This window comes from Malania oleifera, chromosome 7, assembly GCF_029873635.1.
Source record: "Malania oleifera isolate guangnan ecotype guangnan chromosome 7, ASM2987363v1, whole genome shotgun sequence".
NCBI classification, from domain to species: domain Eukaryota; kingdom Viridiplantae; phylum Streptophyta; class Magnoliopsida; order Santalales; family Ximeniaceae; genus Malania; species Malania oleifera.
This window is the reverse complement of record NC_080423.1, coordinates 105,023,872-105,131,919: the sequence shown is the minus strand read 5'-3', so window position 1 is coordinate 105,131,919 and position 108,048 is coordinate 105,023,872. Positions and strand designations below refer to the sequence as shown.

At 37.9% G+C, this 108,048-nt stretch overlaps 4 protein-coding genes across 6 annotated transcripts; 1 reads left to right on the top strand and 3 right to left on the bottom strand.

The window, feature by feature from the left end:
• Positions 1 to 19,773: 19,773 nt before the first annotated feature.
• On the bottom strand, positions 19,774 to 52,608 carry LOC131159488 (DNA-(apurinic or apyrimidinic site) endonuclease). The gene is made up of 9 exons (XM_058114440.1): positions 52,156 to 52,608; positions 50,753 to 50,845; positions 38,381 to 38,525; positions 25,519 to 25,720; positions 24,426 to 24,504; positions 24,157 to 24,218; positions 21,343 to 21,429; positions 21,053 to 21,156; positions 19,774 to 19,959 (listed from the first exon to the last, which is right to left on the bottom strand). Exons 1-9 carry the CDS (start codon positions 52,390 to 52,392, stop codon positions 19,904 to 19,906), a joined length of 1,065 nt encoding a protein of 354 aa, XP_057970423.1. The 5' UTR covers positions 52,393 to 52,608; the 3' UTR covers positions 19,774 to 19,903.
• A 1,258-nt stretch (positions 52,609 to 53,866) lies between these two features.
• LOC131159491 (CBBY-like protein) lies at positions 53,867 to 58,819 on the top strand. Of its 2 annotated transcripts, XM_058114447.1 has the most exons (8): positions 53,867 to 54,316; positions 54,677 to 54,747; positions 55,427 to 55,591; positions 56,413 to 56,483; positions 57,065 to 57,159; positions 57,454 to 57,500; positions 57,856 to 57,936; positions 58,544 to 58,819. In XM_058114447.1, the coding sequence occupies exons 1-8, from the start codon at positions 53,981 to 53,983 to the stop codon at positions 58,665 to 58,667; spliced, it is 990 nt and encodes a 329-aa protein (XP_057970430.1). In that variant the 5' UTR covers positions 53,867 to 53,980; the 3' UTR covers positions 58,668 to 58,819. The 2 variants fall into 2 exon arrangements, with proteins under 2 accessions (XP_057970430.1, XP_057970429.1); XM_058114446.1 differs by lacking the exons at positions 57,454 to 57,500; positions 57,856 to 57,936 and having other exon boundaries at positions 56,413 to 56,479.
• Positions 57,188 to 90,259, bottom strand: LOC131159475 (probable UDP-N-acetylglucosamine--peptide N-acetylglucosaminyltransferase SPINDLY). 2 transcript variants are annotated; one of them, XM_058114414.1, is made up of 13 exons: positions 89,910 to 90,236; positions 88,523 to 88,596; positions 88,380 to 88,444; positions 87,659 to 87,751; positions 87,478 to 87,579; positions 87,199 to 87,366; positions 87,023 to 87,111; positions 68,906 to 69,027; positions 68,554 to 68,735; positions 67,742 to 68,026; positions 66,684 to 66,831; positions 66,229 to 66,573; positions 57,188 to 57,599 (listed from the first exon to the last, which is right to left on the bottom strand). In XM_058114414.1, exons 1-13 carry the CDS (start codon positions 90,107 to 90,109, stop codon positions 57,496 to 57,498), a joined length of 1,977 nt encoding a protein of 658 aa, XP_057970397.1. In that variant the 5' UTR covers positions 90,110 to 90,236; the 3' UTR covers positions 57,188 to 57,495. The 2 variants fall into 2 exon arrangements, with proteins under 2 accessions (XP_057970397.1, XP_057970396.1); XM_058114413.1 differs by having other exon boundaries at positions 88,380 to 88,596; positions 89,910 to 90,259.
• Positions 90,260 to 90,988: 729 nt separating this feature from the next.
• LOC131159471 (MA3 DOMAIN-CONTAINING TRANSLATION REGULATORY FACTOR 1-like) lies at positions 90,989 to 99,236 on the bottom strand. Its single transcript, XM_058114406.1, has 4 exons — positions 98,862 to 99,236; positions 98,419 to 98,653; positions 93,479 to 93,573; positions 90,989 to 93,239 (listed from the first exon to the last, which is right to left on the bottom strand). Exons 2-4 carry the CDS (start codon positions 98,636 to 98,638, stop codon positions 91,413 to 91,415), a joined length of 2,142 nt encoding a protein of 713 aa, XP_057970389.1. The 5' UTR covers positions 98,639 to 98,653; positions 98,862 to 99,236; the 3' UTR covers positions 90,989 to 91,412.
• Between the last annotated feature and the right edge of the window lie 8,812 nt (positions 99,237 to 108,048).

Here is a 108,048-nt window from a genome sequence, read left to right as displayed (position 1 = left end):
ATTGTTGACGTGGCCGATTAATGGATTTATGACATGATTATTTAATTATTATTTAAAAAAATTGTATGAAAATCGGGGCGTCACACAAAATCCCTAGCAAATAAACTCCATAAGAAGACTAGACTCTACACCTTTAGAATGACCCATGGAACATCTATTGATGAACATTTAGATGAATTTAATAAAATTCTTTTGGATCTTGCTAATATTGATATTAGTATAGATGAAGAAGACCAGACAATTCTTTTATTGAGTTCTCTTGATTCCACATATGAAAATCTTAAAGAAACTATGATGTATGGGAGAGAGAGGCTGACCTTAGAAGATATGCAAGCAGTTTTGCACTTTAGGGAATTGCACACTAAGTTTGAGTCTAAATCAGGGTCAGAGGAAGGATTAAATGTGAAAGGTAGGTCTGAAAAGAGGGGCAAGAAAGGAAAAGGCGAGAGATCTAGATCAAATTCTAAGAGCAAAGCACTAAAGTGTTTTGCCTGTCACAAGGAAAGACATTTTAAGAGGGATTGCCCTGAAAGGAAAAAGGTTGCCAATGCCACCACCTCTGAAACAAAGGGTAAGGCAGCTGTAGTTTTACATGGGCATGATAGTGCAAAAGTGTTGAATGTATCTGAGAAAGATTCAAGAAAAGAATGGATATTAGATGCAGGATGTTCCTTCTATATGTGTCCATTGAAAAACTGGTTTGAGTCCTTTACATGCTTAGAAGGAGGTCATGTTGTCCTAGGAAACAATAAGTCATGTAAAATACAGGGTATTGGGCCTGTGAGACTTCTAATGCATGATGGGATTGAAAGAATGCTAAGAGATGTGAGGTATATACCTGAGCTAAAGAGAAACTTGATTTCTCTTGGTAGCTTAGATAAGATAGGGTACACGTTTAAGTCTAAAGGAGGTAGCCTAAGAGTATGTAGAGGTTCACTGATACTGATGAAAGGGGTGCTAAAGAATGAGTTGTACACCTTGGTAGGAAAGACAGTGATGGGTGAGGCTTCACCTATCAATCACAAGGTAGAAAATCAAGTTTCCTTATGGCATAAGAGGCTAGGACATGTTAGCCAACAGGGCCTAAAGGAGTTAGAGAAACAAGGGCCACTTGGGGATAGGAAACTTGAGGAATTATCATTCTGTGAGGAGTGTGTCTTGGGTAAGTCTACTAGGGTTAGTTTTAAGAAGTCCACTCACACCACAAAACAGACTCTTGATTACATACATTCAGACTTGTGGGGGCCTACTACGGTTAGTTCTCATGATGGTTCTAGGTATTTTCTATCAATTATAGATGACTTTTCTAGGAAAATATGAGTTTATATTCTAAAACATAAAAGTGATACTTTTGAAAAGTTTAAAGAATGGAAAACCTTTGTTGAAACTCAAGTTGGCAGAAAAAGTTAATACACTAAGAATAGACAATGGATTAGAATACTTGTCAAATGAATTTTCTGAATTTTGTAAAGCTGAGGGCATTACTAGACATAGGACTGTTAGGGATGCTTCCCAACAGAATGGACTAATTGAAAGGATGAATAGGACTATTTTGGAAAGGGTAAAATGCATGTTAGCCACTTCAGGTCTGCCCAAGACCTTTTGAGTAGAGGCGGTGACCACTGCTGTATACCTTATTAATAGGTGTCCTTCCCCAGCTCTAAATTTTAAAACCCCTCAAGAAATCTGGTCGGATAAGCCTTCTAATTATCAGGGTTTAAAAGTTTTTGGGTGCGTAGCCTATGCCCACATTAGAACTGATAAATTAGAGCCCAAGGCTATGAAATGCATTTTTTTGGGATACCCAGAGGGGGTTAAAGGCTATAAGCTCTGGGTTGTAGAACCTGGAAAACAAAAAATGTATTATTAGCGGGGATGTAGTTTTTAATGAAACTAAAATGGAGGGAAAACTAGAAAATTCAGATAAAAGTGTTAGACACTCTGATACTAGTGACCTGCAGCTTGAGGTGGAGCAACCCTCCACTTCTCATAGCCATTTAGAAACTGATGCTGCATATTTTGAGGAGCAAAACTCAGAACCAGAAACCTTTGAATTAAGTAAACCCTACCTTCTAACACGAGATAGGGAAAGGAGGGTCATAAGACCTCCTCAAAGGTATGGGGAAGCTGATATGACAGCTTTTGCTCTTTTTGTTGCTGAAACAGAAATTGAGGTGGAGCCTAGGACTTTTAGCTAGAGAGGCCATAGATAGTAAAGAGGCTGAAAAATGGATTCTTGCAATGCAAGAAGAAATAGAGTCTCTAAACAAGAATAAGACATGAGTGATGGTACCTAGACTGAAAAAACAAAAACTCATAAGATCCAAGTGGATCTTTAAAAGGAAAGAGGTAATCCCTAGAGTTGAACCACCTATGTATAAAGTTAGGTTAGTGTCTAAGGGATTTACACAAAGGGAAAGGGTAGATTATAATGAAATATTTTTCCCTGTTGTGAGGCATAGTTAAATTAGAATTCTATTATCTTTTGTTGCTATACATGACTTGCATTTGGAACAACTTGATGTTAAAACTGCTTTCTTCCATGGTACTTTAGAAGAAACATTTTACATGCAACTTTATAAGGGTTTTGATACAGAAATGAATAAAAATCATGTATGTTTATTAAAGATATCTTTATATGGTCTGAAACAATCACCTAGACAATGGTATAAACGATTTGATTCTTACATGATTCAAAATGATTTCTGTAGAAGCAATTATGATGGCTGTGTTTATTATAAATCATGTGATAAATGTTATATATATTTGCTATTATATGTTGATGACATGTTGGTTGCTTGTGGAGACTTGGATATGTTAAATCAAGTTAAGTGCATACTTAAATCTAAATTTAAAATAAAAGACTTAGGACCTGTTAAAAGAATACTTGGTATGGAAATAACTAGAGCAAGGAATAAAAAACTTCTCTACTTATCTCAAAAGTCTTATATTTCAAAGGTGTTAAAAAGATTTGGAATGAGTAATGTTAAATCTACTTCTGTTCCTGTTGCACAACATGTTAAATTGTCTAGAAAACAATGTCCTAAAACTGAAAATGAGTCACTGTTTATGAATAGAATACCTTATGCTAGTATGGTTGGTAGTGTAATGTATGCTATGATATGTTCTAGACCTGATCTATCTTATGTTGTAAGTCAAGTGAGTAGATTTATGAGCAAACCTGGAAAACCACATTAGCATGCTTGAAACAAGTTTTTCAATACTTGTTTGGAACAAAATAGTAAGGATTAATATTTGGAAAAAGGGATATGCATTGTGAAATAGAGTTAAAAGGATATGTAGATTCTGATTATGCTGGAAATCTAGATACCAAGAAGTCTTTGTCTGGTATGGTCTTTTCTTTTTTAGGTAATGCTATTAGTTGGAAATCACATATGCAGTCGGTGGTAGCCTTTTCTACCACAGAGGCTAAATATATTGTCATGACTGAAGCCTTCAAGGAGGCTATATAAAATAAAAGGACTATGTCTAGAGTTAGAAATGTATAGTGGAACCGTTATAATTTATTGTGATAATCAAAGTACTATTCATTTGGTTAGGAAACTAATTATCATGATATGTCCAAACATATAGATGTTAGAATTTATTTTGTGAGGGGTATTATTTCTAGTGGTGAAATAGAAGTAAGGAAAATTCCAACAGAGGATAATCCTTCTGATATGATGACTAAAACAGTACCTAAATCCAAGTTTGAACATTGTTCAAACTTGGTTAACCTTGGAAGTTGCTAGTGTTTGTTTTGCAGGAACCGCCATAGGAGATGCTAGGGAGGTGCAAGGGTCACAAGCTTGCCAATGTGGAGAACTGTTGGAGTGTCAAGTGATTACACGTCAAAACTGCGTAATTGGGCGTTTAACCCGGTCTTTATGGTGTATATTTTTAATTAAATGTCCAAAATTGTCCAATATTTTAATAAAGTGCCAAAATTATCATTCTTGAACTTTATTGCACTATTTATGAAGTTTTGGTAATTTTTTATCGTAGGAAAAATTCCCGGGAACCAAAACCGACACCTATTCGTATTTTATACAAAACTTTTCTGTCTAAGCTCCGATCAAGACGATTCAAATTTTTGGAAAAAGAGGAAAGGATCATTTACAAATTTTGTGTTTTGAGTTTTGTGAGATATGGGCTCCAGAAGAGCAGAATTTACAACGAACAGAGGACAAATAAAATGAAAAAAATTAAAAAATACATACTTCAATGGATAGTTGATGTGACCCGGCCATGCATAGTCGGGTCGGGTTGGCTAATCTGGGTAGGGCTTCTTTTTCTTTTCTTTTTAAACTCACCCAGCGCAGCCTCCTCACACGCTGCCTCTCCTCTCCTCTCCTCTCTTCTTCTTCTCCTCTTCTCTTCTTCTTCTTTGGTTTTGTTTTTTTTCTCTTTCAATTGCTGCTTTGCCCTTCTCTATTTCCCTTTCTTTCCTCCCCTGTTTTCTTTAATCTCTTGCAGTCTCTTCCCCTGTATCCCCCTGTTCCTCCTCTTGGCCAGCCAGCAACACAGCAGTCCCGACCAGCCATGTGTCTCTGCAGCTACAAAAACACCACACACCAGCTTCGTCCCTGCCACAGCACCCGAGAACTCCCGAGGCCAGCACCTCCAACAGCATTCCAGGAGCTCCATCGCCTGCTGTTTCTCCACCATAGCAGGCCACCTCAGCTACCAGCAGTAGCAGTATCCGAACTCTCCAGCCACAGCAGCCTCGGACAGCAACACCACACAGCAGCCACACCATCCAGCAGCCCGAATATAGCAACCCCTTGCACCAGTTTTCATCACTACCAACCTGAGGCTCCCTCTGTTTTCTCTTACTCTCTCTCTCATCTCCTTCTTCTTCTTGTTTTTATTTATTTATTTATTTTATGTTAATTGTTATTTTGTCTTTACTCATTGGATTTTATTAAAGGCTTTTTTTTATTTATTTATTATTATTCTAGATTCTTCTTTCTTTATCATTTATTTAGATGCTCTTTTAGTTATAGTTCTTTTTAGTATTTAAGTTTATTGAATTTATATGTTCAATTAATGAAGTCTAAGATAAAAATAAAATTAAAAAATATAGAAAACTAAAATAAAATACAAAGTTCGTGTTTTTTTTTTATTTCTTGTGTCATGTTATTGTTTAGGATGATTGATGGTCTAATTTTAATTCGAGTTCGGTGTTTGTGTTAAAGGTCCAATTTTTATTGCGTGTGTGTGCGTATTTGATTGAGTTTCCATTGCATACTCTATTTCCTTGTTTGAAGTTTCCATTTTTAATTAATGCATGTTTCAGTGTTTCCTTAAGTAGGTTAGGGTTTCCATTCTTGCTTTTTAAATTAGTGAATGTTAGTTTTAGGGTTTAAATTGCGTGTTATTTAATTTGTCAAAGGTGAAATTGAACAATCTTGAGATCCTGAATCTGAACTGAGTTCAGTACCTTTTTAATTTCGATTAGAAAGACGTAAAATCTGAAATTAAAACGCATTCCCTGAGGAGACGATCTAGCCCTTAGGCTTAATATTACACGACAGAACTCCTATACTTGGGATAGCTTCCGAGCTGCTCATTTTTCGAGTGAGTCAAGTTTTTGGCACCGTTGTCGGGGAATTGCCAGTTTTAATTTCGAATTTTGCGTTTTCCCAATTATTTTTTTGCTTTTCTTTTATTAAATAAAAAAAAATGAAAAAAATTGAAAATTGAAAAATAGAAAAAAACAAATTTTGTCTGTTGCCGTGTTAGTGGATTTCTATTGGCGATTATGATGTTTGATGCCCTGGATTCGAGATAATTCGAATCGATTGTGTAGACTTTCACCTAGCACTAGTAGGAATACACATAGCAGTGAGTTTGATTGTTCACTTGTTAGTCTTGCGAGTGATTCTAAATTTGAACTGAATAATCTGTTTGACAATTATTTTGAAGAAGCTATGGCTGCACATGCACCACGTACACTTGAAGATTTTCTACAGCCTGCACGCACATCTACACCTTCATGCATTGTGTTGCCACAGGATGCACCGAATTTCACTTTTAAGCATGACATGTTATCTGTGATTCCCCAATTTCACGGGATGGACTCTGAGAGTCCGTACCAACACTTGACAGACTTTGAGATGGTTTGCACCACTTTTATTAATAGGGCTGGGACTGATGAATACATTAAACTACATTTGTTCCCCTTTTCTCTGAAAGACAGGACAAAAATCTGGTTTAATTCTTTGCGCCCTAACTCTATTACTAGCTGGGCTGAAATGCAGCGTGAGTTCTTACATAAATTTTTTCCTCTTCAGAGAACTCAGTACCTACAGGAGCAAATCAGTCAGTTCATGCAAAAAGATGGCGAGACATTCCAAGCATGTTGGGAGAGATTCAAGGACCTGATGAACATATGCCCGCACCATGGTTTCGAATCATGGAGGTTAGTGAATTATTTTTTTACTGCTTTAACCCCTGTGTGCAAACAATTTGTCCAGTCTATGTGCAATGGGATGTTCTTCCGTAAGGAACCAGACGTGGGCTTATCATTTTTAGACTATCTCGTTGAGAGTGCCCAGCAGTGGAACGCACGACCTGAACGGGTGCCGATAGCTGCCCAACCTATCTGAGCAATCAGTGGCGGGGGCAGATATGAGGTTAAAGAGGACACTAGCTTACAGGCCCTTGTAGCTGCGTTATCTAAAAAATTGGAAGTCATGGAATCCGAAAAGTCGAAAGCTGAGATTTACACGATTTGTGAGACTTCAGACCACAGACCTCAGGATTGTCAATTCTTACCTGTGTTGCAAGAGAGCAGATCCGATCAGGTGTCATCGACAAATTGGGTTAACAAGACACAAAATCAGCCGCTCTCAAACACTTACAACCCGGGGTGGCGGAATCATCCAAACCTCCAATGGAGAAATGATCAGCCGGGTCCATCATCTTCACGATATCAGCAGGCACCTCAATCATATGCATCGCCTCCACAACCGACATACAATCCAGTCGTAGCTCCTCAACCGCAGTATCAACCGCAACAGTTTTCTCGAAGCTACGCACCACCAGGATTCCAATCACCGTTAGTCCCCATTCCAGTAAAGAAAGCTTCAGATGATAGTGTAGCGCAGGTGGCAACCATGCTCCAGCAATTCATGCAAATGCAAGTTACGACCAATGGAGAACTAAAAGATGCCGTAAGCAAGATGAGTACATAGCTTAATACCCTGGAAAAAGGAAAATTCCCTGCACAGCCTCAGCCTAATCCCCAGGTATATAGACAGCTACAACAGTCAGTGCATAATGTTTCAGGGGATACGTTTGAGTCAGCAAAAGCAGTTATTATTTTGCGAAGTGGAAAGGAAGTTCCCCGTCCTGAAATGGCCACTGACCAAAAACAACCATGCTGACACCTGAGGTGACAAATGAGACAGATAAAGGAAAAGAAAAATCAGACGAGGCCAGCTCAAGTTTAACAAAGTCAGATAATAAAGAGGATGAGCCAGTTAAGGAATACCAACCTGTGGTACCATACCCTCAGCGTTTGACATCTGGACAAAAGAACAAGTATCATACAGAGATTCAAGAGATATTCAAGCAGGTAAAAATCAATATTCCACTTTTAGATGCCATACAGCAGATCCCTGCATATGCAAAATTTCTGAAAGACCTATGCACCGTAAAAAGGAAACTGAACGTGAAGAAAAAGAGTTTCTTAACTGAGCAGGTCAGTGCATTGATTCTTAGTCAGACTCCACAGAAACTTAGAGATCCTAGCTCCCCCACAATACCCATTATGATTGGTGAATCTCGTATTGGGAGGGCTCTACTTGACCTAGGGAGTAGTGTGAATCTGCTTCCGTCTTCATTATATGACCACCTGGGTTTAGGTGAATTGAAGAGAACTACGAGATGCTACAGTTGGCAGACAGATCTGTAGAGGCTCCACGAGGTATTGTTGAGGATGTTTTGGTTCAGGTTGATAAATTTTACTATCCCGTGGATTTCGTTGTTTTGGATATGCAGCAGCCTGTTTCCACCATTTATCAGGCTCCTGTCATTTTGGGGCGACCATTCCTTGCTACTTCAAATGCCCTGATTAACTGTCGGAGCGGAGTCCTGAAGCTCACATTTGGGAACATGACACTGGAAATGAATGTTTTTAATGCTCATAGGATGTCAAGTGGGTGTAATGACGCAGATACTCATGCAGTTGATGTGATAGATGACTTAGACACTTCAGAGCTACTGTCGGTACTCAATGTCGATGCCGCACTTGAAAATGACTCTTTTGCGCAGTTTGAAGGGATTGATGAATTATTACTAGAATCAGAGGAGCAGATCCCAGATAGTGGTCCTCATATGTTTGATGCGAGTTATACAAGTAGTTGGCGTAAGCCCACATTTGAGGCCATTGACCTACTAGAAATTCTGAAGTCATCCGCAGAAGAAATTCCAACCCTTGAGTTGAAACCATTGCCTGCCGAGTTGAAATATGCCTTCTTGGGTCCCGTAGACGGCACATTCCCTGTGGTAATTTCTTCACACCTTACTCTTGAATAGGAAACTAAATTATTGCAGGTACTTCGAGAGCATCGAGGAGCGATTGGATGGACTATCGCTGACATCAAGGGTATCGACCCTTGCATTTGCACTCATAACATCTTCCTCGAAGGAGACGCTAAACCAGTTCGAGATGCACAAAGGAGGCTGAATCCAGCCATGAAAGAGGTGGTAAAAAACGAAGTGCTGAAATTATTAGCTGCATACATCATCTATCCAATCTTCGATAGCAAATGGGTAAGCCCCACACAGGTAGTTCCAAAAAAATCTGGTTTGACTGTCATTGAAAATGCTAATGGAGAATTGATCCCATCTAGGAAAGTAACGGGTTGGAGAATGTGTATTGATTATCGTAAATTGAATTCGGCTAGCCAAAAAGATCATTTCCCGTTACCTTTCCTAGATAAGATATTAGAGAAAGTAGTTGGTAATTCTTTTTATTGTTTCTTGGATGGATTTTCTGGTTACTATCAAATTGCCGTAGCACCTGAGGACCAAGAGAAGACTACCTTCACTTGTCCCTTTGGCACCTTTGCTTTCCGCAGAATGCCATTCGGTCTATGCAATGCCCCTGCTACTTTCCAACGCTGTATGATGAGTATTTTCTCTGATATGTTAGATGATATGTGCGAAATTTTTATGGATGACTTTTCTGTGTTCGGTAAGTCTTTTGATTATTGTTTGACAAATTTAATTGCGATTTTGAAAAGATGTGAGGAAAAGAATTTACTTCTAAACTGGGAAAAATGTTAATTTATGGTACGTAGTGGTTTAGTACTTGGACATTTGGTTTCTGAGCGTGATATAGAAGTTGACCGGGCCAAGGTAGAGCTGATTTCTCAGTTACCTGTCCCTAAGACAGTCCGGGATATTCGCTCCTTCCTTGGTCATGCCGGGTTCTATAGACGTTTTATTGAGGGTTTCAGTAGTATTGTTAAACCATTATGTACCTTGTTGCAAAATGAAACTGAATTTTTGTGGACTGATGATTGTCAACAGGCCTTTGAAACACTAAAGCGACACTTGACTATTGCGCCTATCATGCAACCTCCTCGGTGGGACTTGCCGTTTGAGATCATGACCGATGCTAGTGACTACGCTCTTGGTGCTGTTCTAGGTCAACGAATTGATAACAAGCCGTCGGTTATTTATTATGCCAGTTGAACTTTGAATGATGCTCAGAGAAATTATACTACCACTGAGAAGGAATTGCTAGCTATTGTTTTTGCTTTAGAAAAATTTCGTTCTTATGTCATTGGTGCACCTGTCATTATTTTTACTGACCACTCTGCTTTGAAATATTTATTAGCAAAGAAGGATGCCAAGCCTAGATTGATCAGGTGGATTCTACTCCTCCAGGAATTCGATATCACCATACGTGATAAAAAGGGCGTGGAAAACGTTGTAGCTAACCATCTTTCTCGGTTGTAGCTACCCGAGGTACTGGTGTCCCCTCCTTTGAATGACGAATTTCCTGATGAACGTCTCTTTGCTGTGTCACGCGCTCCACGGTTCGCTGACATTGTGAATTATCTCGTCACCGACCGGATGCCAGACCATTGGCTAACCCAGGACAAGCGTAAGTTCCAAGCTGAGGTAAGACATTATTATTTTGATAATCCATACCTGTTCAAATATTGTTCTGACCAATTAGTGCGTAGATGTGTTCCAGATGATGAATTTAATTCTGTGATGCATTTTTGCCATGATGGGATATGTGGAGGCCACTTTGCTGCTAAGAAAACTGTTTCAAAAATATTACAAAGTGGACTCTACTGGCCCACCATGTTTAAAGATGTTGAAAATTTTTGTAAAGCATGTGAGGCCTGTCAAAAATTAGGAAAAATTATTGCCAAGAATGAAATGCCTATGTCCCCCATATTGACACTTGAGATTTTTGATTGTTAGGGTATTGATTTTATGGGACCTTTTCCCATTTCTTTTGGGCATTCTTACATTTTGGTCGCTGTGGACTATGTTTCTAAATGGGTGGAGGCAATACCTTGCCGAACCAATGACCACAAGGTTGTCATACGTTTTCTCAAAGAGTTATTTGCACGCTTTGGCATGCCCAAGGCAATCATTAGTGATGGAGAGTCCCATTTCTGTAACAAACCTTTTGAAAAACTCATGCAAAAATATGATGTCACCCACAAAGTCTCTGCCCCTTACCACCCTCAGACCAATGGTCAAGCTGAATTGGCCAATAGAGAGATCAAAACGATACTTGAGAAAACCGTGCGTCCTAACTGTAAGGACTGGTCAGAAAAACTTGTTGATGCACTTTGGGCCTACCGAACAGCTTTCAAGACGAACTTAGGGATGTCTCCCTGCAGGTTAGTATACGGTAAGGCGTGTCATTTACCTGTTGAAATTCAGCATCGTGCGTTATGGGCTATCAAACAGATTAACCTTTCACTTGATGATGCCACAGGTTTAAGAAAATTGCAGGTATGCGAGCTTGAAGAATCTTGAAGGGATGCTTATGATAATGCTCGTTTGGCTAAGGAGCGGATGAAGTTACTACATGATAGGAACATCAAAGAAAAACAACTTTTTCCTTCTCAACAAGTGCTACTCTATGACTCCCGACTGCATGCGTTTCCTAGAAAATTGAAATGCCGATGGGGTGGTCCATATATTGTTGAAAAAGTTCATTCTCATGGTGCAGTAGAGATTGTAAATCCAACGAATGGCACCCGTTTCACAGTCAATGGACAGCGCCTATAGCCTTTCATGACCCCATTTGATGTCGACAAAGAGGTCTTGCTTCTGCAAGACCCTAGGGGAGTCCTCTGACCTTTCTATGCTACTGTTTTATTTATTTATTTTTTTTTCGTTTATTTGTTTTAGTTGTGTTTTTTTTCCTTTTCTTTCTTGTTACATTAGTCAGTAGTACTTTTCCATTAGTTGTTTACCGTGCACAATTTTATTTCCCTTGCGCTTTCACATTGAGGACAATGTCCACTTTAGTTGGGGGGGGGTGAGCATTCGCATGTGACACTGTGCACGTACACGTACTGGGTTTTAGATTTCCAAAAAATAAATAAATAAATAAATAAATAAATAAATAAATAAAAATTCAAAAAGAAAGAGAGAAAGAAAGGAGGAGCACTGAGGAATTACACTGCATTATGCCATGCTTAACACTGATTCATACCCTTTTACATACTCATGTATAACTTAAGGATGACACACTTGAGTCAATCATGCGTAGTTCTCTTTATATGACATTATGACTCAATGAAGAATTGATTGGAAGTACATTTGTGTTAATTTGGCTATATAATTTCCTGTATTTACACGGCATCTCACGAGGCTGAATAAGCACATTCACGTGATTCATTACACTTAGGGTTTCTGTGAGCACTGAGAGAGTACCCGTGGAGACTATGACACCTTGTGAGATATCCTTGAGCTATTTATCGTCCTTTTGAGTGTTAATATCAAATTAGAGTTCATAGAACTCAATTCTCTTTTTCTGGATGATTCCTTTGTACACTAGTCTTTATTTTTGATTTGCTAGCCTAGAGGTGACACCTAGTGGGGAGATAGAAACTTAGGTCTTGTAGCCTACTCAAGATATGAAGGCTGAGCCACCTCTAGAGATAGACTTAATTTATGAACTTCTATTCAAGTTCAATTCCCATTGATGGTATAAAGATTACAAAAGAAGTGTTAATATTATCCTTATTGCTCAAGAAAAGACAGAAAATAAAGAATGAGCAGAAAAAAAGAATAAGTTACACATGCGCATGAAATGAAAAGTCAAGGACGACACATATTTTCCACGTATGAAGATGCTTCAACCAGTTAATGCCTCAGATGTATTCACGACAAGTTTGTGAGTAAGTTGATCTAGGGTGGTCTCAGTTGGATATGGCGAGTAAGTGAGAAGATGCTAGGGTGAAGGACCCGACACCTCATAGATAGGCAAGATCCTTTCCAGACTAGTCCACTCCATATACTTAGCGTTTGTTCCTTTTTAATATGTGGGATGTTTGATCGCGACATTCTTCCTCACATATGATGAGTGAACCCATTCCTTTTGAGTGTTTTTGAGGGTATACCAGTTAGGCCAAGTCAAAGCGACCGTTCTTTAGGTGTCCACTGGCGTCCTAAGTGTACTGAGTCACACACATCACACACACCTCGAGAGTTTACCTGTTTATACTCGAACTTATATGATTGCATTAACTCTGAATGTGCCACTAATTAACTTCATGTGAGTATAATGCTCTTAAATGACATATAAACGATGAAACTTGCATGGGTGACGTGTTTTGGAGTTGTGTATACTGAATATGAACGAGCTTGTGTGAAATTCAGTTATGTTCTTGTATGTGAAGTGGTATAATATTGTCGCATGTGCATTGATTTCATGATCACCGGAGTATGTAGTTCTAGACACCACCCTGAGATTCATTCACGTCATTTGCTAGAGACTAGCATAACGTTAGTTGGGGGGTGTGATTACACGTCAAAACTGCGTAATTGGGCGTTTAACCCGGTCTTTACGGTTTATATTTTTAATTAAATGTCCAAAATTGTCCAATATTTTAATAAAGTGCCAAAATTATCATTCTTGAACTTTATTGCACTATTTATGAAGTTTTGATAATTTTTTGTCGTAGGAAAAATTCACGGGAACCAAAACCGACACCTATTCGTATTTTGTACATAACTTTTCCATCCAAACTCCGATCGAGACGATTCAAATTTTTTGAGAAAGAGGAAAGGATCATCTACAACTTTCGTGTTTTGAGTTTTATGAGATACGAGCTCCAGAAGAGCAAAATTTGCAACGAATAGAGAAAAAATAAAATGAAAAAAATTAAAAAATACATACTTGAATGGATAGTTGATGTGACCCGGCCATGCATAGCCGGGTTGGGTTGGCTAATCTGGGTAGGGCTTCTTTTTCTTTTCTTTTTAAACTCACCCAGCGCAGCCTCGTCACACGTTGCCTCTCCTCTTCTCTCTTCTTCTTCTCCTCTTCTCTTCTTCTTCTTTGGTTTTGTTTTTTTTCTCTTTCAATTGCTGCTTTGCCCTTCTCTGTTTCCCTTTATTTCCTTCCCTATTTTCTTTAATCTCTTGCAGTCTCTTCCCCTGTATCCCCCTATTCCTCCTCTCGGCCAGCCAGCAACACAGCAGTCCCGACCAGCCGTGTGTCTCTGCAACTGCAAAAACACCACACACCAGCTTCGTCCCTGCCACAGCACCCGAGAACTCCCGAGGCCAGCACCTCCAACAACATTCCAGGAGCTCCATCGCCTGCTGTCTCTCCACCATAGCAGGCCACCTCAGCTACCAGCAGCAGCAGTATCCGAACTCTCTAGGCACAACAGCCTCAGACAGCAACACCACACAGCAACCACACCATCCAGCAGCCCGAATATAGCAACCCCTTGCACCAGTTTTCATCACTACCAACCTGAGGCTCCCTCTGTTTTCTCTTACTCTCTCTCTCATCTCCTTCTTCTTCTTGTTTTTATTTATTTATTTATTTTATGTTAATTGTTATTTTGTCTTTACTCATTGGATTTTATTAAAGGCTTTGTTTTTTTTTTTTATTCTATATTCTTCTTTCTTTATCATTTATTTAGATGCTCTTTTAATTATAGTTCTTTTTAGTATTTAAGTTTATTGAATTTATGTGTTCAATTAATGAAGTCTTTTATTGAATTTATGTGTTCAATTAATGAAGTCTAAGATAAAAATAAAAATAAAAAAATATAGAAAACTAAAATAAAATACAAAATTCGTGTTTTTTTTATTTCTTGTGTCATGTTATTGTTTAGGATGATTGATGGTCTAATTTTAATTCGAGTTCGGTGTTCGTGTTAAAGGTCCAATTTTTATTGCGCGTGTGTGCGTATTTGATTGAGTTTCCATTGCATACTCTATTTCCTTGTTTGAAGTTTCCATTTTTAATTAATGCATGTTTCAGTGTTTCCTTAAGTAGGTTAGGGTTTCCATTCTTGCTTTTTAAATTAGTGAATGTTAGTTTTAGGGTTTAAATTGCGTGTTATTTAATTTGCCAAAGGTGAAATTGAACAATCTTGAGATCCCGAATCTGAACTGAGTTCAATACCTTTATAATTTCGATTGGAAAGACGTAAAATCTGAAATTAAAACGCATTCCCTGAGGAGACGATCTAGCCCTTGGGCTTAATATTACACGACAAAATTCTTATACTTGGGATAGCTTCCGAGCTGCTCATTTTTCGAGTGAGTCATCAAGCTTAAAGGAATCTAGACCGTCCATTCTATTGGAGATGCAGCGGTTGTGTTTTTTTTTTTTTTTCTATTTAGGGGGGGGGGGGCATTGATGTAATTTGTTCCTTTCTTTTGTGTTGTAAATAAAAAACAAAACAGCAGGGGGCGGGGGGGGGGGGTTTTACTTTTCTGTTTGGCAGCTTCAGAAGGGGTTCAGCGCAGCCGAGGCTTCTTCCTGCAGAACCGCGAGTGTCTTCACCAGCGTGAGAGAGACTTGCAACCTGAGAAAGCCATCTCCAGCCGAGAGAGATCCTTCAGCTGCAGTGTGTGAGAGAGGGAGATGGCAGAAGGAGGGTGGTTTGGCGTTGGGGATCTTCAGCCTCTAGCGGAGGTTCACGCACGGGTAAGGTGAAGGTAAGCATAGATCTAGTTTCTTGGGAAGGTTTGTTTTAAGGAAATCAAGGAGAAAGATAGAAAGAAGCCTAGAGTTCTTCGTAGGTGCGAAGAGGGGGTTTTCTTAGGTCGTTCTTGGGCTGATTTTCAGAGGAGATCGGTAAGCCACAAAGGTAAATCTGTGTACTTGTACTTATTTCCATCGTCTTTAATATAGTCTCCGAAGGTGAGTTCCTACCGTAGATGTAGGCCAATTTTTTAGCTAAACCATGTAAATGTGTTCTTACGGTTTGTGCTTGTGGCATGTTTATGTTTTGCTGAATATTATTTGGTGAATAAAATATTTTTGGGGGGGTTTTACTTTTCTGTTTGGCAGCTTCAAAAGGGGTTCAGTGCAGCCGAGGCTTCTTCCTACAGAACCGCGAGTGTCTTCACCAGCGTGAGAGAGACTTGCAACCTGAGAAAGCCATCTCCAGCCGAGAGAGATCCTTCAGCTGCAGTGTGTGAGAGAGGGAGACGGCAGAAGGAGGGTGGTTCGGCGTTGGGGATCTTCAGCCTCCAGCGGAGGTTCACGCACGGGTAAGGTGAAGGTAAGCATAGATCTAGTTTCTTGGGAGGGTTTGTTTTAAGGAAATCAAGGAGAAAGATAGAAAGAAGCCTAGAGTTCTTTGTAGGTGCGAAGAGGGGGTTTACTTAGGTCGTTCTTGGGCTGATTTTCAAAAGAGATCGGTAAGCCACAAAGGTAAATCTGTGTACTTGTATTTATTTCCATCGTCTTTAATATAGAGTCTCTGAAGGTGAGTTCCTACCGTAGATGTAGGCCAATTTTTTAGCCGAACCACGTAAATGTGTTCTTACGGTTTGTGCTTGTGGCATGTTTATGTTTTGCTGAATATTATTTGGTGAATAAAATATTTTTCTTGATCAGACTTGGCACACACGCATACGTTGATATGAACAAGTTTTCATTTAGATGTGATTGTGGTTGATGTTTAGATAAAATCAGATTATTATTGTGGTTTATTTATAATTGGTTAAAATCTAAAAATTAGAATTAGTAATCAGGTTAACACACATTATAGAAGTGATACATATTATAAATAAAGTTTTTAAAATTTTGCTCTAATTTTATTTTAATTTCTCATGCAGTATCACTATAATTTATATTTGTAATTAATTTTACATTTAAATTAGTCCATCCATAAATAAATTTATATAATATATATATATCCATAATGTTTTTAAAAATTTTATGTATTATAAGTAATTTTTATAAATATTATATTATTCATATAAATTTATTAACATTTGTCAACTCTACAAATGATATAAAATAATATTTTACTAATTTATATATATAGATAAAAATGATGAAGATTCCATTAATTGGGCGTAGGCGTGCCACGTGGGTCTCCAATCATAATAATTACAATGTTTTTGTTTTTCTATTTTTTTCTTTAAGACGTACTTGATATCCAGGATGGCATGCAAGTTAAGTATGTTGGCCCACTTCCAGGACCTGGGGAAAAGAAGGGCCCACCCTCACAACCACGAAGCATGCATTTTTTTTTCCTTTTGTACTTTACTGGGTTTGAGGATAATACAGCGTGCGGACTTTTACGTACAGAGACGGAGTAGCTAGGTGGGTTACGTAAAAAAGTCAATCATGCATGCATGCATGCATGCATGAGACCTTGATACACACACACACACACACATTCATCATAACCCAAATCATCACTCTCTCCCTCCCTCCCTCTCTCTCTCTCTCTCTCTCTCTCTCTCTCTCTCTCTCTCTCACACACACACACACACACAATTTATACTTTCATTCAATTGAGTGTGTCCGAGTAATAAAGGTGAAGTTAAGCTTTGATGACTCGAAAATCTTAAGTTCAATCTTTAAGTTGTGATTTGCCCACCAGCGAATTGTTAGAAAGGCATCAATTAGCAAGTCATAATATTTTTATTTTCTCAGTTTGATGTTGTGTAGATATCTAAGTTGGAGCTTCGGATCATAAAAAAAAAATTCATATTTCCAAATACAACCTAATAGTATTTGTATTTTTCGGGTCAAACATATTTTTCTAGTAACTTATAAACTTGTCATTTAACTTAATATATATGTATATATTTAAGTAAAATAGTTCAATAGCAGTTAGATTAATCCAAATCTACTAGTCACAAAAATAAAAATATGATTGCCATGTCAAGATTTTTGGATAAAAATTGAGTTGAGTGATTGACATAATTAGTGAATGCAATAGCCAACATAGAAACATCATATATTTTTTCGAAAAAAAATGCTAAAATTTACTGTTCTATCATCAGCCTACGCTCTTAACAAATTTTTTTTTTTTTTTTCGTTTGATAACGTGGGGATTCTAGCCACCAACGAGCCATTCGGACCCCCTAGTGCGGCACCAACCCCTGAAGTGATCCCCCCCCCCCCCCAGAGTGCGCCACTCATGATTAAGCCGAATGCGATTTACAGCTTTTTCGCCTCCTAGGCCGACCATTCGCTCAATTCATTCTAGCACACATGTTGGGATCGATCCTCGTGTGTAGTCGGGCCAATCACCAAGTGCATCAACTGGATTTGAACTTATGATTCTCCACAAACCTTATGTCAATGCTTACCACTACTCCATGCCCGTGGGGGGCCCAATTTTTTTTTTTTTTCTCACAAAAGAAAAAAAATAAAACAATATTTCAAATAATAAGTGCAACAGAGAGGGAGAGAGAGAGAGAAAGAGAGAGAGAGAGAGAGAGATATAATTTTGAGCATTGTAGATTGCTAATGTTTAGGAGCATGAATAAGCTGCATTAGGCAGCGAGAATATGAATTCCTAGTCTTAAATTTAGATTTATAAGAATTTATACAAATTTATATACAATTTTTTATTATATATTTTTATCAAATTAGTACAAATCAAAATTCTAAGACTTTCAAAATTTACTATAATTTTATATTATATATATATTTTTTACCAATTTACACCAATCTAAATTTAAAACTCAAAATTAAAGAATCATTGAGGATTGGTAGCGTTTAAGAGCATGAATTTTATATTGTATTTTGTACAAATTCACACAAATCTTAATCTAAAACTCAAAATTTAAGCTTCCAAACACATAGTAGTGGAAGATATAATTGACTTATTTAGAATCCCAAACCCATTAGGCATAATAAAGTTGTATTCAAGAGATCCAGTTTCACATTTATTAACTGAAATTACATGAGAAGTGATTCCCATTTGCCACATGTTTTAAATTCAAGAAATCGGCACCAAGATAATATAAAGAGACAGGCTCCTTATATAATGTTGACATACAGTGATACGATGGAAGAAAATTTTTGCGTAGAACGAGATTGATTTAAGATTTACAATGCATCAATTTTGTTCAATCTATTTGTATTTTTGTTTTTTTTTACAAGATCACAAAAAAAAAACAAAAAATCCAGAAGGGCTTAATAATTTTTGGTGTGAGAAATTTGATTCATACAAAAAAAACTAATGCAGCGCTGAAGGATTGGCATACTATTAACTTCATAAAAATTAATGCCTGCTTTAATTTATGCATATCCAATATGTAAATTCCCTCAATTTCATGGGGAGCTGGATACAACTGTTCTTATTTGTCAATATACAATTGGAAAGAACCTTCACCTATTCTTTTGGGTTTAAATTAAACACATGGCCCAATAGTCGAAGACTCAGCATCAACAGCAGGTTGTAACCATCTCTTGCTGAAGGCCATGAGTAAATATGGAGTCAGACGAACAGAGAAATCACATCCAAGACGGGCTTCCTTTTTTCAGCAACTCACATCCAAAAATCCTTTTAATCAACTTTTATTTTATTTTTAAAGCAAAAGACATTGACCTCCTTTAAGATTTGTCGAAAAAACATAAGTCTCTTTTATTTAAAAAAGTTTAACAATCTCCCTTGAGTTTTAGGAAAAGGATGCAGACCTCTCCTAGAGTTTCAAAAATTTCAATTACCTAAACATTCGTCAAAAAGACAAGTGTCTCAGTATATTGTGAAATCTATACCCGCCACAAAAAGAGATTTGTATGGTTTTTGAAACCTCGGGTGAGGTTTTAGTTTTACAGCCAAAACTTAGAAAAGGTCTCCGAAAAATTTCGAAACCTCAAGGGAGGTCCATCTCTTTTTGCCAAACTTCAGAAAAGTTATGCATAATCTTCTGCCTTTTATTTTATTGTTTACAAAGAAGTTTCTGCTGTTATGCCTCGGCATGCCCTCCCACTACAATTTCAAATTCCATGTTCTTTCATATTTTCAGCAATCGGCAAGAAGCTGTAAAAGAAGTACCGCCAGAAATGCTATGACTCCTCAAGGTTCATTTCATTCACTGATTCGAAGTTTTCACTTCACAGTTTCAGCTAGGAGCTGGCCCAGTCTACAATTCACTCCCATTAATATTCCTGTCTTTTAACTCATGTTATCGGTCAAACTTAGGGTAAAGCTCAACCTAGAATGCATCCTCGTTTAGAGATTTTGAAAATTCACAAGCTTCTGCTAAGCCCAGTGAGATGCATGATCCCACTTCCCGGCGAATGACCATTGATGTATGTCAGTGGTTACTTATAGCTGATTAAAAAGGAAATATATTGAAATCACTTGAATTAATCCTTCTAGTTAGTTCAGCGAATAAAGTGCAGTACAAAAGAAGAGGGAAACAATCTTTTGGATAATACATGGAAACTTATCTTCAGTTGAAATCAGGGCTCTGGCGAAAGCTCCAGTGAAACTGGGCAATGGTCACTTCCATAAAAACCTGAAAAACAATTATAGGTTAAGGCAAATGCTCCAGAAGCTGCAAGTTTAAAATGTGGGTTTGAAACAAACTGGCATGTTATGGAAGGGAATCACTTGCATCTACTTTGACAGCACAAATTCATCATCATAAATATAGAACATAACAGAAAATGGAGCCACTGCACCACTCAATACTAGGGGGAAGTCTTTGATTGAATACCCAAGGTGATGCTATGCTTAATTGAAAGGGTGGCATCTGTCTCCATTTTTTTAAGTTAAAAAAACTAGTAAGCCATGATGTTTACAGGAAATATCAATATTGTCCCACATACTTTTGTTTTTGAACCCAACAGACCACTCTCTCAAACCGTTCCATCAGTCCTGGATCTGCAAGTTGGCGGCCCTTCATCCATGGAAGCATGGATAGATGATTATTGCTTCCCTTACCTCAATCCTGCGTATATTAAATATTAACTACATCCTTATGTTTGAAGGAACCTTGGATTTAGATTTCTATTAGATTTGAATAAAATGTAATATAAAATTATATTGAAATTTGTCCAAATCCACCCAAATCCAAATCTAAGGTTCGATACCCATACTTCCAAGCACAGTGTATAAGTATAGCTGTTAACAAAAAATAATTGGGAGAGTATTGTCAGTTTGCCCCTTTCTTTAGAAATTCTAGCCTCATAACTGAGGATTATACTTTGTAATTTCAAATGCCGTGAAGAATATAATCACTATGCTTCAAATGCTGTTCATGGAAAAAGTGACAGGAATAATAATAGTCCTGCAAAAATTTCCCAGCACACCCTAAAAGATAAAACCTAGAAATAAACTATGGCATACCAACAATTTTCTACCAATACAAAAAACAGGAATATATCCATGGATAATTAAAACTGTCAATAGACCACGAGATGTCGAACAATTGCCAAGAAGCTCGTTATTATTGGATGAATGATATGGTGATACTGCATCAATCCCCAAAAGCCCACCCTCTGGTTTACATAATTATCCCATCACACATGCAACAGTAGGAATTTTTTGCTTTCAAACTAAGCTAGAAGTATTAGAATGCTATTAAGAGTGAAAAAAATTAATCACACCTTGTAGTTCAATCCCTTGTCCATGCATCTCACAAGCAACAATCTTATCCTTGAGTTTCTCTGAAACTAGGAAATAATCTATTCTCATTCTTTTCCCTCGATACCTGCAGGAAACCATCAAGCATTTTATCCAAACAAATACTACTAACATCATAACCTACTTCAACTATCTAATCAAATCGAATGATTGTTTTATTCTCCAACCATCCAAATTCCAAAACAATGATCCAACAGAGCTATTTCCTGTAGGAATTACTGGGGATGTGAACAATTAACTAATATCTTCTTACTTTCCAATAGGGTTTCCAGACCATGAGAAGCCACCTTCCATATTCTTTTCTTTGTGCAGGAGTCTATATGCATCTATTAACTTTCCCCTGAAGCATAATCCAGAGTATTCAAGCCAGTTAAATTTTACTCAGACAGATTGCAGAACAATCGCCAGCAGAATCACACTGTGATTTAGAGTTTCAAATTTTGTTCATAAATAAAAATGCATGTAAATATATAAGGTCATTCAATATTCAGGAAAACAAGACATTAGGGAATGGTGCAAGAAAACTTGTATAACTAGAAATTGGCAACATAAGAATATTGACATGTCATTGACTAGAAATTCTATAACCCCACAAAATGAAGAAAAGTATTTTTCATCAAAAGCAATCAATTGACATAACCTATGTTTCAATGAATAACTTAATATTAAATTTAATGCAAACCTACATTTTGTACAATTTAAAGGATAAAGAGACAAATTCTCATTGCTAAAATATCCTTGCATTGAGCAATTCTCCCCTTAAGTCTTGCCCCAGAACTCCATATTTAAGCTTCCTACCTAAAAGTCTGTAAGATTAGCGATTCTTTTTCCCAAGTATGAATCTAGCATGATTAAACCTCAAACCATCATAGGATTAGTTGAGATTATCAAGAAACCAAAATATTTCAAACATGGCAAGCTTATGATGCAGGATAAGAAAAAAAAGATGTGCATGCAGAACTAGCAAAAATGGCAAAAATAATAATAATTGTCACTTCTTCTTCAACTATCATTTTTTAATCAATTAAAATGAGGTACTGATATTCGGACACAAGGGGTTGCCAACCCAAGTGCACTCACTTACAACTAAAAAAAAAAAAAAAACAAAAACAAAAAAGACATAGAATATACATCCATATCACATTTACCATTGTACCAAAAATTAAGGTTCTTAAGTCATCTATCTTTGAGCTGGAAAAGAGATATTTACCCTCCTTCAAAGGCTTTCCTTTTTCTCTCACTCCACACAATCTAGAAAGTAGTCAAGAGGGATTAGCAGCACTGTCTTTTTCTTTTGGGTAAAGATTCTGATGCCCAACCAAGCCCATAATTCTTGGGCAATAAATCAGCCCTCACCTAAGAAAGACCTACCAAAGAGAGTGCTACATCCCAAAGCTCTTAGCCCATGGTGGACAGACTTTCAATCCTTGCATAAAAAGCCTCTATTAATCAGTATCTTCCCTCTTTTCTTGTCAATTGTCAACCTATCCTGCTTTGCCGTCTCCTCATGAAATAATTTCACACTAAAAATCCTCCCCTGTTAGTTTTCATTTAACCACATTTGACTATGAATGTCGATTTTTTCCTGGTAAACATTTAAAGAAATAGTCAAAAGTGCTACAATTTGCAGTCTTGTGGTTGTCTATAAAAATTGATGCTCCAAACCACCATGTTATGAATCCAGATGCTATTTGCAACCAGAGCATTTTACCAATCCACTCCCGTGCCCTAAAGGAGCAGTGGTAATCAGATTTTGAGAGGTTGCTTTCCATGCCGAGTACAATGCCAGGAATGGACAAGAGCCAGGTGTAACCAAAAATTGACCCACCCAGGCCAACTCCATATGCCTCCTTTGCATCCTTCTCTGAAAATGCCTACCGTTTTAGTTTCCATTTAAACACAGATTCCCCCAGTAACCCATACTAGGAACTAAATAAAATAATAAATGTTTGGCATGCTGAAATGGAAAGATTTTGAGAGTGGAATGAAATAAAAAATTATATGGTAAATATGTAAAATTATAAAGATCAATTACATTCCATTCTATTCCGTTGTTGCATACCAAACAAAATATTTCTATCTTCCTTCACAAACAATTATCCTTTTCAACTAAGGAAAATATCATTTGTAGACATTTTTTTTTTTAAATTTACTGAATGTGTTTAATATTTTGATCATACATGAAGTCATCCTCTTCGGGCACTGCTCCTAAAAAAAAAAGTGAGTTGTGCATGGATGTGCATATAGACCTGGACACTTTCTGCAACCCCAAACCTGATAAATAACTATTCCCCCCACGAGGGCTAAACAAGAAGTGGCAAAACCACAGGACAAGCACACCCAACCTTTGGCTTACCACAATGGAGGGAACCCCTTCTGCAACCTCTCATATACCCCACTTCCAGAAATTATAGCAAGTTACATGCCAAGTTTTTGTACTGAACATTTCCTCCAAATGAAGTGAGGCTAGAGTTCAATATATATATAAATATAAAATACTCACAAGCTCAACCTCGCTGATTCTCAATTTTAATTAAAATATATTTTAAACATCACAGCAAGACAAAGTACTATTTGTAGTCACTATAATAAAAAAGTCGTTCTCCATGAGATAAATGTCTGACGACAACAACGACGACAAACCAAGCCTTAAGTCTCACAAGGTGAGGTTGGTTACATGAATCCTTTTCTACCAATTTACATGATCTTGGGCAATTCCTCCAACAATTGAGGGCTCCCTATCTCATCCCAAGTTGTTTTACATTTACCATTTCCATTGAGGATAACTAGCTCACTCCTCCTCATTGGTGCACTATTTGGCCTACGTTAAACGGGCCCAAACCATCTTAGTTGCCCCTCCCATGAGATAAAAAACCAGCAATACGTAGTACCAAATTGCAGCTCCAATTGGCCAATTCCATTGTCTAAAGACATAATATAGAACATGAAGTAACTATGAGTTTACCAGCAATTGTACAATTTACACGTCCATAAAACCATAAGTATGCAGGTCATGGCATACCCTATAAAAGTGATTAAAATCAGATATTTCAATGGATTCACATACTCTTTTAAAATGTTGCCAAATCGCTTTCTCTCAGCCAAGGTAAATCCAGGTTGCCCACAGTCCTGCACCATTAAGAAAATCAAGGCGGAAGCTACTTTGTTAGCTTTTACTTTTGATATGGAGAATTATAGAACATGAAACAAATAAACTGGGCTTAGCATCTTTCAGTAATTTTGGTAACACATGCAAGTCAATAAAGATTGAATAATAAAGATGACATAAATTACGCCATTATGTATGAGTCAGTATGACAACCTTCAACATAATACCTCTTTATTTGGAGGAATGTAACCATTGAGCTTCGCAGCACTGAAGAAATCAGGATGGCTCACATCAATCTCTTCATGGCTGTGGATGACAAAGATAACAGGAGTAGTCATGTATTTATTTCCAAAAAATTCCATGCCTTCCAAACAAGAAGGTTGATTTATGATGCAAATAAAAAGGACATATTATTCTTTCTTTTCTTTTCTTTTCTTTTTTTAAATTCAGAACTTATTCTGAAAGTAGAATAGGTCAAACTAGATAGCTATTCAATGGATTCACGACTAGGTGCAGAATAGTATAGATACTAGCAAGGGAATGTGATTTTCTTGTTCTGGATGGTTGGACCGTACTTGTTTCTCATAATTTATGTCACATTTTGGATGGGCTTCATGGATGAAGATTTGGGTATGATAGTCAATAGTCAGCAAAACTATAGATTTGTAAGCATGTCAAAAAAATTAAGCCCCTACCACAGTACCAGTACAGCTTGAGCAGTGAATAGGCTGGCAAATAAACCAGTATCAAGAAAGAGCATAAGCCATTGAAATTCATTTACAGCTAGTAGAAATTTATATTATGGATAGGCAACTTTAATTACACACACACACACACACATATATGTATATGTATATGCCCAGGAAACAAACCAGAAGCTGGGGAGCAGTTTATGTGTTCCTTGAACCATAATGAATATGTATTTATCAGAATGTAGGCATTTATATTAGGCTGGCTAAAAAACCAGCTTCCCAAAAATAGCACAAGCCATTGAAGTTCAATTACAGCCAGCAGAAATTTATATTATGGCTAGGAAACAAACCAGCAGATGAGGAGCAACTCAAGTATTGCTTGATAACTAATTTCAATATTCTCACCATGCCCAATCAGTCAATATTGCAGGAGGGTCCCAAAATTAGCTTATCCAATTAAAAGAGAAAAAAATGGGCACTTGATGTGAATCATAAGTAGTTCAATTCAAAATTAACTAGTTTCTTCTAAACCTTCGAAGAATGAACAAGAATCTTAGTACTACAAATGGACAAAACATATGTCCGGAACATACAAGATACAAATAACAAGCCAAAAGGAAGCAGTTACCTAACATTCAGATCACCGCACCAGATTAGAGGCTTATCTGAAGATTGGAAAACAAATTCTAACATCCTTTTATCCCATTTTCTTCTCCTTTGAAATGAGGTTTCCTCTTCTTTCCATCCATTATTCGGCACATATGTATTCAAGAAACGGAACGACTCAAATTCAGCTAAAATAACCCGACCATCTGGTTCATGCTTTGAAGCTTGAAAAGAGACATTCATTGAAATGAATCAACACTGTTTTCAGCATAATAGCATATAGATGAACAGAAAAGAAATATTTACGTGAAGTGCAAAGTCGAATGAGGAATGTAGAAATTCTCTTATGCAGAGCAATTTACGAAAACAGTTAAAAGAACAGAAGCATGCAATTTGTTTAAAGCAATTTAAAATATAGAGTTTGCACAAACATATAATCAAAGGTCTTTGTTGTAATGTTTGATATGGAGAGAAGAAAAGAAGAAGAAAGAGAAAGGAAGAGGCGGCTGTTTCCTGGAGTTATGTTCAGCTCTAGATCTGCCCTTCTATATATTAATAATAAAAAGAATTGAAAGAAAAAAATATCCCTACTTATACCACACAATTACTAAAATAGCCTATCTCTTCTAACACTCCTATTGAAACTGTAAGAATACTGTTTGGTTTATTGATTTAAAAAAATGTACAATGTGCCCTACTATATAACATGTAACCAGCAGCTAAGTTAAGGAAATAAAATCCTAGAATAAAAGAATATACAAGAATCACGGAAATCCCTATTGAACAGAACCCCTTCTGTACATGCCTAAAATAAGACAATCAAGAATCATTCCTTAATTATAGAGATCACGCATGACTCCTAAACTGTAGGGATTTCTACACTCCCCTCAAGTTGGATCATAGATGTTGATCATATCCAACTTGCCAATGAAATCCTCAAAGAGTTGCCGAGGTAGTCCCTTGGTGAATGTGTCTGCAATCTGCTCCTTAGTAGGGACATATGTCATGCAAATAGTTCCTTCTTCCACCTTTTCTTTAATGAAGTGTCTGTCAACTTCCACATGTTTGGATCTATCATATTGGACAGGGTTGAGAGAGATATTGATAGCTGCCTTATTATCACAGTACAACTTGATAGGTAACTCTAACTCAGCATGTAGTTCTTCCAATAGCCTCTGCAGCCATAATCCTTCACATATTCCCTGAGCAACAGCTCTGAATTCTACCTCTGCACTGCTCCTTGCTACAACATTTTGTTTCTTGCTTCTCCAAGTGACCAGATTTCCCCATACAAAGGTGCAATATCCAGTCGTGGATCTTCTATCCTCTATAGAGCCAGCCCAATCAGCATCAGTGAATATTGCCACTTCCTTTTGTTCACTTCGCTTGAACAATAAGCCTTTCTCTGGAGATCCCTTTAGATATCTTAGGATCCTAAAGGTTGCTTCCCGGTGTGCTTCTTTTGAAGATTGCATATGCTGACTTGCTACACTTACTGCGAAAGCTATGTCTGGTCTAGTATGTGACAGGTAGATTAGTTTGTTGACTAATCTTTGATATTTCTCCTTATCTACTGGCTTCCCAACATCTTCTGTTCTTTTTCCAGCTTCAATAGGTGTATCACTTGGTTTGCAACCTAGCATGCCTATTTTGGTGAAGAGATCAAGGGTGTATTTTTGTTGTGAACCACTAATTCCCTTCTTTGATCTAGCTACCTCCATCCCTAGAAAGTATCGCATTTGCCCCAAATCGTTCACTTCGAATTCTATGGCTAGAACTTTCTTCAATCTTCCCATTTCCTCAATGTCATCTTCAGTGAGGATAATGTCGTCTACATACACAATCAGAATAGTCTTCTACCCATTTTTTTGTTTAAAAAACATAGTATGGTCCGACTGTCCTTGACAGTATCCCTTTCCTCTTATCACCTTTGTAAATCTATCAAACCATGCCCTGGGAGATTGTTTGAGTTCATTTAAGGACTTTCTCAGTTTACAGACTATGTTTTCCTCACCCCTTTTACTGAATCCAAGGGGTAATGTCATGTACACTTCTTCTTCCAACTCACCATTTAGGAATGCATTTTTGATGTCGAGTTGTTGAAATGGCCAGTCTAGATTAGCTGGCAGGGATAGGAGCACTTGGATAGTGTTCAACTTTGCCACGGGTGCAAAGGTTTCTGTGTGATCGATGCCATAGGTCTAAGTAAATCCTTTTGCAACCAACCGGGCCTTGTATCTTTCAACTGTCCCAACAGCTGGACATTGGCAATATTCCTTTATTGACTCTAGAACAATATAGGAATAATCTGCTAGGTTCAAGATTGATCTTTATTAATGGATTAGATCGCACCAATATCAATCTATTTTATTCCATTTATTCCAAGGCAACAAGTATTCAACAATCACTTAGCCAAAATCAAGGAACGACCTTGGTTTCGTAGGAGCAAGTAAGAAAGATTGAGAAATAGAACCATCTGATTTGATTCGTTCTCAATAGCCACGAGATGATCATCTTAGGGTGATCCTTTTGTCGACGGATGCTCCTATTACACTTGTAGTCTCTGAAGGATGAGAACCAACTATGTAGCATCTAGATCGAGAATTCAAGTGGGGGAGGTTTCTGCAAGGGAATCAAAATAGGACAAGGAAGTTTTATCCATTTCTAAGTTTCCTGAGCAAGGAAGCGTTTTTAGGGAGGAAAGATCCTATCTAATGGATTGCTCTTAGTCTACTCTTATGCAAGTTAACCAGCTTCAGGAAGTCATTCCAGTCCATCCTGGAAAGCAAGCCAGCAAGCAAACGGGTCTTCTAAAATATAAGCAATGCCAAATCCTTCTAGAGCCCAAATGTCCATTTCTCCTACCCGTTGCCCCTCCCCCCCCCCCCCCCCCCCCCGGGGGGCCGGCGGGGCTTAGCCTTTCCTCTAAGGGGTTGTTGTGTAACAATTGCATAATGTACACCGAAATCCCCATGCATTTTATCATCAACTTGATGAATTAATTTCAAGATATAAGGCTTAACTAATAACAGGTTCAAGGTGAAATTTGGCACATACAACACACACACAAAAAAAAAAAAAAAAAAGGAATAGAAGGAAATGAAGAATATTGCCACAACTAGAGATGGGTGTAATTGAACCATCGGCAAGAGTAAGCTTGTAGTGTAAAGTAGTGGTTTTTATAGACTGAAACAAACTAGGACTACTTATCGCATGGGAGGTGGCACTAGAGTCAATAACCCATGGTGAGGAGGATGAAAAGGCAAGAGGCCTGGTTGTACCTTAATAGGCCACAATAGCACTAGATGTAGAAGACAAGGTTTGAAGTTGTTGAAGTATGTGGAGAAGATTGTTATACTCTTCTCAGGACACAGTAGATTATGTACTCAACTTTCTAGTGGAGTGGCTAGGCACACTAGAAGTGTCAACCGCAGAATCACCCTTGGCAAGAGACTTATTGGCCCAAGTAGGTATCCCGTGGAGATCCCAACATTGATCAATAGTATGATTTCCCTTGCCACAATGTGCACAAATGCGAGGATTACCGTTACGAACTCCTTGTCCTAATACACCTTTTGCCATGACCACTATCCAAACCTTGTCCTTATCCTCAACACTTCCCAACCATGGTTAAATGTACTGCTAACCATGGCTGAACTATCGCGTGAAGAAACCTGAGAAGAAGATTGAGAACCACCTTTGGCGATCCTATGGATTCTAGCATATGCTTCATTCATAGACAGAATGGATTCACTAGAAAGAATCAGATCATGGATGGGTTGAAGCTTTGGACTCAATCCAGCTAAAAACTTGGCAGCTAAGTAATCATCTGGAACTAATTGTTGATAAATTTTGAGTTCCTCCCACATACACTTTAGAGTGCTATAGTACTCACTAATAGGTTTACCTTCTTGGTTATATTTGAAAAACTTCATGTATAGGTCAAATACATGAGTTTGATTTTTATGGCCTTCCCTGTTCTATGAAACATCACATTCACAGCAATTCGTGGCTCCATGCTATTCCACAACCGCACAAAGCAATATGTCGTTCTCTTTCATCTAATCTTCATAATCCTTGGAGTTGGAGATGGAGGAGAATGCATAAAATATTTAGACTTTCCTTTAGCATTAATATACACATGTACTACCTAAGACCATAACAGGTAGTTGGAGGATCCAACCAATTTGATGGCTGTGATCTGTTTATCAGCATCAGTTGAAGCTCTCTCTGTAGAGGACATCAAAACCACTCCCAATATGCTACAATAAATGCACACCAGTACTGGGAATGAATAACATAGGAACAATGCAAAATCAGGCAGCAGACACAAGCACAGAGCACAACTTCAGAACTTCAAGAGGGCCGCTCTAGCAATGGAACATAAGTCGCAACATCCTGTGAGAAATTACTTTACCATGCGGAAGTGGGCAGCTCATAACAAGCACCACAGGCACTTGATAAACAACCTGGCAGCACAGCAGCTACAGGTATGATGGCTGGCAGCAACTAGAAAACTGAGCGCTGGCAAGACCAGGAAATAAAATCTTTAAAAACCAATAAAAAAACACCAGAAACTGATACAAGATTGTTGCAATCAATCACAAACACATAGCATCATCATGCTACAACCAACCAGCAAACAGCAACACAGCCACAGCAGATACCAGAAACAGAGTTTCACACAGCAAAAGCAGACACCAGAAGCAGAGCATAACCTCACATCAGCAAATCACAATGAACACACAGCATCCTGGCAGAGATACAGCACAGCAAAACCAAGATGAAAAGTGACCTTAAACAACTCTCAAACCAACCAGAGAATCAGATTTTGAGAGGTGGTGAGGAGGAGATAAGAAAGAAAACGAAAAACAGTGTCAAAGAGAAAAAAAAAAAAAATCAGATTTTGAGGAGATTAATGCTCTGATACCATGTCGTAACGTCAGAAATTGGGGGTGAGAAGAAAAGAAGAGAAGAAGAGAAGAAAAGAAGAAGAAAGAAAGAGAAAGAAGGAGGTGGCAGTTTCCTGTAGCTCCAGGTCTGCCCTTCTATATATCAATAATAAAAAAGCTTGGAAGGCAAAAATACCTCTACTTACAGGGTTACAGCACATAATTACTAAAATAGGCTATCTCCTCTAACAGTCCTTTTTCCATAATTGTTTAGACATTATCAAACTTATATAAGTTTACTGCATTGATCAAGCTTTTCTGTCCTCTTTAGAATTCACAATGTTGACACTGTTGTGTAAAGAATATTGGAGGAAAGAGATTACACAACCATCTCTCTCATTAGAATGTGAAACTGTAAACTATGAAAGAAGACAAATCAAATTCTTATTCATTGTTCCCATCGTCATCGAGGCATTTTCCTATCTCAGTTTCTTCCTAATAATTACTGTCATCACTGTCTTGGTTTTCCTTATGTATGCAGGGCAGTAGAATCTTGTTCTGCCTCAAGAAGAATAACAAGATAAACATGGTATACAGCTTCTTTAAAGAAAAGTACTAGAAGAGGAGGAGGGCAGGGGACACGAATATGCAAGTTAACCAATACTAACATTATGAACAGCTAGAACAACAAAGATCAAGAGCAAACTGATGTAAGTCATGAGTACCCATTGGACTGTTTGCTTTAAAAGGAATTGAAAACCACAAAATATATTCAAGTTGTGTATATAAGTACTAAAGAAATTTGCATTAAACAACCTTCCTGCATCCCAAGGAATGATAAGCTTATCCTATGCCCCTGGTACTGATACTTCTAATCCTGGGATTACCATATCAAGTCTTATAGGATCTGTCCATGTACATGCTCGCTGCGAACAAATTTGAGAAGCAGTATCCTTAAAGAAATGTTGACATAATTCAAATCTTCCAACATCCCTTTCCACGGGTCATATATAGCAGTAACTAAAACATTACATGCTCTCTTCAAAAGGAAAAAGAAACTAATTGCTGTTATACCTATCATGAATAAGTAAACATTCATTCTCATGGATTTAATATATCATGCAGAGTCAAATATTTGTTTTGACTATTCAGAAAATAGATGGCCTAAACTGTCTTTAATGAAACAAAAGAAAGCAGCAAAATGGTAGATGGTAAAAGATGATGGTTGCCAACATGAAAGCTAAACAGAAGCTTATGAAATTTAATCATGGAAACCGAAACTTTTCAAGCAAGATGAAGCCCGCCCCTCTGCATGAAGTATAAATGCCAGGACTGGATGAATGCAACAAACAGAGAATGTTCAAAACAGACTGGAAGCCTACCCAAAGCCCAAGAGGCAATTGCCAAGGTTTCCTAACATCAAGGGATTTTTAGAAGATTCATGCATGGAGGCTGCAAGATCATAGTACTATATGTCTGTCGTCTGCTATGATTGGCCAAAGCACAGCTTAGTAGGTATGCAAAACAACTTGGGACAGCTTCCCTGAATTAAGACAGATTGATGGTCACGATTAAATGGCTAGCGTGATGACAAGCCAAGGCAAGTCTCCCCTGTGAAGCAATCAAGTGTAGCACCTGCCACTTGAGCCCACCAGTAGAGGCTCATCACCATCCCATGACAAGTGTCACTCACCATGAATTCGCACTCCATCCATTACAGTTGAGCTGCTGGTGCAGCATTTCAGGCCTTCCTCATTGTGTCCATGCAACAAGCAACCCTGATGCAGCAACAACAACATAGTTGGACCAACTTGATTCCCTTGGGAAGCCAAAATCTACAACCTTTTAGCATCCTTTCCTCTTCCAAAACCTCAAGTGAAATAAGCACAAGAGTCTGGACACACCCATGGCCCAGCATTGTCTAGAATAAGCAAACAACCTATTTCACAAATACTAGCTTGTTCAGGGCATTATGCTTGCTTGTGACCAATTGTCTCGTGTGTTTGGGATGGGTTTCCATCATGTAAATACTAGTGCAGGTTTATTTTCTATAAGTTGTTTCTCTTTTTGCCAAATAAGGCTGTATGACTCCTCAGTCACTTTGATGTTTCCTAGTGTCAGGATGAGAATTGCATGTAAAGCTCTTTAGGGTGAGTGTTCATCAATCTTGTAAAACTCACAAGCTATTGTCAATATGTTTAGCCTACTTGCCTCCCTCGCTAAACACACAATATCAACGGGGGTGTTGTTAATGAATTGCATTGTTTCAATATTTACTGCTTGCTTGCCACTGCTTTCATAATTGCTTAATGCGAATGCTAATGAAAGTGTTTCATGGATGAATTGTGGTAAACGATAGGCTGGCTAGTTAAAAAAGAGTGTTTTAGCTCGCACCGCACGGTCCTTTGACAAAGGTGTGAAAATAGTCGGCCCATGACACTTGGTATCAGAGCTTGATTAGTTACTACATGAATTCGATTGTCTTCGTTGTGGGATTGGAAAAGCTTTGGTAAATGACCATGGCACCAACCAATGCTGAGAGAATCAGTGTGTTGGAAGCACAGGTTGAGACAAAAGCCAACAATGTGGCCAAGAAGATGGCCACTCTAAGGAGAGTTGTTGATGAAGTGATGGAATCACAAAAGCATCAAGCAAGTTTGATAGGTGAGATGTCAAAGGACTTTCACTATACTGTGGAAACTTTGCAATCGCGGATAGCTGATCTGGATGTAAAGATGAATCTGATGGTTCTTGCTATGGGAAACTCCAACACTCTGGGAGTTAGCAAGACCAAGGTACTAGAACCCAAGATGTATGGGGGTGCCCGTGATGTTAAGAAGTTGGAGAATTTCTTGTTTGATATGGAGCAGTATTTTCACGCTGTGAGGATGGCCTCAGAATAGGTGAAAGTGAATACTGTGGCCATGTACTTGGTTGGTGATGCCAAATTGTGGTGGTGTACCAAGTACAATGAAATTGAAAATGAAAGTTGTGTAGTGGATAGTTGGACAGACTTGAAGAGAAAGCTGAAGGCTCAATTCTTTCCTGAGAACATTGAGTACAATGCTAGGAAAAAGCTAAGAAAACCTTGAGCAAACTGGGTCAATCAGGGAATACATGAAATAATTTTCTGCTTTGATGTTGGATATCAAGGACATGTCGGAGAAGGCCAAGCTATTCTATTTTCTTGAGGGGTTGAAACCATGGGCAAGAACTGAACTTCACAGGCAAAGAGTTCAAGACTTGTCCACTACACAAGCTACTGCGGAAAGCTTGACTGACTACTCTGGTGATAACCTCGCTCCGTTCAAACAGTTTGGAGGAGGGGAAAAACAGTGGAAAGTCTTTCAAGAAGGGCAAACCCAAAAGTGGGGGAGCCAACTATAAAACATTAACTTCAAAGGAAGCTTCACTGTCTCGAAGGTTCAACACACCCAATGGAAAGGGTAAAATTTCATGTTATTTGTGTCGAGACCCTCATAAAGTTTTTGAGTGCCCTCACAAAGCAACCCTTAATGCCTTACAGGCTTCCATTGCGGAGCAGATAGTGGAAAGTGATGGGGAAGAGGATGATACCCCGAGGATGGGTGCAATGCGACAGGTGAACGCATTGGAAAAGCAGGAAAAAGCACAGAAAGTTGCACAAGCAAAAGGACTGATGTTTGAAGACTTGAGGATCAATGGGAAGAGTACACGCGCTATGGTGGATACCAAGGCTACTCATAATTTTGTTTCACAACCAGAAACATGGACACTCAACTTACCCTTGGAGAAGGATACCGAATGCATGAAAGCAGTTAACTCTGTAGCCCAACCCACTGTGGGAGTAGCCAAGCAAGTGACTGTGAAGCTTGGATAGTGAGAAGGCCATGCAAATTTCACAGCGGTGCCATTGGATAATTTTCCAATAATTTTGGGAATGGAATTCCTAAAGGGGACGAAGGCAATGCTGATGCCTTCTGCTGGTTCCCTATGTCTGATGGGAGATCACCCTTGCATGGTGCAAGCCGTTGCAACGAAAGGAGACGATGGGAAGTTCCTTTCAGCCATGCAACTCAAGAAGAGATTGAAAAAGGGTGAGCAGACATATCTAGCCATGGTGGTGATAGATGAATAAGTAGGCCAACAGCTGGTGCCTACGACCATCCAAGCGATGTTGGATGAGTACAAAGAGGTGATTCCGAATAAGCTGCCTCACAAATTGCCTCCACTACGGGGTGTGGAGCATGAGATCGAATTGTTGCTAGGAGTGAAACTACCTGCTAAAGGGCCGTATCGGATGGCGCCTCCGGAGTTAGCAGAGTTGAGGAAACAACTTGATGAGTTATTGGAAGTAGGATATGTTTGCCTTTCCAAAGCACCATTCGAAGCATCGGTGTTGTGTTAGAAGAAACATGATGGGAGCATGCGGATGTGTATAGACTACCACGCGCTCAACAAGGTGATAGTGCGCAACAAATATCATTTTCCATTGATTGCTGATTTGTTGGATCAGTTAAGTCATGCCAAGTACTTCACTAAACTTGACTTGAGTTCAGGCTACTATCAAGCAAGGATTGCTAATGGGGATGAGCCGAAGACTACTTGTGTGACGCGGTATGGAGCGTATGAGTTCATGGTGATGCCATTCGGGTTGACAAATGCGCCTGCGACATTCTGTACCTTAACGAACCAGGTATTTCGTGAGTACCTTGACAAGTTTATTGTGGTGTACCTAGATGATATTGTTGTCTACAGTTCCACTCTGGAGGAACATGAAGAGCATCTACGGAAGGTGTTCGACAGGTTGAGGGGGAACAGTCTATATGTGAAGAAAGAGAAATGCTCTTTCACTCAGTGGAGCATCAAATTCCTTGGTCATGTGATTGAACAAGGTCATATTAGGATAAATATGGAAAAGGTAAGGGTGATTCAAGAATGGAAGATCCCAACGACAGTGAAGGAGTTGCGTTCCTTTCTTGGCCTTGCCAACTATTACAGAAAGTTCGTAGAGGGATATTCATAGAGAATAGCTCCTATGAGTCTATGAAAAAACTACTAAAGAAGGGTCATGGGTGGAACTGGACTGAGAAGCGCCAAGGAGCCTTTAATAACTTGAAGGATGCCATGATGAGAGATCTGGTACTTGCTCTTTCGGATGTCATGAAACCCTTCGAGGTACAGACAGATGCATCAGACTTCGCCCTTAGGGGAGTCTTGTTACAGGAGGGACATCCTGTTGCCTACGAGAGTCGTAAGCTTAGGGAAGCAGAGCGGAAGTACACAACTCAAAAGAAAGAGATGCTAGCGGTGATACACTGTCTCCACGTGTGAAGGCATTACTTACTTGGGTCAAGGTTTGTGGTGAAAACAGATAACTCGAGAGTTAGCCATTTCTTCGCACAACCGAAGTTGACACCCAAGCAGGGCTGATGGTAGGAATTCTTAGTAGAATTTGATTTCTCCTTTGAGCACAACGCAGGGCGTTGTACACTGAGTAGGAAAGTTGAGCTGGCAGCCTTGCAGATGGTAGCACACTTGACTGTGAGTACTGTTGCCACAACGATGAGGGAGCGCATCAAAGATAACTTAGCCAAAGATCCAATTACGCAGAACCTAATGAAGCTGACCGACGGGGGGAAAGGACAAAAGTTCTGGATGAAAGACAGATTGCTGATGACCGATGGTAGCCGGCTCTTTGTGCCATGAGCTGGTGATCTGAGGAAGACATTGCTGAGAGAGTGTCATGATACCATGTGGGCCGGACATCTAGGATGACAGCGCACTTTGGCCTTATTGAAGCAGAGGTATTATTGGCCGAACATGTGTGATGATGTGGTTGATTATACCTAAACTTGTCTCACTTTCCAACAAGACAAGGTGGAGCGGAGGAAGATCGCAGGGCTGCTGGAGCCCCTACCCGTATCGTCCAAACCGTGGGAAAGTGTCTCATTGGACTTCATCACCAACCTGCCCAGAGTGGGAGATGTAGGGTCTATACTTGTGGTTGCAAAGAGGCTTTCGAAGTATGGTGTGTTTATACCCGTACCAAAAAACTGTTCGACAAAGGAGACGGCATAGTTGTTTTTCACAAATATTGTGAAATATTGGGGTGTTCCCCAAGGCATTGTTAGTGACCAAGACTTAAGATTCACCGGCAACTTCTAGACAAAACTTTTCAAAATCCTCGATTCACAGCTTGAAATCTTTTCGAGTTACCATCAACAGACATATGGACAAACGGAGAGATTCAATAGGCTACTAGAAGAGTACTTGCATGATGCATCATTTTGTCAATGCCAACCATAAGAATTTGGTGCAACTACTTGATGTGGCTCAGTTTTGTTTTAAGGCCCAAAGGAGCTCAACAACCAACAAGAGCCCTTTTGAGCTTGTTACAGGCCAGCAGCCGCTGTTACCTCACACAGTGGATGAGTCGTGTAGAGGAAAGAGTCCCAGGGCGTACATCTTCACTAGAGAATGGAGAAAAAAAGCAGATATTGCCCGAGCCTACCTAGAGAAAGCTTCTAAGCAGATAAAGAAGGGGGCAGATCAAGGGAGAAGACTACAGTAGTTAAACGTAGGTGACTTGGTGCTTGTTACGCTCAATCCTAAATAGATCAGGTCATTACGAGGACGAGACAGGGACTACTTCGCAAATATGAAGGACCAGTCCCATCTTTGCCAAAGTCAGGAAGGCCTCTTACAGAATCAACCCTCCGACTTGGATGAAAGTGCATCTTGTGTTTCACGTCAACTGCCTCAAGTCGTTCAACGCCGACACCGACGATCCGAGCAGAAGACAGTCAAACAAAGCAGAGTTGAAGACAGTGCAACTTGATAGACATGAAGTTAAAGATATCCTTGCAGACAGAGAGCTCATATCCTCAAGGAAGAAGCGGCGGGAGTTCTTAGTGAAGTGGAAAGACCTTGGTGATGAAGAAATCAACTAGATTTCTGCAGAAGATATGCAACTGTTCATGGACAAAGTTGAAGTATACCTAGCGTCAAAGTCTACGAGGATGTTGACCGCATAAGTAGGGTAGCGTCACAAGCCTAACTTGTTCAGGGCATTATGTTTGCCCGTGACAACTTGTCTCGTGCGTTTGAGATGGGTTTCCATTATGTAAATACTAGTGTAGGTTTATTTTCTACTAGTTGTTTCTTTGTATGCCAAATAAGGCAGTATGACTCCTCGGTCATTTTGATGTTTCCTAGTGCCAGGATGAGATTGCATGTAAAGCTCTTTAGGGGAGGGTGAGTGTTCATCAATATTGTAAAACTCACTAGCTATTGTCAACGTGTTTAGCCTACTTGCCTCCCTCGCAAAACACGCAATGTCAATGGAGGTGTTATTAATGAATTGTGTTGCTTCAATGTTTACTGCTTGCTTGCCATTGCTTTCATAATTGCTTACTGCTTCCATTGATATTTGATTGAATGCTAATCAAAGTGTTCCATGGATGAATTGTGGTAAACGATAGGCTAGCCAGTTAAGCAAGAGTGCTTTAGCAAGCGCCGCACAGTCCTTTCACAAAGGTGTGAAATAGTCAGCCCGTGACACCCAGCACTGTCCAGAATAAGCAAACAACCTATTTCACAAAAGAGAAAAAAAGTTAACTGTTCAAAGCACTATATATTTCAATGGCAAATGTTTTGTTTTTCCTGGGACCTTTTTCTTTTTTTTGGGGGGGGTGTGGCAGAGGGAGCCAACACAAAATTACAAATTACGCTTTTTGCTTTTGCCCTAAAAGACTTTGGTTTGATTTCCCTCAAACGATACTGAAAATAATAATTACAGTTAAAATTCTCAACCAAATAAAATTAAAAATCTTCAATTAAGAAAATAAGATACCCATCAAGCATACAACTTCCAACTCCTTAAAAAACTACATGTAAATGTAATACAACAAAAACAGCAACAACAACATGAACAAGATTTAAAGGAAAAAGAGTTCATGACAGAAAGTAATTCATCAGGCTACAAAATAATATAGAATTTGTGTGGAGTACCTGTTCGATCTAAAGAGAAAGAGACCTTTTTAGGTTCAAAACACTTCTTTACAAACAATGCAGTCCCAGCATACTTTGAATCTGCAAGAGACCACCAAACATGATAATTTCGAAATGGTGGACTCGAAATAGCACGCATCAAAATCTGCATTGTTTAAGAAAAAGAATTATAAAACACCATTAGAGGACGTTGGAATTTGAACCTTGGAAACGTAATGAACTTTATATTTATATTAAATAGTTCTTTTATAAAAACTTATTGAAATCCACAATCAATGGATTGGATTTTAAAAAAGTATAAAATGAAAGCAACAACTCGCACATTCATACTCAAATATTTGACAACTTAGTATTATTTCTATTTCTTTGAATTGGTTGTATGCTTTGTAATCTTTGTGAGCATACAAATTAAACATCCTCCATAGAAATATGTCCATTTTTTGAAATTAGAGCAGACATATTCTAGCTCAAACAATGCAAAACAAGAGACTTCCTCGAAGACTTGAAGAATTCTTGATAGAATAGAAAAATTATTGAACTTCAGCAGTCACTAATGGTGGGCATCTAGGGAAGTTGGGGAGAAAATACAAAATCATTTCTGATTCTTAGAAAGAAACAACAGCAGTCGCCTTCTGAAATACCAAAGGGCACAGATTTATGGAGACAACGATCTTATTTTTACAAGGTTCTAAGAAACATCACCTAATTATCAATTAAAAAAATCTAAAACAATTGAGCCCTTCCAAAGACTTCATGAATGTTCCTTAGTATCTGTTAAAGCTTGATATATATATATATATATATATATATATATATATATATATATATTGTTGGCCCACAACCTAATAACTTAACCTTTTAGATAAAGAGGTAATCTAACATGGAATCAGAACAGATTACTAGGAAGTCCCAGGTTCTAGTCCTCTTCCCAACATTTATTTTGCAATGTTTAAAAATTATTGTATTCCCTATAATGGGTGTTATTTGTTGTTTGTTTATTTCTCCACATGCTGTCAGGCTGCATGTGTGGGGAAGTGTTAAAGCAAGAAATACAGTGTTGGCCTACAAACTAAAAGCTTAAGCTTTTAGGCAAGGTGGTAATCTAACAGTATTGTGTTTCCTTCTAGGGATAAGGTTAAGGTGTTAAGCTTTAAAAGAAAAAGGTATTTACGTGGAGAAAAACAAAAAAAATTGTGTAGAAAAATATTTAGATTTGCTGTAGAAATATATATTTAGGAAAAAAAAAAAAAACTAGTTAGATTAGCTTTCTCAATTAACTATGAGAAAGGCAGTACGTTTTCAGCAGTAATTGGTGAAATTAAATGAAGCTGTTACCCTAGAATGTTAGAGGTTTAAGAGGGATGGATAAGATAATAATTGTTAAGGAATTGGTTAATAGAGTCAATCCAGATATTCTGTTTTTATAGGAGTCCAAATTAGGAGAGATATATGTTCATTTCTTTATGAGCATGGATACTAGGCTAGCTTTGTTTAAAGATTGTAACTTTGCGTCTTTTCCTTTGTCGGTCTTGCTAGAGGTTAGGGGCATTGGTAGGGGTGATTTTATTGTTATTACAACCTTAAGGGGAAAGTTTGAGGGTTTGAGGGTGGCTCGTAGCACGAGGAAATTTGAATCTTTTATTCAAAATTGCAATCTTTGGGACATGCCCATGAATCATGTTTGCATCACTTGGATGGCATCCAAAGACAAGCTTGTCTCACATTGATAGATTCCTTTTTACCAACGCATAGGAAGACTTATTTCGAATATTGTGCAAGGGGTTTAGGTTAGGCCCATTTCTTACCACGACTCGATACTCTCAGATCCCAACCCCATCTAGTGAATCCCTATCCCTTTTAGGCTTGAGAATATGTGGCTATCACACTCTTCTCTTTGCGATAATGTAGTTTGGGGGAAACAGTGCTATGTGCATGGTTGGGGAAGATTTAACGTAATGAGAAAACTGAAGTATGTCCATAATAAGCTAAACGATTGAAATAAAAAGGTGCTCAGGGACATTAAGGAGAGAAAAACAATATTTTGACTAATATTGTTGGTATGAATCGGTTGGAGGAGTGTGGCCTATTGAGGGAGGAAGACAGACTTAGAAGGGTTCAACTATGGAAGGTGGAGGTGCTTCTATTGAAGGAAGAGAGGAGTAGGCATCAAAAATCAAGGGTTAGTTGGGTTAAAGAGGGGGATTGTAGTTCTAAATTATTTCATAGTGGCTAATTGAAGAAGGAGGAAAATTCGCATTAGGGAGTTGGAGTTAGACTCAAAAAGGGTGGTGAGGAAATACATATAGATTGGGGTTTAGATCACTAATTTTTGTAAAATGCCATACACTGGTGATTGCAAGAATAAGTTGATGGTGAAGGGGCTTGATTGGAGACCTATTGGGGAGGGGGCTGCAAGTTGGCTGGAGAGGCCATTTGATTTGGAGGAAGTTAGAAAGGTTGTGATTCACATGAGTAAAAACAAAGCATTGGGCCCAAATGGCTTTATAATGGCTTTTTCCAGGATAGTTAGGAAGTGCTAAAAGATTATATGATGAAGTTTTTTTAGAAGTTCCATAGGAGTGGGGTGGTTTGCAAGAGCGTAAACTCTACTTGCATTGCCCTTATTCCAAAAACAAGGAAAGGTCTAGGAAGGTCAAGGATTTTAGGCCGATCAGTCTCGTGACTAGTGTTCATAAGGTGATAACTAAGGTTGTGTAAAGAAGAATCAGAGAAGTTTTAGGGGATATAGTGTTGATGGCCCAATCTGGGTTTGTTAGACAAATATTAGATACAGTTTTGGTAGCCAATGAGGAGGTTGAGGATGCAAGGACGAGGGGTAAGAAGGGCATGATTTTTAAATTGGATTTTGAAAAAGCCTATGACATGGTTAATTGGTATTTCTTTGACAAAGTGTTATTAAAAAAGGGTTCCGGGTCAATGTGGTGACATACATAGATTAGAAGGTGCCTTAGTTCCACTAATATGTCAATGATTGTTGTTAATGGTCAGCATAGGGAATCTTTTAGATTTTCTTGGGGTCTAAGACCAGAGCCATCATCCCCCTTAAGTTTATTTTGGTGGTGGATGGTTTGAGTAGGCTGATTCTTCACTCTCAGGATCTAGGGGTGATTTGGGGTCTCATGCTTGTGAGGGAGGAGGTGGCGTGGTGGTGCATTCCGCAAGGTCCTTACTTTGTTAATAACTTTTTAGAAGATTTCAAAGTTGAAGATAAATCTGTCCAAGTGTGGTTTCAAATTGGCCTTTTTTTTCAGGATTTTTTAGGGGTGATTAAGGGAGACTTGCTTAAGATTTTTAATGAATTTTTATTGGATTGGGATCTTGAGCAAGAGTATTAATTCCATTGTCATGACTTTGGTGCCAAAAAAGAGTAGCTCTATCAAGATCACAGATTATAGACCTATTAGTCTAGTTTCTAGTGTGTATAAGATTATTGCAAAATTACTAGCCAATAGGTTGGGTGCGGGGCTTGATAAGAATATTTCTAAGGCTCAAAGTGTGTTTGTGGGGTATAAAGAGATCATGGATGCCATTTTGATTGCTAATGAGGTTGTAGAGGATATTCAGAGGAGAAAGAAGAAAGGGTTCATCTTTAAACTGAATTTTGACAAAGCTTAGAGTTAGTTGGAATTTCTTGAATATGATTTTTGTGAGGAAAGGGTTTGGAGAGAGATGGAATTGACGGATGAGGGTTGCATGTCTAATGTGTGCTATTCTGTTTTCATGAATGGTGAGCCTAAATCATGGTTTAGTGCCTCAAGAGGTATTAGACGAAGTGACCCTCTCTCCCTGTTTTTGTTCATTTCAATGGGCTGATGTTTTGAGTATGGTTTATAGGGCAGTCCATGGTGAAAGGTTTAGATGTGGGAGGGAGAAGGTGATAGTTTCTCACCTCCAGTTTGCTGACAACATGATTTTCTTTTGGATGATCATTCATCATAGGCCTTCTTTTATGAATATTTTGGGTCTTCTCTATATTTTTGAGAGGGTTTGTAGGCTTAAGATTAACATGGAGAAGAGTGGGCTTGTTGCTATTAATGTGTGTGATGAGTGTGTTAGGGAGTTGTCTTCAGGGGTGGGGTGCAGGTTGTTGGATTGGCTCATGTCCTATTTACCCTTCAGGGGTTAATCCTAGATCTGGTAGCTATTTGGGATCCAGTCATAGAGAGGGTGGCTAGCGTCTAGATGGGTGGAAGGGGCTCTTTTTTCTCTTGGGGGTAGAATTACTTCTATTTAGGCTTGTCTTTTTAGTATCTCATTGTATTCAAGGTCTTAAATTTCGATTTCGACTCAAATTTTGAGGCTCCAAAAGTACAGAAATTTTGATTTTTATTTGAAAAAATAACGGAAATCAGTAGTAAAGCATTGAATTCTTTGTGAAACTTTAAAAACAGTTAACAGACATAATAATGTAAGTTTTAGGACTAATATTTTACAAGTTAAATACATATATGTTGTGCATGAGGTGGAAAAGTTGTAATATAATATGTGTATCAAACATATTTGTAAGATAATGCAATTAAACATATTCAGTTTATACAAATGAAATTTATAAATCATTTAAATATTATTTATTATACAAATAATGATAATTTAGACATGAATGGTTAAATAAAATGTTTTTGTAAGTTTATTTTGTCATATCATTTCAAAAGCACTTGTAATAATTTTGTTTCGATAAAAATAAACAAATTATTGCAAGAGAGAAATTTCGCATCACTCCTAAATCTCTCATTTGAATTTCGAGAAAATTTCATTGTATAGTTAAAATTGCAACCAACTTCGCTAAAATTTCGAGATTTTGATAAATATTGGATGATTCGTTGAGATTTTGATGGAAATTATGCAAGATGGGAATTGACTACCGTTTTGATTTTGAGGGTGACGGAAACCGGAAATTTTGACAATTTCGTGGAAATTTAAGACCATGATTGTATTATCCGTCTATTTTTAAGATTCCAATAGAGGTTGTTAGTAAGATTGAGAAAGTTATTAGAGACTTCCCGTGATTTAGGGTTGGGGGTTATAGGGATCATTTGGGGAACTAGGAGGTCATATATAGAAAATGGGAGAGTGGATCGAATCATGGAATTTGGTGTCTAAAAACACTGCTCTCCTAGCTAAATGGCTTTGGCAGTTTCCCCTAAAGGACTCATCACTTTGGCATAAAGTTATTAAAAGAAATTTTGAGTTGGATGAGAATGGATCGGATACCAATTTGGGATCTAGATGTTCTTGAGGGTTCGGAAGCCTGTGGAAATCTATCTCTCAAATTTATCCCCTCTTTATTCCCCATACTAAGTTTGTATTGCGTAGGGGTTATAATATTCATTTTTGGAAAGAATTTTGGTTGGGGAATGTTGTTTTATCCACCTTTTTTCCGTATCTCTTTCATTTGAACTCAAGGAAAAATAGCAACACATCTTCTTTTGTTGTTGACTTGGGTTGCCATTTGCCTTTGTGGGATTTTCATTTTCAGAGGCCCCTTGATGAGAGGGAGATTGGGGAATTATCCTCCTTGTTAGTTTTTCTGAGTAATTGTCACATTTCTGTGGCCCATAATCATTCCTAGTCCTTCGATCCTATGGGGGTGCATTCTTGCAAAACCTTCAGTAAATTCTTGACTTGGTCAGATTCTTCTTTTCCTCTCCATAATACTACTTGAAATATCCCCCCAAAAAATCAAGGCTTTTATCTGGTTGGTTGTGCTTAATAGAATCAATACCAATAACTAGCTACTAAGTAGGGGACTGATGAAGGACTCTCTCCAAATGTTTGTGTGCTTGGTTATAACAGTTCAAAATCTGCATCCTATTTTTTTATGCAGTGTGATTTTGCCTGGAGGGTGTGGAGAAAGTTATTTGGTTTATTGGGTGAGAGTTGGGTTTGTCTAGAGACAGTGGAGGATTTTCTGGCAGTTTCTTTTGTAGGTTTTGAAAGGAGAAAGGACAGGGCAGCATTATGGAAATGCACTTTCTTTGCAGTGAAATGGGGTTATGGTTGGAATGTAATGTGCGTATTTTTCCAGGGAAGAATTTGACTTTTTTCTGGTTTGGTAGAAGATTCGTTACATGGCATAACTTTGGGTTGTTGGCTATGGGAACTTTAAAGGAGTGAGCTTTTGAATATTCAACGTGATTGGCAATATTTGTTGGCTTGATATTGTGCACTGGCAGTTTTTTGTTTGTTTTTCTTCCTTTCTTGTTCTATCTTTTGTATTTTCTATCTGGCTCATCCCAGATTCTATTAGGGAGATGTTGTATTCTCCTTGCTGTATATTCTTAATCTAGTAATGAATTTCTTCTTTTGCTATAACAAAAATCACAAAGAATGGAGCTCTAAGTTAGGGAGTCATGAGGAGTAGGCGTTTAGAAATGGATTAGTAAATGATGGGAAGGCTTTTTCACTATCAACAAACTTGAATATTGTCTTTTGGCACAACACCTGGTGTGGGTTCACCCCACTAAGTGCTCAATTCCCTAATATTTTCAGTTTGGCTTGTAATAAAGATGCATCAATGAGTATGCACATTAATCACTTTGACAATTGGACTAGTTTGGGACATTCCTTTTGATAGAAATAGAAATACCCAAGACTGGGAGCCTGAAGTCTTTGCTGAATTCTCTAGACTGCTATGCAGGAATGGTGTGCATTCGACAAAACCCAAATGAACCTACATGGAACGGTGGAAGCCAAGAAAAAATGGTTGTTTCACAATCAACTCCCTCTGTAAAAACCTAGACAATCCAGACAGATGCGGGGCAGTATTAGCTTCCCCAAGAAGGCTATCTGGAAGTCTTTAGCTCCACCTTTTCTGCGGCTCAGGAAGCGGTTTTGAGAAGAATCCTTACCATTGATTATTTATAAAAGAGGTGGGGAATTTATGGTGAATAGATGGTTTTTGTATGAAGAGGATGCAGAATTTGTGGAATTTGGCAACTAGTTTGGTCAGCTGAGACTCTGTATAAAGGGTTATGGGATTGGAATGTAACTCGAACAAATATTGACAGGAGAAAAGCCTTGACCTTGATCCCTCTCACCATTTTTTAGATTGTGCAGGGAGAGAGGAAACAAAAAGCCTTTGAAGGAACACCTATGTCTCTTACAACTCTTAAATATAGATTACTTATCTCACTTGCAGGTTGATAGGGTTGTATACATAGGATACTCACACAAAACTTAATTTTTTGGATACCCTGTCACATGAGTGATACCTTGAATTTTCTTTTTTTTCTCCTGTCTGTCAATCTTTTTTATTTGTAGGCAAGCATCCCCTTGGGTGTCTGTCCTTTATGAATTTTTCCTTTGCTGATTAGAAAAAAAGTAGTATGCTTCCAAAATGGCCAAAATTTAAATAAAAAATAAGAAACAATTTTAAAATAGAAGAAAAGAGGAGCATTGACATTCTTAAAGCATTATCGTTATATCAAATTCCACCAAGGATAAGCTAAAAGAAACAACAACATTATGTTGCCAAATGATGAGCACTGATACTACATGGATGGCCTGTATAGCACTTTCAAATCTAAGAATTGTAAATGATAATTCCTTAGGGAAGACTCACTCAGTAAGATATTCCAATGGTTAAAGTTATTTAATATTCATTTGTCATAAAAACCCATCACCCAAGTGAAAACTTTAACAAGTTAAGACTCAAGCCTCATCCAAACTTCAGTTAAATTATTATGAGACAGATTTTTTTTTTTTAAAAAAAAAATATCACTAACTGGTTAGAGAAGAATTTACAAAGGGTGGAGGATAAGAGGTCCTCCTAAAGCAAAGAAACAAAAAACGCAAATGAAATTACAATGATGCTCCCTTCCAGTCCCTCTGAAGATCTGACAATAATAATCCCTAAAAAAAAAAACCCTAAAGAATGAGCCCATAAGGATGCAAAGGAAACCACTCTATCCCAAGGGAGACAAGGTGTGGTTGCTTTGCCATTAAAATCCTGGCATTCTGTTATGTCCAATGAGTCCAAAGGAGCACAAATATAACACATATCCAAAGAGCCAACCCTCCCTTCGCTTGAAGCCTTTTAACACACTTTCAAGAGGGTTGATAAGCATCAGCTGTCTTGGTGAATACCACAGCCTCACCCAAGACTGAAAACAAAAGAGCCCAATGTCACTTAGACATATGACAGTGTAGGAACAAGTGATCTATAGTTTCATTTGACTCATAGCACATAAACATAGATCTAGATCTTTAGCTTTATAAGGCCTCCTTGTCTGCAACAAATCATAGGTATTAAGCAGATAAAGGACCAAGGTCTACATGAAAGACCTTATTTTAAAGGAAACCTTTGCCTTCTAGATAAAATTATTCAAAAGGAAAGGACAAGGATTCTGGGATTTCATAAGTTAAGAGTAAAAAATTTTAGTGGAAAAGAGCCCCCCCATCCAAATCCTTGAGTCATCTTTTGACTAGGGAATAGGAAAAAAAATTTTAAAAAATAAAATAAAATAAAGCTCCCTCCAAAACTAGCAACAAAATGGTCAAGTCAACAACCTCTCTCTTGTTGAGATTCCTAAAAAAGTGAAAATCCCCCTTCCAAAGAGTAGAAATCAATAACCGGGGAATTCTGCAACCTAGGCAGTCTAAAAAGACAGAAGACTAAAGACTCCAATGAAACCCTACCCACCCAACTAACCAAAAATGAATGTAATTTCCATTACCAACCTGGAAACGCTATTTGGGTCAAGAAATCATTATATGGTTTAAAGCAGTCACCGAAAGCATGGTTTGGTCGATTCAGTGTTGTTGTGCTTGAGCTTGGCTTCCCATGATGTGTAGTGGATCACTCTGTATTTTATTGTCAGACTCCATCTGGCAGGATTTTGCTTATTTTGTATGTGGATGATATTGTGATTACTGGGGATGATGATCAAGGCATCCAGGATCTACAAATTTTCCTAAAAACTAAATTTCAGACCAAGGATTTGGGACCATTGAAGTACTTCTTGGGTATAGAAATATCGAGATCTCGTAGGAATGGTCTTGTCATAGAGAAAGTACGTTCTTAATCTTTTAAATGAGACTGGACTATTGGGATCCAAACATATTGATACACCCATGGATCCCAATAGTGCCAAATATGGAATCCAGAACGATACTATAGAATTGTTGGAAAGTTGAATTATCTCACAGTCACTCAACCAGATATGTCTTTCACAACAAGTGTTACAAGTTAGTTTCTCGATTTTCCAAGAACAAGTCACTAAGATGCAGTAATTTGTACTTCAAGATATCTCAAAGGAGCACCAGTGAGAGGTCTCTTACATCAGAATTAGGGTCACACTCGTATTCAATGTATATAGATGCAAATTGGCTCGGGTTACAAGGTACTAAATCTTTGTTGGTGGTAATTTGGTTTCTTGGAAGAGTAAGAAACAAACTATGATGGTTAGATCAAGTGCTGAATCAGAGTTTAGGGCTATGGCTCACACTACATGTGAACTTTTTTGGTTAAAGAACATGTTGGAAGAACTGGATTTTCTGCATTCTCAGCCTATGAAGTTGATGTGTGATAATAGTGCTGCTATTCATATTGTCTCCAACTCGGTCTTCCTTGAGCAGACAAAGCTGCACATTGAAGTTGATTGCCACTTATTCAGGAGAAACTTGTACAAAAGCTCAATACAACCACTCATATGAAGTCTAATTTTTCAGTTTGCTGATTTATTCACTAAAACCTTAGGAGGTGCTCGTGTGAAATTCATTTACAAGCTAGGAGCATATGATATATATGTTCTAGATTGGGAGGAAGTATTAATGGTTATTTGGTCAATTGACATTATTAATGTGTTAGAGTTATGTACTTGACATATGTTATAAATAGAGGGGGAGGCCTATCATTGAGGTTAGGTCCTCCATTTTACCTAATTATTCAACACGTATATTAGAAAGTTCCACATTGGTAAGAGTAATGCAACCTCCTAATGATAAGTAACCAAAAAAAAATCTACTACCCACTAGTCCCACTCTCTCTACCACAAGGTTTGAAGGTCCCAAAACAAGGTATAGTTAGGATTTTCTCCAAGGTGAAGACCTAAATAAGTCAGTGCCACTCCAAAATAGGGCAGCCTACTAGATCAGCCAAGCCTTCCAACTTTGTCATTCCTAGATTGATATCTACTACCCACTTTTAGACATGTTAATTCATGCTACCCACTTTTAGACAGGTTAATCTTAAGGCCCAAAATATTCTCAAAGATTTTCAATAGAAATTTTAGGACATTATCCTCCAGAGTTACAAGGGTAGCATCGGCAAATTGGAGATGGGAAACTACAATCTCCTCCCTAACTATCTTGAGACCCTAGATGACATTAAGACCCCAGGCGTGCTGATCATTCTACTCAGCACATCCACAACTAAGCTTAGGAGAAATGAAGAGAGAGGATCCCCTTGCCACAAACCCTGTGAGGCCTAAAACTACTCCCTAGATTGGCCATTCACAATAACTGACATTGTCACCATCCAAAGGCACCCTTTCACCCACTTCATCCAAACCCCACAGAAACCCTTCATGGCCAACACTTGATCAAAGAAACTCCAACTAAGCATGTGTAGGCTTTTTCAAAATCTAGTTTGAGTAAGACTCCCTCTCTCCACTTCTCCTCACATCCTCCACCACCTCATTAGCCACGAGGGCAGCATCTAGAATCTATTTATCCTTAATAAAGGCAGATTATTCTAGATTGACAGTTCTCCCTAACACCTCCCGAAGCCTCTTAGATAAGACATTGGTGAGGATTTTTTAGAGACTGATAACCAGACTTGTTGGTCAAAAGTCTCTCACCCTCTTTGAAGACTCACTATTAGAGACAAAAGCAACAGAAGTGACATTCACATTCTTCTCCACCACCCCATTTCTATGAAACTTATGGAAGAAATCATCTAGATAATTTAGATCTTGCCAAATCACCTCCCAGTTATCCTGGAAGAAAGGCATGGTGAAACCATCAGGGCTTGGAGCCTCATCTCTATCCATCTCAAAACTGCCCCCCTGATCTCGTCAATGTCAAAAGGCCTTTCCAGCCAATTAGTTTGGGTTTCTTCGATGGGTCTCCAACTTCAATCATCAAGCTATTCATACACCCTTTGGGGTACAACCTCCTATAGGAATAATTTGGTAATGCAATCCCCTTATTTCACTCACTTCATCCAAGATTTTTTTTTTTTTTTTCGAACTTATACAGTCCCTAAAAGTGATAACCTTTTAAGTCATTACAAAGGTGACCCCTTCTAGCCCTATCCCTCTTCACTAGCCAAGCCAGACTCCTCCCACCAATCCAAACATTCAATCTCATTCAAAATCAGATTTTTTTTCTTTCAAATCACCAAAAACTTCCTTGTTACTGAGTTTCAATCTACTTCCCACATACTTCAACTTCCTCATAAATCTAAAACCCACCCACCCTTGAACATTGCTATCCTCCACCAAAATTTAATGCACTCCCTAAATGAAGATTGAATCAACCACATATTCTCAAATAGGAAGGGGGTAGGGCAAGACAGACTGATAGAATATTTTTATTTAATTTGATGCAACTTTTTTCTATGTCAATAAAAGCAGCAGTCTACACACTTTAAAGATTTGTAAGCATTTCCAAAGAAAGTGTCAAATTATTATGGGAGCAAAAAGTTGCAGTTGTAGTTTTTTCATTTAAGTAAAATCAAAAGGCTATGTGAAGAGAAAATGGTGTAGTGGGAATTTAAACCTAGCAAAACGCTCATCACTTATTAGAGCTAAGAAGCAGCTCTGCAGAAAGTTATAGCATCAAATGCGAATAGAAGGAAATTGTCTTAGCAAGAGCATGGTACGCTTCTTGTGTAAAACAGTAAGTTCCTTTGTTAGAAGAAAATCAACGGTAACCTTTTCTATGAAAAAAGAAAGACCAACTAAGGGAAGTTTAAGTGCTTCAGCACAAAGATTATCAATTAGACAATAACAAAACATTTTGTGAACATCCTCATGTCCGTTGGATATTTAATTGTTCCATTTTATATTTTTATCTAATATAACATTTGAATTTACAAATTAATTACAGTACAGACATTTGGGCTTGACACATAGGATGACAAAAGATTAAAACACTGTCACTTCAAGAATACCTCAACTAAAATTGATCCCATGCCAGAGTTATTAGGATATATCCCCTTACTTGATGGTGGTTTTATTAGCTTACAAAAGATTTTATAGGAGTTATAGTGAGGCCTTGATAATTAATAATCATGGGAAATCCCAAATGCCATAAAAAAATCCAAATAAACACCAGTAAAAATAGACTTAATGATTCAGCACATACATGAATAATGCATGCTATCTCTAGAGGGAAAAACAATGTAACCTGTTTTTCCTCTCGTGAAGAGCTTGTATCATCTTTCAACTCTCCTGGTCGTTTTGGTGCACCCTTGCTACCAGCTGCAGGCATCCTTACTTCCTACAATCAATGCACTGTTAGATCCTCACCCTTATGCCTACAAAATTAACAGTTTCAAACATGTGTACAATCAAAAGTCAAAATGAAGTGACATCCTCATTTACTTTCTGTAATTTTTTCCTTCGAAGAATCAATAATAAAAGAGTATAGGTCATGTATTAGCACATTCTATTAAGAATTAACCATTGTGACAAACAATACACATACAAGATCTAGTACACAAAACTCCCACATCAACCATAATGGAGTTTTGGGAGGACATGATACATGCAAGTATGCAACCTTACCTCCACAATTGGAGAGGCTGTTCCCATGACATGAACGCATGACCTTAGGTTTGAGTTCAAATATAACACCCTTACATTTGGTCAAGACTAGCACTCAAATCATTTCCACAAACCACAACAAAAGGGAGGCATCATAAAATGGCATTGAATAACAATCACGAGGGGCAGGGCCCTTCCCAAATGGTTCAATATAGATTATAGGAGCATTAATCCATGCCCTTCCATTTGATCAACCATGTGCTTAAAGTATTTGCTAATCAATATGCCACCTCCTTTCTACTACTAGAAGCACATAACCATATAAGAAATTACTAGTTTATCAAATATATATATATATATATATATATATATAAAACCTATTATTAATTTAGTATATAATAAAAGAGCAAATAAGTTTCTAAATGTTGAGAAAACAGTACAACCTTGAGCGTCCCCATGTTGTATAAAAAACAAGATCTCAACATAATGTATTGTCTGAAAGAAATCATAACCTAATTCCAAAGAGACATGCTTTTGTCAGCCTTCCTAAAGCTCAAACCATCATACATTCATTACATTTTCATTTTTAATTCGGTAAGCATCCTAGTCTGAACGTCAAAGCAATCCTTAAACGAATTGAAAGCATACTGAATGCATAAAACGAAGACGCATAAAAAGAAACAATAAGAAATAAGAAGTGTTTAGGGAGGAACAAAAAATTGAATATCCACAAGTATCAGCACAAGAAATCTCAGAATCTCGAAAAGGCTATATCAAATTCCCATTCTGACACAAACATCAAAAACCACACACCATTAAACCACAGTCATGGATGTCTACACTCTACAGACATAATGTCACATACCCAGTTGGCATTACACACGCATAGAAGTTCAACTCCACCCACAAAAAAAAAGAAGGAGAAGAAGAGGAAGAAGGAAGTTTAAAGCCTAAACCACCATATACCCACCGGCCAATGTACACATTCGTGAAAGCCCACCAAACCCACATGTAAACAAGGGTAAGAAATCGAAGAGAGCTAACCTGTATTGCGATGATGTCAGGGTCAATGCTGGCCACGAACTTGGTGAGCTCGGGCCAATTGTTCTTCACGCGGAGAAGAAAGCTGTTGGCGTTCCATGTCATGAACTTCGTAGGCTCCTTGTTCTTCTTCTCCGCTTCTGAAACCCCTCCGTTCTCGTCATTGTTTTCTGTAGGAGAAGAGAGTGTGGGTTTTTTGGAGGAGCCTTCCTTCTCCACTGGTTTGAAGAATCGTTTCATCCTCCTACTGTAATTCACAGTTCAGGGGCGGATTCTTCCGAGCTCAGATTGCAGCGAAATTTCTCAGAATATTTGTAGTTTTGAGGATGAAACTGTATTCGGGAGCACGGGTCGTAGCCTTTTAGGAACACTAAGAACCGCGCCTAGATAACTGAGAATTCTCTTTTATGGCGATTATTGTATATTTAGCGGCGAAATTCGGCGCCAGCAAAAAAACTTTCGTCAGTTTTAAATATATATATATATATATATATATATATATATATATATATATAAACATGTTGGGCGTATACCTTCACTTATGAAAAAAAAAAAAACATAAATATAATTTTTAAATATTTCTAATAGCCATCAATAAATAAATGTAGGGCTTGAAAAATAAAAGTAATAAAAAAAATCTATTTAAAAATTATAATTATCAACTGTAAATTTTTTTTTTTTTTTAAATTTCACTCTAGTGATATATCACATCAACTAAAGTTTTATTTTCTAACAAAAATGAGAATTAATTTAGTTGTAAAAAATATTTTTTTTAACATCTTAAGCTTTTAAAGAATTATTTAAATTTCATTTATTTTATAAAAATATATTACTCAAATTAAAATGTACAAAAATAAAGGATTTGTTTGGTTGCGTAAAATATTTTTAGTTTCATTGTTAGGTTTTTAAATAATTATGACAAAGATACCTAATTTTTCCTTTTTTTCAAAAATTATCTAAAAAATAATAAGAAGATTTTCTTTGCTTTTTTCGATACAAATTTTAAAAATTAAAGAATAAGATGACATTTTTATTGGCTATTTAAAGAATTAGAAAACAAAATTAAAATCAATTTTCATATTGAAATATTTTAATTTTTTTAAAATTTATACAAATATTTTAAAATTAGAAAATAAAGCCCCTTCTATACCTTTTAAAAATTCTTAAAATGAAAAATAAAATTTATTTTTTACAACCAAATGGGTCTTAGAAGCTTGACTAGAATGTTTGAGTTATGTACTTTCTTAAAAAAATTTAAAATTTTTCAAGAAAAAGATACAAAAATGTCATCAATTAAATTATATTCTTTGTCACAAAATAGACTACAAGTGTCGAAAAAATATTAAATTTTATTTTGCCTCTTTTGAAAATTTCCAACTAGATTTTTTACAAGTAAAAGCCTTTATCAATTAAAAAAAATAAAAGAAAATATCACATAGATTATTTTTTACAATGATGTTTAATTTTACAATTGAAAAATATTAATTACAATAATTTATTTTTCTTTTAGTTTAATAAATTATTAACTCATTAAGTTTGCTCTTAATTGAAGACCTTCATTTATCACAGGAAATGGGGGCAAATAAAATAAAATAAGATTTGAGTTTGCTCTTAATTTATTATTTTTTACCAAATAAAATAAAAATGTTAATATATATAATATAGCGGGGAAAAAACCAAATATAAAGTGATAAATCGTAATATATTAATTTTTGTGTTAGGCGTGTTTGTATGGCTCCGCGGGAGATAAACCCTTAAGAGACAGCCAGAGGTGGGCGCGCGCGCGAGAGAGAGAGAGAGAGAGATAGTGTGTCAAAGCTCACTTCAAATGGCGTCGGCGACTCTTATCTCTCCTCCATTTGCTGCATCATCGTCGTCATCATCTTATTCAACTTCCTTCCCGATCGCAAAGACACCCATTTTTACTTCCAGCCCTCACCACCACGAAACTGCCTTATCTTCTTCCCTATTCTGCCAAAGAATATGTATACTTGGTGCACGAACAAAGACGAGATCACCGATGATCGCCGGAAGACGTCGCTCCGGCGTCATTTGCTCGGCTTCTTCTGGTCTTCCGCCGGCTCTCCTCTTTGATTGCGACGGCGTTCTCGTCGATACGGAGAAGGACGGCCACCGGGTTTCCTTCAACGACACCTTCGCTCAAGTACTACGTCCTCTCTCTCTCTCTCTCTCTCTCTCTGTTTATATTCAGTCTAACCTATCTCGGTTCCTGAATTCTCTTTAAAAAAAACCCTTAATATTTGGAAAAATTACAGGAATATATAAAATATTTTAAAAAATTAGTGACTGAAAGGGCATTCAACTCTTTTAAATTTTATGAACTGGGGTTGAAGCTCCCTACCCCCAACCCCCGGGGGGGAGGGCATTGTAGTTTTTTGCCAAAGCTGGAAAATTTTGTTTTCAATTTGGTTGTCTCAACCGGATTTGATGATTACTTGGCTGGTTTTGTTTAAGTTTGCTCTTAGATTGAAGGATGTATTCTGATAACTAAATTGTTGTGCAGAGAGAATTGGGTGTTACCTGGGGTGTGGATTTGTATGGTGAGTTGCTTAAGATTGGAGGAGGAAAAGAAAGGTAATGCATCTTCTGCAAAATTCTGTAGGACCTTGTAAAGAACGGTTTTCTATTACGTTCTATTTTCAATTTTCTAAAGAATTATGACAATGCCATTCAATTTTGGACTTTGTTTGCTCCCGCTTTTTGTTTGCGCCCCCTGCCCGCCCCGCCCCCTCCCTGGGCGGCCCCTCCTTTTCTTCTCTTTTTTTTCCTCTCCGTCCCTCTTCTTCCCCCTGCCCTTGCCTTTCCCCCTGCCTTCCCCCTTCGGCCCCTGTCCCCTCCTTCCTTCTCAGGGAAAAACAATGGAGTAATGGAGGGGGGGGGGGGAGCGTTTGCTAGTGTCTTTCCTAACTGGTCCGGGCTAACGAAACATAAATGTGAAGTGCATAGATAGTTTATGTCTTTGCGTCTCCTCTTTGGCTTTATCTTTTTTCAAGTCCGTCACTGCTACAATGTTAAGAAACTGAAACATAAGCGAGTATCATTTTGTGACATAAGTAAGAAAGAAAGATATGAAAACTGTTTTCTTTCCCAAGTGATTTTTGCTTAAATAAATGATGATACCAGAGAGAACTCAGGGCTTTATTTTATTAGTTATATGCATTATTCAGCAAGTAGTTTGAACCAAAACGTATATAATGTTCTGAGGATGCCTCAAGTTGAATTAGTGAATTGGAGATATTAGAACCCTTTCCAGACTGACCTTCACTTTAACAACACGGGGATGGCCTGAAATGCTCCAAGTGATGAGAGTCAAAGACAATATTCTAGCCTCGAGAAACGGCTTCACCACGCAAAAGACAGAATTGTTTATGGCTCTTATTGAGAAAAAGTTGCTCCCTCTTCGGCCTGGTGTTGCAAAGTCAGTTACCATTTGATCATCCGCTCCACTTTTCCTTAATGATCATGCAGTGATTTTATGCTTTCCTTTTGGTTTTTGATACTTCTTTTTCATAGAACTTTGCATCCGCAGTTGTTACAAGCATACTAACAATCACATACACTGCATTTTGGGAGCATGGATTTTGGGTGTTAGATTTGAATTTGGGTGGATTTAGACAAAATATAATGCAATTTTGTTTTACAGTTTGTCCAAATCTACACAAATCTATATCTTAAGGCCTTTTTCCAAACATAGAAATATTGTATTTCAATCAAGTGGACTTCTTATGTGCATTATAAGTTTTCCCTTTCTACATCATCACTTGAATCTTTAGAAAATGAAAGTCCTCAAATATGAATGTCTTTTGTTCAGGTATCTCTATTCCTTCCTTAATCTCATTTTTCTAATTAGATCTTCTCCTCAACTCGAGCTAAGGCATATCATACATCCATCATGGTGTGGTTTGATTTCATTTTACGCATAAAAAATAGCTATAAAAATTAATTTTGTTGTTTACGTAGTCATCTCTACTTTTTTGTTTTGTAACACATTTTGCTCGTAAACACTGAACTTTCAATTCATTTGGAGATGAAATATGTGTGGAAAATTTTGTTGGTTGTATACGTGATCATATGAATGATTAAACATGATTTATTATGTTGTTTGTGTGGAATGCTGCAGTAATTGAATGCTTGTGGTACTCTTAAAATTTAATTATTTGAGAAACAAAACGATTTGCATTCAGAAACAAAATGATTCCATATGTTGGCATGGTGAACATTTCTAATGAAATTATGCAGGTTGATTGATCAGGCTTTGGCAAAAGGTGTAAAGGTTGCTGTGTGTAGCACATCTAATGAGAAGGCGGTATGCACAATCAGGTTCCACAAGTTTATTTTAATGTACCAGGAGTTTATGCTTTTGATTATTGTGCTCAGCAAATCAAATCTTAATCTGTGCACGACTTTGCTTGGCACGAGAAATAGTCTTGGTTAACATCAATATATAATGTTGAAGCAATAAGTCAAGACAGGTGCTCATTTGATCTTATCAAGCATTCTCTTTCATATCTTATATTCTTATTTGGCCATGTTGATCCTGGGTTGCAATTACAAAATGTTAAGGGGCATTTATTTGTGGTAAACTGTTTTTACTTTCCATGGAATTATCCAAAGAAATTTTTAAAATGCCACTTTATTTTTTAGTTCTCTAAAGTTTGTAAAAAAGCATCAAAACAGCTTAGAAGTGCTCTAAATTTTATGAACAAACATTGGAAAATGAGAAAATAGGGTGGGGTGTTTGCAATTTCTTAGGAAAACTATATGGGAAATGGAAACAGTTTCCACAAATGAAAAACCTCTTTATTTTTATTTGTGGAAACAACATTTTATTTTATAATTTAGTACCATTAGTTTATAGGGAATTATATGATATTCTGATGGTGTTTTTTAGTCCGCTCTCGCAATTGTTTCAATGCTTTATGGCCTGAACGGAGAAGAAGATCAGATTTTGCAGGTGATGTCGTCGCTCGTAAAAAGCCCGATCCGGTAAATTGTTCATCCCACTCAGAATCTGGACACCATATGGAAATTATATAACTTGATTTTGTTTCCACACATTTTTTGGAAGAACCACTGTTTCTTCAATGAGATCACATAAGTGCAAACCATATTCAGAAATTCTTATGCAGTTTCTATGCATCCAACCATACAAATCATTTAAAGGCAATCATTATCAAAATAGATTCAGTTCAATATCTCCTAGCAGGTCGGATTTTGAAATATGTGATGGTTCTTTGATTTGAGTTCCTCCATAATCAAAATCTTGTGCCTCCCTGGCAGGCCATTTATCTTCTAGCTGCCAGCACTCTGGGTGTTGAACCTTCAAGGTATTGCAGTATTGCTTGATAATCTCACCAGAATATATGTCGAAGTCGAACTATAGTCCAAGAACCAAAATAGGATTCCAGATAAGTAATATGCTTGTGCTGTGGATGAAGTTGAAAAATTGGTATCAACCTTTGCTACCTTGTCAATCCAATTAATAAGATCAATGGAACAAGTTCAGTTTGTCAATTAACCCCAGATATCTTTGTATGTTTAGTTTTCGTCCAGGGTTATCAAGCATTTCCTGTTTTTTGACATAACATTTGGTCATTGATAAAGTTGCGTGTCATAAGTAAAGGCAACCTTGTATTATCTAAATAACAAAAAGCAAAGTAACCTGGTACTTCATTTTTACAGTTGTGTTGTGGTAGAGGACAGTGCCATAGGCCTTGCTGCTGCCAAAGCTGCTGAAATGAAATGTATAGTCACAAAGAGTGGGTGAGTTATTTCTTCTACTCTGAAGTCTGAAAAATAATGTTTGTGCCATTATGCACATGGCATATCACAATTGACCCAACACATTCTAGACTTCCTGGATCTTATTATGGACCTATCTCGATGGTAACTAGCATAACTCAAGACTTTCTTTGCTCAAACCTGACAAAAGAAGAGAACTCTCCTAACTGAGGCCTTACCAAACCTATCTAATTGTTGGTGTTATGACAACATTTCTTTCCTTTCTTTTGGTGGGAAAGTAGCGAATAAACCAAAATGCTGCCAAAGGAAACCAGCATGCTGGACTTCAAAGCCCCACCCTCCGTACCCCCCACACACCCCCCAACGAAAACAAAAACATTACTGTTCTACGCACATTCCGCTTATGCAGCTACGTAGCACAAAGTAATATATTAGTGTGTGTGCTTCCTTTTCATGCTTTCTTGTGGGGCTTTACACCTAAAGCTTGTTTCTAGCACCAACTTCCCCTATTCTTTTTTAATCCTTTTCCCTTTTTAATCTCCAATGTTCCTTGACCATTAGGATTATGTTTTGCAACAATTATGTAAATATCTAAATTTGTGTTGACATTGCTCATCCTTGGTTGCAGGTATACAGCCGATGAGGACTTCTTAAATGCTGATGCAGTTTTTGACTGCATTGGGGATCCTCCAGAGGAACGGTTTGATTTGGCATTCTGTGGAAGCCTTCTTGAGAGGCAATATGTTAGCTAGATGTTAGGGTGTGACAATGTAATGGGGAAAAGGGAGAGTGAGATACTGCTATAATTGTATTCTTCAGGGATATAGAATGAATATATGAATATCTGTGTTATCGCTTGTAGTGTTGTTCGCTGGTAGATGAATATTACAAGTATATCTTTTCATTGTGTTCTGTTCCTTATTATGATGTCTCTGGTTGTTATAAGTCTTATTCGTGTATAAGAATATATGCTCCTAGGTAAATCCTAATTTTTCTTTTTTTTTCCTCCTTGAGTATTGAGACTCACCTGTTGCTCGTGCCTGCGCTTGAACGTGTGAGAGGTGGCTGACCTTGTCGAGGGAGCTCTCAACGAGGTGCCACACAGGCCATTACTTGGGTCCCATTTTGGGGTTCCGTGAACAGTTGGTATCAAGAGCACAATGTGTGCGAGCACCGTGCGTTGGATTATGAGAATAAGTCAGAAGAGTGAGAACGCATTTAGGCCTTAATACAAAACTTGTAACCCTAGGAGACAACGTTCGGTGACCTCTAGGGTTGGTGGCAACTTTGATAAAAGAGAAAGGCGTGTCAACAGAGCTTGAGTCCGCCGAAGAAACCCTCGAGAAATCTCTATGGGGTATCCAAGTTCGTATAGAGACTTGAGTAACTGAAAAATTCGTGATTCCAAGTTTGAAACACCATGGAAAACCCAAGATAACTTGATGCCTCCAAAAAGAGTATCGAGCAGGTTGGAACGCCTTTTTGAGAGCAGGCTACAACATATTTGAGGCAGCATTGCCATCTCTTCGTCCTAGACGGGAACCAATAGAGCTTAGGCCCTCCTTACGGAAGCACTGATAATCTTGATTTCCTTTCCTTGACGAAGATGTTAAAGTTTTGTCCATTACTGCTTTGAAGGAGATTTGAAGGAGAATGGGCAATGTGCCAAGTGCGGGTCAAGTCGGAGTGATTTAACAAGAATCTCCTGCTAAAGTGAATGCAGTGCACAGTTAGCCCGATGGCGCATTTGCACTCCAACTGAGATCTCGATGGAAGGTAAACCGGAACCTAAAGTTTTTGGGGGTACACAAGATGCAAAGGAGCTAGACAATTTCTTCTTTATGTGGAACACAACTACTTCACGTGCTCCTATGGATTTATGAATAAACCGGCAATATGGCAACTTATAACCTGGTTGTAATGCAAAATTGTGTTGAGACTAAATGGAATGATGTCAGTAACAATAATGTGTCATTAAAACAAATGGGAGGGTTGAGAACAGGCTGTTGAAGGCCCCAATTCTTCACAAAATGTGGTACTGCAAAGTAGCAAAGTAATGAATTGACAGACTGGCTCGAAGAGTTATGTAAGGAAATACCAAGCCTTGAGTTGGACATTGTGAGACATGACTGATCGATAAACGATCATTTTCTTCTGAGGTTTTTTTTTAAGACATTGCCAAGAAATGAAATACGTCTTCAAGGTGCTTGGTTATCTCTCTTTTGTCCCTCTCTTCTGTTGATAGTTGGATGAGTTTCATTATTCTGAAGACAAATTTCCCTACATCCGCCAATAATGATTCCCGTCCCAACAAAGTGTATAGTCCAACAAATTGTGGAAGGGATAGGTAGACAATAGTCTTGTAAAGATAAATAGCTCCCATGAATAGATTGGAGGGCTGGACGAGCGGGTGTTGGAGACGTCGACCGATCTCTTGTCTTTTTTTTTGTCATGGCTCCATCGAGTGGCGGAGTCCCGCCCCGATCGTTAAGCTTTGAATGCTATAAGGCCCCCATTCTAGGGGAAATCGAAACCTCGACCAGCAATTCCATAAGAACAACCGTATATGGTTGGCGCCTTGAGTTTTTTTGGGGCATTAGAGCGTCTAGTAATACACAACACTTCCTCAGGAGAAGGTACTAATTGTATTTGATCTCTTTTTGGAATGGAAAAATCAGGTCATGATGATACAGGGTCACCCATATTTCATTTGCTTATTCTGAATCTCAACGGTGAATTGCAAGTAGATAAAGATGTTTGCAATGATAAAAGTAGTGAATTCTCCACGCATTAACACGGTTGGTGGTACCTACGGGCATGCCAATGGGATCATTGTTTGGAACAGTTGATTTCACTTTGGCACCCCTTTGACAACCTTTGATGTGGTGTTGGGGATGAATTTTGTCTTAAAGTGACACGCTCAATGCCGATCCCAGCTTTGGAATTGTCCCTGTGATAATGGTAAGGCACCTTGTGCGGTCCCCTCTCCTACACAATTTCGATGAAAAAGTTGCTTTCCGCCCTCCAATTCAAAAAGGGAGTAAAAAGGGGAGAACTCTATCGTTCTTTCGTTGTTCTATCCAATATCTCAGAAGAATGCGAAGTAAGGGAAATATCCACTTGATTAAAGGAAATTTTAAAAGATTCAAGGAGGGATCCTTGACCACTTACCGAGGGTTTTAACCACCGTCGATGAAGATTGACCACGAAATTGAACTTTGTGCCGGAGTCAAGCGCCAGCACGTGGCCTCTTATCGCATGGCCGCCAGCTGAGTTAGCTGAACTTAGAAGCAACTGAATGATCCTTATTGCAGCAAGGTTCATCATCCGCTTCAAAGCACTTTTTGGGGCCCAGTGTTATTTTTCACAGAAAAACCGAGATGGTAGTTTGCGCTTATGTATAGATTATCGGGCTCTTAATAAGGTGACGTGCCGCAACAAGTATCCTATTTCCACTAATTGCTGATCTTTTTTACGCAGTTAGTACACCTAGATATTTCATTCACACAGAAACTGGACTTGAGTCGGGATTGCATCAAGGCGCATTGTTGAGGGAGAATGAACCGAAGACCCACTTTGCAACGCGTATGGAACATTTAAATTCCTTGTCATTGGCCTTTGCTAACATGCACCCTCTACCTTTTGTTCTCTAATGAAATCAGTTTTTTCGGTCCTACGTGATCTTTTGTTGTTGTTTACGCTTGATGACATGCTGGTTTTATCAACGCTCCTTAGAAGAACATAAAATCTCTTCGAAAGTTTTTCAAAACTCAAAGAAGTTCAGTTATAGTAAAGGGTAGAAGTGTGCTTTCGCTCAGAAGCTTATTAAATCTTGGGGCATATCTTGAGGAGGGCTAGATTCGATGGTCTTAAAGTAAAACTATCAGGAGGTGGCGAGCACCTACATCCGTAGAAAACTGCGATCTTCGTGGTCTAGCAACTACTAACCCCGACTATTTTTATGAGGGGTACTCTGAGAAGAGTTGTATTGTTACGAATTTACTGTAGGAAGGGGTACCGTGGGGGTGGTCACAATAGTGTCAATCACATTTTTTGAATTAAGAACAGAATTGAGGAGAATCCTGTGCAATCTTTCCTGATGTGACAAACCGTTTGAAGTGCAAGTAGATGCTTCCGACTTTGCATTAGGGAGGTTCTCTGCAGGCAGGGCATCCAGTTATTTTTAAAATAGAAAAGTCGTGACGAACGGAACTATACAGCACGGAATAGGAGCTTCTCGTAGTGGTACGATGTCTTCGGGGTGGAGGACACTATCTTTTGGGGTCCAAATTGTGGTAAAACCGATATTGTACATTACTCATTTTTTTGTCCAAACCTATACTAACTTCAAACAAGCCCGTGGGCAGGAGAGCCTGCTAAATTTTATTTTTGCTTTTGAATATAAAGTTGGGGAAGATGAATAAGTGGCCGAACGCTTTAAGGTAGAAAAACTGAATTGCAGCATTGAAAATCATCAGTCAGTCTATCAACTAGTAGGTTGGCGCTACCTTTGAAGATCTTATCAAGCACATTAAGTACAGACCCGCGGCGCCTTCACTAAGCAAACTAATAGACTAAGGAATACACGACAATTATGGTAAAGATGGACCGTGATAATGAACCTAGGGCAGGAGAGTCTATGTGCCTAGAGCTGAACGTGAGGGAAACCCTTACTGGAAGAGTGTCATGTACGTGTGGTCTGGTCTCCTGGATGGCGAAGAACCATGCTTGAATTACCAGTGGTACTATTGGCCGAATATGGCAAGATGTTTAATGAGTTTTTATACTAAAACATGCTTGTCTGTCAACAAGACAGGTAGAAAGAAGAAGACCTCAGGTTATTGGAGCCATGGCTAGTTCCTGCTGGCCCATAGAGAGAGTGTCTCTTTGGATTTCATTTCCTCGTCGCCAAAGTAGAGTAGTTTGACACAATTCTTTTTGTTAATTGACCGATTCTCAAAGTATGCAACTTTTGTGTACCATTCTCGAGCCGTTTTCAGCAGAGATACGGTTCAGTTATTCTTCAAGCATGTGGTGAAATATTAGTGTTCCAGAAGCTAATTATTGATAAGGGTTAGATTCACGGGGGATTTGGGGGACTCTTCGCTTTCTGGTCAACCTCAGTCTTCCACGAGCGGAATCCCCCACACTAGATGGTCAAACCTGAAAAACGTTTAATGGATTCTAGAAGAGTACTTGCACATTTTGTCCTCCAAGCAGAAGAATTGGTTACCTTTACGTACCCGGCAAGATTCTGTTTTAAACTCTTGAATCTTCTCAACTAATAAGCCTTTTAGATTGTGACAGTCACACCGACTCTCCTTTCCACACCATCTGGATGGTCCATACAAGGAAATTGGCCCAAAGCCTACCAATTCACAAAATTGGTTGCAAAACATCGAAATCCACCCAGCTCAGTTAGAAAAAGCACAAAGCGTCTGAAGAAAGGGCTACAAGGACGAGACCACAACAATTTGAGCTGGAGATCTGGTTCTTGAAAAGTGCTCTGCCGGAGACATTTCGCTTTCTTCGTGGTAAGGATAAAAGGCTATTACGATCGTTACAAGGTCCAATCAGAGTAATCGAAAAGGTGGGACTGCATCTTATAGGCCTTGACAACCCGAGTGGATGAAAGCACATACCTCATTCCGTCCGTGTTTCATGTAAGCAAATTTAAAGCCATTCCACACGATGACGCAGATACTCAAAAAAACCGACAAATTAAGGGATCAAACAATTTCTTAAGGCGAATCCTATCTCACGGGTCCGGGAGATTCATTCAGACAGATCTTCATCTAGATGGTCTTCACACAAATTTCTAGTTCAGTGGTTAGGACTGAGGGAAGAAAAGAATGGTTTGGGAAAAATCGCCAACCTTCATCTCATGGTCATAACGAATATTGAAGATTTCCAAATTCGTAGTCAACGACATCTACAATCGACCATCCATAGAGTGAGAAAGGCCGCACAACAACCATCGACGAGGACGTCCTATATGGTGGGGAGGATGGGTTAGTGAAAGGGGATAGAAAGGGATAAAGAGTGGAAAGCACGGGGACCTGGTAATTGAGGGTGACACGTTAATACCAGGAATAAAGGGGGGAGGAACACACTAAGAACTGGGCATACGAGGAAAAGCGGGCAGAGTGAACGGAGAGCAGAGGGTGGCGGACGGACGCGAAGACGTGAAAAGGCGCAGGAGTAAAGTATTGAGGGTAGCGAATAATTTTTACCAGTTAATGGTGGAAAAGGGTTCTTATATACTTCTATAATTGTATTCTTCAGGGATTTAGAATTGAATATATGAATATCTGTGTTCTCGCTTGTCTGGTTGATTCTTCTTGTAATGAATAATACAATTAGTTTCTTTTCATTGTGGTGTTCTGTTGCCTTGGATTATGATGTCTCTGATTGTTATAGTCTTATTCGGTGTATAAGAATATATTGCCCCTGTGAAATCCTATTGTTCCTTGTTTTCCTTGAGTATTGAGACTCACCTGGTGCTCGTGCCTGCAGGCTTGAACGTGTGAGAGTTGGCTGACTTGTCGAGGGAGAGCTCTCAACGAGTGCCACACGGCCCTTACTTGAGTCCCATTTTGGGGGTCCGTGACACTAGGCCTAATAACCCCCCATGTTTTGATCTTCCATTCTCATCTCTTTACCTGTTTTGTTTAATTCATTTTGATGAGATTTAAAATTTTTATTCAAGTTTTTGTGCTCAGAAATTACTGTCACGGTGTAAGGAAATCTATAGCTGCAAATTGTTCAGATACCCAATATCAAAACCTCCAGATGCGAAATTTTTATAAGCTTAAAAAAGACCCAAAATTCAGCCCACAACATCATGATTAAAATCATCCTAGGGGGTTCCCTTGAATCAATCTATGGTCCTCCTTAAAAACAAATTGAGTTTTCAGTGATTGGTCTGAATCTAAGGCCTTGTGTGAACTTGCCAACAAATTGTCCGCTGTGTATCACTTAGAAACATCCGAGCAGATAGGATCACCAGTTAGTTGAGTTATTATCATCACAGAAAAGAATGCTGGTGTGCTCAGTTCCAATACCGAAAAAACAAAGGGGAAAACGACTTAAGGGGTCACATGAAGAATGCTCCCATGATATGAGTTCGTAGAATCTCAAGATCATTTTGTTATGTTCATCCTTTGACCTTCACCTTAAAACCCTTTTTCTGGAAAAGGGAAAAAAATTGATTTACAAGATAGCCATTAGCCATACTGCATTTACATAGAAAATGAGCATGATTTTGGCCCTCAATGATGACTCTTCTAACTACAAAATCATGCCTATACTTTCACCACGGCAATTGTAATGATTTTAGGCCTAACTCTGGGAAAATGTTGTCCATTTTGACCCATTAATATCATGGATTGTCCTATAAAAGGTGTCTCACATGGTTAGAGATCAAATCATCTTATAAGTTTAAATTTTTCCTTGTATACATTCAATGTGGGATTGTATTGTAACAGGCTTGAGCTTAACTTCCGTGAGGCATTGTTTGCTTTAGCCCATTAGCCTGACAAATTTGTCTTATAAAAAGTTTCTCACAAAGTCAAATCCAAATTATCCTTAATTCAAGATTTCTCTAGTACACATCCAATGTGGGACTCTAATAGCAATGATCCCGGGTTTGCATCTCTCTCTCTTTAGCAAAAATTTCATTTAAAACTATAGTATCTTGAAAAGTTCATGTGCTTCCTATACAACATTTTTAGGCTAGAGAAACAGCAACCATCTGTGGAACCTGATGGACTTGAGCACCGAAGCAACAATACACTAGCAATGGGAGAGAGGATTAACTTCCACTAAAAGAGAGAAAAGTTTAATTGGTGAAGAAACAGACCTATTTTATTAGAAAAAGAAAACATCAACCATGAAAAGGGATAGTTTAGATTGAAGATGGGAGACAAAAAAAATATGGTATTAGAACAAGGAAGAAGACTTACCCTCGGCGGCAAAAATTGCTGATGGCAGCCCCAGTACGGCCCAAGAAAGGGCCGAAGAGGGCATATGGAGATGGAGAGGAAGAGAGGAATTCAAGTTTTGGCATGAAGCAGGTTAAAAGGACAGCTTGCTCATTTTATATTTTATATGACAAAGGCATATTCAATTTTGCTAAAAAAATTTATTTTTAAAAAAAATTTACAGGACGAATGCTGCTGCTGCTCTTCTTTTTTTTTTTTTTGGCTTCCTTGTAAACAAAGATGTACAGTTTTACAACCCATTCCAGGGTAGAGAAACCGACAAACCATCATTTAAGTATAATTTATGCTTGGAGCAGAGAAGAATGAGTACCCAAACATGCTCTTGACATGGCCGAAGCTTTAATGAAGTTGGACTTGGCAGCATCCAGCAATGGGTCTGCCTGGAGGGCTTTGTTGAAGCAGAACTTGGCTTCCTCCCACTGACCTTCAGCAATAAATACAAGGCCAAGATTATTATAGGCAGGAGCATAGCCAGGATGGAGTACAAGAGACTTTGTGAACATGGCTTTTGCATGTTCATATTGCTTTTGCTGCCGGCAGAGAACTCCAAGATTCGAAAATATTGCATGGGCCTGTTGAGGCATCGCCAATGACAAGGCCCGCTTGAATACTTCTTGGGCTTGTGAGAGTTCCTCTGATAGCTGCAATGATATACCTGGATATGAAGTGTGTTGTAATCTCAATCCCCGGTCATGGTAAGCACACCATTTGAAACTTAGGAAGTTGGAGAAAAAAATAGAGAGAAGTGGTTGATATTGAGTATACCAAGATTAGACCAAGCATAACTGCAGTCCTTGGAACGAACAATGGCAGCCTTCAAGTACTTCTGTGCCATCTTGAATTGTTGGGTACAGAGACTGTGAAGACCGAGCTGATGCCACTGCACAGTGTCTTCTGGGTCCTCTGATATTGCCTTACTTAAACAAAGAGATATAATTAGAGTGCAGATGTTCTGTTGAAGAAAACTGATTCATACATCCTTCAGGCCTGCTTTTACATGATACAATTTTACCAAGCAGTTGAGAGGAGGAGGGGGGGTGTGGTTGGTTACATAAATGAACCCTGGTACTCCTAGCCTTCAGTTGGATGAAGATGTATGCAAAAGAAAATAAGATTTTAAATTTTTTTAAAAAAATATTATATATAACCGGGAGGAGAGGATTGAATGGCTGTCAGCAGCATAAACAACTTTTTAAGGTAAACGCACAGATACACAACCTCAGCCCCAGCAGGAGTTGACCCTTGGCCTTTCCAGTGGAGGGTGGGGGACAGGAGATGAGTCACAAGGCACAAGCCCATGCTCCAAACAACATAACAATATTATTCAATCAGATATATTTATCTTCCTAATTAGCAAGGATGGCAGCAATATTTACCTTCCTTTATATTTTCAAAATATAAGGAACCTTCATGAGTGTGGCAATGAAATAAGATGTACAATGCTACAATGATCTACATCAGGATGTACAAAATCTTGACACAATACACAGAATAATAGAAACTGTTGAATGATAATAATTACCATCCAGTATCTAAAGAATGTGCACCACAGGGCTTTTATAAATGACTCCCAGTGTTATTCTGCTTAGATAATCATGCATCATGTCTTGGCATTAAAAAATATTAAAGCAGAACGTCTGCCAAAACGAAGAAGAGGACCAATATATTCAGCACCAACTGATACCTTCATCAATGTGGACTTGGTGGTGGCCCCAAAGAGAAGCCAGGGTATTTAAATATGGGAAATACAAGTGCAAACTAATATCATGTGAAAGTAGCAGCAGCTTCAGAATACAGAAGGAAAACCAGAGGAAAAAAAAAACCTGCTTTAAACTGTGCAGAGCATGGTCTTCCATCTCCATCAACTCATCTGGTTCAGTTTTATATGCCGCCGCTATCTCATGTTTAGCCTTGTGGACCATGGCAAACCCAGCCCATGCTGTAGGAAGTTCAATCAGAGCAGAATCTCCTTCCCTAAGTATTGAAGCCATCTCATTACTGGCCCAAGAAAGCTGTTCGCCAGAATCTTGCAGCCTTTCTGCATCCTTAATTCGGTGGACTGCAACAGCATACCGTGCAGACATACAATTGGGCTCCAGCTTTGCTGCCTGGTAACATGCAACCAGTAATTGCTCAAGCCAATAAAAATCCTAGAGCACAATATCAACCATGAACTTAATGTACTTTAGATTGAGCCCTATCTATGCGGTTTCGCATTGGATGTGTGCTAAGGAGATCTTGGGCTTATAAGGATGGTTCAGCCCCAACTATGTGAGATGCCTTTTATAGAACAAAACTGTGAGACAAGTGGGCCAAAACTGACAATACCTCACTGGAATTAGGCCAACACCATAACACCATGCATAGATAGATACATGCACAACTAAATATAATCATGCACATAAATATGTGAACTTGAAGTAGCAGATCTGATGCCTTTTGACTATAAGCTTGTTAATTCTTCCATCAAATAAAATATTAAAGAACCATTAAAAGTTACACTAAATTATTTTGCCTGAACTTTTTGATAATTTAATGTCAAACAAAGGGGGAAAATCATTGCCACTAAAATGAATAAAGAAACAAACGAATGACATGAAAATGGGAAGATATAAATGAATGTAACATTGAACACCTTCTCCAAGCACTTTCCAGAACTTCTATGATCGCCGGTCAGATAATACGCATTAGCAAGATTTGCCCACATATGTGCTGCTTTAGGTTCCATTTTTATTGCTGCAAACAGACACTCCTTTGCAACATTGGCAGCTATAACATGATCTACAGAAGCTCCTTCATCAGCATTTGCCCCAGCACCTTAGATTAAGGAAACTAACATAAGGGTTTCCGTAAATAGAAAATGATATTAAGAAGAAGCAAAATCCACAAGAAATGAAATAACTCCCTCCCATTTAACAAGCCAAGCTGAAAAATAACATGTCTTCAAGGTTAGATCATGAAGAAGTCAAAACCCATCAAGATCTTACCTGCAACAATCGAGCCACATTTACACAAAAGAAGGGCAGCATAATTAATGAGAGCAGCAGGATGGTTTTGATCTCTCAAGATCAAATCTTGGAAACATCTTTCTGAGAGCCCCAAATTCCCACTGAAAACAGAATAATTGCTGATGATTTTAAATATAGGTAAAAATAGGGAAACCAAGAGAAACTTCTAGTCTAAAGAAACAGTTGTTTGCACAAACTCTTGAAAGCATGCAGCAGGAAGGATAAACTTATGAATGCAGATAGGTATTAACATATTCATGCCCAAGTACTTCCCAGATCATAAAGAAAAAGAAAGCAATGAAATTGCAGGAGGGGGTCTCATAACTCGTGACTTCTATAAGAAAAAGGAAGGTAACTAAAACCAAGTGCTAAAAAGACATCCTTGACAAATAAGAAATCCATAATCTCATACTTTCAACATATCTTGTACTCTTATCACGGTCATAGTATATATTTTTAGTTACAACAGGCAATATATGACTTCACTACTATTAGACATGTAAAATGGGAGGGTATGGGTAACGGTGGGTCAAGTCATTAGTGAATTTAGTGGCAAATTTACCCATCTATGACCCATTTATATAAAATGATTTGACCCATTCATGATCCTACTGATTTACACATGGGTCAACCCATTTACCCTTTTAATTTTAAAACAAGTGAAGCCAATTGTTGGATATTGGAGGTGAAACTTATAGCTTTAGACATTATTGTCACCACATCTTCCTGCCATCCTTGAGGATTATCTTGTTGCTTAATTAAAAATGTCCAAATTATAGTAGTAATTATGCAATTTCGTAGCGTCGGTAGTCATTTTTTAACCAAACAAATAATAAATCAGCTAAACAATTTGAAAATCAAACTAAAACAAAGGAAGAAATAAAAATTGCACAGAGCGGTTGATTGGCCACTAAAAGGCGGATGACTGGCCCTCTATAGGGTGGTCAATCAGTTCAGTTAAAATTTAACTTTTGATTTTTTTTGCTTCTGATTGGCTAATTGTTTTGGGTGGACCATGTGTTCTAGCTGTTGCCACGAGTCAAGCAACGAGTCAGGGAATTGATAGTTTTCAGTTGGTGGTTTTGGAAGTTGGAATTTTGAATTTTAACATAAAAATTTCCAACTTCCTTTCCCTCCCTTTTGCATGGTCTATAAATAGACCATACAAGGGGCAATTTCTTGCATGCCATAGCAAGGGAAAAGAGAGGCTTTGTTGAAGAAAAAACAGTGTTCTTCCATCTTTAGAGAAGAAACCAGAACTTTGGTTTTTGGAGAGAAAACACTTATTCTCTCATTGCTTTGTTTCTCATCTCATCTTTCCATTCTTTGTGAAAGTGTTTTTCCCACTATACCTACAAGAAATTTCGTGTTTAGGTCAATCCTCTTACCATTTTCTTTCAAGTCCCAAGTTCACATTTCATTATGCATGCAAAAATGTGTATGTTGAAGTTTTTCATGTAGCTCAATGTTCTGAGTTCAAATTCATGAAAAAGTAATGTGTTCTCACCGTTTTGGTGAAGAAAAGCATCCATGTTTTACAATCAAATTGATTTCCACGACTCTTTTCAAGAAAATACAATTTGTCTAAATGAGTTTGCAAAACTTTTCTATACTGTTTCTCACGCATGCATGCTGATTTCCAATGTTAACACGTCAACTAGGTCTAGTGTAGGGTTAATGCATTGATTTCTTAAAAACATGCACAAAATTTGTGAATTTATGAAATGTGCATACAAGCGGTCAATCGCGCCTTTAGGGCTGGTCAACCATCTGCAGACCGACCGGTTGACCAACCCTTAAGGTACGGTTGACATCCTAGTCCAGTGGTCATTTTTGGTCCTTTTCTAGACTTTTCCTTGGTCTCTTGAGATACCTTAGCGTTTATACACACACTAGAGTATTTGGTTGAGTCTGTTGGTTGTCTGAATGATATTAGTTTATGGTTTTCTCCTTAAAAAACTAAAAAAGTCATTTTTCTTCAAGAACTTCTTTAAAAATAAAATAAAAAAAAGGTCTTTTTCTAAAATGAATGTCCATGATGTGCTTTTGGACACTTTTTTAGAATAACTTTTTCCTAGAATTCATACGTTTTCAAAGTGAGTTTTGTGGTTCTCCCACCAAAAAACCAATAACTCAAATTTATTTTAAAAAATAAATCATTTTTCAAGATGATGACCCACGATACAACTTGAGGGTGGAAAATGGATTTCTTTTCTAAAATTTCAGTGATTTTAAGGCTCTGTAAATTTAGAGTGTTCTGGAAAATCATGTTTTTTGCTAAAAATATTGATTTTTCTCCAAAAAGTCGAGGTTTCTTTTAAAACCCAAAATGTTTCTAAGTAAAATTTAAAAATGTTTTGGGAGCTACAAATGGCTTGATCTCTCTATTTTTGGGTCTGTAGTCAGTCTATTTCAATATGGATGTAGCCATAACTATTAAAAATAAAATAAAATAAAAACTTATCTTTCTTTTTCGTGAATTTTGTGTGTTTTTTTCAAATTTTTTTTGCAAATTGAAAAGGCAATAAAGTAGTAGGATCTTCAAAAGGCAAAAGCATCTGCACAAACCTTATGAAAGTCATTTCAAAGGTTTAGGTTGACCACATGATTTTTCTGGAAAAAAAAAAAAGTGGGTGGCCACTTACTTTAGGCAGTCTACTGCCCATTAGGAGACAGCCAACCGGTTTTACTGAGAGCAAAGCACGATTGATCAGCCTCTGAGGGTGTTCAACCAGCCCATGCCTCCTCTCATTTTTTGCAAAAATTCTTGAAAATTCAATGTCAAAAAACTCTATCTTTTTAAGAGAGACACGTACACAATGCAAATACAGTAACCATTCTGAGAACGAGTGATATAGGGTGTTAATCTCTTAATTCTTATTTTAAAGAATTAATGGGTTACCTTTCCTATTCACAAAGGTACTCTCAAACTCAACTCTTTGAAAGCTTTTTCCTTTATTTTTACCTTATCAAAAAATAATATAAAGTGGCGACTCCATTTTCAAAATAAAAGGTGAGTTCGAGAACTGATGGTTTGGTTTTCTATACTTTACACATTTTTCAAAATGGTTACCAAACTTGCTCACAATAAATGGGTCACCTGAGTCAGGTGTCGACACGTAGTTTAATCTCTACTATTAGAAATGGGATTCTCCTTTCTTGGTCTAGTTTTTAAACTCCTATAACTATCTATAGTTGTCCCAAAACACCCCCATGGCCTCTCATAACTGCCCTAAAACACTTTTATAATTAATCATAACTACTCTTCTAATCAAATTGGTATACCCTTCAACTTTTATTCATTTCCTCTATTATATTCTTAAAATAAATATAAAATTTTAGAAAAAAAATTGCAGAGCAAGCACAAAGTGTGAGTGTGAGCCCATGCATAGTTTCAAATGATAGGTGCAGTAAACATTATAACTACATACATATATAACTGCGCATATATCTAACCGAACCAATTACATAATTGCATACATGCATATCAAATTAAACCACTTACGTACATATTTAAATTGAACCAATTACATAAATACATATTAATTGTTTTAGATAACTAAACTAAAACATTTATGTCGATTCATAAATTACTTAATTACATACATATTTAAAGTCCATAATTATGTAATTATGTACAAAGATTTCAAAACTATAGTTTTAATTATGTAAATAATTACTTATTAAATAGTTTAGTTTCAATGGAGAGGTCCCAATGCCATAATTTACATACATATTCAAAAAGAGCTGTCAACAGTTACATAATTATGTAATTACGTATATAGATATTTGAAGTATAGCATTAGTTATGCAATTACGTAATTTAGTTTCAACTGAGAGGTGCAATCAATATTATTATTACATACATAATTATGTATATAACTGAACCAAACCAATTAAGCAATTATGTACATACATATTAATCAATTTAGACAACCAAACTAAATCAATTACGTATGTAAATAATTATGTAATCGCGTAAATATCTTAACCGAACTAATAACATAATTACGTACAGCTTTAAATGTGATGCATTACTATTAATCTATTATAATTAACAATGTTAAAAATTTAAATAGGTTGATAGGTTAAGTAGGTACACCCATTTTCATCCATTTAATTTTTTTGTCTAAATGGGTCACTCATTTATGACCTATATAATTATATGAGTGTACCCTAACCCAATTATTTATGGCGGGTATGGTTGGATTAATAGATATAGGTTATAACTACAAATCACTAACCACTATCATATCATAAAATTCTAGACCATATCTAGTGATTTTTTACATTAATTTCAAATCGCTATCTTTCATCATTCCCTTTTTCCTTTAATACATTAAAGAATATTATAAAGCAAAATCTTTGTATTCACAGCCTACTTGCGTACGCTTGCTTGGTTTCAATGAAGATGAAAGCTTCATATAGAACTGCTTTCTCTAATTTGAATGAAGATGACTAAAAAAGTGACAGCATAAAATGCAATGTAGGTGATGTGAAAATGTTGAAAAAATCAACTTGATTAAACACGCAGCGCAATGCATATATGTGCATAGTCACTTGATTGTACAGAAACAAAAATTCAAGGCCACACATCATTGCTTATTCAAGCTAGGACCTTGCCTTGACATGTTTCTGAATATCTGAAGTGCTTCCACTGGCTAAAATACAAACGCATCAAATAATGGATATTGGTCCAAAGGATGTAAGCGGGAAGCACAGCATTCTTGAAATTTCTAAAAAATAACTCATTCAACTCTGCACTGTTTACACTATATTTATGCCTTTTCAATCCATAACATTCACTCATTAACTTCCATTTCTTCACAAAGAAAACTTTAAAAAATTATAAAATACATGTAATTTTTTCAAGAAATTATAGTCATTGTTTAAGTCATTAGGATTAATCAAGGTCATTGGAATGGATATTTAGACTTGTTGGGCTAAATTCCTAATAGTGAGGCTTATAGGAGATTAGTAGTCTAGCATAGACTATGGTATTGCATTTTTTGATCCAGGGTGTACTAGGTTCAAGTCTTATGACTTATGTTTTTGTGTTGCGTACAATGCACTACACTTCTTTTTCCCAGCTAGTCTTTCTGCACTTTTTTGTTATTCAAGTTCAAAATTGTCTCTCTCTTTATATGTAATATGGGGGTAAACATGAAAGGAAGTGTTGGCTATTTTGAAATGCATTTGTGAGCCAATTCATAAGACCTTGAGGGCCTGTTTGGCTAAGGATCCAAAAATGAGTTTCCATATTGATATTTTCAAAAATGAAAAAACATGATATCACGTACTTCTAAACTAAAAAATGTGCTAGGTAAGCTGATTTCAAAATTGTTTCTGAAAATGAAAATAGTGGAATAACATGTAGTTAAGGCTGATCCAAGTGGAAATTTGTTAATAAAATAATAATGTTAATAATAATTGTTGATGGTTCTTTAGTCATTTAGCAATTTTATCATGTGTTAAGAGTTATGCTAGTAAGTGTGAGTTAGTAAGGTTATTAAGACTTATCATTGAAGTCAGGTCTTCCATTTTACCCAATTATTCAACATGGTATCAGAGCATGATTTTGAAACTTAAACCCTAATTGTTACAACCACCACCAAAACTGGAGCCTAAAACCCTAAATCTGCTGCATGTCTACCATCATAGAAGAATTTCAGCAAAACTACAGCCCTAGAAAACAGACAGCAGCGGCCAGAAGTCAGACCAGTCGCTGGAAATTTCCTGGGGGACACTGCCAGCTCAGGAACAAAAAACCTATTACAGATTTTGCAGAAATAACACCATAGTCACCCAACCAGACACTGCCAATCTGCCCCCCTTCCCCACTGAAACCCCATCTCCAGGCAATGCCCCATGTGCCCTCACGTGCTGGTTGAAGGTTGCCAGGGCCAACCCCACGTTCCGGTGCATGAAGCCACTTTCGGGGATGTTTTCGGCCTGAATTCATCCAGCAGTGCCCACATCCCTCTATAAACATATTAATGGAGTTTTTCGTTATGTTTTTTGTCCAAAGATCTCACCTTTTTAAATTGCTCATGTGTGGTACCCAAGGAATGGTTTTTTGATGTTTCATGACGCTGTTTGTCAATGGTTATTGAGTTGTTGTGTTTTTTATTCAATGTTTTAATTCCTTCCATTGCCAAATATCAAGCTACTGGGCATGTGTTTTGGTCAAAGATCCAATCTTTGTTTTGACCATGCACTGGTGGTAATCTGTTAGTTGTTGTTCGGAGTTAGTAAAGGCCATTGGTGAGTCTCTTGGAGCAGTGGTAGTGTTCATAGCTGTTTTCTGTGAGGCTGTTTTCTGCAAGTTTGTTGGTGATTTGTCCATGGTAGTTCGGTGGTTCACCAACTTCACCTCTCCACTCGTTCCAATGCTGTGTGTTGATTTCTTCAGGCTGTGTCTGAGTTTCTTGGTGTTGTGGCAGCCTTGTACTGATTATTTGTGACTCGTTCATGGTGGGTCACCTTGATCGTGGTTGTTTCAATTGTTCCAGCAATCATTCTTGTTATCATTAGTCTAAGTTTGTGAGTGTTGGGATGGAGTCTACAAATCCCAAAAGTATGGTTCCCTCGTTTGTCACTAGTTTGAGTGAACTGCATACTGTGACTACATCAGAGGAGGACTATTCAAGGTTTCTACAGTATTAATCGTCTCAACAAGCATCTTATCACATTGCATCTCTTGCCCAAAAAGTTAATCCTACAATTTGTATGTCCTCTGGTATCTTTCCCACTAATCCTTGGGTTATCGATTCTGCTACTATTGACCATATAACAAGTGCAAACAATGTCATTTCTGCCCTCTGGTACTAAAAATCTACCCCAGGTTACCCTTGCTGATGGGTCCACTATTGCAGTTACGGGGATAGGAGCAGTAAATCCTACTCCTTCCATCTCTCTTTTTTATGTTCTATACATTTCTAAATCTCATTTCAATTTCATGTCAGTTAAAAAGCTTACAAAGCCACTAAATTGTTCTGTCACTTTCTTTCCTGATTATGTGGTTATTGAGGATATGAAGATGAGAAAGACAATGGACACATGATGTGAGGCTCGTGGGTTTTACTACTTTAAGTGGCTTTCTCCTCCCATCGCCTGTACAACCGCAGCTACACCACTTCAAATCCATTGTCACCTTGATCATCCATCCTTGGACAAGTTGAAACAGCAAGTTCCTACATTGAGTTAATCTTGAGTGAGAGTCTTGTTAATTGGGAAAACATCATTGTCTTCCCTTTGCTTGCTAGGTCAACAAACAGGTGGTTAGTCCTTTCATGCTAGTCCATTCCAATAATTTGGGGTCTTAGTTGTGTGATGTCAAAGTTGGGGTTATGGTACTTTGTTACATTTCTTGATGAATACTCCAGGATGACTTGGTTATATTTAATGAAAGATAGTTCTAAGTTGCTTAATGTATTTTGTGCCTTCTATTCTCAAATAAAGACTCAATTTGATATACTAGCCAGGTTACTTTGTAGTGATAATGCTACAGTACTTTAGTACCCAATTCACTACCTATATGACTAATTCTAGTATGATCTGTCAGTCTTATTTTGCCCACACTCCACAACAAAATGGAGTTTCAGGACAAAAAATAGACATATTCTTGTAGTCACTTGTACCCTATTGTATCAAATGAATGTCCCCAAAGTTTTTTGGAGTGATGTTGTGCTCACAGTTTGCTCCCCCATCAACAAAAATGTCATCCTCTATCCTTGGTGATAAAATATCATATTCAATTATCTTCCCAAAGGCTCCTTTATTCTCCCTTCCTCCTCGTATATTCGATAGTGTGTCCTTTGACCTTTGTCCATCAATTAACTCCAGGAATGGATAAGTTGGATCCTCATGCTATCAAATGTATTTTTCGGGGCTATTTCTATACTCAAACGGAATATTGAAGTTATAGCCTACTTTACATCAATTCTTTGTCTCTGCTAATGTCACTTTTTTTCAGTCTACACTATACCATTCTGATTCTTTGAGCTCTATTGAACTTGATGAGTCCCTTCTTCTGCCTTGCCTTCCAAATCCCAACCTATTATTTGTGCCCAACCCTCCTACATCTTCATTAAGTTTGAGTCTTCCCTTTGCTTGGATCATCCCAATTTGCAAGTATACACATGACAACTCAAGGGAGGAGAGCCACTTCCAGCTTTTATTACACCGCCTCTAGTTCCCTAGTCAATGATCTTATTTCCCATGATGTTGATCCTCCCATAGTTGTTCGGAAAGGTAAATGCACTTGTACCAACATCCAATCTCTAATTTTGTTTGTTATGATTTCTTGTCACCCTTGTATACTGTTTTGTTAGTACCATATCTTCTGTTGCTCTTCCAAAATCTATTTCTGAAGCCCTATCCCATTCAAGGTGGAGGATTGCAGTGGTTGAAGAGATGCGTACACTACATGGTAATGACACTTGGGATTTGGTATCTCTTCCTCCTAATAAGTCTGTGGTTGATTGTCGTTGGGTGTACAATGTGAAAGTCAATCCTGATGGTTTTGTGGCTCGTTTGAAGGCCAGCCTTATTGCTAAAGGATCTACTCAGGAGTGCCATTTGGATTATTCAGACACATTCTCTCCGGTCACTAAACTTGTCTCGGTATGTTTGTTCATCTCTTCAGCCACTACTTGTCATTGGCTTCAACGTCAATTAGATGTGAAGAATGTTTTCCTACATGGTAATCTGGTCTAAATGGAGCAATTGCCCGAGTTTGTTGCTCAAGGGAGTCAAGCTCAGTGTGTGCGTAGATTAAAACAATCTCCCAGAGCATGGTTGGGCTAATTTAGTGTTGTAGTACTTGAGTTTGGCCTCTGTCTGACAATATTTGCTTATTGTGTATGTGGATGACATCGTGATCACTAGTGATGATGATCGAGGCATTCAAGACCTAAAGCTTTTCCTACAAAGTAACTTTCAAACCTATGACTTGGGACCATTGATGTAACGACCTGAATTTAAAAATGAAATTTAATTAATAAGGAAAGGGAAATGGAAACCGGAAACGGAAGGAAGCCGTAGACTTTATTAACAAACATAGGGCCTCGTCGACGAGAAAATACCGAGAGAGGTTCTGGGGTAGCCTGAATTTCGTCGACGAATACAGGGTCTCGTCGACGAAATTTGTGAAGGACTCATCGACGAAGGTCGGGCTCGTCGACAAAATCCTGTTTTATATATATACGAAAATCCGGGAGAAATATCATTTTTTTTAGAAATCTCTCTCTCCTCTCTCTCTCTCTACGGTTCTCTTTCCCTTCTCTCTACATTTTCGGCCCCACCAGTCATCAGATCAACAATCCGAAGTCACCACGACGTTCCTGACGGAGTTCTCTCCAAATCTGCTGGAGCGGATCGTGGGAGAAAGCTAGTTGGAAATCATCCCAAAGTTGAGGTAAGGCTTTTTAAATCATATTTGGTCTTGCGCTAGTTAGAAGAAATGTTGTGCGCATGAAAATACTGAAGTTTAATACTGGAGGTTTTCAGTTTCGGAGTATTGGACAGGAAACCCCTCAGGTGTTAAACTTGAATGCTTTTGGGTGAAAACTTTCTACCCAATATTTGAGTTTTTGGTAGTTGAGGAAAATATTGTATGTTTCGAAATACTGAACTTTAATTCTGAGATTTTTCATTTTCAGGGTGTTGAGTTAGGAACCCTGCGGGTGCGGGGCAATTTTATTAGGAGCTTTCCAGGAATCAAGTAAGGGGATAAACTAAGCTAGTACTGTTTTGGAAAATGCTTATAAATATATATAGTTATCATTTGATTTATGGAAAATGTATATGTTTATATATACGTATGTTTTATATTTGCAAAATACTGTGAAAATGATCGTATGTTGAGTATGTGGAAAATCTACTGTGTGACATGAGTAAAAATATTGTGTAATGCTATTTTCTAGGAATGTGGATGATGTGGATTTTTATGAGGGATAATCGGCGTACGGGCCGAGATGTTTTTGTACATATATATATATATATATATGTGGATATGTTTGCCGGCGTACGGGCCGTGCTATGTGATTTGCTGGTGTACAGGCCGTGCTATGTGGTTTGCCAGCGTACGGGCTGTACTATGTGATTTGCTGGCGTACAGGCCGAGCTATGTTAAAATGAGAAATACCGGCATACGGGCCGATGATTTTTTTTATGATACATGTATATATGTGAAATGATACGATTGATGTGAAAATAAATGAAATGAGATATTTATGTATCACGGTTTCAGTATATGTATATGATATCAGAACCTGGTTGGCTTGATTTAGGCTAGCACTTGCACGGTACCGTTGTTATGTGTCCATGATCCCCGTGATCATGATATCTGTGTTAACGCCACTGTACGGAGTGGTGTGAGATTGGATGGTCGATGTGGTTATTTTCGAGAAGTGTGCTGTTATCGCCCCTGGTGTACGGACCAGTCTGGGTAGACCCATCGGACCTATAGACTAGACTATCGACTTGACAGTGGTCGACCAACCATTGTCAGGTCCCACCTTCGGGCCACACAACCCAGTCATGTGGGGGTAATACATGACAACAGCCAGCTAGCCCACCAGGATGATTTTTATGTTATTATTATTATGACATGAGTTGAGATATATTATGAGAATGCAGTATGTTCTGCTTTGTTGAGATATATATATATATATATGTTTTCACAGATTTGATGAAACAGTACTAAATGTGTTGTATATGATATATGTTGAACACGAATTACTCATGTTGCCACACACTAGTATTAGTTTATTTCCCTTACTGAGAGGTGTATCAACCCTAAATTTTATTAACTTTTCAGGAGCTCCGGATAGGAAAGCGGGAAAAGCCCCGCAGAAGTAGTGTTGTTTATCTGCCCTCTGCGAAGGATAAGTTTTTTGTAGGGACAGTTAGGTTTTGTGGGAATTGTCCCTAGATTCCATTTTTGAGATGTATATACTGTGAGATAGTGATAGTAGTAACTCTGGTATGTGTTATGCACATTATGATGAGACGTATATGATTTTATATTTTCTGCTACGTAGGCTTTTGCTGTATGTTCTATTATATCCCTGGTACCCACGGGTCCAGGTGGATTGTGACCTGCTGAGCTGGTATGTGTGATGTGTGGATTTGGTTTGATGTTGATTGATATAAAAAGAGAAAAAAAAAAAAATATATATATATATATATATGTGAAAAATGAGCAGGTCGTTACAATTGAAGTACTTTTTAGGTCTGAAGTATCAAGATCTTATATGGGAACTGTCTTTTACAAAGGAAGTATGTTCATGATCTTTTAGATGAGATGGGGAGTTCGGATCCAAATTCGTTGATACGCCCATGGATCTCAATAGTAAGTTAGTGCCAAATATAGGTGATTTGTTGTCTAACCCAGGATGGCATCGAAGACTTTTTGCAAAGTTGAATTCTCTCATAGTCACTCAACCATATATATCCTTCTCAACAAGTGTTGTGAGTCAATTTCTCGATTCACCAAGAGCAAGTAGCTAGGATGTAGTAATTCGCATTTTGAGATATCTCAAAGGTGCACCAAGCAGAGGTCTCTTCTATCAGGATTGGAGTCACACTTACATTCAAGGATATATAGATGCAGAGGGGGTAGAGTTGCCTTCCGAGCAAAGAACCACAACTAAGTATTGTATCTTTGTCGGTACCAACTTGGTGTCTTGGAAAAGTAAGAAATAAACTATAGTGGCAAGGTGAAGTGCTGAGTCAAAGTAGAGAGTCATGGCATGGACTACATGTAAACTTGTTTGGTTGAAGAACATGCTGAAAGAACTAGGCTTTCCATATACTCGGCCTATGGAGTTGATGTGTGAACTGCGATAATCGAGTTGTTATTCATATTGCCTCCAACTCGGTCTTCCATGAGCAAACAAAGCATATTGAAGTTGATTGCCACTTTATTCGAGAGAAACTTGTACAGAAGCTCATTACGACCACTCATGTGAAGCCTTAGTTTTAGCCTGCTAATTTGCTCACAAAAGCCTTCAGAGGTGCTCGTGTGAAATTTATTTGTAACAAGTTAGTAGCATATGATATATATGCTCCAACTTAAGGGAGAGTGTTAATGGTTATTTAGTCATTAGCATTATTATTGTGTGTTAGAGTTATGTTAGTAAGTGCGAGTTAGTAACGGTATTATGGTAATAGATATAGTACTTGACAGATATTATAAATAGAGTGAGAGACCTACCATTGAAGTGAGGTCTTCCATTTTACCTTGTTTTTCAACAATAATAATTATTACTACTATTATTGCTAAAAAATTGTCAGACCCTAAAACCCGTGTTTTCATTGTGCAAAGAAAACTATGTTTGAAAACACAAGAAACACCTTAAAATCCTTTCCTAAAAACCTGTATTTCTATGGGTTTTGTCAAATACATTTTTAAAAAGGTTTTCTTGAAAACACCAAACAAAAGGCGAATTTTGTGTAGTCTTTGTATCCCACATTTCCAAATATAGAAACCTTTTCTATATTCATAACCTTGGCCAAACAAGCACTAAGCTTTTTGGATAATGTGGAGCCAAAATAGCAATGAGGCAGTCATCGTTGATCAACTGTTATTTGTCATCAGCATCCCCTTGATGCCCCTTTAATATATTCTTTTTCTACCGATCGAAAAAAAATTTGTCATCAACATTCAGATTTGTAATGTTACCCTTCAACCATAAACAACGAGTACATCACCTAAAGAGAGGAATGCCATCCCAATCCTAAAAATCCTTCCCCTTATTACCTTGAGCTTTGTTGACTTAAGCATTAGAGGGCTTCCCAGAGCTCAGATTACGGAGACACCTATTCACTTTGCATGCATTCTGACAAGCAGACCCTCTCAGGGATGCTGACTAGATCCGAGACTGGATATCACATTAGCAACACGCATAGAAGAAAATGGTGTGTGTTTCTTTAAAATTTTTATAAATTTTTAAATAGTGTATTCCATAGTTCCTACTTGTCACATAATGTCCATAAATGATGTTAGATTACCACTTCACCTAAAAGCTTAAGTTGTTCGGTTGTGACCAACAATGCATATTGAAATCAGAATGAACAATTTCTGTATTTCTTAAATAATTTTTGTACAACCCCAACACTCTATATATAATACAACCGCATATTAACAAGGAAAGAATTGCCTAAATAAATGCATAAAATCTGCCCAATAAATCCCTATACAATCTCTCGTATTATTGACCCTTTATTCTTGGAATTTCTAATAATCATTGGGATTTCTACACTCCCCCTCAAGTTGGATCATAAATGTTTATCATATCCAACTTGTATGTGAAATCATCAAAACTTTGTCAAGGTAGTCCTTTGGTGAAAATGTCGGTGGTTTGTTCTTTGGTAAGGACATAAGTCATGCAAATGGTTCCTTCTTCAACTTTTTCCTTAATAAAGTGTTTGTTCACTTCTACATGTTTGGTTCTGTCATGCTGGACTCGATTGAGAGAGATGTTAATGGCTGCTTTGTTATCACGGTAGAGTTTGATAGGATACTTTACCGTGACATGTAACTCCTCCAAGAGCTTTAGTAACCACAGTCCTTCACATATCCCTTGCGCCACTGCTCAAAACTCTGCTTCAGCACTACTTCTGGCCACAACGTTCTGTTTTTTGCTTCTCCAAGTAACCAAGTTTTCCCATACAAAGGTGCAGTACCCGGAAGTGGATCTTCTATCTTCTGTTGATCCTGCCCAATCGACATATGTAAAGACTTCTACTTCTTTGCTTTCACATTTTTTGAAGAATAGTCCTTTGCCCGGAGATCCCTTGAGATATCTAAGAATCCTGTACATTGCTTCTAGATGACCTTCCCTCCGCGAATGCACGTGTTGACTCACCACACTCACTACAAATGCGATGTCAGGTCTAGTGTGTGATAAGTAAACTAGTTTGCCAACTAATCCCTGACACCTTTCTCGTTCAACAGGTTTTCCAATGTCTTCTCTTCTTTTTCCTACTTCAATGGGGGTATCGCTTGGTTTGCACCCAAGCATGTCGGTTTCAGTTAGGAGGTCTAGGACATACTTCCTTTGAGACACACTAATTCCCTTCTTTGATCTAGCAACTTCCATCCCCAAAAATACTGCATTTGTCCCAAATCTTTTACCTCAAACTCAGTGGCCAAGACTTTCTTCAACCTGTCCATCTCTGCTATGTTATCTCCAGTTATGATGATGTCATCGACATATACAATCAGAATTGTATTCTTCCCATCTTCAGACTGTCAGAAGAACATAGTATGGTCAGATTGTCCTTGCCGATATCCTTGGCTCCTAATCACCTCTGTAAATCTATCAAACCAGGCTCTTGGAGACTATTTGAGTCCATACAGGGACTTTTTGAGTTTGCATACTCTGTTTTCTTCACCCCTTTTACAAAATCCTGGTGGTATCGTAAGACTTCTTCTAATTCGCCATTCAGAAAAGTATTATTGATGTCAAGTTGTTGGAATGGCCAATATAGGTAGGCAGCCAAGGCTAGGAGAACTCGGACGGTATTCAGTTTTGCCACAGGTGCAAAGGTCTCTATGTAGTCAATGTCATAGGTTTGAGTAAACCCTTTTGCAACAAAGCGGGCTTTGTACTGTTCCATTGTCCCATCAACTTTGTGTTTCACAATAAACACCCATTTGCAGCCCACTGGTTTCTTTCCCCTTGGTAGATTTATCACATCCCACGTTCCTTTTTTTTTTCAAGACACACATTTCCTCCATAACTGCCTCTCTCCATTCAGGGATCTCAAGGGCTTCCTGAATATTCTTTGGAATTTTTAAATTGTCAAGATTAGAGGTAAAAACATGACACCTTGTAGACAAAGTATTGTAAGACATGAATTTGGAAATGGGATGGAGAGTACATGACCAAGTTTGTTTTCTGAGAGCAATGGGTAAATTGAGATCATCCTGTGCAGGTTTATCAAAGGAGGACTCAAGATTACTTGAAGACATTACCTGATCAGGAGTAGATGAAGACTCATGGTTGCTTGGATCTATCACCAATTCCAACTCTTTTGGTGCTTCAGGTATGAGATTCTCTGTGTCCTTTAATTTTGGCTTTCTTGAGTAGACAAGTATCTCCTTGTTATATTGTTTTCCTGCATCTCCCCCTAAATTCAAGTTTTCTTCTATATTTGGCAGGTTAGAAGCATTTTTCAAGACAAGCTCAATGTTGTGCAATGACAGGCTCAGTGTTTAGGACAGGTTCAGTTGCAGTAATAAAGGTATTGAAATCCAAAACTTGAGCTTCTTTACTACCCAAAGTCTCCCCCTGAAACGAGGGCTTTTGGAAGTAAGGAATAGTTTCAAAGAAAGTAACATCGAGACTAACGAATACCCTTTTTGTTGCAGGATCATAACATTTGTACCCTTTTTAGGTAGGAGAATAGCCAAGAAAGACACACTTGAGGGCGTGTGGATTCAGTTTATGTTGATGACGTATATGGGCAAAAGCAGTACAACCAAACACTTTGAGAGAGAGATTTGAGCTAAGACGGGAGTTTGGAAAAAATTCTTGGAATTTTTTAAGAGGTGAAGCAAAAGAGAGAACTCAACTAGGCATTCTATTAATGAGATATGTAGCTGTGAGAATGGCATACCCCCCCCCCCCCCCAAAAAAAAATTTTTGGCATATTGGTAGTAAACAACAATGCACGAGCTACTTCAAGGATATGTCTGTTTTTTCGTTCGGCAACCCCATTTTGTTGGGGTGTGTCGACACATGAACTTTGATGTATTATTCCATGTTCTTGTAAATAATTTCCCAGAATACAATTAAAATATTCAGTGTCATTATCTGTACGCATAATTTGAATTTTTTTGTGAAATTGTGTTTGAATCATGGAATGAAAATTGATAAACACAGAACGCACTTCAGTTTTATTTTTCAACAAGTATACCCAACAAATACAAGTGTGATCATCAATGAAAGTAACAAACCATTTGTGTGGGTATGATTGAGAGTGTTAGATGGGCCCCATACATCACTGTGAATCTTAGTAAACGGTGAGGTTGGTTTGTATTTGGACTTTGGGAAAGAAGTACGGTGGTGTTTTGCAATTTCACAAATCTCACATTGAAAATTAAATGATATTTTATTCGAACAAATGGAAGGAAATAATTGTCTCAAATATTGGAAATTGGGATGACCCATTCTAAAATGCCATAACAAAATATTACTATCCTTAGGAACAAACGCAGAATCACAACTAGCAATTTGACATTGTTCATTCACAATAGCCTCCTCAAAGTAGTAGACTCCCTCATACTCCTTAGCATTGCCAATCGTCTTCCCCGATGATAGGTCCTGATAAACACAATGCGAGGGAAGAAATATAGCAGAACAATTGGAATTTTTAGTTAACTGGCTAATAAATAGTAAGTCGCAGGATAAATTAGGAACATGAAGAATGGACTCCAGTGTGATGGAGTCAAAGAGTCGGATATTCCCTTTGCTTGTGACAGACGAAAGTGATCCATCTGCAATTTTAACTTTCAAATTTCCAGCACAGGGTGAATATGATCAGAAAAGATGATAGGCATCGGTCATGTGGTAAGAAACACCAGAATCAATAATCCGAGGAGTTTTGGATCTAGAATTTATACTCAAGGCTTGCAAAAAATTACCTCTTTGGGCTAAAGAACCTGAAGAACTATTTGTGGAAGAATAACCCGAAGTCTGAAAGGTAGAGAACTATTCGTGTGTTGATGGTAAGGGACGACGACCCAGAATTCTTCCACGGACATCATCAAGGGTCCGATTTAAACCAGCAAGAAACTCAAACACCCGTTCATTTTCGAGGCGTTTTTTTTATATCGAACACTATCTCTCGAGCATTCCCACTCTTCTTCGAAACTCAGATCGAGTTCCTGCCAAAGAGCAATCATCTCCATATAATAATTCGTAACAACCCTTTTTCCCTGTTTCATCCGCCACAGTCTCGTCTTAAGCTAGAAGAATTGGGACGAGTTCTCGACGTCGGAGTAGGTCTCACGGACGACATCCCAAACTTCCTTCGCCGATGGTAGGAAGAGATAGGTCCTCCCGATCGACGACTTCATGGAGTTTACTAGCCACGCCATGACCATGGAGTTCTCTGATTTCCATTTCCGAAGGGCAAAAGCTTCGGTTGGGTAGGTCTCCGAGTCTCGCTAGTAAGAAATCCCAACTTTCCCTTGCCATCGATCACAAGTTTGAACGATTGTGCCCATTCTCGGTACTTCTTGCCATTCATCTTCTCCACCGTGCGCTGGAAGGACAAGATGTCGAATCCTGTTGAGCCCATGGTGGAGATGGCTTCGTTCTCCCCCTCGTGAGATTCAAAGATCATCGAACCTCTGCTTGGCCGGCAGTTTCCGCCATTGATAGCTAAGTTTAATCTTTTAGCTCTGATACCATGCAATCAGAATGAATAATTTCTGTAATTCTTAAATAATTTTTGTACAACCCAAACTCTCTACATAATACAACCACATATTAACAAGGAAAGATCTGCCTAAAATAAATGCATAAAATCTGCCCAATAAATCCCTATACAATCTCTCGTATTATTGACCCTTTATTCTCGGAATTTCTAATAATCTTCGGGATTTCTACACATATCAAGCTTTAATAAATGCTTTCTATGTGCATCTTGTAACATTCTTGAAACACTTCTCAAACTTATCTAAATTGCTTCTTGTTAGATTACCACTTTACCTGGAATCTTAAGCTAGCTGTGGACCAACTGTGTACATCAAGCCCTAATACTCCCCTACACATGCATCCCAATTGCATGTGGAGAGAAACAAACACTGAATAACACCCATTATTGGAAAGAGAGAACTTTTTAACAAACTTATAATAAACATGAGCAATAACGTTAGAACCCAAGACCTCATGGCAACCATGGCTCTGTTACCATGTTAGATTACCATTTTACCTAAAAGTTGTTTGACTATGGACCATATCAAGCCTTAACAGTTTTCATTTTCAATTACCCACTTATGACATTTGCCTATTGTTTTCGTTTCCCAGAATCTTCCAAAGATAACTAGACGGAAAGGAGATAATAATAAACTTGTACCTTTGAAGGTAAGCAATCCCAAGGTTTCCAAGACAATCCAAGTTGTTTGGAGCAAGAACCAACAAAGATGACAAAACTGAAGTGGCGCTCTAGAAAAACATCACAAGGTCCATATTAGACAGTGAAAAGAGAACATAACTCCTATGATAAGAACAAGAAAAAGAAGGTAATCATACCTGTGGACGGCCAGTTCTAAGAAGTATTAAGCCTAAAGTGTTCCATACAGCTGCCTGTCTAACATCTTCTTGCATTGACTCCTTCAATTTAGAGAGTATTTCCTCTAGCTCTTCAGATCCAAGTTCTTTATCTGAACCATAGTCCCCTGAACTTCCTAGCAGAAGGCACTACACAAATGATGAAACATGTGATCTGGATCGGCAACCATTGCAAGTATGCAACTAAAAGAATATAGGATGCACTGTCTGTATATAAGTAGCTAATAAGAACCAAAGCACCTGTGCGTGGTGAATATGAACTAATGAAAGCAGCTCTGGCCTGTCAATCTCTTCATCAGAGCGAAGTAAGATCTCTTCTGCTTTCTCATATGCTAAAACAGCCTAAAATTAACTTATAAGAGGAGTAAGTAGATGTGACAGCATGCATTCCAGCCACAACAAAAGGAATAAGTTAGCTTACCTTCTGTGGTTGGCACAATCTCTGATACATTAAGCCAAGTATAAAATGAGCATGGGCATTTTTTGGCATCTTCCTCGCAATATGTACCAAACCCTGCACGCATGCACTTGTTTACGTCATGTATAAAATGAAGCAGAATTCTCAAATAATGCCCACAGATTAATTAGTACATTGATTCCATGATAATTTATGTCAAAATTTCAAAAATGGCTGATAACTAGAGCCAGACAAGTTTTTTCTTTTTTTTTTGGGCCACTAAAACACTCAAAGAAGAATACCAAAAGAAGGAAATTTTTTGTCATTACGAGCAAAACTCCCACTGCCACATGCATCAAAAACATGTACCCTAACTTTAAAATCAACCATATTAAATGAGGCCATGGAGCCAAGAACTTCACAGGGATAAGACTAAGATGAACAAAGAAATCATCGTGCATTTCCCTCCACCAGAGGCTAAAGGAAGGGATTGCAAGGTAAGGCAATTGCAATCCCCAAAAAAACACAGGGGCTGAACCAAAGAGGAAAATTGTCAAACAGAGGAAGACAATAGGTTGTTGTATCTCATGAAATTTAGTTAAGGAGGTTTTAAATTTACTCAATAACTTACAGAAGAGGAAAGAAGCTAACTAGGTCCTGAACCCGTAAAACTCATGACTGGAAAGGTGGAGAAAAAATATAAAAAGGTGAGGAAATTTTTTGAATGACTAAGAAGGAAACTTACAGTTTTAAGGCTGCTGACTTTCTCCTCGCGAGTTGCTGGAGCCCCTTGACAATGCTGATCAGCATCTGCATCAGCTCCACAGTCAAGACCCTCTACCTTACTAATCCTTGAACGGCACTTCCCCAATTTGTTTAAGCGTTTACCTTCTCCTTCTGCTGTATCAGTCTCTTTGCTCATCAGAGTACTTTTGTCTTGACTGCTCTCATCATTAATCAACCTGCAAAATAAAATGAGTACATTAAGTCACAATGCACATTTGAGTTGTTCTTAGCATCCGCTATCAGTTGCTTTAGTCACTTTATTTCTAGCAATTCTGTCTCTGCAGCATGCATTTAATTTTAGCCTCCGGCAAAAATTCCCATCAATGTGTTCAGGGTTCTTCTCTTCAATGTTTCTTTTGAGTTGTTTTTAGCATCCGCTATCAGTTGCTTTAGTCACTTTATTTCAAGCAATTCTGTCTCTGCAGCATGCATTTAATTTTAGCCTCCAGCAAAAACTCCCATCAACGTGTTCAGGGTTCTTTTCTTCAATGTTTCTTTGGCAAGAAGCAAGAAAAAAATAAATAGAAAAATGATCTTATGAAAGACAAGAAAGAAAATATTTCCAATTAACCAAAATTAATGCCATGAGTTGGCATGTTATGTTGAAATCTCCATTTACGCCCAACCCTTCCCCCGGGGGTGGCAAACAAAAATAAATAGCTTTTTGTTTTCCCTTCTTTTTCTCACAACCAATGGTAGCATAAAGGTCACTAATTCAATGGACGATTTGAAGTAATTTTGGAAAAAAATTATGCTGTCTGCTATTCAGTCAGATATCCTTTCACATGAAAACTTCATATGTTTCTTGGGGAAAAAACTTCCAAAAATTTCCTTGCACACTTGGGAATTTACCACGCTAAATCATTTGGGCCTGTTTACTTAAGGATAATAGTTTTCATTTTCTAATGCCAAAATTTTTTGAAGAACTTCTGAAATGCAAACTTGCTTCCCAGTTTCCCAGCCTTCATAGGGAGAACATGAAAATACATTAGAAATATGTTCTCAGATTTTCTTATGCAAATGTTGAAAAACTGGAAAACAGAATGGAAATTTTCTAATTCGTTTCGGAAAACTGGATATGAAAAAATCAAAACTGAATTCTAGCTTCCAGAGTATTTCCTCACTAGCCAAATTTTTACATTTTTTCGCGAAAAACTTTCACAGCAGTTCTCCAAAAATGCAGGAGCGCAAAACAAATTAGAATTCTCAATCTTTAAATTTTGAATAATTAGGACGGGAGAAACCTAAAGCTCCGCCCCCTTGCTGAGCCCAACACAACAATTTAGCTCAGTTGACTTAAGTGCAATCAAATTTTTAATAGCGCAAAAACTCGTAGCGATTGTCATTGAAATTTTCATTTTCCATTCTTCTCCTCAATTTTCTCAGCAAAATCAAATACTGCACCAATCATTCCCATCAGAGAAACAAACAATCAAATAGAAAAAGCAAAGATGAAGAATAACAGTTAAAGCAATAACAGGGGCGAAACCTGGCGATATCAGGGGCAGGGACGTGGACGGTATCGTCGTCGTCGATTTCAGGAGGATCGACGTTGAGATCAGCTAAAACGACGACCTTGAGGGGCTGCGGCCTGCTCGAAGGTTCGTCGGTGGTAGAAGGCTCGAGTTTTATAGGGAGTGGGCGTCGGTGGGCGGCGGCGGGCGGTGGCCGTTCCGGCAGTTCTGACATTTCGCAGCTGGGACAGACGAGGGAAGAGGTCGAAGAGGAGTGATTGCTGATCGGTGAACAGGATAAAAACTGATTCAAACGACGACGTTTGGTTTTTGGTCTTTTAAAGAAAGAGAGAGAGAGAGAGAGGGAGGAAGGGGTTGAAGTGTTGAACCCAACCATAATTATTAAACTAGGTTTATTTAAATAAGGATTTTCTATATTACATTTTTTTATAAAAACTATTCATACAATCCTATTTACTACTACTACAATGAAAATCTTAAAATTCAGATTGCTGTGTAAAATATTTTTCACTATTTATTTTGAAAATTAATAATTAAGCAAAGCATTATTTTTAAATATTTTAGCATTCACATAAAAAACTCCAGAATTTCTTTTTTTACATTTTATTATCCAAATATAAATATTAAACAATTAAAAATAAGATGATATTTTTTATAAGTTTCTAAAAACAATTTTTTGCTAAAGATGAGAAGATTATGATCATCATTGAACTTATAATCACTCAAACAATTTACCAAACAAGGTATCAAAAATTTTCTGTAAAATGATTTAAATAAAAATTTATTTTAAAAAATATAAATTACTTTGATAATAATTTTTTAATGTTAAATATAATTTAGATACTCAAAATAAAAATAATTTCAGATGCAGATGTGAATGTGGACAAATTTTAATATAAATTTATATTATATCTAAGCATAGATTCCAAAGCATCCAACAAATGCGCTACAGCTAGCCCGCACTCTAAAAAAATGAAGAAAAGGTGACCAAAAAGATCAAACTCAACTTCAAACAAATTCCAGAATATCATGGATTGAGCTACGGATAATCCAATTCCCATAACAAATATAGAAGCAAAGCAACACAACACAATTCTGGAACTTAATTTTTAAATGAAAAGTTATGATCCTAACAACAAAATATTGCATCCTTATCTGACACAAGAGAAGCATGATATAAACCAACATGCTTTCTGATGCTGCATTTGCCTAGAAACTATGTCATTAGAACACCAAAATGACCCAACCCTTTTTACATAAACTGGTACTAGGAGTTCCCAACTGATGATCACCAGAACCAATTCCAAAAAAAAATAAAATAAAATAAAAGATTTGAGGAATTCAAACATTCCATATTCCCATTTCGCACATCGCTGCGCAGCAGCGACGGCTCCAGATAGTACGAATAGAAAATGGAGAGAAAGGCAACAACATACATTATAGAGAAAACAGTTTTTCCCCCAGGAAACGATGTCTTTGGATGTTAAAGAAGCTGAGCATCTGAGGAAAACACAGACTCAAGAAACCACAGCAGTGGATGTGGTTAAAGCTGTGGCATCTGAGGAGGGCGACCCAAAAGTTGGAAGGAGCCAGCCCTTGTTTTTGCCATGCTCCACATAAAAATCAAACTTGTCTGCTGCATTTGGGATGTCGAGAGCCAAATCATCAAGCCCATCCTTGATCCTGGTGAAACCTTTGGTCATCTGATTAATGGTGATCAGCCCTTCACTGAAGCACTCCTGCAGCAGATCCAGCATCCGGTCATTCTTCTTCTCCATGGCCATGACCAGTGCTTTCTTCACCACCTCGTGGTTGAAAAAAGGCATCCCAAGATCACGAATGCACTGGCAAGCTTCCCCTACAACACCCCCACTCTCGTACTCCTCCAAAAGCTTCAATATCTTGTCCTTCGCATCCTCCACGGCCCAGCCAGTACCACCACCCCAACATCTCAAGATCCTCTCCCCAGCATGACGGGCGGCAATGAGGGACCGAGCCATATTAACAGTCTCACTCCCGCTGCAGTTTGGCAGAAGCTTGCTGCCTATCTCTTCCAGGTTTAGAGGAGCCAAGACATCATCGATCACAGCCCGAGCCAAGAACAGAGCGAGCTCATTTGAAGCATCCAAGATGTCGAGGGCTGTGTCTTCTGCAGATTCCAGGAGCATGACAAAGCCAGTGACTATGTCATCAGTTGAGAATAACTCAAAGTGAAGGGCAGATAATAGGACAGAAGCCATCTCTTTCTCTCTGTTCTTCCTGTCCATTGCAAGCGTGATTAGCTTCTTCAAAAAAATTGGGTTATATTCAGGTGCCCCTAGGTCTTCAAGGCTTCGGATGAGTTCTGGAATATCATCTGAGAGGAAATATTCATGGATTATGGTCACAGCCTCTTCCTTGAATTTCCTGACCTTTTCTTCATCTACATGCACCTCTCCATCTTCACTGGCGGGGTTATAAACTGAAGCATCAAGCCATCCTTCAGAGACTGCCCTGGGAACTAGGGATTGGAACAACAATTTTGCAGAAGGAATGTCAAGAGCAAGGTCATCAAGGTTCTCAGCCAACCGAGCAAAACCCTTTACCATTTGACTTGAACTTATCAGGCCTTCCTCCGCAGCCTCCTTTAGTAGTTTCATGATCAATGATTCCACTGTTCGGATTTCCATTGCAAGAACTAAAGCTTTCTTCACAACCTCATGGTGGAAGAAAGAAACCCCCAGCTCCCGTATGCACCTACAAGCCTCAGAAGTATCGCCACTCTCCACATATTCCCTCAGCAGATCAGCAATCTTTTTCTTCACTTCCTCGACAGTAATGTGGGTGCTACCACCCCATTTCCGCTCCACAAGTTCAGCATGGTGTGGAGCTGAGAGATAGCTCTTCTCAGCAGTTTGAATAACCTGATGCCCCTTAGAAGATTCTGAGACAGTCTTCTTTGCCCTGGTGAGGAAAGCCGGCGGGAGGATATCATCAACCACGGCACGGGCAACAAACAAAGCAAGGACATCAACGGCATCCAGAATGTCTACAGCAAGGTCATCGGCAGACTCAAGCAGCATGACAAATCCTTGGCTAATCTGGGCTGAGCTGATGACATCAGCATATAAAGCTGAAAGCAGTACTGAAGCCATCTCCTTCTCCTTATCATGCCTGTCCATGGCTATGGAAACAAGCCTCTTAACAAAGTAGGGATGATATTGGCTTGAGCCCAGTTCCCTGAGGTCAGATGCTGCCAATTCCACATCACCAGTGCTAAAATATTCCTCTATAATAGAAACAACAGCTTTTTTGTAGTCATCTAAAGGATCTGAGATGGTTGACCCAACAAGCTGATATGGTTCCTGCAGAAAGAAAGCAATTAATGCACAAATGAATAGTTTTAGTCTCATTTCCTTTGCATGAGCTAAAGTGAAAGTAAGCATGAGTACAAGAAGATTAGAACACAAGCTATTGCTCCATTCCAACCAGGAGTATGCTGCAGAAAAGCACATGCTAAATTCTCTTAAGAGGAAAAGGCATATCTACCATAATAAGAATATCCAAACAAAAGGCAAAATAAATAAAATATAAAAACAGTTACCTCGCCGCTATCATAGTTGGGATCATTTCTATCAATATGCGATTCACCATCAGTATCAAGAAGTTTCCCCCATGTGCCCTTCCCACCAGCACCATCTGTGACCATTACATAAATGGTGAGCAGCTAATCAATACCAACAGAGCAGAAAACCACATAAAGCCTTCATACTACCAAATACAAACTAGGCAAGTAAATTCAACACTTTAACAGCAAAAAACAGATCACCATTTCAATATTAGTCATATTATTTTTTGCACTGTGCTGGAGTCAAAAAAATATATAAAATAATTTAGTGAAACCCAAGCACACATGCATTCTCCCTTTATGCAGCTTCATAGAGACCCCAATTTCAAATCAGGCAGATATTTCCAACTAGTCCATGTATGCATGCATTGATACAAATAAGAAAATTACAAATTGAGCACATAAAGGCAAACTTATTCTCCACAAAGTCTAACATAAAATTCTAGGACACATAAGTTAGAATCAATCTTTTCAGTTCATATAAATAGTTTCATGAATCAATGACTCCTTGAGGTTAAACCAATGTTACCTAGAACATGTTTGTGGAACAAGAACAGGATTGCAGAACATTATAAGCTCTGAAAAGTGGAACATTAGGGGTATACTCAAAAAAATTATGTTATGAGAAAATTATTGAATTAAAACCTTGGATCGTTTATTAACAATCTGAAACAAAAATGTGCCACATTTGATCGTTTGTACCAAACCTTGATTAGCTAGGATCTTTAGCATTTATTGGTAGCATAATGCCATTAAAAATATGTCACAAGGAACCTAGTGCTACACAGAATGGGGATAATTGCAGACCAAGGAATGAGAATGAAAATACAGATATCTCGAAAGTGATTTGATGGAGAGGAACAAGTTTTTTTCTTCTCAAAAATGTTTTTCCTTTTTCCTTCACATCATCTTCAATTTGTTTAGTAGAAAACCCCCAGCACCAGATAGCAGCTGAATGGAAAACATTAACCACCAATTTGAAAAGGAGAAAACAGCATGAAAAGCGCCGCAACACCCCCCCCCCCCCCCCCAAAAAAAAAAATCTGATTAGTTGGGTACACTATAGTCAAAAAAAAAATTGAAATATACATCAGTCAGAACTAGATCAACATTACAAAAAATATTAAGATACAAATTATTAATTGGCAATATGCACAGGTATCCACTAGAAACGTATGAACTACAAAGATTTTGGAAAGAATAATGGATATATCTTTTTTATGTCAAAAAAAATTCAAAATAAAAATAAAATTGGAAGCAATATTATAGCCTTTGTTTAGCACGTCTTAAAAAATAAGTATTTCGTAAAAAAGTAATTTCATAATGTACTTGTGTCAATAATTAGTGTTTGGTTTACACTCAAATAAGTACTTATTTCAAAAATTATTTTTCCAAACAACTTTATTTTTTAAGAAAATAAGTATTTTCTAAAAAAAATATTTTTCTAAAAAAATACTTGTAATGACTAATCGCAGACTTGAATGTATGGCTGTCTTTAATTGATTTTCTCCCCTAGTTTTTCTTTCTCATTTTTATTCTTTTAGGAGAATTGTCTTATTTCCCTTGTATCTTGTTCCCATTCTTAAAAAATTTCCCTTTCACTATGAAAGAAAAATAAATTTCACCAACCATTTAAAGCAATATTTATGAAGCATCAATTGCTGCAAATAGATAATTGGCATACATGTACAAATGTAATCCTCAATCTTCATATAAAGACACCAATAAATAAAATGTGAGTACCCAGTTAAGTTCCACTATCCAAAATCCAACATTGTTATAATACACTAAAAATCATTAGTTAAAAGATCATCTCCACGCATGTTGCAAACAGATGAATAAATGCATCGAGTGCACTAGAAAAGTGTCGTTGTCCAAAATATTTTAAGACAGGCTTTAGGGTGACGCATCATGTGACACCCAGGCAGGTACCCTCAAGCCGGGCGAAGCTATCCTCTGGATTGAAGCATATCAATAAGCGAACGAAAAGAAACTTACAAGGATTCTTTAGTAACAACGAGCAAACTGGGAAGATCCCAACTTTATAATCGGACAGTAAAGTTGTTCGAATTGTAGTTTGTAGAAGCGTCCTCGGCGACGAACCAGGCCCAAGTCCCCTGGAAGGGGGCGCCAGAGAGGATGAGAGTCCCATCGTGCTAGGACCGTTGCATTACGAGGCGCTGTTGGCAAGTCAGGTTGTTTGGAAATGCAACCCTAATTGGATGGTAAATTCCATCCAAAGCTAAATATTGGCAAGAGACAAATAGCAACTAGTACCACGAGGGAAAGATGAAAAGGACTTTGAAAAGAGAGTCAAACAATGATTGAAATTGTCAAAAGAGAATTTGATGTGGAACGATGATAAGCTAGTCCACCGATCGACTCGGGATGTGGACCGATGCGGATGTGGTAGTGTCCCAAGCCCAGACTATTGATATGCTTGTGAAGATGTCATTATTATGATCATGGTGGGTAGTGCACATTGTTATAACGTGCTTATGCACTTGCGTGCTCCGAGCATCGGCCTGCGGGCTCCTCATTCGACCCGTCTTGAAACACAAACTAGGGAGCCTAACATGTGTGCAAGTCAATAAATGAGGAGCAAACTCGTAAAGCGTAAGGAAGATAATTGGCGAGATCCCCTTGTGGGTTGCACCGCTAACGGATCTTAATCTTCTGAGAAGGGTTCGAATGTGAGCATACCTACCAGGACCCAAAAAATGGCGAAATATGTCTGAGCAGGGCAAAGTCATAGGAAACTCTGGCGGAGGCTCGCAACAATACTGACGTGCAAATCATTCATCTAACTTGGGTATAGGAACAAATGACTAATTAAACCATCTAGTAGCCGGTTCCCTCCAAAGTTTCCCTCAAGATAGCTGAAACTTTGTCGAGTTCTATCAAGTAAAGTCAATGATTAGAGGCATCAAGGGCGTAATGCCCTCAACCTATTCTCAAACTTTAAATAGGTAGGACAACATTATTATTTTGTTGAGCCATGTTATGGAATCGGTAGCTCCAAGTAGGCCACATTTTGTAAACAAAACTAGAGATGCAGAATGAACCGAAAGTCGAGTTATGGTACCTAGCTGGGCGCTAATATAGAACCCATAAAGGGTGCTGGTCGATTAAGATAGCTGAAACTTTGTCGAATTCTATCAAGTAAAGCTAATGATTAAAGGCATCGAGGGCGCAACGCCCTCGACCTATTCTCCAACTTTAAATAGATAAAACAACATGACTACTTTGTTAAGTCATATTATGAAATCGATAGCTGCAAGTAGGTCATCTTTTGTAAGCAAAACTAGAGATGTAGGATGAACCGAAAGTCCAGTTACGATACCTAATTGCGCGCTAACTTGGAACCCACAAAAGATGTTGGTCGATTAAGGTAGTAGGATGGTAGTTATGGAAATTGAAATCTGCTAAGGAGTGTGTAATAACTCACCTGCTGAATCAACTAGCCCCGAAAATGGATGGTGCTAAAACGCACAACCTAAACTCGACCATCGAGACAACTTCTAAGTCTCAATGAATAGGAGGGCACGCGGTTGCTGCAAAACCTTGGATGTGAGCTTTGGTGGAATTGTCGTCGATACAAATTTTTATGATAGTAGCAAATATTCAAATGAAAACTTTGAAAGTCGGAAAGGAGAAAGGTTCTATATGAACGGCACTTGCACATGGATTAATCAATCTTAAGAAGCAGGGAAAGCCCGTTTAATAGCGATGAGTGCGCGAACTTCGAAAGAAAATTAGGTTAAAATTCCTGAATCGGGATGTGGCAACTAACAGTAACGTTAGGAAGTCAAGAGACGTCGTCGTGGGCCTCGAGAAGATTTATCTTTTCTGTTTAACAACCTGCCCACCTTAGAAACAACTCAACCGGAGGTAGGGTACAGTAGCTGGAACAACACCGCACGTCGCGTGGTGTTCAGTGCGCCGTTGGCGGCCCTTGGAAATCCGAAGGACCAAATGCCACCCACACCCGACTGTACTCACAACCGCATTAGGCATCCAAGGTGAACAACCTCTAGTCAATGGAACAATGCAGATAAGGGAAGTAAGAAAAATGGATCCATAACCTCAGGAAAATGATTGGCTCTGAGGGCTGGGCACAGAGGTCCTAGTCTCAAAACTATCGGCTATCGATGGACTACTCAAGCTGCTCTCGCGGCATGAGCAAGTTGTCGCGTGTCGTTCGGGGGACGAATTGGGAACGGCTCCTTTGCACAACCAATGATGGTTATAGAACAAATATTTCGACAAACATAAAGGGCAAGAAATGAATTGTATGTGGGTAATTAGTTTTGGCATAATTTTGACTCAAATATATATGGTCCATTTCCTACCAACCATTCAAAGCATAACATATGGCATACTGCCTCCTTAACCCATACACAAGTCCTTAGACTATTAGAGCCATGGGTATTAACCTTAACACCATACATCTACTCAGTACTTTGTGCAGGCATGTGTTTCTAGTGGTAAAACAATTGGCAGACCACAAGCTTTAACACCAAACTTCTCTGAGAGTGCTTAAAGGATCTATGATTTTAGGGCAGGAGAGGACCTGCCAATCTCAATGAACGAATAGACAGCTAGTTAAGGTGAATTAAGCATTTCCTAAAGATCCTCCTCAACATAAAAATTTAATTAATTACTAGAAACATGTAAAAGGAGCATTAAAGTTAATGGATCCTTGTTGCTTAAAGACATCCAGAGAGATGAGAAGAAAAAAAAATGCAAACTGAACAAGTGAAACAACTCATACATAAATATTTTATTTGATGATGATAAATCTACGGCGAGTAAGGCACCTCGTGCCATCACAATCCATCCAAGCTTCAACACAAAAAGAAGGCACGCAAGGCTTGCCAACAACTTAAAGCACAAGAAAACGCTAAACCACTCACCTTTCTTCACTCGCACCAACTTCCCGGAGTGCGAGCGCCGCACGTGCCTCACGGCAATCCCAGTCGTGGGTGCCTTGCCACCTGCCGGAACTTTTAAAGGATGCTCAGAAAGCAAAGAAGTTGGGGACTTCGGAGAGGAAGACAAAGTCTCCGCATTCTGCATCGCAATTTTCAACAATTCCCTCTGCTCATTCGTCAGAAACCCCTCGTTTGAAGCCATTTACACTCACAAATCCTACACAAACATAAAAATAAGATCACCAACATCACACAACCGCGCAACCTTTCCACCATTTCATTCCTTCCCCGTAAGAAAAAATTCAATAAAATGAAATAATCGAAATCAAATCAATAAATGAAAAAAAAGACGCATCAACTCTACATACACACGCACTACACCTCCCATTCCAAAAACACAAAAAGAGATAAAAAAAAAAATACACCTCTCTGCAGTTGGAGCGGAGAGAACCGGTGAGGAGGAGACTGATCGACCGGAAGCCCTAATCCAGGACGGGAGTCGCAGAGATCTTCCTTCGCGGATTCTTCTGTGCTTGGCCCGGATCTCGAGCCAAGACAGGAGAACCAACCGGATCTCGGAATCGCGAGCGGAGAGAGCGCACTCGCTCGCCGGAGAAACGCACTAAGCCAGATCGAAACCCTAGATATTCAAAAGAATTGCTCGTCACTGTGATTCTGTGCTCTTGTGTTCGTGAATCGCCCAATGGAGAGAGACAGAGAAAGAGTCAGAGAGAGAGAGAGAGAGATGAGGGAAATGAAATGGATTAGAATGAAGAGAGAGTGGGAGAGGGCGTGAGGCGTCGGGTTGGGAGTTTAAATAGGGAGGCTACGGTTACGAGGACACGTCATCGGTTTTGGATACATATCTAGGGGCTTCCACGTGGCTTTGGCGGTGGAGCGAGTTTCCAGTGTTGCGCGCTCCTTGTCTTGGGCTTACACCCCGGCCCTTTTTCAATTCCCGCTCTGGTTTGCCCGTGTTAGGGCTTCGGTGTTTGTACTTGAAATTACCAAGATACGCCCATCTCTTTTTATCTTTCTTCCTTCTTCTTTTTTTTAAATAATATGACAAATGGCATCACAACTCTCAAACACTTCTCATAACATGTTTATTTACCTCATAAAATATTTTTTTTTTTATTACATACCGAATTTCCATGTATCCATTTTATGGTCCATAAAATATTTATTTTTTTCTTCTTTACTTAGGATGGTCTCTATATAGAAGTCGGGTTCTTAATAATCCAAAATTTAATGAACTAATGTTGTTTGGTTACCCTCTAAAATAATTTTGAATTGTCTTCAAGAGAATCAATAATCACCCTAGTGCTAACTCGATAAAAGTACAAAAATTAAAAGCTTTTTTGACCTTTTTATCTCTAAAAATGACACAAATTACACAGCAATGGCTCTCTTTCCATGATCACTTAAATGATTCATATCCTATCTCTCCAAGCTCTCACATCTCTCATCTCTTCATTGCTAAACGAGCACCTTTAGGGTTGTCTATCTTTCTTTGACATTCTCTTTGCTCCTTCGACACTTGCATGTTCTTTCCCTTCTTCTCCTTCTCCTTCTTTCTTTTCATTTATGTTCTGATTTTTATTTTTTTTTTGGCTAATTATGCTTTGATTTATCTACTACTGTACAATATCTCAAAATGTGATTCGTAAAGGTTCATCTTACTTGAATTATCTCCAACTAGTATAACTTTTAATTTTAGAAAGATTCAATTTTTTTTTTTTACATATTAAAATGAACTCTACTCTCTAGTGAATTCAAGCTCATGGTAAAAAAAAAAACCATGAATGCAATAAATTTTTAACTCTCCTACTTCTTTTGCAGGGATTTGCTGAGATTTTTCTTTATATATATAAAGGATCAAAATATTAGATATATCGATGGAAATTATAAAATTGATTTTTTTGTAGAACTAAAGGGAAAAAAAAAATGGAGAAAAAGTAAGTGCTTAGTTGAAGTTTTAATTAGACAAAATAATTTCTTATGTTTCACAATAAATAATATTTTATGTTTTAAAGTATTCACATTAGAAAATATTTTCAATTATTGTTTTATGTTTTGTATTTGAGACACATTATTTCTGGTATATATTAAAAAAATGATATAAAAAATATTTATTAATTTTAACAAATAAGTTTTCCCTATTAGTCTAGAAGATTAAAACTGAAAAAAAAAAATACATATATTCAGAGGTTAATTATCAAACAACTAAAATTATTCAGCATTCAAATTTAGAAACTAGTTCCAATTATATTCAGATTCAGAATTGCATTCAAGATTCATCACTAATTGCTAAATTTTAACAACCCCCTTAGTGTTTTGCCCATATTTTATTTATATTTTTATTTTGATTAATGGACATTTATTATGTGTTAGGAAGTATAGGTAGTGCTTTGAAGTATAGATTTCATGACTTGAATTTGAATTTGTATGATTTAGAAGAAAATTACTAAAACTTTATACAGTATTCTATATGAATTCAAAATTTCACACCTCAAAAGTAAGGTCAGAGTTCAAATCTTATATTTGAACTTGTCCAAACTTAGACAAAATATAATTTAAAATTATATTAAATTTCATCAAAATTCATATAACTTTAAATTCAATGCTTGAAATTTATATTCTAACGCATAAGTATAGTAGATGATTTTTAAATTTAAAATTGTCAACCTTCTCCATCTTTTATTTCCTTTTCTGTTTTCTTTTTTGACAAGAAATACATTACATTTATTCATCTTTTTGTTTTCCATGTATGGTGTCCAAAGATGACGTGCTTATTTATCTTTCATTACTTGCTAGTTCTATAAGGAAATTTTGTTCGTTTTTTTTATAATCTATTAATTTAATTAATTAAAGCCACTTGATAATTTGTAGAATGATAGTTCTATGTTGGTGATATTTTATTTGGATTGAAAAAATTAGAAGATAAATAAACTTCTCTCTCCAAAATCATTTATTTAAGAAGTTAATGAAAAGGAGGTGGGAATCCCTTTTTGAATCTCTCCTAAAATTGAGAGTTTTAAGAGAGGAAAAAATACTACTTTTCTTGCAATTTCTTTTTAAATAGACTAGAAAGTAAATTAAAATGATATTAAATATTTATCTATTCCACGCCACCCGAACAAGATACAAAATAAATTGCTCTCTTATCACCTAAATAAAAAGGAGAGAAACCATTGTCATTTTTTTTTTTTTTTGCTTTTCATTAATATCCCATTTTAAATTTTAAAAATATTAGAAAAAGGAAATAAATATATAAAGGATTCTATTTTTCATATCTGATTTATTATTGACAGTGAGGAAAAAATAAAATATTTATACCAGATTAATGAACAAAAAAATTAATTTTACATATTATTAACATTTGATTTTTTAAATTTTTAGTTATCTTAAAATAATTTTCATTTTTTCATAATATTTGGTATAGAAGAAAAACACAATGAAAAAATAATTTTCTTCTTATTTTTCTTTTCCTTCCTTTCTCCCAACAAATCCTTGATGCAAATGGGCCCTAAAAATACTATTTGTTGTTAGCAAAATCATAATTAGGTGACTTTTAAAATTATGATTTCTTGCATAAAAACAAAAGTGTGACGACTTGCTCATTTTTCCACATTTTTTTTTTTGATAATATCAATAGCACATTTCCCATATTCCAGTTCAGTAGGTCACAATCCACCTGGACCCATGGGTACCAGGGATATATCAAAACATACAACAGAAGCCCTAGCAGCAGAAAACATACAAAAATGTACATCTCAATACCATATAATACAATATACCAGAGTTGCTATAGTCCACAGTATTTTCATATATATACATCTCAAAAATAAGACCTAGGGACATTTCTCCAAAAATCTAACTGTCCCTACAAAACTTACCCTTCAAAAAGGACAGATACACAGCACTAACTTAGCAGGGCTTTTCCCGCTCTCCTATCTGGGGCTTTTGAAAAGTTTATAAGATTTAGGGGTGAGACACCTTTCAGTAAGAGAAATAAACTTATACTAGTGTGTGGCAACATGAGTATTATGTGTTCTACATATATCATATATAACATATTCAGTACTGTTTGTCAAATCTAGGAAAACATATGTGTATCAAATCATGGCAGAACATATTGCATTTACATAAACATACCTCATCTCATATAGTTCTAATAACATAAAAACAATCTTGGTAGGTTAACTGGCAGTTGTCATGTATTACCCCCACATAACTGGGTTGTGTGGCTTGAAGGCAGGACCTGACAATGGTTGGCCGACCACTACCAAGTCAAACAGTAGTCTGTAGGTCCAATAGGTCTGCCAGATCTGGTCCGTACACCAGGGGCGATCACAGCACACTTCTTTAATAACCACATCGACCATCCAATCTCACACCACTCCGTACAGTGGCGTTAACACAAATATCATGATCACGAAGACAACGGACACATAGCAACGGTACCGTGCAAGTGCTAACTTAGATCAAGCCAACCAGGTTCTGATATCATATAGCATATACTAAAACTGTGACACATAGATATTTCATATCATTTATTCTCACATCAATCATATCATTTTGCATATATTCGTGTATCATGAAAATCATCAGCACATACGCTGATATTACACATTTTATCATAGCTCGGCCCGCACGCCGGCAAAACATAGCACAGCCCGTACGCTACGAAATCACAGTCACATAGCATGGCCCGTACGCCGGCAAACATAGCATAGCCCGTACGCTGGCAAATCACAGTCACATATAGGCCTGGCAAAACGGGCGGGCGGGTCAGGTTTGGGCGGGTCACTAACGGGCCGGATCATAAACGGGTCGATGTTAAACGGACCATACACATGCCAACCCTAACTCGCCTATTCAATAAACGGGCGGGTAACAGGTCACCCGTTTAAAAATATATAATTTTTTAAAATTTCATATATAATGACATTTCAAAAAAAAACTGCATTTTATTTATTAATTTCTAAATAAAAAGAAATGGTGTGTGGAGCTGGGGGGGGGTTGACGTGTGTGGAGAAGTGGTCTGTGGAGGTGGAGCTGGCCAGACGAGGAGACTGGAGAGTGGAGACTGGAGGCTAGCGATGACATTTTCGTCCAGGACCTTGTTGGAGACGAAGGGTGACGACGGCAACTGTGCTCCGGTGTTGAGATCGTGGGGGTGTGCCGGTTCACAATTGCTGCTCTAGGAATTATGGTATGGGACGTTTGGCTATGTTGCCGGGGTGGCTGTGAGTGGGGTTGAAGTCGCTGGGGACGAAGAAGATGTCGTGGACAAGAGGTTAGAGAGACGACCTAGGCGCCAGAAGAGGAGACTAGAGAGTGGAGACTAGAGAGGCGCGGTGCGAGTTAGGGAGTCGGGAAGGGGAACTTTACCTTAGGGTTTATTTTTTTTAAGTGTGTGTGATTGTGAAGTGTGAACCGTGAGGGTGAGGCGTGCGCGTGTGAGAAGAATTGAAGAAGCACTGAACTGAAATTAACAAGTGACCCGCCCAAACCCACTTAACCCGTTTATAAACGGGTTAATCCGTGACCCGCCCAATTATTAAATGGGTTAACTTTCTTAAACCTGGACCCGTTTTAAACGGACGGGTCCGGGTGACCCGATGGGTTATGACCCATTTTGCCAGGCCTAGTCACATAACACGACCCGTACGTCAGCAAACATATAAAAAAAGACCTCGGCCCGTACGCCGATTTTCCCATCATAAAAAAAATCCGTATCATTCACATTTCCAGAAAATAGTATTTCCAACGTTTTATACTCATGCCACACTAAACATACTTTCCACGTATTCAACATAACATTATTTAAGCAGTATTTTCCCAAATATAACTCATATATATATACATACATTTTTTCCAAAAAGAACTAGCTTAGTTTATCCCCTTACCTGACTACCGAGGAAGCCTCCAAAACAATCTAGTCTACCCCCCCCCCTCCGGTAGGATTTCCTGACCAATACCCTGAAAATGAAAACCGCCAGTATTAAATTTTAGTATTTTCATGCATACATCATTTCTTATAACTATCTTGAGGCCAAATTTGGCTTAAAAAGTCTTACCTCAACTCTGAGATGATCCCCAACGTTTCCAATTCAACACCCATGGAAACAGAATTTTTCAGAACTAAAGTTCAATATTTTTACGATTATATCACTTTCTACAACTGTCAAAACTTCAAATATTGAGTAAAAAGCCTTACCCTGAATTTGGAATAGTTTCCACCTAACTTTCACCAACGATCCACTCCAACAGATTTGGAGAGAACTTCCCCAGGATCATTCGTCGACGAAGCCTTACCCTGTATTTTCTTGTCTACGAATATTTCAGTAAATTCGTTAACGAAGCCCTGTATTTGTAGACAAAATTTAGAGCAACCCAAACCGTCTCTCGATATTTTCTTGTCGACGAAATCCTTAAGACCTTCGTCAACGAAACCCTGTATTCATCGACGAAGTTTGGTAATTTCCTTAAAATTATTTTATTCTCCAAAATGCAATGTCGTCGACGAACGCGGAGCGTTCATCGACAATATCTACAGCCTTTTTCTGTTTCTGATTCTATTTCTCTCCCCCTTATTATTTAAATAATATTATTCTTCAGGTCACTACATAGAGGCTACCTAAACTTAATTGTCTTGTTTTGATGATAACAACCCATTAGTAGTTATAGGTTAGCTTATCTTTACATATCAAGCCATAGTAAGTATAAATATGAATGTAAAGATTAAGTAAATTAGTAATAGGTTAGAGATCATAAAAAATGGGGAGAATGTTAGCCTTGGTGGCTACACCATCATTGTTTAAAGTGTTTTGATGATATTAACTTATATATTGTTCCTAGTATTTTCCTATCTTTGCAGATCATGTAACAACCTCAATTTCTTAATATAAAATATAACATAGTAAATGGAAAAGTCAACCCGAACTCATGGGTAACGGGGACACCTGTCAATCACAGCGGAAACCTAAGCAACAGTAAGTATAAAATCTCAAACATCCAACCATAAAACATAATACCAGAGTTTACTATATCATCAAATTACTGTTCCTATATACAACCTAAAAAAAAAAAAGTTAAAATAACACTAGGGTCATACAACAAAAATCTCTTGATCCTAGTTCAACGCTTACCCTTCTAGTAGGGAAGCTCCAATCACTCAATGGCGGCCCTAACCCGCCGGTCTCTCTAGGTTTCCTAAAAATCATTTAATGTTCGGGAGTGAGACACTTCTCAATAAGGGAAAATAAACTAAATACGTGGTAACATGAATATTTAAGGCACTTATACATATATAGTACATTTCATAACTCTATAAATATTCATCATATCATACTAGATAATCATAAACTTTCATATTTGTTAATAAATCATAACATACATAAAACATCTATTATAACTATCATATTGAAAATATATCCAGGATGAATAGCTAGCTGGTGTCATGTATTACCCCCCATGACGGGTTGTGTAGCCCGAAGGTGGGACCCGACAATGGCTAGCTGACCATTGCCGAGTCAAATATGTTTATAAGTACGATGGGCCCACTACACCCTGGTCCGGACTGCCAGGTGGACGTCCACACTCTACTGAAAGCCACATCGACTATCCATCTCTTACCCCCTCATGGGGTGGTTAGCACTAATCTGATCATAAACATCTGATCTATAAGCTACAGTACTGAGCCCCTGAACTAAACTAAACTAAACTAACATCCGGGTCCTGATAACATATAATACATGATCATATATAACATCATTACAGTCTCGTGCCGAACATATCGTAATTACGGCCTCGTGTTGAACATAACATAATTACGGCTTTGTGCCAAACATAACATAATTACGGCCTCCTACCGAACATAACATAATTAAGGCCTCACGCCGAACATAACATAATTAAGGCCTCGCGCCGAACATAACATAATTACACGACCTCGCGTCGGAATCATTTCAGGTATATACATTCTGAAAATAAATCAATTATCATGTATTCGTCAAAATCATCATAACATAATATATCTTTTCATAATACCTGAAAACATACTTTGCTCATAAAATCTTTCATATCATAATACATTTCATGTAAAATAATATTCATGCCACACATGTACTGTATAAAATCATACTTCTTATTCTAAAAATCGTAATTCTTTGGCATCTCATACATACATATACATTTCAACATAATAGCAGTATTTCCCAAACGTAGATTTCATCCATAATATACAAATATTATATATGCTTTTCTGAAAATAAATTTACTCATAATTAATAATAATTTGCATGGAAAGTAACTGCTTTAGTTTATTCCCTTACCTGACTACTAAGAAAACCCCTAAAATATCTTGGTCTAACCCCCGTAGGATTTCCTAATCAATACCCTAAAACTGAAAATTCCCAGTATTAAACCTCAATATTTTCGCGTGTATATCATTTCCTACAACTATCATAAGACCAAACTTGGCTTAAAAATCCTAACCTCAACTTAGGGATGATTCGCAAATTGCTTTCACCAACGATCCGCTCTGGCAGATTTGGAGAGAACTTCCCCAGGAGTGTCGTGGTGACTTTAGATTGTCGATCCAGTGTAAGTCTCGCCCAAAATCGATGAGAGAGAGAGAAAGGGCCGAAGGGGGGAGAGAGAGAGAGAGAGGAGAGAGTTAGCTTAAGGGTGAAGTTAAAAATAGGATTTTTGATGTATATAGAACTAGATTCGTCGACGAGCCACGTCATTCGTCGACGAATCCTTCATTAATTTCGTCAACTAAATTCAATTGGCTCAAAACCTCTCTCGGTATTTCTTCGTCGATGAAATTCAGTCTTCGTCGATGAATTTTCTTCTAGCCTCGTCGACGAATTCCCTGTGTTCGTCGACGAGTCCTCTAGGTATTTCCTTTCTTCTTTATTATTTAAATTCCATATTTATTCGGGTTGTCACAGATCATGTTTAGTACAAGTACTCGTACATGAAGTACTAGATCGAAGGCAAATGTTAGACCGAGTAGATGTCAAGAAGGAAAGATCAAATAAACACGTACTCGGAAGGACCCAAGCATGACCAAAGGAAGCTTAATGTAGTCTTATCTGTATTTGGGGAGTGTTTGAGGTAGTCTATGTTGTAACTCTTACAGGTGTGTTTCTTGCATGATTTCTGAGCAAGAGTTGAGCCAATGCATACTTACTAGGACACTTGAGTTTATAATATTGCACTAAAAGTCAAAAACTCAATTCATAGTTTTCAAAGTTAAAATTAAAGAGTTTGCCAAAAGAATCTGAAACTCAAAATATCTTTTCAAAAGGGACAAGTTTTCAACATCTTGGTATTTTGAACATCTTCATACTTGGTCTCGGTCTTATCAAAGCATGGTTAATGTCCTAAAACTTCAAAGAAGTCAAATACTTTTTATAAAGGACATTCTAAGCATATAAGATATCAAATGATCTTTCAAAGATGTTTTCATAAATCCAAATATCTTATATTTAAGTGGAAACTCACTTGGATAAGTTTTAATCTTTATTAGACTTTATATATTTTATATACTTTTGTCCAAGAATGTTTTAAGTGATTAAAAGGCTTTTCGGTTGG

Coding starts and splice junctions, on each gene's coding strand:
- LOC131159471 (XM_058114406.1), bottom strand. CDS start 98,638: ATGGCTTCAAACGAGGGGTTTCTGACGAATGAGCAGAGGGAATTGTTG. Junction 93,574..98,418: donor GTTGGTGCGAGTGAAGAAAG/GTGAGTGGTTTA, acceptor TAATGGTCACAG/ATGGTGCTGGTGGGAAGGGC. Junction 93,240..93,478: donor CCAACTATGATAGCGGCGAG/GTAACTGTTTTT, acceptor TTCTTTCTGCAG/GAACCATATCAGCTTGTTGG.
- LOC131159475 (XM_058114413.1), bottom strand. CDS start 90,109: ATGTCAGAACTGCCGGAACGGCCACCGCCCGCCGCCGCCCACCGACGC. Junction 87,367..87,477: donor TTCATATTCACCACGCACAG/GTGCTTTGGTTC, acceptor TCATTTGTGTAG/TGCCTTCTGCTAGGAAGTTC. Junction 66,832..67,741: donor CTCTGCACAGTTTAAAGCAG/GTTTTTTTTTTC, acceptor TGTTTAAGTAAG/GCAATATCAGAGGACCCAGA.
- LOC131159488 (XM_058114440.1), bottom strand. CDS start 52,392: ATGAAACGATTCTTCAAACCAGTGGAGAAGGAAGGCTCCTCCAAAAAA. Junction 25,721..38,380: donor TTTCTCTTTAGATCGAACAG/GTACTCCACACA, acceptor TCTCTTTTCAAG/CTTCAAAGCATGAACCAGAT. Junction 24,219..24,425: donor ACATTCCTCCAAATAAAGAG/GTATTATGTTGA, acceptor TTAATGGTGCAG/GACTGTGGGCAACCTGGATT.
- LOC131159491 (XM_058114447.1), top strand. CDS start 53,981: ATGGCGTCGGCGACTCTTATCTCTCCTCCATTTGCTGCATCATCGTCG. Junction 54,317..54,676: donor TCAACGACACCTTCGCTCAA/GTACTACGTCCT, acceptor ATTGTTGTGCAG/AGAGAATTGGGTGTTACCTG. Junction 57,160..57,453: donor CTCGTAAAAAGCCCGATCCG/GTAAATTGTTCA, acceptor CCTCCCTGGCAG/GCCATTTATCTTCTAGCTGC.